The 122572-nt window shown below is 37.2% G+C and overlaps 3 protein-coding genes, 3 non-coding genes and 1 pseudogene across 6 annotated transcripts; 1 reads left to right on the forward strand and 6 right to left on the reverse strand.

Annotated features, from left to right (window-relative positions):
- Positions 1-21228: 21228 nt before the first annotated feature.
- On the reverse strand, positions 21229-21672 carry LOC146946653 (uncharacterized). Its single transcript, XM_085748277.1, has one exon. The coding sequence runs from the start codon at positions 21670-21672 to the stop codon at positions 21229-21231; it is 444 nt and encodes a 147-aa protein (XP_085604403.1).
- Positions 21673-33877: 12205 nt separating this feature from the next.
- LOC146946654 (uncharacterized) lies at positions 33878-36530 on the forward strand. Its single transcript, XM_085748915.1, has 5 exons — positions 33878-34122; positions 34270-34316; positions 34726-34804; positions 35345-35406; positions 36034-36530. Exons 1-5 carry the CDS (start codon positions 34062-34064, stop codon positions 36238-36240), a joined length of 456 nt encoding a protein of 151 aa, XP_085605041.1. The 5' UTR covers positions 33878-34061; the 3' UTR covers positions 36241-36530.
- Positions 36531-42972: 6442 nt separating this feature from the next.
- LOC146946655 (uncharacterized) lies at positions 42973-46885 on the reverse strand. Its single transcript, XM_085748278.1, has 8 exons — positions 46172-46885; positions 45798-46088; positions 45348-45746; positions 44999-45258; positions 44024-44509; positions 43744-43930; positions 43408-43533; positions 42973-43314 (listed from the first exon to the last, which is right to left on the reverse strand). Exons 1-8 carry the CDS (start codon positions 46883-46885, stop codon positions 42973-42975), a joined length of 2805 nt encoding a protein of 934 aa, XP_085604404.1.
- A 4778-nt stretch (positions 46886-51663) lies between these two features.
- On the reverse strand, positions 51664-53912 carry LOC146946656 (uncharacterized; annotated as a pseudogene).
- A 9661-nt stretch (positions 53913-63573) lies between these two features.
- On the reverse strand, positions 63574-63680 carry LOC146946657 (small nucleolar RNA R71). Its single transcript, XR_015029428.1, has one exon. It is a non-coding gene; the product is annotated as a small nucleolar RNA R71 (small nucleolar RNA).
- Positions 63681-83623: 19943 nt separating this feature from the next.
- On the reverse strand, positions 83624-83730 carry LOC146946658 (small nucleolar RNA R71). Its single transcript, XR_015029538.1, has one exon. It is a non-coding gene; the product is annotated as a small nucleolar RNA R71 (small nucleolar RNA).
- Positions 83731-93787: 10057 nt separating this feature from the next.
- LOC146946659 (small nucleolar RNA R71) lies at positions 93788-93894 on the reverse strand. Its single transcript, XR_015029539.1, has one exon. It is a non-coding gene; the product is annotated as a small nucleolar RNA R71 (small nucleolar RNA).
- Positions 93895-122572: the final 28678 nt, after the last annotated feature.

A 122572-nucleotide genomic window follows, 5' to 3' on the forward strand; every position in this document is an offset into this window, starting at 1 on the left:
GGTAACTCTTCTATCTCTATTAATAATGTTTGGTTTGTTGATGGACTAAGACATAACCTACTTAGCATAAGTCAATTTTGTGATAGTAGTTATGAAGTGATGTTTGATAAGAACAATTGCACTGTAATCAACAAAACTGATAAATCCACAGTGTTTAAAGAAAAAAGGAAGAACAATGTTTACAAAATCAATTTTTCAGATTTGGCTGATCAAAAGGTAGTTTGTCTTCTATCAGTGAGTGATGAGAAATGGATGTGGCACAGAAGGTTAGGGCATGCAAACTGGAGATTAATCTCTAAGCTTAACAAGCCAAAATAGGTCAATGGCTTACCAAACATTAACTATCACTCAAATGCACTTTGTGGGGCATGTCACAAAGGAAAAATTGTGAAATCTTCTTTTAAATCTAATGACATTGTTTCTACTTCCAGACCCTTAGAACTACTTCACATTGGTTTGTTTAGACCAATTGGTAACACATCGATTAGTGGGAAGAAATATGGATTAGTCATTATTGATGATTACAGCAGATGGACTTGGGTCAAATTCCTTATAACTAAAGATGAAGCATATGATGTGTTTTGTAATTTTTGCACACAAGTACAGTCTGAAAAAAGAAATGAAAATTTTAAAAGTCAGAAGTGATCATGGTGGAGAATTTGAAAAAGATCCATTTGAGGCTTTTTGTGAAAAAAATTGAATTATCCATGAGTTCTCTTCTCCTAGAACTTCACAACAACATGGGGTTGTAGAGAGAAAGAACAGATCTTTATAAGAAATGGTCAGAACCATGATTCATGAAACTAATATGGCTAGGTACTTCTGGACAGTAGCTATAAACACAACATGTTATGTTCAGAACAAAATCTATGTAAGACCAATTATGAACAAAACAGCATATAGACTCTTTAAAGGAAGAAAACCAAGCATTTGTTATTTTCATCAGTTTGGATGTACTTGTTACATCTTGAACAATAAGGTCTATCTAAAGAAATTTGATGTTAAGGCTTGTCATACCCCGATTTTTGACCTAAGGATCCTACATTCATACACCGACACGTGACCCTTCGATCCTGATCGGTCTTTGACTTTTTCAGTGAAAAATTGGCAGAGGTATTTTAAAATACCTCATGTTTGGTTTCGAGTGGGACCCTTTTTTCATCATTATTTTATTTTTAGTTTTAGTTAGAATTTCCATCTTTTATTCTTTTTTTAAAAAAAAATAATAATAAAATAATTTAATTTCAATTTTTATTTTTAGTCTTTATTTGTTTAATTATTTCATCTTTGTAAGGTAAGTCCAATTGTCCAAATCTGCATAGTCACCTTTTTATTTATTTATTTATTATTATTTTCATTATTCTTTTTAATTGTTATTTGATAAAATCCAAAAAACAAGAGTCCCCAGTCCAAGAACAGTCTGTCAATCCAGCATCAATCCAATACACGTTCCATCTCTATCCCGTCCCCAAGTTCAGGAACAGAAGCGTTCTTATCAACCAAGAGCCAAGGAATTCTGTTTGTTTCAAAAACCCTAATCAAAACAATATATATAGAACCAGCAGAATACAAGAAAGGGGGGCCAATTCATCATAGAACACGGCACAAGAGACCAATTTTCCAACACCAAAACCCACACCACCGTATCAGACCCTCAATCACCACACTCAAAACCTGCAAATCACAAAATCATCAACAACACAGCCGACACACAAATTTCACAGTTTCACATACACAGGATCCTATACACAAAAATCATACACCAACCGCACAATAATTCAAGTCGCAACAGACCCAAAAACCATTCAATCCCAATATCCATTCGCGGCCACAACACAACTCAAACCCACACAAACCATCGAACCACCAATCAATCGTCACAGTCCAAGCAAATCCAGAACCCAAACATCACGCATCATCATCAAACCTCGACACAGAGAAGTTTCGTCAACAACCTACAACAATCATCGTCGTCGCACACCGGAACCGCATCCGAGGTAATTCGACACCACAAACCAGGAACAGGTGCAAACCGAACTCAACTAACGGCAAGGCAGAACCACTCGAGCTCCAGGTCGACTGTAACAACGACATCGCCGCTGTCATGCTCAAACACAAACGATAAGGCCATCCAGATCCGTAACTAAAGAACGATATCCCCTTTCTCTATGTATTGATCTAAGGTTTTGTTTATATATATATATATATACTGTTGCTGGAATCTGTTAAAATAAGAAGAGAGTAGAAAGGAATCAGAATTATGGTGTCGCCGGAACCATCCCTAACCCCCACCGGAAACTGGAAACCATGGCGGCTTGTTTGAAGCTCGCTGGAAAGTTGTTGAAAAAAGAAGAACATGAATAGAGAGAGAGGAGCATATCTGAAAGAGAGGAAGAAGAGGGAAGTAAGCTTATTTTATTTTGTGTTATTGAAAAAGAAGAAAAGAAGAAGAAAGAATAGGAACAGAGAGAAGGCGAGAGACATGAGGGAAGAGAGAAAAAGAGTCTGAATGAGTGAAGAAAAGGGAACACACCTCTTTATAGGCGCAATGTTCCAGTGTGCAAGGGTGCATGGTCTTATCATGCACCCACATGCTACCTTCCTTTGATTTCCAATCCAATGGTCCCTGATGCCATCAATAGTGATTTGCTTTAGGCTGTCTGATTTTTAATCAGACTGCGCAGATCAATCCCTTAAGCCCAGCGCCCCTCAAGTTCTTTAGGCCCAGTTCCATCATTTTTACTTACTGCACGTCCCTACTTACTGCCTGCACCCTTTCCCTGCATTTTATTTATTTTGATTACTCTTGCATTGCATATTTAATTCACATCACATATAATTTGCATATTTAATTCACATCACATATAACTTGCATATTTAATTTGCATTGCATATTTATTCGCTCCTTTCACATCCTTTCTTTTTTAGTTAGGTTTATCATGTTTAGTTTGCCTCCCCCTTTTTTTATATTTTGGCATTTTATTTTACAAACGAGAATTTAGATTGTATAGTAGGCTTTAATGTAACTTATTTATTTTCGTTTTCTTGCACACCATTTAGAATGTAAAATAGGTATTAATGTATTTTATTTATTTTCTCGCAGACCGTAGGATGTATTAATAGGTTTTTTGTAATAGCTTAGATGCATGTGTGTGTGCGTGTGTGTATGCTTTAATTTTTTATGCCTCGTAGTTTAGGTCAAAGGCCCTTGTGGTGGCCCAACGCCACCATGGGGATCCCTACGCTTTTATTTCTTTATGCTCCGTTAGTTTAATTTTTATTCTAGTTATTAAAAAAAAAACAACAAAAAACATGCAAATAGTTCAAAAAACACAAAAATATTTTTCTTTATAATAAACCTTGATCTTAAATCGAGTGACGTCCTTTTTATTTTCTTTCCTTAATCAAACTTCAATCCATTTAATCATATTTCAAGTCATTTTTCTTTAATATAAAAAATACAAACAAATTCATTTTGCCATTTGGCTTTTCCATTTTTAAAACCTTTTTCAAACTAATAAAAAACACACAATCAATCAAACGTTAATTTTTACCACGAACTACGTGATTTTGATCCCTCACGGGTACGTAGGCAGAGGACTTCGTTCTTCCAAATTAATAAAATGTAGATAACTAGGTCTTTCTTTTAATCATTCAAATTTTCTTTTCTTCAAAAATAAGCAAGTTATAGCACATTAATTAAATGAAACCAAGAGGTTCCCGTAGAGTACTACGGACATAAAGGGTGCTAGCACCTTCCCTTTATGTAACTAACCCCCGAACCCTAAATCTTTTCAAAATGGGGTGTTTGAACTTTTTTCCCCTTTTCTTAAAAATTAAATGTTCAATCGTGAAATAAATTTAGTGAGTCAAAAGCTAATCAAATAGCCTTGATCTCCGAAAAATGACGCGACAGAAATGGCGACTTCACTGGGTAACCCCTAAGAGGGTTGAGCCTAACTTGGTCTTATTTAATTTTTGTGCTATAACTTGCTTAAAAAAATCAAAAAATAAAAGATGGAAATACTTGTATATATGTTCTCCATTCCTTTTCTTTCTTCATTCTTTTAACGTGAGTGGTGAGATAAGTCCTAACCCGGACTTGAGAGAAATATAAGATAGGACGGGGTATAATCGTAGTGCCATACCAAGAGCATTCTTGGACCATGTGTACATGTGATAACCCTACTCGGTGGAGGCCTCACGGAAGGTAGTAGTCTTGTTAACATGAGCGTTTGTGTTGACGTTATTACTTTCAATGTGAGTGTCCGTCGAAGCCGTGGACCTTAGTAACCCTTAACCCATCTTGTCCTTTTTAGGACGTAGTGTGGTGGCTAAACCAAGAGCATTCTTGACTTTAGTTGTCACCCGATACTACACTCAAACTAGACTTCCTTGTGGATGATATTGGACTAGGAGCATTCCTATACACCGATATATTCCTAAGGGTAGTTGTAATTTGGGAACTTGGTAGAACCCGTGATACAGGTACATTTGAAACCATAGTCCTTACCAAATGGCGTTGTTACCCTTGACTCCAACATTATGGACTTAACCACACCATGTTTTCTCCGTTCTTTAGCATAATCATGCATGCATGCATTCATTCATAAAAAAAAATTTCATCAAAACATTGAAGGACTTAGATAAGTTCTTGTAAACATTGGATGTGTGGACCTTATAAAGAGGGACACCAAGGAATACAGTTTCAAAAGTCTTAAACTAGACCCTAGCTTTGTTGGGAACCGTTTTTAATATCTCAAATTATCAAATGAAACAATGTTCCTTATGATGTTTACAATTACTTTGACAAATCCTCTGATAAAAAAAAATGTGTCCATTTTTTGCATAAGCATGTCATGCATCATTTTTCAGTCTCAATTTCGAGTCTCACAAATTTTTCTCTTCCGTAAAAAGGTCAATCCAACAGTAAAGTGGTCCGATGTCGTCCTTCAATTTCAGTTCGCATATGCAGACATTCGTGCAAACACAAAAGACGGATCAACTTGAGCAAGAGGTCCACGAACTCCGCGGAGAGGCAACAACGCTTCGGGCCGTGGTAGAGAAGTTAACTAACTTAGTATCTTCACTGATGGTTACATAGGTTCAACCACTATGTCCCCAACAACCTCGACAACAGGCTCTACAACAGTTTATTCCTCAAAACCAGGCTAAGGGGGCATCGAAGTTTGATCCAATCCCTGTGAAATACGCAGAGCTGTTTCCTACACTGCTTAAGGAGGACCTAATCCAAACTAGACCACCTCCTCCGGTGCCGAAAAGATTGCCAATGGGGTATAGAGCTGACCTTTCTTGTGCATTTCATCAAGGGGCACCAGGTCACGATATCGTGCGATGTTTTGCTTTCAAGACTGTAGTTCAGAGGTTAATCCAAGATAACACCCTGTCCCCCGAAGGTCAGCTACTTGTCCAGCCACAACCTCAACAATAGGCTCCAAGAGCACTGCAGTTTGATCTGATTCCTATGAAGTACGCAGAGTTGCTTCCGTATTTGCTTAAAAAGAGCTTCGTACAAACTAAGGCACCTCTTCCAGTACCGAAGAAATTGCCGGCTTGGTGGAAACCTGATCTCTTTTGTGTCTTCCATCAAGGGGCACAAGGTCATGATGTTGAGCACTGTTTATCTTTGAAGATTGAAGTCCAGAAACCGATCGATGACAACGTCTTGCCTTTCAAGAATTTGAATCCGAGCGTGTAGCCGCAATTGGGTCGCTGTCAATGTTCTTTCTACTACTCATCTGCTCATTTAATGTGTTTGTTGTTTGTCTTTTCAAAAAAAAAATCCTTTCGTCCTGCCCGAGACGAAAGTGAACTTGTGTAGGGCCTTTCGCTTCATGTATTTTCCATCATTAATAAAAATGTCGTTTTGATCCTGACTTTGATTTTATTTTGTGCTTATTCAGGAAAAATGGTAATACAAAAAAACCAAAAAAAAAAAAAATTTTAATCATTTCCACATATCTGCATAATTATAATGTTTATATCAATAATCAAATCATGCTTTAATAAACCCGTTGAACACATTAACCATGTATTCTCTCCCAACTTTGAGTTCCTTGTATCTGAAGCTGAAGAAGGAGAATGAAGAGATTCCTGACCAGATCACTCACATATTGGGGCATCTTAGCCATTGAAGCTGCAAACATAATATCAAGGAGATTGTCCAGAAGATGACATTCGGTTACAAAGACTGGCCCGGGGTGCTACCATTCGCTTTGCTCAGATATCGTACTTCAGTACACATTTCAACAGGGGCAACCCCCCTCCTTCCCCAATATGCAACATTGAGGTCATGCTTCCTGTGGAGGTCGAAGTCCCGTCAATAGGAGTTCTGCTAAAGTCCAAGCTTGATCGAATTTAAACGCATGACGACCTTGTACAAATATATCAAAAGAAGTTTGAAACAAGCTTCTAACAAAAAGGTTCGTCCCCATGAATTTCAAGAAGGGAACTTTGTACTACTTTTCAACCAGACTCCAGTGGCAAAGGTGGATGCCTAACTATGAAGGCTCGTGTGCAATGACTTTCGCATTTATGGATGGTGACAAACTGACACGTCCTATGAACGCTGGTGCAGTCAAGAAATACTCTGTCAAAAAATAAAAGCTCGATGAGTCGCAAATCATGAAATGCGGCTTAGGCAAAAATGAGCGTCTCGGTGGACTGAAAACCCGAAAGGGCGGTCTAGGTAAAAGTTAGAGACATGAACAAAAATGATTATCCTGATAGGTTGAAACCCAAAAAGGGCGATCTATGCAAAAGTTAAGGATAAAGACAAAGTAACTGCATCCAGTCAGCACAGTCCACTTTGGGCGTCCAGCTATCAAAAAAATCTCTGATTCGAAGCATCTGCAGATCGAAGACTCGAAACAGGGGCATTCAAAGACTCGAAACAGGGGCATTCAAAGACTCGGAATTGGGCCATTCAAAGTTGTTGGGGAATAACGGTTATTGTGTTCAATGTACCTTCCAATATATTTACCATTTTCCAAGTCTTTTAAAGATCTGTGGAGCCATGCCATTGGTAGGCCACCATTCAATTCATCAAATTTGAGCTTGTGCCCATTTATTTGGAACTCCCATTTATTTTATTTGCAAAATTTCTTCTATTTTTTATGACAATACTTGAAGCAAAAATTTTCAAAATACGAAACTTTTTTTTACATCTTTTGAAAAGTTTGAACAACAAACACACTCTCTTTGAACTCTTGAGTAGTTGAAGCGTAACATGGCTAAGCACAATGGAGAGGACCTCTGCTTTGAGCAAGATGCTGTCACAGTCCAAAAATACAAAAAAAAAATACAAAAAAAATAAAGCTCGCTAAGTTGAAAACCTGTAAAGGCGACTTAGGCGATAGAGCGCGTCCCGGTGGACTGAAAACCCGAAAGGGCGGTCGAGGCAAAAATTAGGGGCACAAAAAAAGGAATATATTCCCGGTGGACTGAAAACCCGAAAGGGCGGTCTACGCAAAAGTAAGGGATTTTCAAAAAAAATATATCAAAAAAAAATGACTGTTGAAGCATATTCGTGGGAGAACACTCCGTGCCGATTTACAAATGGCGACTTCTTCCAGACTTTTGATCAACAATGCGCTTTATCCCTAGGAGCATCAGCCGCTACCTTGTACCAGGTTTTACCCCGTTAAACGGCTTGATTTATTCACAATAGTATCATCTCCAAGGAAGTTTGACGAGTGTTTGTACTGCGATATCAGTCCGCCTCCCATCTTACCCGTCTTGTCTCGTTTCATCGAGTTACCTGTCATATACAGTTTATGCAGTTGTACAAGTTACATCCATACATTCATACATCCATTCATACAATCATACATTCATACATTAATACTTTCACATATTCATACATTCATATATACACAACATATACACAATATCAATTCATACATGGTTGCATCAGTCACCCATAGCCTTGTTTTGTTGTATCCCTTCAGTTCGATCTTCACTCATCGTGCGTCAAGCGAATAGCTTGCAAACCTATTTTGTTACCTTGGTGTCAAGCGAATAGCTTGCAAACCTCTACTGTTATCTTGGTGTCAAGCGAATAGCTTGCAAACCTATTTTGCTACCTTGGTGTCAAGTGAATAGCTTGCAAACATCTTTTGTCACCTATGCGTCAAGCGAATAGCTTGCAAACATCTTTTGTTACCTATAGGTCAAGCCAATAGCTTGCAAACATCTTTTGTCACCTATGCGTCAAGCGAATAGCTTGCAAACATCTTTTGTAAACATCTTTTGTTACCTATAGGTCAAGCCAATAGCTTGCAAACATCTTTTGTTACCTATAGGTCAAGCGAATAGCTTGCAAACATCTTTTGTTACATATGCGTCAAACGAATAGCTTGCAAACATCTTTTGTTACCTATGCGTCAAGCGAATAGCTTGCAAACATCTTTTGTCATCATGTGTGTCAAGCGAATAGCTTGCAAACATCTTTTGTTACCAATCTGTCAAGCAAATAGCTTGCAAACATCTTTTGTTACCTGTGTCAAGCAAATAGCTTGCAAGCCTCTTATGTTACCTGTGTGTCAAGCGAATAGCTTTCAAAATTCTTGTCATATAAAAAGTGTCATCCCCAGCGTTAGCTGTTCTAGTGATGTCACTAATCAATTTCAATTCCAAAAGTGTCAACCCCAGCGTTAGCTGTTCTAGTGATGTCACTAATCAATTTCAATTTCAATTTCAAGGGTGTCGTCCTCAGTTTATCTGTTCTAGAGACTTCGCCAATCAATTCCAATTTCAATTTCAAAGTGTCATCCCCAGCGTTAGCTGTTCCAGTGATGTCACTAATCAATTTCAATTTCAATTTCAAAAGTGTCATCCCCAGCGTTAGCTGTTCTAGTGATGTCACTAATCAATTTCAATTTCAATAATGTCGTCCCCAGCGTCAGCTGTTTCAAAGTTGTCACTAAAAAGTTTCATCTTCATTAAAGCTACCGCTCTCAATAAATACGGTAGTAGACAATCTTTTCCCCAGTAAAACTACATTCCCCAGCAAAGTCGGATCCATTTCTTCAACGAATTTGGTATCCCGTTGTTTTTTCCCGTCTCATCCAAGTCATATATGTCGTCCTGCATTCATACAAGCATTTCACGAGCATTCATAGCATCTTAGGTCCAAAATTGGTGTACTTTATATTTTAAGTCTCTTCGGTCCGATCGAATCAAAGATTCCATCTTCAAATCTCCGGACGAAGAAACTTAAATAGAGGCATCTGTCATACCCCAATTTTTGACCTAAGGATCCTACATTCATACACCGACACGTGACCCTTCGATCCTAATCGGTCTTTGACTTTTTCAGTGAAAAATTGGCAGAGGTATTTTAAAATACCTCATGTTTGGTTTCGAGTGGGACCCTTTTTTCATCATTATTTTATTTTTAGTTTTAGTTAGAATTTCCATCTTTTATTCTTTTTTTAAAAAAAAATAATAATAAAATAATTTAATTTCAATTTTTATTTTTAGTCTTTATTTGTTTAATTATTTCATCTTTGTAAGGTAAGTCCAATTGTCCAAATCTGCATAGTCACCTTTTTATTTATTTATTTATTATTATTTTCATTATTCTTTTTAATTGTTATTTGATAAAATCCAAAAAACAAGAGTCCCCAGTCCAAGAACAGTCTGTCAATCCAGCATCAATCCAATACACGTTCCATCTCTATCCCGTCCCCAAGTTCAGGAACAGAAGCGTTCTTATCAACCAAGAGCCAAGGAATTCTGTTTGTTTCAAAAACCCTAATCAAAACAATATATATAGAACCAGCAGAATACAAGAAAGGGGGGCCAATTCATCATAGAACACGGCACAAGAGACCAATTTTCCAACACCAAAACCCACACCACCGTATCAGACCCTCAATCACCACACTCAAAACCTGCAAATCGCAAAATCATCAACAACACAGCCGACACACAAATTTCACAGTTTCACATACACAGGATCCTATACACAAAAATCATACACCAACCGCACAATAATTCAAGTCGCAACAGACCCAAAAACCATTCAATCCCAATATCCATTCGCGGCCACAACACAACTCAAACCCACACAAACCATCGAACCACCAATCAATCGTCACAGTCCAAGCAAATCCAGAACCCAAACATCACGCATCATCATCAAACCTCGACACAGAGAAGTTTCGTCAACAACCTACAACAATCATCGTCGTCGCACACCGGAACCGTATCCGAGGCAATTCGACACCACAAACCAGGAACAGGTGCAAACCGAACTCAACTAACGGCAAGGCAGAACCACTCGAGCTCCAGGTCGACTGTAACAACGACATCGCCGCTGTCATGCTCAAACACAAACGATAAGGCCATCCAGATCCGTAACTAAAGAACGATATCCCCTTTCTCTATGTATTGATCTAAGGTTTTGTTTATATATATATATATATATACTGTTGCTGGAATCTGTTAAAATAAGAAGAGAGTAGAAAGGAATCAGAATTATGGTGTCGCCGGAACCATCCCTAACCCCCACCGGAAACTGGAAACCATGGCGGCTTGTTTGAAGCTCGCTGGAAAGTTGTTGAAAAAAGAAGAACATGAATAGAGAGAGAGGAGCATATCTGAAAGAGAGGAAGAAGAGGGAAGTAAGCTTATTTTATTTTGTGTTATTGAAAAAGAAGAAAAGAAGAAGAAAGAATAGGAACAGAGAGAAGGCGAGAGACATGAGGGAAGAGAGAAAAAGAGTCTGAATGAGTGAAGAAAAGGGAACGCACCTCTTTATAGGCGCAATGTTCCAGTGTGCAAGGGTGCATGGTCTTATCATGCACCCACATGCTACCTTCCTTTGATTTCCAATCCAATGGTCCCTGATGCCATCAATAGTGATTTGCTTTAGGCTGTCTGATTTTTAATCAGACGGCGCAGATCAATCCCTTAAGCCCAGCGCCCCTCAAGTTCTTTAGGCCCAGTTCCATCATTTTTACTTACTGCACGTCCCTACTTACTGCCTGCACCCTTTCCCTGCATTTTATTTATTTTGATTACTCTTGCATTGCTTATTTAATTCACATCACATATAATTTGCATATTTAATTCACATCACATATAACTTGCATATTTAATTTGCATTGCATATTTATTCGCTCCTTTCACATCCTTTCTTTTTTAGTTAGGTTTATCATGTTTAGTTTGCCTCCCCCTTTTTTTATATTTTGGCATTTTATTTTACAAGCAAGAATTTAGATTGTATACTTGGCTTTAATGTAACTTATTTATTTTCGTTTTCTTGCACACCATTTAGAATGTAAAATAGGTATTAATGTATTTTATTTATTTTCTCGCAGACCGTAGGATGTATTAATAGGTTTTTTGTAATAGCTTAGATGCATGTGTGTGCGTGTGTGTATGCTTTACTTTTTTATGCCTCGTAGTTTAGGTCAAAGGCCCTTGTGGTGGCCCAACGCCACCATGGGGATCCCTACGCTTTTATTTCTTTATGCTCCGTTAGTTTAATTTTTATTCTAGTTATTAAAAAAAAACAACAAAAAACATGCAAATAGTTCAAAAAACACAAAAATATTTTTCTTTATAATAAACCTTGATCTTAAATCGAGTGACGTCCTTTTTATTTTCTTTCCTTAATCAAACTTCAATCCATTTAATCATATTTCAAGTCATTTTTCTTTAATATAAAAAATACAAACAAATTCATTTTGCCATTTGGCTTTTCCATTTTTAAAACCTTTTTCAAACTAATAAAAAACACACAACCAATCAAACGTTAATTTTTACCACGAACTACGTGATTTTGATCCCTCACGGGTACGTAGGCAGAGGACTTCGTTCTTCCAAATTAATAAAATGTAGATAACTAGGTCTTTCTTTTAATCATTCAAATTTTCTTTTCTTCAAAAATAAGCAAGTTATAGCACATTAATTAAATGAAACCAAGAGGTTCCCGTAGAGTACTACGGACATAAAGGGTGCTAGCACCTTCCCTTTATGTAACTAACCCCCGAACCCTAAATCTTTTCAAAATGGGGTGTTTGAATTTTTTCCCCTTTTCTTAAAAATTAAATGTTCAGTCGTGAAATAAATTTAGTGAGTCAAAAGCTAATCAAATAGCCTTGATCTCTGAAAAATGACGCGACAAGGCTCATAAGGGAATCTTTTTAGGTTACTTTGAAAGATCCAAGACATACAAGATGTACAATTCTAAAACATAATGCGTTGAAGAATCAATGCACATTAAATTTGATGACAAAAAGCCTGACAATGAAATCCCATAGCTAGTTGAAAGTTTTGTAGATATTTAGATAACAGAAAAAGCTTCAGAACCTGTTCAGAATTTAGAGGCTGATGACAATCTTGAAGGTTTAGAAGATGATCCTACTTTAGAAGCTCATCAAGATGGAGAAGCCTCTGAAGAAGCTCGTGATGGATCTCAACAAGCAACTCAATCAAAAAGCACTTTCAAGTACAAGTCTTCACATCCAAAAGATCTGATCATTGGGAACAAAGATAGTCCCAGGAAGACAAGATATTCTTTCAGACAAGAACATTCAATTTTGGGATCACTATCAATGATTGAACCAACTTCTATTGATAAAGCACTTTCTGATGATGGATGGATAGTTGCAATGCAAGAAGAACTCAATCAGTTTCAAAGAAATGATGTCTGGGATCTGGTTGCTAAATTACCTCAGAAATTATTATTGTAACAAAATGGGTGTTCAGAAACAAGCTCAATAAACTTGGTGAAGTTATCAGAAACAAAGCAAGACTTGTAGCTTAAGGTTACATTCAACAAGAGCGCATTGATTATACTGAGACATTTGCTCTAGTTGCAAGACTAGAAGCAATAAGGTTACTTTTATCTTATGCAGTTAATCATGGTATAACTTTATATCAGTTGGATGTTAAGAGTGGTTTTCTAAATGATGTAATTTCTAAAGAAGTGTATGTCAAACAACCCCCTAGTTTTGAAGATATAAAACATCTAGACTATGTAGTTAAACTCAAGAAATCACTCTATGGTCTTAAACAAGCTCCCAGAGCTTGGTATGAAAGACTAAGTAATTTCTTGCTTGAAAATGATTTTAAAAGAGGACAAGTTAATACAACACTATTCAGAAGAACACTTAAGAAAAATATCTTAATTGTTCAGATTTATGTTGATGATATAATATTTGGTCTACTAATATACCTCTTTGCAAGGAATTTTCTAAGTTAATGCAGGATGAATTTGAAATGAGCATGATAGAAGAATTGAAGTTCTTTCTTTGAATTCAAATCAACCAATGCAAAGATGGAGTCTATGTTCATCAATCAAAATATACAAAGGAGCTTATGAAGAAGTTCAAGCTTGATGATTGTAATGTGATGACTACTCAAATGCATCCTAACTGCAACTTAAGCAAAGAAGATACTGGTACATAGGTAGATCAAAACCTCTATAGAGGTATGATAGGTTCACTGTTATACCTAACTGCTTCTAGACCATATATTTTATACAGTGTATGTATGTGTGCAAAATAAGAAACATAAATCGAAAGGAAAATTGAATTCAATAACATAATAAAAGCAGCGGAAAAATTACGATTTTCTTTCCTTGGATCATTACGAATTTCAAACATGAATCAGTGATTCGATTGTTACATCGAAGTGTGGAATCTGAAAGCTGGAAACTGGAAACTGGAATCTCGATCACAGCCAAGCAAGCAGCAAGCACCAAAGCCTCTAGCAAGTCCACACGAACAGTGCTCCTCCAAAACTCGGTGCTAGCCAAGGGATCAGAAGTGCAGAGAAGAAGGGTTGCTCCAAAAACGTGTAACCAAAAACTTCAGCACTAGAGTTCTAATTATAGAACTTCTAGTGTGCTCTGCAAGTCAGAAGTCACTGTTGGGCTTCAGTAAGACCAACAACGAGTTTAGTAATTTTGCTAACTAATTAGCGTTATTTACTTAACGCACCCCTTATATAAGTCACACTGATATATTTCTCTTTTGACTGTTCTTTGTGTGTGACCCTATAGGTTCTAGTCACGTTGGCAATAATATTAAATCTAATATTTAATATTATAAACAATGAACGGTATCTAGCAACACATCATTGCTACCCAAGTGACAAGAATGTCAAGTGATCTGACGAAACCTTTCCAAGATAATACTCATGTGTACAATTACTCCTTTGTCTCGATATCCTTATTGATCCCAAGGCATAGATATTGTCACCCTTGTATAGATCAATGTTTATATTTCTTGATTCCGAAATATACTGAATAACGAATAAGTCCAATATCTTATATTGACTTAGTTCGGCATGGCCATGCTGTTTTACAGTTATATTTCATCAAGAGGCCTAAAGATATATCTCTCGTTTATGAGGAGGGACAAATCCCATCTAGGACACTCGTGTCCCTCAGCATGCTTCACCAAGTACCCATCAACCAATGTTGTGGTTATCCTTTTACAGACAACGTTAGAATGGCAACAAAGCACTTGAGTCCACATCTAGGGATCATAGTGGTTTCAGATCTAAGAGCGATATACATTATTATTATTGTGCGAATATCTTATGACAATTTCATAACTTACTATGTAGTATTCTCACGGTGGGTCAATCCAGTATAAATATTACTCCTAATACTTATACCTATGTATTAATATCTCATATCTATGACCCATGAGATGCGGTCATCAGTCTACATACATAATAGTCTCGACACTTTATTATTATCCTTTATTCATATTAAAGCTTTGACTACGGATACATTTAAGAATAGCGTTCTTTATGATAATGTAATCTCATGATTCAGTCACACTTAACATATTATTACACAAAGTGTCTATTCTAAAGACTTTATTAACATTACACAAATATAATAAAGAGTGCCATATATTATTCAATAATAAAAGTCATGATACATAAGATAATGTTTAACATAAACTATTGGCCTCTAGGGCTTACACCAACAATCTCCCACTAGCACTAGAGCCAATCAGGCATAAACCCTATACCCATAGATCTAGTATGACCGTTGTAACACCCTACTTCTATTAAGCGGTAAAACGCGCGAATATACAACTATATTCTAGAAATAGATGCTACGTCTTCCAAATTAAAACATACATGCACAAAGATCATGTTACATCACATAACAGCGGAACAACAAATCTCAGAATAAAGATACAAAAATAACATCCTCTAAACTCAGATACAATAATATCTCAAATCTCAACATAATAATGTCTCAACACCAAAACTACACAATCAAATAAAAATCCAACGTGCAAGAACTACCCTAGATCAGAGCCCTAATCTAGACATTGCTCGTAAAAAGAGGAACTCCACTCCTCGGCAACACCAACACAAGTCTAAGCATCCTGCACTCCATCTACCCGTCCATACGGAAAGGTAGGTGGTAAACCACTGAGGGTTAGCATTACATCATCATAATCCAATTAAAATTAACAAGAAACTTTGAGAATGAAAGATATAATTAAGAACGATGAATAACAAACTATACACGTACTCACAAGTATTCTTAACATTCACATCATTCAATATCATCATCTCAAGTTCATATCAACAAGTGTATCATACACACATCACAAAATCAACCATGTTAATCAACAATTAACAAATTCAATTATCATTCACGACTCAAATGCATTTCAATTCACCAACAAAGTATGCAATGGCTCTAGACTCATCTAGATGCATGTGGTACCAAATCACCTTAAGGTCGTCACCTCCGATGCAACAAAAACATCGTAATCACCTCAATTGGATATAAAATCCACCACCATTAGTCATGAATGCATCAACATATGACTCAACTCCAAATGCATATGTTCACACATACAATCACCTCAACATCACCAAGACTTAGTATATATGCAATCGACAACAACTCACCACCACATAACATATATACAATCACCAACAACATCCATATCCCAATTAACATGTAGTTGTCACATATATACACCATTAATCATCTTCACATAAGTGATAACAATTATCCATAAAGGATTCACAAGACAATTAGCTCTTAAGGTCCATATTCAACAAAGTTCGTCTCTCAAGTCACAACATAAAATAACTAGAGGTTATGAACCAAAACCAATTCTACAAGTTCAATTGCCTATGCCATGTACCCTCACAAGCCACTTTACATGCAGTAGAGGTTACATAAACATTTCATCGGCCACATATGGCGAATTATCAAAAATTCCGAAGTTCGTCCCACTTGATCACTTTTCACAAAAATTCCCATTTTCAAAGAAAAACAAGTAGGTTCACTACATCACAGTTTAACTACCTTATTTGATCTCATAAAAATCAATTTTCAAAGATTAAAAACATTCAATGAGGATTGGGTCGACTTAGAACTAGTTATGCGGGATTTTTCGACAAAACTTTTCAAGAGCATTTTCCCCATAACTTGAAAACCAAAAACCATATCTAAGTCAAACCAAAGCCTCTAGATAGCTAAAAATATTATCTACAATTTTCATGTTTATACGAAAAGCCAGTTCAAAACAAAACGAGGGGTAAAGGCACAAAAAAGCCGTTGCGAGCAGGTCCACTCGCGAGGCGAGTGATCAGTTACTCGCCGTTGCGAGTAAGTTTACTCGCGAGGCGAGTTATGACTGTTCAGTCTTGGGAAAAACCTCATTTTCACCCCAAAACCCCGATTTTGACATCCCAAAGCTCAAATTTGATCCCAAAGTTTGTTTAAACATTTCTAAACATGAAAAGACACACAAATCCATATAAAATTTGCCCCAAAACATTCTCTTAACAAAAATCATCATTTGACCCATTTTTCATCAACACTTCAAAAACAACACAAATTCATAGCAAACTCCACAATTATGATTACCCAAGGTTTTAACCATCAACAACAACATCTCTCAACAACAACAGCAACTAACCATCATGATTTCATCAATAATTCATCACAACAACATCTCATTTCATCATTTTTGGACAAAATTGCAAAGCATACATATAACCACAATTTAAGCATGTAATTTCGTCATCAACAACTCAATTAACATTCAATTTACATACCCAAACATTGTATCAAAACATGAGCACGAATTTACAATCAATTAGGTTCAATTCATCAATTTCACAAAATGGGTAGAAATGAAAAGTTATGAATTATGGTTGAAACCTAACCCTCTTACCTCTAGCACCAAGAATCTCTAACCCAAGCTTCAATTTAGCTCCTAGATTATGAATCCCCTCTTGCCTCTAACCCTTGTTCTTGTTCTCCCCTCTAGCCTCTATCTCTTCTCTTCTCAAATGAAAGATGTTGGTGAAAGAACCCTAGTTCTCTACTAACATTAGTTTATATAGGCTCACTTAATTGGGCTTATCTCACAAACCTTAATGGGCCTAACCCATTTCTATTTTAACCTCAAAAATGTTACTACTCACTTAACGGTAAAATATAACACTAACGGTTACTTAACGGTAAATAAAATAATTACTACACCCCTTAGTAACTTGGTAAAATAATACACTAACTAAGCACTAAAAATAACCTTCAGCAAATTACAAAATTACCACTACTCTCAAAATGACCAAAATGCCCCTAAGTCCAAAATGACTAAAATACCCCTCTAATACCGAATTCTACGATTCCCAACCAAAAATACACACAGAGGCAATAATCACATAAGAGCACATATAACACACATAAATAAATAAATAAATAAAATAAATCTAGCGAAAAATCGGGCTGTTACAACCGTCATGCTTCTGCTGGGCAAGAGCTTTAGTAAGTGGATCAGCAACATTCTCTAATGTTGGTACTTTGCATATTTTAACATCTCCTCTTTCGATAATCTCTTGAATAAGATGATAGCGCCTTTGTATGTGTTTGGATTTCTGGTGAGATCTAGGTTCTTTGGCTTATGCGATTGCTCCATTGTTATCACATAGTAATTCAATGGGATCCACAATACTTGGAACTATTCCAAGATCAGGAATAAATTTCTTAATCTAAATAGCTTCCTTTGCGGCATTAGATGCAACAATATACTCGGCTTCAGTTGTAGAATCAGCGACTGTTTCTTGCTTTGAACTCTTCCAGCTCACAGCACTGCAATTTAAGCAAAACACATATCCAGATTATGATTTAAAGTCATCATGATCTGTCTGAAAACTAGCATCAGTGTAACCAATTACATAGAGCTCTTCTTGACCTCTATAGATCAAGAAAGTAGCCTTAGTTCTTCTCAAGTACTTAAGGATATTCTTGACAGCAATCTAATGATCATTGCTAGGATTAGACTGGTATCTGCTCGTAACACTTAAAGCATACGAGACATCTGGTCGAGTACATAACATAGCATACATGATATACCCAATTGCTGAAGCATATGGAATATCACGCATTGGATCCCTTTCTTCGTTAGTCAAAGGGGATTGAGTCTTTGATAGATTTATACCTGACGACATAGGGATGAATCCTTTCTTTGAATCATGCATATTGAAACGTCTCAGGACCTTGTCTATATATGTACTCTGACTTAAGCCAAGCAATCTTTGTGATCTATCTCTATAGATCTTGATTCCTAATATATAGGAGGCTTTACCTAAGTCTTTCATAGAAAAGCATTTCCCTAACCAAGTTTTGATTCCTTGTAATGTAGGGATGTCATTTCCGATTAATAATATGTCATCCACATATAAAACCAGAAATGAGACTATGCTCCGACTAACCTTCTTGTAAACACAAGGCTCATCTTCATTTTTAATGAATCCATATTGTTGTACAGTTTCATCAAAACGAAGATTCCAACTTCTGGAAGCTTGCTTCAATCCGTAGATTGATCGCTGTAATTTGCATACTTTCTTGGTTGCTTTAGGATCGCCAAATCCTTCAGGTTGTGTCATGTACACATCCTCAAGAAGATTTCCATTAAGGAAAGCAGTCTTGACATCCATTTGCCAGATTTCATAATCATGGTATGCAGCGATAGCAAGTAAGATCCGAATGGATTTGATCATTGCAACTGGTGAAAATGTTTCATCATAGTCTACACCATGAATTTGTTTGAAGCCTTTAGCAACCAATCGCACTTTATAGGTATTAACCTTTCTGTCCATGTCGATTTTATTTTTGAAAACCCACATGCATCCTATAGGATTAATTCCTTCAGGTGCTTCAATCAAGTTCCAAAATTGATTTGTGTACATGGAATCCATTTCAGATTTCATGGCTTCAAGCCGCTTCTCAGATTCAGGACCAGTAATGGCCTCTGTGTAAGTCACAGGCTCATCTTGGTCCATGAGCAAAACATCACCCTCTTTTGATATGAGATACCCATATCTCTCGGGTTCTTGACGCATCCTGCTAGACCTACGTGGTTCTTGTGTTACTGGAATAGGAATTTCTGTCACAACAGTTTGTGTATCCTGTTCTTGTTCCTGCATCGGTATGTCATCACTTTATGGGTCTTGAACTTCTTCAAGATCACCTTTGCTCCCACTGATTCTTTTGGAGACAAAATCCTTTTCAAGGAAGATTCTATTTATGGCAACAACAATTGTTCCCTTAGAAGGTTTCTAGAAGTAGTATCCTCTAGTTTCTTTAGGATATCCCACAAAGAAACATTTATCAGATATTTGTTCATGCTTAGTGGACATAAGTCATTTTATATAAGCTTCATAACCCCAAATCTTTAAATGTCCCACATTGGGTTTTCGACCATTCCATATCTCATATGGTGTCTTTTCTACCGCTTTAGATGGAACTCGGTTAAGTGTATAAGTTGCAGTTAATAAGGCGTATCCCCATAAGGAGTTTGGAAGTTCAGCATGACGCATCATTTATCGGACCATGTCTAACAAGGTTCGATTTCTCCTTTCGGAAACACCATTCCATTGTGGCGTTCCAGGAGGTGTGAGTTTAGACAAGATCCCGCATTCTTTTAGATGATTGTCAAACTCTAAGCTCAAATACTCTCCACCTCGATTAGATCGAAGCATTTTGATTTTCTTGCCTAGTTGGTTTTCTACTTCATTTTGAAATTCCTTGAATAAAGTAAATGATTCAGATTTATGTTTCATTAGATACACATATCCAAATCTACTAAAGTCATCAGTGAATGTGATGAAGTAGTGAAAACCTCCTCTAGCAGTTATGTTTAGGGGTCCACACACATCAGTATGTATGAGACCTAAAAGATCACTAGCCCTTTCACCTTGACCGGTAAATGGAGCCTTTGTCATCTTTCCTAATAAACAAGATCGACATGTTTCATATGATTCAAAATCAAAAGAATCCAAAAGTCCATCTTTATGGAGTTTGGAAATACGATTCTCACTTATATGGCATAAGCGACAATGCCAAAGGTAAGTCGGATTCAACTCATTAGGTTTCATCCTTTTAGCATGAATGTTATAGATAGGCATATCAAGATCTAGGATATAAAGTCCATTACTCAAAATTGCATTAGCATAAAGAATATTATCCAAATAAATAGAACAACATTTTTCCTTTATTGTAAAATAAAATCCAGCCTTGTCCAAACAAGAAATTGAAATAATATTCCAGCTAATGGCATGTACATAATAGCAGTTTTCTAAATTAAGTAAAAGACCACTAGGTAAGGTCAATACATAAGTTCCAACAGCCAAAGCAGCAACCTTTGCTCCATTGCCAACTCTAAAATCGAGCTCGTCTTTTGCCAATGCTTTACTCGTTCTCAGCCCCTGCACATTAGTATAAATATGAGAACCACATCCAGTATCTAATACCCATGATGTAGAAGTAGACATATTAATATCTATAACAAAAATACCTGTAGAAGAGCTAGGAACATTTCCATTCTTCTTGTCTTCCAGATACTTTGGGCAGTTACACTTCCAATGCCCCTGCTTGTTGCAGTAGAAGCACTTGCCCTCCTTAGCCACGCCTCCAGTAGGCTTCAAAGCTTTGGTTGATGGCTTGGCAACAGCTTTGCCTTTGCCATTTCCCTTAGACTTATTAGGCTTCTTATGGTGCTTTTTGAACTTGCCATTATTAACCATTAAAACGGCAGCAGCCTTTCCCTTTCCCTTCATGTTTTTCTCAGCAGTTCTCAACATAGTGCAAGCTGTGGAAGTGTTTTGTCCATGTCATTCATGAGGAAGTTATGGACAAAACTGCTGAAGCTTTCAGGCAACGATTGCAAGATAAGATCAACAACAAGTTCCTGCTCAAGGACAAATCCCAGAGTACCCAATCATTTTGAGCACATGAGGTCCTACGGGACTTCCTTCTGACAGCTTGGTAGAGAAAAGAGCCTTAGAGACATCAAACCTTTCATGCCTAGCCTGCTCTTCATAAAGAGTCCTTAGGTGTCCGATCATATCGAACGCAGTCATCCCTTCATGCTGTTTTTGCAGCTCGGGAATCATGGTGGCTAGCATGATGCAAGAGACTTCTACGGAATCATTGACATGCCTGGTATGGGCATTTCTTTGAGCCGCAGAAGCTCCAGCAGGTGGTGGCTCAGGAATGGGTTCATCAAGCACATACAACTTTTTCTCGTGGGTGAGGACAATCCTCATGTTACGGTACCAGTCAATAAAATTTGTTTCAGTCAATTTTTCCTTTTCAATGAGTGATCGCAAAATGTTGTTTGAAGCGTTATTGACCATCTACAATTTTAAAATATACAAAATAAGTATCATGAAAATAACATATTTAACATGGCCTTTAATTAAATACGCTCCCACTATTTTACTCAAATCAAATGACCTTCAAACATTTGACTCGGAAAATCCCGTTGGAAGATTTTCTAGTGGATTGAAATCCTTATTTCACCTCACTTTAAGTCAACGGGGGTTGTTCTTAAAACTCAGTTATTTAGGTAGGAACATTTCCAATTGTATCCTATACAACTTTCAAATCAATTGGGTGAATAACTCTTTATTCAATTCTATCATATAGACGTTACCCAACTATAGCTTCTAAATTTATTCTAATCTTATTAAAATTAATTTAGTTAAGTTAAACCCAAAAGAATAACACTTGGGTAAATTGGATTACCGCACCGCAACTTACTAGTATAAAATATGCGTTTCACGGAGGCAAAACCCACATATTCGATATTAGTCTTGAAGGGTGTTAAACTTCTGGAAAGCATTAAACTTAATATTTTGATTTGAAGGATTTTTATTAAGTTTGATCTCACCTCACCACGGCTTATATATCATATATATTTGCACTCCAATCATAACATGTATAACAATTATACAATAATAAAGTGACATGATTATGGCCATCCTAACGCTATGATTCTCTCAAGTCAATGAGAGAATCTAAACTAATCCTAGAAACGACCTTGCTTCTCCAAGTTTGACTTCCAGGACTATCCTAACGTCTTGAGCCCTATCACCTCCTTGTATTCTATTTACATTACATATGAAAGAAACTCGTTTTACATACGAGGGAGTGGATGAGAAGAGAATGTACAATAGAGATATAAAAGAGAGGCACGACACGCAGGCCGTATTTCAATATTCAAAAGAAATAAAATAAAAGGACTAAGGACATAATCATTCACATGATAATAATAACAAACACACTTTTATTATTATTAATTATACCTTATAATTACATAAATTAAATTAAAATTCGACATATGATCACCCTACGCAAATTAGCCGGGGGTTCCACTGTATTTCGCATCAACACTTGACACATTTCTGATTACCCTAACTGTTTCGACAAACCCTAATTCTGTCAAAACAATCTGATCTTATTAAACAAGTACTCTGATTGTTTATTCACATATCATGATTGAGTCTAGGATGCTTCACTAGAGTACACAAAATCAGTTACGAAGCTCCATACATCAGATCAATTAATATGAACAAATATCATCTGACTTATTTAAACTACGATCAAATCCAGTATATCACATATACCGTTGTTATACAGAATTTACCAATCATGCTTCTGTCGATATGTATAATCGAAAAGTTTGATGTTTCACCAAAAACGGTTTCTGAAACATCAGAGCAAATCGAAAAGCCATGCACATACATGTGATTAATATTATTATTAACTGCGTTTTATGATCGATCAATCATGTTTCTGTCGATATGTATAATCGAAACGTCGATGTTTCACCAAAAACAGTTTCTGAAACATCGAATAAAAGCGAAAAGCCATGCACAGAAAACACAATATGATATGATGCGAATTTTAATTCTTTTTATTATTTAATTTCATTCAATATGTTTAATCAAATTAAAACATAAAGCAGTAACAAAGCAATCTGATTCAAGGTTTCGTAATTGGCTCTGATACCACCGAAGGAAAATTGAATTCAATAACAGAATAAAAGCAAAGGAAAAATTTCGATTTTCATTCCTTGGATCATTACGAATTTCAAACATGAATCAGTGATTCGATTATTACCTCGAAGTGTGGAATCTGAAAGCTGGAAACTAGAATCTCGATCACAACCAAGCAAGCAGCAAGCAGCAAAGCCTCTAGCAAGTCCACACGAACAGTGCTCCTCCAAAACTCGGTGCTAGCCAAGGGATCAGAAGTGCAGAGAAGAAGGTTGCTCCAAAAACGTGTAACCAAAAACTTCAGCACTAGAGTTCTATTTATCGAACTTCTAGTGTGCTCTGCAAGTCAAAAGTCACTGTTGGGCTTCAGTAATCCCAACAACGAGTTTAGTAATTTTGTTAACTAATTAGCGTTACTTACTAAACGCACCCCTTATATAAGTCATACTTATATATTTCTCTTTCGACTGTTCTTTGTGTGTGACCCTACAGGTTCTAGTCACGTTGGCAATAATATTAAATCTAATATTTAATATTATAAACAATGAGCGGTATCTAGCAACACATCATTGCTACCCAAGTGACAAGAATGCCAAGTGATCCGACGAAACCTTTCCATGATAATACTCATGTGTACAATTACTAATTTGTCTCGATATCTTTATTGATCCCAAGGCATATATATTGTCACCCTTGTATAGATCAATGTTTATATTTCTTGATTCCGAAATATACTGAATAACGAATAAGTCCAATATCTTATATTGACTTAGTTCGGCATGACCATGCAGTTTTACAGTCATATTTCATCAAGAGGCCTAAAGATATATCTCCCGTTTATGAGGAGGGACAAATCCCATCTAGGACACTCATGTCCCTCAGCATGCTTCATCAAGTACCCATCAACTAACGTTATGGTTATCCTTTTACAGACAACGTTAGAATGGCAACAAAGCACTTGAGTCCACATCTAGGGATCATAGTGGTTTCAGGTCTAAGAGCGATATACACTATTTCATAACTAACTATGTAGTATTCTCACAGTCGGTCAATCCAGTATAAATATTACTCCTAATATTTATACTAATGTATAGACATAATATCTCATATCTATGACCCATGAGATGCGGTCATCAGTCTACACACATAATAGTCTCGACGCTTTATTATTATCCTTTATTCATATTAAAGCTTTGACTATGGATACATTTAAGAATAACGTTCTTTATGATAATGTAATCTCATGACTAAGTCACATTTAATATATTATTACACGAACTGTCTATTCTAAGGACTTTATTAACATTACACAAATATAATAAATTCAATAATAAAAGTCATGATACATAAGATAATGTTTAACATAAACTATTGGCCTCTAGGGCTTACACCAACAAAATCACCAAAATAAATAACAAACATCATCATGTACACATCTCCACACAAATTCACGTTATTCACCAATTACATAAATCACCAAATCACAACTTCTTATAATTCACCAAATCACCAAATTCATATAATTCACCAAGTTTCACCAATGCACATAATCACCAATTCGCATAGTCAAGTATGACACATTTCACCAATTTCAAGTGCATGCAATGTTCTAGACACTTCTACATGCATGTGGTACGAAGTTTTGGATTCGGAGATAATTTTACCGAGATTCCACACCCATGTAAAGGTACACCTCCAATTAGGTATTTCACCAAAACAATGTAAAAGTACACCTCCATTTACATTCTTCATTAAGTCTCGACATGACTATGAATGCATGGACTTCAAGCAAAGATTCGACAATGCACATATCACCAAACTACATTATATAATTTTCACCATCATATAATATATTCACCAAAGCAATGTAAAGTACACCTCCAATTACATTCTTCGTGAATTCACCACCATTTGCATTATCAAGTATTTACATCCACACAATATTTCTAAGATAAAAGAATCATCATCATAATTATCATCAACATTTATCACCACAAAGAAACAACAACATTTCATAAAACGCAATTCATATAATAGACGACATTTAACCACATCATGATATCCAACATTTATACACCCATCATTCATTTGATTCATCTTCATTTTATCATATTATCATGAATACAAGTCATTTATAAGTTATGGAATCATAAAACTTCATTTGACAAAGTTCGTTTATTTTCACAACAATCCGCTTTCAAGTATTTCTCCAAAAGAAAACATTCATGTTCAAACATATCAACATATCATGTTCACATATTACTTAACATCACAGTAATACATTCATGTTATCATCATTCCATAATTCCGGTTATTTCCAAGAATTCATCAAGTTCGTCTCATTTCTTCATTCTTCAAAATCAAATCATTTTCAAGATAAAACCAAGTTATAAGCTCACATATACCTTGCATAATCTTTCTAAGTTCATTATTATAGAAACCAAGTCATATCCTCATCACTTTATTCAAGAAAAATAAGTTTCGGAAGTATCCCAAGTTATGTTCATTTTCAAAACCATTTTGAACTCAAAATTGTAAAACCAAATTTGATCCAAGTAAAAGATGTTCCAGTAGGTTTACAAGGTAAAACAGCAGGCAAACACATAAAAAGGAACACACAAGGGTGTCTGGAAACGATCCATACTCCCCGAGATGAGCAGAATTGTACGTGCAATTATCCACAACTTGCCATGGCTAGCTACAGCTCGCTGGGCGAGCCTCGCAGGACAAGGGAACCCAGAATTGGGTTCCCTCTTGGGAACACACACCAAAATCTCCCAACTACTTCAATTTTGTTTCCAATTTACCCCAAAATGTTACCCAAACTTCATCAACAATTATCATGCATCAAAAGAACATTAAAATGAATTGAAACACAAGTTCATATCATTATTTCATCATAAATCCAAAATCATCTTCATTTTTCACCAAAAGCTCATATTCTCACAAATTGATCCAAACTTCACAAACAACACCAACAATTCAAACCCCAACAACACACAAACATATACAATCATATATCAAGTGGTTTGAAACATGTTTGAACATTAATCATTCACAAAATTCATGGTTTTCACCTAATTGAGCAAAAATCATCAAAACAACTTATTTCAAACATCAACTATGAACTTTGAACATATAAACACTTCAATTCCACAAAATTCAGATATCCATAATTACACATCAAATATAAGCACGGATGTCATCACAATTAATCATAAATTCCCAAAATCAATTATGAACCATAAGAAAAAACTCAACTAGTATGTGAATAAATCTATCCCCCTTACTTTAAACCTTCAAAATCTATAGTTTAGGCTTCACTCTCCTCTTCTACCTCCTCAGCTCTTGTTTTCTCCTCTTCTAAGTTCTTCCTCTTCTTTCTTCTATTCTTCTCTCTATCTTCTACTTTCTCTCTCTAGCCACTCTATTGTTATGAGAATAGGTGAAATATTTCTAACTCTAATTTGCATTCATGAGTTAAGTATATATACACCACTAATGGGCTAGGTCTCCTCTATTCTTAATGGGCTTCACAATTACTACCACTTAATTTTAAAAAGTTACTACCCACTAACTTATCAAAATATCAAATAATTACAATCTCGAAAATAATTACCACAAGCTACCACTAACTTAGTAAAAATAATCAATCAGACTAAAACACTAAAAATATTCTACATTCTAAAACTACAAAATTACCCTCGCTCCACAATTACTAAAATACCCTCAGTTCTAAAAATGACGAAAATACCCTTCACAGCTAAAAATCCACTAATCTCAAATCAAACACACAAGCAAGCAATTAAACCCATAAAAACACATATAAATAATAAATAAAATTATCCTAGCGAAAAATGGGTTGTTACATGAATTGTGATAAACTTCCATGTCTTTGATATGGTATTTCAACTTCAAGTAGACGCTGGATGATACAATGTCTAAGGCGGCAAGGGTAGGTCTCCCTAATATGCAGTTGTAGAGAGAAACAACAAAGACCACCAAGAATAAAGTTTCGACGGTTCGCTCGCCCGTCCCTTTCCGAAAGTTACATTCAAATTGACGCACCCCCTTGAAGCTCGATGTCGTCGTAGGATTTCAAATCTTCTTTCCTCAAGCCCAGCTTCTCGATAGCGTCATGGTACAAAATGCCCATGGAACTACCTTCATCTACTAGGCATCTGCTACATCATGATTTAGGATACCAGTGACGAGGACGAGGGGAAAAATCTAAATAGAGACTCCATTGACTTTTCATCATCAGTGAATCCCAAAATGGGTCTATTCTTCACCACTTTTTTATGACGCTGACCTCCGTTAGTTTAACTATTTTTCGTTTGGCCGTTCCCTTAGAGGCGTCACTAGGGGCTGAAAATCCTCCCATAATATCCCCAAGGAAAACTCGTTTTTCTTTCTTCTTGCCCTCCTTGTCGCTATCCTGGTCCTTTGTTTCCCTGTGAACAGCGTTGAGGGATTTCCTTGGAGGAGTGTTCTCCCACTCTGAGGAGCGCCTCCTTTTTGGCTACTAGCTCCGGCGTGAAGCTTTACGCGGAGAGTCCTTTCGTCACTTCTTATCACTCTTCGGATACTCATCCTTAGTGAAACGATTCAATTTTCCTTTCTTGATTAATTTTTCGATGGCGTCTCCAAGTTGAAAGCAGTCATTAGTGGTCGTGCTCGTGGATCCAATGGAAGCGACAATACTTTGACTTGTTTGTCCTGGCATACTCCCTTACCGGCGGAGGCAGTTTGATGCCGACTTCTTTGAACTTCGTGTTATAGCATTCCTATAGGATTTTCACTTGCGAGGAGTTTAGGGAGAGTATAGTCAGTTTAGCGAGCATGCTGATTCTTTCATTTCTTTCTATCGTTCTCGGTGTGCTGCTTATCGTCGTTTCTGTTGTTGAACTGCTTCCCTTTTAATGTTTCTTCAGCCATTCTCTTCTCTTTGTATTTGATGTAGGGTTGGGCACTCATCAACAAATCGCTCATGTCCCTAGCCGCCCTGAGGCCCAGTTCCTCTTTGAACTTACAGTCGTCACAGAGATTGTTTTCGAAGATGAAGCATTTCAAACTATCTTGTGCGCCTTGCACTTCCACTCCTTCACGGATGAATCTTTCAACATACTCCCTGAGTGTTTCTTTCTTTCCTTGGACAATATCGTTCAGCACGGCCATTACGAGTGGTTGTAATCTCAACTTCTTGTTGCTACGGAAAAGGACTTTTGCCTACGACGGTATTGCCCTTTTTTTAACTTGTCAGCCCTTTCTATATTGACTTTTCGATTATCATCAATTAACTTCTTATCATCAAAACTTTGTCACATGCATCGTTTTCCTCACTTTCTAAGCATTTTCTTATGCTTGACCGTTTAAAATTAAAATAAAGCGAAAATGTAGTAATTTGTAACTAAAAGTAAATAACATAATCATTTCTCATAAATAAACAAAGTGATTACTTCTACTAGTGTCAATACTAAATGCTTTTGCAATAAATAACACTTTCTTCCAGGATAAGAAAATTCATATTCATTTTTCTATTAACAGAATCATTGCTAGTTTTCTATAACAAGAATTCATATCAAGGCTGCATATTTTTCTCTATGTAGGACTTTCTCACTCTCAAATGTTTCTTCGTTAGCAATCATTTTCATAATGCATCTCAAATTAAAGATATTCTTTCGTAACCTCCTTTATACAAATTGGTTAAATGCAACACTGGTGGTACTGGAGATGGGTTGTCTAAGTCCTTCTTCTTATGGTGGGATCTTTAGGGTGTGTTTGGATTGAGGGTTTAGGAGGAGGAGGATTTACTTTTCTTTTATAAATTACAGACTATATAACATGTTTTTTTTTAAAATAAAGGCTTAATTAATGATTTAGTCTCTTAAGTTATTTGTTGGTTACATTTTGGTCCCATAAGTTATTAACGTTACAATTTGGTCCCTTAAGTTATTTGTTGGTTACATTTTGGTCCCATAAGTTATTAACGTTACAATTTGGTCCCTTAACTTACTTTTTGGTTTCGTTTTGGTCCCTTAACTTATTTTTTGGTTTCGTTTTGATCCCTTAACTCTAATAACATAAAGGACCAGAGTGGTTGACGGAGGAAGAGTTAAGGTACCAAAACGAAACCAAAAAATAAGTTAAGGGACCAAATTGTAACGTTAATAACTTATGAGACCAAAATGTAACCAACAAATAACTTAAATGACCAAATTGTAACGTTAATAACTTATGGGACCAAAATATAACCAACAAATAACTTAAGGGACCAAATCATTAATTAAGCCTAAAATAAATTAAGTGTGATTGAAGTATTATATAATCGTTTATCATGTTAGTAAGTTAACTTTTTAAAAAACATTTTCTAGTGCCCATGATTTAAAAATGAAAAGCAGACCCTCCCCTTCTTTCCCCTCCTAAACCTCCCTCCAAACACACCCTTAAGGACTATATGGGTAATGCTTTGGTTATATTTTTCTTGTCAACATGGGAATCAAAACGACCTAATTTCAAGATGAGTTGATCGGTGTTATGTATGCTACTGAATTATGTTTTCACAGAGGATAAATGAGATTGTGGATCGAATCTGATTCTCAACTCACAATTCAATTTTATAAGAATTATAGGTCTTTAGCAATTAAGAAACCGTTCGAATAACTGCGTTCACTTAACTAAACATATGAACTTCTATATTTCTCACATATTTCGATAAGGAAATCACTGTGCTCATAGGATTGTATAGTTGTGATTTAAGTCACTAGTTTTCATTGGTGGGATCACATTCCTTTCATTGTTTTAAGGTTGTTTCTTGTTCTTTATCTTTATCAATGTAGTCTTTTTAACTTCGCAGAGGTTTTATCCCACGGTACTTTTTTAGTAATATTTTTTAATGAATCAGTTGATTATCCATTGTTTTTTGTTACTTTATGTTTTGGGGGGTCTATTTTCCTCCGATCTTTGTTTCTTTTTTAGTATTAATAAATTGATTGATTGATGGTTTTAGAATGCCAACATATTTGAAATGTGTTAGCTATCATGTCATATTTTTGATACTTTTAAGTTTTGCTTTAAAATCTCTCAAAAAAAAAAAAGTTTTGCTTTAAAAGAAATTTGTGTCGAAAGATGTGTAGTATTTGAACAACAATTTGAATGATAATTTAGGGGAAAACAAAAAGTTTACAAAGAAAAATGATTATTGACACAAAAATTAAAGCAATAGAAAGAGAAAGTAAATATATTGTGAATATGAGAGATGAAGTTGTATAAATATCATTTCTCGTGTTGAAACATCTTTTTTGAGTAACTAAAGGGTATTACTCTTTAAAAAAATTAAGGCTTAAATGCATTTTTGACCCCTTAACTTTTAAAAAGTTACGACTCATAACAAAAAAATAACAATTTTACCCTATAACGTAGCAAAACTACTAAGAAGATGTCACATGATCCAAAATAGAGGACCAAAATCACGACTTTTTATAAATATAAGTGGTCAAAAGAGTATATTTCCACAAAGGTAGAGGCTAAAAAAGCATATTTTTCTAACGATATATGGTAAAAAAAAACACATTTCCATAAGTATATAATGCAAAATTGTATTTTTTTTGTTATGGGGCAAAATTGCAACTTTTAAAATTTAAGGGCTAAAAAATGCATTTAAGCTAAAAATCAACTCTAAAGCGTAACATTTTTTTTTGTCAAGTAGTCTAGTTATTAGAATTCACATTTTTCAAAGTGAATAAATAAGGTGTCCGGGGTTCGATATCCCCACCAACGGAGCTATGGTCACGGGAACAACAGATAAGTGGGGACCGGTTTTTGATGTCTATCACAAAATGGGTCGGTTTAATTTTGTTAGACATAATTTGTTAGGTGCAGTGGTTCTCTTCCCTTACCTTTCTTGATGCTGTGTATACCCACCCGACAAAATGCACTAATTCGCACAGGACTGCAGGTAGCTAGAATAAGCTGTTTCAACGTAAATTTGGATTCCTAATACCTAGCTAGCTAGATAGCATTAGAATAAGTAGAAATATCTCAGATGATGTTGAGAGACAAGTTAGGCTATCAAGAAATATAGAAATGTGCACTCAATCGGATTGTCTTTTAGAGGAGACATTTAGTCTAAAAGGATGTAATCAACATTGGGAAAAACTTGGTTTTGTTGCACAAAAGTGAATTAAACAGACCAAATAAACGCTTGTATCATGGTAATTGCAACACGGAAGCATACATTTGTGAAGAACAAGGTAGAGGAATAGTAAATCAAGGAAAGTACAACATTAGATTGGGTTCAGAAAATTCGCGTTAAAGTTTAGTTCAGTCAAAACATGGTAGCACTCCTAAAAGTACATGTACCTTTTTAGATTTCACACTTCACACACCTTTGCCTTTTCGGTATGTTCATATGTACCAATTGTTTATTGCAAAGAATATTCTATTGTTTATAACAGCCCGCGCATGTATAATGGTGTTTTTTTCTTCCGTAATTGCTCTAAAATTTACTCTGAAGGGACATTATCATTTATTGATGTTGTATGTTAAAAGTGTCGCGTTGAATAAGAGATGATCCGATAATCTGTTATCAATGGGGATAATTTTCTTCTCACAAGTCATTTTGTGAGATTGTATAAGATTCAAGCACAATTTTTAAGATGACGTCAGAGTTTTCACTAAGATCCATTGTGTTACATCTATTAGGTGTTTGCTATCGAGTCATCAACCATTTATATGTACATTCCAAATGTTTAGACATGAGCGTGAGGGGTGTGCTAAAGAGTCTCATTTTCTAGTATCACATTGAATTATATAGTTAGCTTGACTTTTCTTCAAAATAAAAACAAACAAAATCTAAAAAAAATAACTATCTAAAGGGAATATAAGGTTTTGGAGTATTTTTTCACTCTCAATTATACTCAATTTATAGGCATTAGCTAATACATGATAAAGTTAATGAAATTGTAGTGGAATACAAATCTCTCAGGTACTCTCTTTCTTTCTCTCTCTTGTGAGTTGTTGCCTACAACCCTAGTTTACTCTCCTTCATTCACCAAACATGGGTGATTTCTGGTCAATATTTTACCTGAAATCACCCCTCTAAATAGTTTTTCTCATTCCCTTTCACTTAAATAAGTGATATTGACATATATTTAGTTTTTCCTTTCATGATTTTGTCGTCTTAGTGCGAGGTTATTTTGTTCCTTGTCTTTTGTGTGGCGTTGTTTGTCTTTTACATCTTGTCAGTGTTTGTTCGATTTAGATTGTCAGATCAACTTCGATTCAATGCAAATTCAATAAATTACTTTGGTGTCGTCAGTGTTACAAATTCGATGGCATGGGTATTCTGGAAACTTGAATGCAGTCATAATTGTAGGCTTATATACTTTGTCGTTTTATGCTATTAATATGGATGTTGTGAGTTTGTTCCCAGATTCATCCTTTTTGTTTTTAGTGAAGTTGGCATGGACATTGCATTAAATATGCATAAGCGGGGTTCAAACCTCATGTTGGAACAAAATTAGATTTGTACAATGCATTTGAAGTTTTGACGATTACAAAGTAATGAAGAAAAATTGGATATGCATGCTAATATATGTTTAAGTGTGCAGGACCATAGATTAAAATTTATCAAGGTCTGAAAAATATATGAGAGCATCAGAAGTACAAGAGAAGCTAAAAGAGTTTGAAGATCTGAAGAAAGGTAAACCACAAGTCAACTTTTGGATCAGAAAAAGAGTTGCACTCAGAGGCTGCTGAAGATCAGACTCTGAATCATCAGCATCTGAAAGTCACCGAACTCTGAAGGACGTCAAATTTTGTCTTCTTCCGAAGATGTTCTTATCAGACTCAGATAGTACAGTTTGATTTCTTCTCAATCACGTGGTAAGTCAAATTCAAGGACATAAGGAATGAAACAAATAATTCTAGTTACAGCAATGGATTTCAAATGTCTTTTCAAACGACATTAACCATATCATGCAAGATTCCAACATTTGATTTGATAGCTTCTCAAGGATTCTTAATGCACTAGAACTTCTCCAACATCTCTCAAATCCTTGCCAATATAAGGAGCTGAAGACTTGAAGAACACAACAAGACTCTGCTATTTTTACAAGGGCCCTTACTTTGTCAAAATCAATATATAGCGCATAAACACTTAAGAATTTCTTACAATGTTCATATCTTAGAAATTCTACGTCTTAAGAGTCTTACTCTGTTTTGTAATTGTTTACACATCTGAATGTATATCAAGCGTAAAAAAACCAAACAATCTTTTATTTGATTAAGTTAGATTGTAGAAGTCTCTTTCAATTGTGATTGAGCATTTGAAAGTTTCTTGCTTGTGTGCTTAAATATTGGAAGTTTCTTGCTTGTGTGTTTGAACATTTATAATCTTTAGTGATTATAATGAAAATTCATTAGAAATGCAAGGGGACTGCACTACTCCTAAAAACATCATGGACTCAAACTCTTATAAGTGAACGTTTAGAAAAAATAAAAGAGGGCAAAATCCTGTTCAAAATGTGGACCCCTACGAATTGACAAAAAGATAAATATAAATAGCTATCCATCCATCCTTCATGCCTTTCATCACTTACAAGCTCAGTTTGCATGCTTATAAACTATCTCTCCAAAGGAAAAACTTTTCAGCATACAGAGGTAACATTACTTAAAAAAATTTGAGATCCACCGATATTGTTAAGAGGTTCATTAATCTACTTGCTCTCAGTAACTTTCTTCAAATGAGGGCCTCTTTTCTAGTCTCTCTTGTACTTTTGTCCCTTCTTTTAACTAAGGCTCAAGGTTAGTACCAATGTACTAAATACTTTAATTTCAACATAACTTCATTTAGCCTTGTTGTTACCTATTGCCATATAGTTTTTTTTTTTTAGAGTTGCTAATACCCATATAGTTTATTAGATTATTCATGTAATAGTTTGTTTTTATTAGGGATTCGCTTGGAGAAAGGGTCTTTTACAGCTCGGCCAAATAAACATGTTAGTCATGATCACTAATTATTACTTTGAAGTTTTTATACTCCCTCCGTTTCAAAATGAGTGTCGTTTTAGGTGTTTACACACATATTAAGAAATGCAATGATTAAGAGAAAGAGAATGATTATTTTACCAAATTATCCTTATTAACTATTGGTTAGTTTTAAAAGTAATACTTTGGAAGTAGTGTGGAGAGTATTAATTGGAGGGTACAATTGAAAAGAAAAAGTTATTATTGCATTGAAAACTGAAAGCGACACTCATTTTGAAACAAATTTTTTTGGCTAAAGCGACACTCATTTTGAAACGGAGGGAGTATAATGTTTTGATGTTTGTTTGTACTAGTGTTACTGTTAACCATCATTTTTACTATAATTCTTATGTTGATCGAAATATTCACTTCTAATTGCAGGCTAAAGAAAGCAATTTGTTGAAAAGAAGTAATAGTGGTGATGAGGAAGCAATTCTTTGCAAAGATGAACAATGCAAAGGTATCTTGAAGAAAAGAGTTACTACTAGAGCATCCACAAAAACACACAACCAATTACCACGCATTCATGAGGATTATTGTGGACCTAGACATCATAGACCTTCACACCATTAGTTTTCTAGCCCAATAAGTTATCTTTGTTTTTTGTTATTTCTTATTGTACAATTTGATGATGCATTCTTCCATACCATTAAAAAAAAACAAGACCATGTAGCTCTTGCAACCTATATATGCTTCACATTGATGGCGTACACGTACTCAGTTTGAGACACCGGGCGAAATATAGTTACATTCAAATAAATTTTATTTTCTTAAATTATTATGATCGTTGACGAACCACTGTCAATGTTATGTCTGGTGTTCGTTAGTGTTAGTGCCAGATAGCTTGTAACAAATTTGCTCCGGTCTACCCCACAAGAAGTTTCCTTGCATCTAATTTTGTGGTTACGAAGAAAAGTATTAAATCCTTTTATTTCTATTTATTTTCTTGTTCCAGACAAAAACTTTACAAAGTAATAATTAAGCATGAATGTTGCTGCAGGAAAGATAAAAAATAGGAAACTTTTTACTACATCAGCTTCTGCCATTCATGCCAATTCAAAGGTTAGTTAATTTAGGGACAGAGAATGGTTGGTTGTTTAGGGTCCTTTTTACTTACCATATTTTATGTTTTCATTTTTATTTCAACTAATAAACATATATATGAGAGTATTGATTAAATATTTTTTTTTCATTTTTTTTTTACAATTTATGAATAGTTTCTCCTCTAATATTACCTTGGATTCTTTTTTAGATGTTCATATTAGATACACCCCATTTATGAGAATAGATCAAGTATTTTCAAAATTTTGGAAAATGTCAAAACATTGTTTCTTAAAGCTTTTGTTGACTGTTTTCGTTTTTTTTTTTTTTTTTTTTTTTTTCCTGTTTTGAGGGTTTTTCCCTAGTCCCCCCTCTTGTATATTTTTTCCCCCTTTTTTGAATAAACGTTTCTTGAGCTTGAAAACGGAGGATGGAGGTTCTTCGAGGTGCCATCCTAGTTGGATGCCGTAGCTTCCCCTTAATGTCTGTCCTTAGAAAAAAAAAATTGTTTCTTAAAGCATGATCTTCCTAGCTTGCGCAATTACATATTCTTTCTATCACAATTCTTACTACACAAGTCTTCAATCTCATTGCTAACAATTAAAATGAACATAAATTTGAAAAAATAAAATCTGAATATATTTTCAGAAAGGAAACAGGGTCATAGTTTTCAACAAAAATGTAAAGAGGAATGCTAGAGGGAATGAAGGCAATACTGGAAATGACAAAGCTAATGGAAAAGAACACGAAACAAGAGTAAAACAGCAACAAGAAGAGGATGTTCGTGAGGAACTTATAGACATATCTAACATGGACTATTCTCCAGCAAGGAGAAAGACTCCTATTCACAACTGACCCTTGGGATCAATAACTACTAAAACAGACAGTTCCAATTTTAACATAAATAAATATAGGCATAGAAGTTATTGGTGACACCACTACAGAGATGCTGCAGTTGTAAGTTTATGCATTCTAAACAAAGATCTATGTATTATAAAAAAAAAAAAAATTGTCAAAGTAATGTAGTGGTTAGGCTCACACTATAATTGTGAAGAAGTGATGAATTCGGACCTGGATTTGTTGACGTATACATGAAACAACACAGTTTCATACAGTTTTCAATCATGGCCAATTGATCTTTATTAGATGGTACTATTGCAACTTTGTCAAACCATCTACTGGTTTAGATAAGAACCATGTTGTACTTTACGGCACCAAATCCATTCTCGATAAATTTGGGGTTTCGAACATTTACTCTTGCATATCAATGGTTGTGTAGCTACCAACCAAACTGCACTTACGAGACGTGCATTATAATATTTTATTATCCATTTACCACATATTTTAATAACATCTTCAATTTGAATCATATTTGTTTGTGGGTATGAATATATTATGGTAATATTCATTTTGGTCCTTATAATATTGGTTCTTTAACCAATATTAAACTTATCTTTAAATTATGTTATGTGGATGTCAATGAAAAAATATAATAAATGAATTCGAAGTAAAATAATATTACAAAAAAGGGATATGATTTGTGGTCTATTAAAAATTTACTAATACAAATTCTCAAAATTTTGGATTAGATTAGTTGGTTAACAAATAAACGATTAATAAATATAGCAAGTGTGATGTGTGAGTTTGGAAAATAAATGAGATAAAGGAAGAGAGATCGCACAAAAAGTTATCTTGATTCACCCAATCCAATGTAGGTTACTCCACCAAAATATTGTCAAATTTTCCACTAGCTAGTTATTATTGAGTTATGACATAATAGTTGAGTTATCTTGATTCATTCATTATATGAAAATACAATATTAAAATGGTTAAAATACAATATTACGATTGAATCAAAATATATCCATTCATTCAAAGTGCATGATACAAGATGATGATCGAGTACTTATTACGATGGTTAAAAAAAAAAAAAAAACTTAAAAGACCTTAGTCATCTTTTATGGACTTTATCCTAAGAATTGAAGAGAAAATACAATAACAAAATATCATGACAGAGGCAGAAGAGCATTCAACACCACATAAAATGTATAGGATTAAAAGTGCATCCAGCCAAAGCTAATTCAGTTCAACAATTAATCTCCCCTTTGTCATATGAAAAAAGAGGGGAAGAAGATAGGAGAAATTTAAGGCTGCGCAGGTGTGGGTTAGATGACTACACATCAAAGACAAAAATAGGGGCCTCGAGGCGAAACTTTGGACAAACCTCAGATATGATCCATTCCCTTAAATTTGCATTGCATTGTCAAGGAGGATGAATGAGATCATGTTGAGCTTATCATTGCTTTCAGATTACTGCGTTGGTGGGGGTTTAACATTTGGCCATAGCTAAGTGATCGGCGAACTGAAAGTTCTCTAGGGAGCCGAAATGAGAAGGAATGGAAGGCAATGGCAAGTCATAAAAGAAAGGTATCTTGAAGGGAGCAGTATTTCCAAAAGATGAACTTGGTGTTTCGAGAATGTTTGCAAGGAAGTCTGAACCAAAAAATGGTGGATTGTAAGTTTGAATGCCAAACAGAGGCAACATAATAATAGTTTCTCCAGATTTTATGTTAGGAAAGATCATCACAGCTTGTTCAGAATTGGTATTTCAGTGGAGATGTGAATCGAAATGCAAATAAGTATTCAGATCAAATGAAAATTCTAACAGAGATTGTTTGGTGTGTCCCTTTGGATTGGAAACACTTTCATTTGGAGTACCCTAAGTTGTTGTAATATATATGGATGGCTTTGAGAAGTTCGTCTAGAGGATTTTGATCTTCATCCTCGCTTTTTCTTTTCAGACTCATGATTTCAAGGTGATTTTTCTTTTGGAATTTTAGTGGTTTCAATAGGGTCATTTTTCTTCATATTGTTGAGGTTTTTACAAGAGAATGTGGTATGATCAGATTCGAAACTCTTACTGTGGAGGGGAACAAGAAAGTGTTTGATAATCTTTGTGAGGACCATGCCATAGGGGATAGTAACTTTTTAAATGCTTTTTTCGATTAGATAGATCGAAAAACAACATAACAAAATGGAAAATAATCGTGGTCAACAATCAAGGGACCACCAAAGGGAAAACAGACTCAAAATGCAAGAAAGCGGAGGCAAAATATGACCACCGAGCAGAGACAACAAGAATTGTCTAGAAGGCGATCAAATTACAAATAAACGAAGGACAAAGGGAAGCAAGTACGGATAACGAGCTCCACAAACAGAGAGCACATGATGTTATTTCAGGATTTAAAAATTTCAATTTTGCATCATCACGTGTTCGATGAATACATGACAATGAGGCTGGCCCAAGTTGTCGACGAATCAATCACACGGCGTTTGGTTAATGAGTTAAAATTATTGTTTCTTAATTTATTTCAAATTACATTTACTTATATGAATTTACAATATATTAATTATTTTTAATCAATTAACCTTTGTACTATCTATTAGAACTTACATATCAGCAACTTGATTCAGCATATTCTCTAGGAACTCAACAATGAAGCGAGCATATACTCAAGGAACTCATAACAATGAAGCGAGGCCATGTAAGTACAACTAATTTCTTACATTTAATTAGTTTTCCTCAAAAAAAAAAAAAACATTTAATTAGTTAACTTTAGTAATTATATATCTTTCATAAATTACCATTTTTAAACTACGTCCTCCTCGTATGAATTCAATGTAATATTAGAGAATCTCCAACACCAAATGTGCTATCTGGTACCGCAACTAATGACACAATTTCATGTCACATTACAATCAAGGTATGATTAAAATTGTGTAAAGCCAAAAAAAAAAATAGAAAATAAATATGATAATCTTTGGTTTATTTTTTTATTTCTTAATAAAATTTCATTAAACAGAAAAGACATACAAAACATGTCAAAAAGTAATAATAAATGAAGGAAGCCTCATTGATTATTACCCTTGTGAAACAGGTCTGGTGGAAGAAGTGGGGGCAGTGCAAATTTGTGAGAAAGAAATAAAGGGAAGGATGGGGATTATAGCGTTGGTGGAAGAGAGATGGTGAGGGAAATTTTTTACAGGCTCTTCTAATGGTTTGATTGTTTGCTCTGAATTATCATCAAATTCACATGAAATTTTTTTTTGTTAAGGTAATGTTCTCTGTAAACTTTTTTAGATTAACCTCATATCCTTTATCCATTGTCTTTTTCTATGTAGGAGTTTACTGCATTTCTTTAGTATGTTTTACCAAGCGGCCCCTTTTAAACGTTGCATAATTTGTCTCATCAAGGCATTCCATGCCTCCTTTAACCAATTGGATTATGTGTTTTTATATTGTGAAATAGATAGAGTGCACACCAGTTTGCCAGTTGAGGGATGAATGTGAAAGAAATTTGTCCTGCTGGTGATTTTCTCAAAGGAAAAAAGATAGCTTTTATGTTCAGTGACTCAATTTTGCTCTTCAGATAATATTTTTTATAATATATATTTGAACCTAAACAATAGGAACTCAAGTTAAGTGTTTGAAATTCTAGCGCACTTGTTTTAATATGTTCTGTCAGATGTTTTAACGTTTGCAATGTTCCGTTTGAAATTCCAACATCGCGTAATAAATAGAAATAAAAAACAAGAAAATAAATTACAGGAAAGTAAAGAACACAATGAGTTTGTTGACCCAGTTCGGTGACAAACACACCTACTCTGGGGGCTACCAAGTCAGGAAGGAAATCCACTAGTGTAGTCCTTATTCAAAAGCTCTCAGCAAACTCCTCGTTTACACTTTATGACCTAGGACCTACCCATATAGACTTCAACCTAGGAACTCCTAGATCTGAGATCCCATCTCGCTATCCAAATGGTCAGTCACAGCCCCTGTGACCTATCAGACCTAAACCAAAACACAAAGATGAAGTTACCTTCAAACACAAACAACTACCACCTTGTTTCACAACTTCGGTGTAGTACACAAGAGTATCAAACTCACACACACAGTCCTAAACAAGTATCACAGACGATAAAAGAATGGCACACAGTAAAGATTCTAAACTTGCATCAACATGAAACAAGAGCAGAATACATGTAGACTCAAAACCCTAAAAATCTATACTTTTTAGTATGACAGCTTGAATGAGCAATTAGGTCTTGAAGTCTTGTTTATATACTGAAGCAGTTTGGGCCAAATACTCAGTTGGGCTTCAAAACAAAGCAGATCGGTTCAGTTAATCTGCAAAACAGAAATCAGAAACAAATATGGAAAGTCCTAAAATGTCGGAACATTTATAGGATCGTTCCAACCAATAACAAATATTTCCTAAAATATAAAATCTACTTTAGAAATATTCCACAGCTGATTCTGTATAGATATGCGCGTTGCTTGGACAATAAGTTAAGGAAATATTGTTTCCTTAAACAATAAAGGTCGCGCGTACAAATAGGCATGAACCCAGGCACACTGAACCGTGTCAGGATGTTGGAACATTGTATCCAACATCTTACAGAGATGCCTAAACACATGTTGGAACATTGGTTCCAACTTACATAGACAAGGATATTTGTTTTAGCAACAATGCAGTCAACACAAATACCCAACAATCTCCCCCTTTGACAAATTTTTGGCTAAAACAAATTAAGGACAAATCCAAAGAATAAAGAGGGATACAGAATACCATTTCTCCAAGAGCACGAGAACATACCTATGAAGAAACAGTTAGCACACAAAATCTAAACAGATACCTTAGATACACTTCCGCAAGTCATCACGAACACATATTCAAGAAGAAGGAGTAGCAGGCAGTATCACTCTAGTGAAAGCAAGAGTGTGCATACATAGAATACCTCACAAGCCTTCAATCACAGCTTCGGTTGGCAGAGGTATTACACTATATCCGAGACATGCAGTAACGGATAAGATAAATAACATAATCTCACAAGCAGAGGAAAAATAAATTCCTATGCTACAGACAGGAACCATAAGTTCCCATACATTGGATGTTCCATCATCCTTCACCACGTAGAGCACAGGAAAAATAAATTCCTATGCTACAGTCAGGGAAAACAAATTCCCACACAAAAATAGAGAGAAGCAAATTCTCTCAAGAGCAGAGGAAAAGTAAGTTCCTATGCTACAATCAGGGAAAGAGAATTCCCACACAAAATAGGATGTTTCAACATCCTTCATAACATCAGACAGGAGTATCTGCCACACATAGAGGCAAGGGAAAAAATAAATTTCCCATACCTACAGAGTACTGTCACCAACCAAGCATAGAAGCATAGGAAAAATAAATTCCCATACTTACATGTGATAGACTTGGATGTTAACAGAGTACTGTCACTTAACCACATATAGAAGAAAGGAAAAATAAATTCCCATACTCACAAGTGACAGACATGGATGTCTAAACATATGACTCAACATCCTGTCAACCAGCTTGGACTAGCACAAGCACACATAGAAGTATCACTCCCCCTGAATATAAGAACTTATGATTGACTACTTACAGGAATATTCCATCACTCCCCCTGAATACATGCATATAGATATTCTGAACACTTAAAACTCCTAATGCATAGATAAAGAAAATTTCAGGATCTGGGGATAGAATCTTTCAAGTAATATTCACTAACTAGCAGACCTATCACCAGACCTATGCTAGCAGACCTATTAAAGGTCACACACAAACACCTAGACTTTTACAAGTCATACACATAGACATGTTCCATCAAATAAAGCAACAAGAGGGAACATGTACAGCAGGAACACTGAGAAAAATAAATTCTCATAACCATCATAGAGATGTTGTAGCACCAGTGCTAACATCTACACTAGTCTTCTCAGACATGTTCCAACATTCCAGAGAACATCAGCAAGGAACATGTACATAAAAAAAAAATACTGAGAACAGATTTTCAGACAATTATTAAGATCATCAAGATGTTGTAACATCCAAGACAACATCTACACAAAACCTGAAATAGTTGCAAAATAAATGCAACAACATGAATACAGGCATGTGCAATCAAGGCTGCAAAATAAATGCAGACACACACAGGCATAAAAAGTATAGCAGGTATAGATATACCATTTTTCCCCCCTTTTTAGCCACAAAATATGCCAAAGCAGAAAGATGTATAGAGGACTTCAGGAGTACTTCATTGCTTGCATACCCCACAATACAAAGACGTGCAAATAAGTAGAAGTATTGATAGCACGCCTCAAAACACAGATGATCAAGCCTCCTCATGCAGGGAAATCCCCAACTTGCCTCTTAGATTTTCAAACTGTTTAGCATCTAAGACCTTGGTGAAAATGTCTGCCTGTTGCTCCTCTGTGTCAACATGTTCAAGTGCCACAACCTTTTTTTCAACAAGATCTCTGATGAAATGATGTCGAATGTCAATGTGCTTTGTTCTACTTTGTTGAATAGGATTTTTGGAAATATTGATAGCACTTAGGTTGTCACAGTATAAGGTTAGAACATCTTGTTCAACATTATACTCCTTCAGCATCTGCTTCATCTAGACAAATTGAGAACAACTACTTCCAATTGTTATGTATTCAGCTTCAGCAGTAGATAAGGACACACAATTCTGTTTCTTACTAAACCAGGAAATTAGATTATTTCATAGAAAGAAACAACCTCCTGAGGTACTTTTTCTGTCATCAGCACTTCCTGCCCAGTCAACATCACAGTAGCCTATCAGCTTAGAGTTTTCACAGGATGAGTATAAGATCCCATAGTCACTGGTGCTATTGATATACTTCAGTATCCTCTTCACTTGAGTAAGATGACTCATCTTTGGTTCAGCTTGATACCTTGCACACACACCTAGAGCAAAAGTGATATATGGTCTGCTTGCAGTAAGATATAATAAACTCTCAATCATGCTTCTGTACATGCTTTGATCAACAGATATACCACCTTCATCCTTTGTCAGCTTCAAGTGAGTTGCAGCTGGAGTTCTCTTGTGATCACCATTATCCAACCCAAATTTGCTCACAATGTTCTTGGCATATTTTCTCTAAGAAGTAAAGATAGTATCCTCCATTTGTTTTACCTGAAGGCCAAGAAAATAGGTCAATTCACCAACTAGACTCATCTCAAACTCATACTGCATTTGCTGAATGAAATGTTGAACCATCTTGTTCGACATTCCACCAAAAACAATGTCACCAACATATATCTGTGCAATCATTAGTCTTCCATTATCATCTTTTACAAACAAGGTCTTGTATGTACCTCATTTCATGTACCCTTGTTCAATAAGAAACTGAGTGAGTCTCTCATACCATGCTCTAGGTGCCTGTTTTAAACCATACAAAGCTTTCTTCCATTTGTAGACATGATTGGGAAAGCTAGGATCAACAAATCATTTAGGTTGTTCAACATAAACATCCTCATTCAAGTACCCATTCAGGAAGGCACTCTTTACATCTATTTGGAACAGCTTGAATTTGAGTATACAAGAAACACGTAGTAACAATCGTATGGATTCCAATCTAGCAACAGGTGCAAAAGTCTCATCAAAATCCAGACCCTCTATCTGAGTGTAACCCTGAGCTACAAGTCTTGCCTTTTTTCTAGTCACAATTCCATGTTCATCAGATTTGTTCTTGAAGATCCACTTGGTACCTATCACATTCACACCTTCAGGTCTTGGAACTAAATCTCACACTTCACTCCTTTTGAATTGATTAAGTTCTTCTTGCATTGCTTCAATCCAGAACTCATCTGTCAGGGCTTCTTTGACATTATTTGGCTCGATCTTGGACACAAAACAAGAGTTGGCAATGACTCCAACTGACCTTCTGGTTGTGATTCCTAAGTCAGGATTCCCAATGATTAGGTCTTGAGGATGATTCTTTTGAATTCTAATAGAGAGACCCTTAGTAGTAGACAGCTGATCTTGCCCAGTATCTTCATTTTCATCTTTCTCAAGTTCAGATTCATTCATCTGGGTTGGTGCATTTGTTTCTTGAACAGGTGTTTCAACAACAACATCAACATCAGGAACCCTTTCTTTAAGCACATCATCTATCACTACATTAATAGATTTCATCACAGTTTCAGTTTTGGAATTAAAAACCTTAGTATAGGCTCTGCTGTTAGTAGAGTAACCAAGAAAAATTCCTTCATCACTCTTAGGATCCATCTTCCTCCTATAATCTTTATCAGACAAGATGTAACACTTACTACCAAACACATGGAAGTATTTAAAAGTAGGTTTTCTCCCTTTCCATAACTCATAGAGAGTTGTTGAGGTTCCAGTTTTTAGAGTAACTCTATTATGAATATGTCATGATGTGTTCATGGCTCCAGCCCAGAAACGATAAGGTAAGTGTTTAGCATGAAACATGACTCTGGCATATTCTTGAAGGGTTCTGTTCTTTCATTCCGCAACACCATTTTGTTGAGGTGTTATAGGAGAAAAAAATTCATGTTTGATTCCCTCACATGTGCAGTATTCATCAAATCTTGCATTTTCAAATTCAGTTCCATGATCACTCCTAATTCGTACAATGCCACAGTCCTTTTCTCTTTGTAGTTGTGTGCACAGATCTTTGAACACATCAAAAGTATCTGATTTTTCTCTAATAAAGTTCACCTAAGTGTATCTTGAGTAGTCATCAACAACAACAAGAACATACCTTTTTCCACCAATGCTCTCAACTTGCATAGGTCCCATCAGATCCATGTGCAGAAGTTCAAGAACTTTAGAGGTTTCTTGATGTTCCAACCTTGGATGGGACATCCTTGTTTGTTTGCCAATCTGACATTCACCACATATGCTGCCTTCAAAAATCTTTAGATCTTGTAGACCTCTAATAGCTTCTGAATATAGGGCTTTCTTCATCCCTTTCAGATGCAGATGACCCAACCTTTGATGCCACAACTTGATCACTTCCTCCTTGCTTAAAAGACAGGTTGAGATAAATGACTCTTCTGAGATACCCAAATATAGAAATTGTCTTTGGACCTTGTGCCTCTCATAAGTACTTCTCCTTTATTATCTGAAATCTGACATTCTAGTTTGGTGAAGTTTACTTGCAGTCCTAGATCACACAGTTGACTAATGCTAATTAAATTGGCAGTTAATCCTTTAACTAGCAGCGCATCATCAAGTCTTGGCAACCCATGTTTAATCAGGTTTCCAATTCCTACAATCTTTCCTTTAGCTCCATCATCAAAAGTAACATAGCTGGTAACATAAGGTCTTACATCTTCCAGATAGTTTTCTACACCAGTCATATGTCTTAAACTACCACTATCAAAATACCAGTCCTCTTTAGATGATGCTCTAAGAGATGTGTGAGCAATTAACCCAGTGTTGATACTTCTGGGGTTCCATCCTTTCTTGTATGGTTTCTGCTGAAAATGCTTGAACTCACCATGCAGCTTGAAGCAATAAGGTCTAATGTGTCATTTCCCTTTACAGTGATCACAGACCCAAGGCTTTGGTTTCTTATTGGTCTGATGTTCCTCTGGATGTTTGAACATTGACTTTGTTGTCATCATTCCAGCCTGTTCTTTCATCTGCTCTAGTTGAGAGTTCAACTTTGACAACTTATCATTGAGTTTTGAGATATGAGTTAGATTATCAAACCTTTCATCCTGCAGTTGTGCAATATCTTTTGCCTGTTCCTCAACCTCTTGGGTTAACTCAGTATTTTTAGCCAACACGTCATAGTAGGATAGCAAGCTCATCATAAGACATTTCCTCTTCACAAGACTCAATGTCTGACATAATTCTACCAGTTAAGGCAGAGACATGATTTGCAGATTCAGCTTTCACCTCATCATCTGAGTCATCACCATCTGACTAAGACACAACTAAACTCCTCTTCTGTTTCTTTAGAAAAAGTAGCACACTCTGTTCTGATATGACCATACCCTTCACATTCATGACATTGAACTCCTTTGTAATGAGAGTTCATTTCATCAGATCTTGCCATCTTCTCTTTACTAGGTTGATTGTCAATGTTGGGTCGAATGTATTGACCATTTGGCCTGGACCTTCTGTCAAACTTTTTGAAAATCTTCTTGAACTGTCTCCCAAAAAGTGCTAGTGACTCTGACATTTCCTCATCATCTTCATAATTTCCTTGTGTATCATCAGAATTCATACTAGAAGTAAAGGCAATACCCTTTCCCTTTTTATCAGTCTTGTTGTTGACATTTATTTCAAAGTTTTGCAAAGACCCTATTAATTCATCAACCTTTAAACTAGATATATCCTGAGCCTCCTTAATAGCAGTGACTTTCATGTCAAACCTCTTAGGTAGAGATCTGAGAATTTTTCTAACACGTTTTTCATCAAAAATTTTCTCTCGAAGAGACTCAAAGGAATTTGCAATATCTAAAATATTCAAGTGATAGTCTTGAATGCTCTCATCTTCCAACGTTTTCAGATTCTCAAATTTAGTAGTAAGAAGTTGGATTTTAGCACTTTTTATCTTAGTTGTGCCTTCATGTACAGTTTTGAGAATCTCCCAAGCATCCTTAGCCACAGTGCATTGCTTGATCAGTCTGAACATATTCTTGTCTACCCCATTGAACAAGGCATTCAATGCTTTGGAGTTTCAAAGAGCCAGTTCATCTTCAACACCAGTACATTCCTCTTCTGGTTCAAAACATCAGTCCTGTTACCATCAACATCAAGTGTTACAGGATGTTCCGAACCTTTCAGAATTGCCTTCCAGGTTTTGCTGTCAATGGATTTGAGAAAAGCGCTCATGCGTGATTTCCAGTAGTCAAAGTTTGAGCCATCCAACAGAGGGGGCCTGTTTACAAATCCACCTTCCTTTTCCATAGTGCTAGAATGAAACTTCCCTGGAGCTCACCCTAAAACAGACAGCGTGCATGCTCTGATGCCAATTGAAAATAAATGTTCCGTCAGATGTTTTAACGTTTGCAATGTTCCGTTTGATGTTCCAACATCGCGTAATAAACAGAAATAAAAATCAAGAAAATAAATGACAAGAAAGTAAAGAACACAATGAGTTTGTTGACCCAGTTCGGTGACAAACACACCTACTCTGGGGGCTACCAAGTCAGGAAGGAAATCCACTAGTGTAGTCCTTATTCAAAAGCTCTCAGCAAACTCCTCGTTTACACTTTATGACCTAGGACCTACCCGTATAGACTTCAACCAAGGAACTCCTAGATCTGAGATCCCATCTCACTATCCTAATGGTCAGTCACAACCCCTGTGACCTATCAGACCTAAACCAAAACACAAAGATGAAGTTACCTTCAAACACAAACAACTACCACCTTGTTTCACAACTTCAGTGTAGTACACAAGAGTATCAAACTCACACACATAGTCCTAAACAAGTATCACACATGATACAAGAAAAGCACACAGTAAAGATTCTAAACTTGCATCAACATGATACAAGAGCAGAATACATGTAGACTCAAAACCCTAAAAATCTAAACTTTTTAGTATGATGGCTTGAATGAGCAATTAGGTCTTGAAGTCTTGTTTATATACTGTAGCAGCTTGGGCCAAATACTTAGTTGGGCTTCAGAACAAAGCAGATCAATTCAGCTAATCTGCAAAACAGAAATCAGAAACAAATATGGAAAGTCCTAAAATGTCAGAACATTTATCGGATCGTTCCAACCAAAAACAAATATTTCCTAAAATATAAAATCTAATTTAGAAATATACCACAGCTGATTTTGTATAGATATGCGCGTTGCTTGGACAATAGGTTAAGGAAATATTGTTTCCTTAAACAATAAAGGTCGCCCATACAAATAGGCATGAACCCAAGCACACTGAACCATGCCAGGATGTTGGAACATTGTATCCAACATCTTAGAGAGATGCCTAAACACATGTTGGAACATTGGTTCCAACATACATAGACAAGGATATTTGTTTTAGCAACAATGCAGCCAACACAAATACCCATCATTGTTAAAATTAGTTATTATATTTGTCATGTAGGTCATCCATTATTCTCAAATTTGAGATAACTATGAGCTTCAATAGTTTCTTTTTTACTTGTGAAACCTATTATTTATATTCATGAGAGTTATATGTCATAAGCTTTATATAGTACTCTTGTATATGGTGTTAAATACATTATATTTATGTATGAGGTAGTGTATATTAATTTATACAAAGAAACATAGTCAAATACATATATTAAGCGCAGTAAAAAAACAAACAGACAGGTAAGAAGTACCGGCTGCACGCTAGTAATATAATAATGCGAATTTTATGTCAATTAGATATAGGATGAAGCGCGTAAGTCGAAAAAGGAGTTTATGTTGTTTAACGTTGATTGTGAAAGGCGTATGACCCGGTGGACTGGGGGTATTTGGATGCAGTCATGGGTAGAATGTCTTTCTCGACCTTGTGGCGTAAGTGGGCTAAAGAGTGTGTTAGTACGGCTACTGCTTCCGTGTTGGTGAATGGTAGCCCCACTAATGAATTTTCCCTTGAAATGGGTTTGCGTCAAGGCGATCCTTTTTCACCTTTTTTATTTTTATTGGTGGCGGAAGGATTGAACATCATGATGAAGGCCATGATTGATAATAATATATTTACTGGATACAGCATTGGAGCGTCTAATCCTGTGGCTATTTTCCATCTTCAGTTGTTGATGACACTTTATTGATAGGGGGTAAAAGTTGGGCCAATGTCCATGCTTTGCGGACCGTTCTTCTCCTTTTTGAGTCGGTATCTGGTTTGAACGTTAATTTTTATAAAAGCATGTTGGTGGGGGTCAATATTTCAGACTCTTGGCTGAGTGAGGCAGCGTCTGTGTTGAGTTGTAAAGTTGGTAAGGTCTCATTCGTGTAGTTGGGGCTGTCTATTGGTGGCAATCCGCGTCGGTTGTTGTTTTGGGAGTCTATTGTTAACCGTATTAAAACTAGATTGTCTGTTTGGCAAAGCTTGATTCTCTCCTTTGGTGGTCGCTTGGTTCTTCTAAAGTCAGTCTTGATTGCACTTCATGTCCATGCTTTGTCCTTCTTTAAGGCTTCATTACGTATAATCTCTTCAATTGAATCTATATTGAATAAAAAATAAATTGTGTGGGGGGGGGGGGGGGTGAAGATCATAGGAAAATATCATGGTTACGTTGGAATACTATATTTTTGCGTAAGGGTATGGATGGCTAGGGTTGAGGAAGTTAAGGGAATTTAATATTGCTTTGCTAGGTAAATAGTGTTGGAGGTTGTTCGTTGATAAAGGTAGTATTTGGTATATGGTGTTGTTGGCACGGTATGGTGCGGTGCATGGTAGGTTGGAGGATGGGGGCCGAAATTGTTCCTTGTGGTGGACAGAGATATTGAAGATTAGGGAGGGTGGCGGCGGCAGTGAGGGGGGTTGGTTTGAGCAGATGGTTGTGAGGAAGGTTAGGGATAGGGCAGATACTTTGTTTTGGTATGATTGTTGGGTTGGTGGTGTTCCGTTTAGTGTGCCTTTCTGTCGTCTGTATGATTTAGCTGCATATAAATCAACTAAGGTTAGGAGTATGTTTTTGCTTGGGTGGGGGAAGGAGGGGAAGCTTGGGTTTTGAGGAGGAGGTTGTGGGTGTGGGAGGAGGAGATTCTAGTGGAGTGTAGGTTATTATTATCGAATGTTTCTTTGCAATCTACCTTCCCAGACCATTGGGAGTGGCTCCCGGATCCTTCAGGGGGGTACTCAGTTCGTGGTGTATATGATATGCTCACTATTCAGGAGCACCCGCTTGTGTGTTCAGACTTAGATTTCATTTGGCACAAATAGGTTTCGTTGAAGGTCTCCATTTATGCGTGGATGTTGCTTCGTGATCGTTTGCCAACTAAGGAGAATTTGGCGAAGCGCGGTATCTTTTCTACATCAGATCGATTTTGTGTGGATGGGTGCGGTCACGAGGAGGACGTTCAACATTTGTTCCTCTCGTGTAGCACATTTGGTACTTTGTGGCAGCTAGTGCGGTCGTGGATCAGATTCTCAGGTGTGGATTCTCAGGCGATTACATATAATTTTCAGCAGTTCATTTATTACACAGGTGGTCTGAAATCACGGCGGTCCTTTCTTCAATTGATTTGGTTACTGTGTGCTTGGATTGTGTGGAATGAGCGTAACAGCAGGGTATTTAAGAAGAAACAAAATATTATGTTTTAGTTATTAGAAAAAGTTAAGTCGTATTCTTTATGGTGGCTTCAAGGTAAGAAAGTCCGTTTTGTTTTTGGAACTCGTATGTGGTGGTCGAGTCCGCTTGTATGTTTGGGCATCAGCTGATTTGTATCTGTATTCAGATGCTGAATTTGTAAATTTTTCGTGGTCTATTTGGTACACCTTGTGCTGAAGAGATTGCTTGTCCGTGTTAATATATATCATTTTTGCTTGTTAAAAAAAATGTCAATTAGATATATTAAAAATTATAAATATGACGTAAAGGTCTCAAGAACATTATCTATTATTAAAAAAAAAATTAAAAAAAAAAACTCTTTCTATAAACGACATCTTGTATCTTAACCATCTTCGTAGATATCAATATATTTAACCCCTTTTGTGAGGTAGCTCTAAAAATTACAACATGTAATTGACAATGAGAGAACATTGTCATTTGAAAATTAACGCAAAGTGCAACTCATAATTACTTATAAGAAATAACATAAAGAAATACATACTCAAAGGCACAGTCAAAAATAGTTTTGAACAACATAGAAACAAAATGGCTTAGTGGAATTTGAGAAGCCTTCACTTTAGTTAGAAGAGGGTAGACCCCAATAAGTTGAGTTTGTACTTTGTTTTTTAAAGAGGTTGAGTTTGTACTTGTGAGGTGTTATTTTATACAATGGCTCATTGAGATAAACCAAACCACTTCAACCACGTATATTGATTTTTCTTTAACTATTTTCTTGTTTTTTTTAACAAACGAAAATGATATATATTAACAATTGTAGTTTACCCCGCACAAGGTGTGCAAAAGGGAAACCACACCATAGTATTTACAATAACAAAGTGCTAATCAAAGCATAGCACCACCAAACCAACAAAACAGACAAAAGATTACTAGTGGACGCCCATACAAAGGAGAGGTTGCTTCCACCAGTCATGATAGTTGTAAGTAAAAGTTGATGGTTTTGACTTTAACCAAGAAAAAGATGCCAGTTTGACCTTTTCAATGAGTATGGAAGTTGTCGATGCCATGTTCTTGAACACACGGTCATTCCTTTCCTTCCAAAAAACCCACACAGAAGTAAACCAAATAATCCTGAAAATCACATCTAGGAAAACCAGGCATATTAATAAATTGGGTGAAATGTTGATGAAGATCACCAGGTGAAACCGAAGATATACTCAGCCATAGCCAAACCAGAGACCATAGGGATCCGAAAGCGTCACATCCCAAAAATAAATGCGCGTTATCATTTCCTGACTCCCACATCCAGACACACAAATCGCGTCTTCCTGAGAAATAACCCTCCGTCGCACCAAATTATCTTTGGTTGGAAGTCTGTTGCGGAGAAGGCGCCACACGAACACAGACACCTTAGAAGGGATATGCTGATGCCAAACGTCGACAATTTGGGACCTATCCACCAACTCGGCCAGCGGTAAGCCCCCCGCACCGAATAGCCATGAATAGGATCTAGCAGCCACCTCCAAGTATCTTCGACATTTTCCTGTAAAACAATGTTATGAAGTAACACTAGACACTCCCTCGCACTTTCCTCTTCCCACGCCAACAATCGACGACGTCACAACCTCTCCCTCCCATCAACCGCCCCTAAACCTCTCCTCATCTCCTCCACCGAACACTCCTTGTCAACAGACAATTCAAAAAGGCAAGGAAATTTACTTTTCAAAGGAATTTCCCCAACCCAAATGTCATGCCAGAAAGAGGTACCCCTTCCATTACCAACTACCCTTCGAATATTGTTATCAAACCAGTGACCAACTCCCTCACCCACCCCTTCACGAATCCTATTCAATGACCGCCACCAAGCCGAACAATGGTTATCACCCTCTTTCAATCAACCCCCCTCCTCACCCTAACGAGCTTTCAAAACATGGTACCACAATCCCTCTTTGTCAACCATCATCCTCCAACACCACTTACCCATTAAAGATAATTAAAAACACCCAACCTCTTAACCCCCAACCCTCCGTCCTCCTTTGGAGTGCAAATAGACTCCCAATTTATCCAAGAAATTTTCCTAAAATCCTCACCTCCCCCTAATTTTTTTTTTTTAAAAACATATTCAATAGAAGAAATTATACCTGCAAGAGCTTTGAGAAAGGAAAGAAAGTAAACCGGAAGAGAGGACATGACTGATTTCAGAAGGACCAGACGACCACCAAAAGATAGGAACTTGCGATTCCACGACGACAAGCGAGAGACAAAGCGATCAACAACAGGTTTCCGAAAAGAGAGTTTCCTAGAAACACCTTCAATAGGCAGCCCCAAATAAACAAAAGGAATGGTACCTCTTCGACAATTCATCATCATAGCCGCATCTGACAACCAAGAAACGGGAATATTTACACCAATCAACATACTCTTGTGGAAATTTACTTTGAGTACCAAAAGCTTCTCAAATAAAAGCAACATCGACCTCATTGTACGAACATTCAACCAATTTTTTTCACCAATGATTAAGGTGTCATCCGCAAACTGAAGATGCGTCAAACGAACCTCTAGTTAAAAAGGTGTGCCCCTCAGCAACATTCATTAGCACATTAAGACCCTCAGCAGCTATCAAAAATAAAAATGGCGATAAGGGGTCACCCTGACGAAGTCCCCGCTCTAAAGGAAACACGTCCGTCGAACTGCCATTCACTAAAACAAACGCCTTTGCCGTTCCAACACATTCAAAGATCCATTTCCTCCAAATTGTCAGAAAATTAATGTGTTCCATAACAGAGTCCATGTAATTTAAATCGACAGAGTCATATGCTTTTTCAAAATCTATCTTAAACAAAAGTAGCTCTTTTTTCAACCGGGTCGCTTCGTCGACTGCTTCGTTAGCAATTAAAATACCATCCAATATATGTTCCCCTTTAACAAAAGCGGACTGGGATTTAGACACCATAGTACCTATAACAGACCGAAGTCTATTTGCAAGAACCTTAGCAAGAATCTTGTACAAACTTCAAACCAAAGAGATAGGTCGAAAATCATTCGACCGTTGCGGACTATTCACCTTCGGAATGAGAGCAATAAAAGTAGAGTTTAAACCTTTTGTCAACTTTCCATTTCGATGAAATTCCACCATAAACCGTAACAAATCATCCTTTAATAAATTCTAAAATTCCTTAATAAAACCAAAACTAAAACCATCAGGGCCCGGGCTCTTGTAACTATCACAGTCCCAGACAGCTTGTTTCACTTCCTCTAAAGAAAACAGCTTAGTTAAAATTCCCGCCTCGACCAAAGAGAGTTTGCGAAAATTGAGTCCATCAACACCTGGCCACGCTGCCCCCCTTGACTTAAAGTGATGGGAGAAATAATTGAAAACAGTCGCACGAATGTCATGCACCCCTTCAACAACACCGCCGTCGACAAATACCACGTTAATAGCATTATGACACCGACGATTGGACATGTAGTTGTGAAAAAATTTCAAATTTGCATCCCCCTCATTCAACCAATTCATCCGCAATTTCTGCCATTGAATACTATTTCGCATGCGAGCCAAGGATTGTAACGTTGCTGATAATTCATGAAGTTCAGTGACCTCCGCTTCATGGAGATCAACAACTTCTGCTTTGGTATCTAACACAGACATTTTATCTTTTAACTCCTTCATCCTACCATCCAAATTCTGAACATGTTGGGAATGCCACACCTTTAAACTTGCCTTAATCATTTTCAGCTTCTGCTGTAACAGAAAGTCACCCCACCCTTGACAATTGAACGTTTCCCATTTCTCATGGACAAACTCAGCATAACCAGGAAGATCAGACCAACATTTAAGCATCCTTAACTGACGGCGTCCCCAATTAGTGTTGTCGACATGTAACATCATCGGAACGTGATCAAATAAACCTCGTTGATAAGCCACCTGAATACAAAGAGACCATATTTCGCACCACTTATTCGATAACAAAAATCGGTCCAATCTACTTATGGATATTCCATCACCTTTATACCAAGTAAACATCCTTCCACAAATAGGCAAATCAAGTAACAGACTATCATGAATAAATTTGTTAAACACCTCCAGATCCGACTGCCTGTAAACCACATCTCTACCCTTTCTTTCATCTATACTTCGAACAGAGTTAAAATCCCCACAGACACAAATGCACACATCGCTATTATTGTGAACATGCAAAGACAGACTTTCCCATAACAACTTTTTAGCCACCAAGTCACACGGTGTAACGCCCGTTTCGATTATTTAATTATTTTAATGAGCTTTAGAATATATTTATATGATTGGCATGATTTATATGAGCTTTATGTGATTTATATGATTTATGTGAGATGTTATGACTTATTTTATTATTTAATAAAATAAGATTTGAAAATAAAATAAATATTAAGTTGAGGGGTTGTTTTGTGAATTTGTAGATTTTAGTGGTATAAAGAAGAAATAAGATGAATTAGATGAGTGGTTATAAATAAGAGAAGTTAGGTTTAGAAAAGTTTTACAAACGTACAATCAGTTTTTGGTGAAAAAGGGAGAAAAGTCAAGAGAAGAGTAGAAGACCTAGAGGCTGCGATTTCTACTTTCTAAGGTAAGGGTGAGACTAACATTCAGTAATTTTAAGTGTATAATCTTGATAATTAGATTTAACATGTTGTAGGTAGAGTTTGTGGGATTTTGAGAATTAGAGTTTAGAGAGAAATTGTTGATTAGATGATGGAAACCTGTTGAATTGATGTAGAAAACAGTGTTCAGACCTTAGAATCTTTCATAGTACAATGATTAGAACCAGTTTTGGGGTTGGGTAGATGAAAATTGGGATTTTCGTTTCAAAAGTTGGTGTCTAAACGTTTTTGCAAATAAGGGATTATGTGAGGTTCTGGAAATTGATTTTTTTTTTGGGTGGTTGAAACTTGAATTTTTCTGTAAGTTATGATAGAGCTTAGTGTCAAGAGCGTGTAGGCGAAAACGGCATCGAAAACGGGTTAACGGTTTGGATTTTACGCGCAAAAACGTGAAAGTTAGAAAAATCTGATGTTGTCTGTCGAGCAGAAATCGGGCTACGATTTTAGAAATTGGACTATGATTTTGACCAGGTTTTGGGGTGTTTCAGCACGAAAAAAATCGTACTACGATGGGGAAAAGTCAGGCTACGATTTTGCCTGACCAGGAACTTTTAAAAATGCATTTTTCTTCAACCAAATTGTTTCCAAACTTCTTCCTAAGTGTAGGAACTTCATCCTAACTACCTAGAGATGTTTTTAGGGAAGAAATAACTTTGTATAAGGATCTAATGAGTTCGTGAGCTGGTCTTTGGGGTAGTAATGAAATGGGTTAGGCCCATTTAGATGTTGTGAATTAAGCCCAATTAGGTGAACCTATATAAGCTCTAGTTGGTAGAGGAAATAGGTTCTTTTGCCAACAATTTCATTTTCAATTAAGAAGAGATAGAGATAGAGATAGAGAGAAGGCAAGGGTTTGGAGAGGAGATCTAGAGAAGGCTAGAGGGAGGTCAAGCTTCAAGGATTGGAGCTAGGTTTGGAGCTAAAGTGAAGCCTTAGTTGGTGTTGAGAAGAATTAAGGTGAGGGGGTTAGGCTTAAATCATAATCCTTTAGTTTAATTCTACCCCAATTCTTTGCATAATTGTGGTTAAGTGCTTAATTTGATTTTGGTTGTAGAATTTCGTGCTTAATTTGGTTGACATGATTATGTACATGAATTGAATGTTAAATGTGTTGTTGTTGTTGAATTTGTATGTCAAAATGGGTAGATATGAACATGATATGTTTTTGCATGAAATTGATGATGAATGAAGTTGTGGTTGTTGAATTGTTGATGAATTCATGTTCAAATGTTGTTGTTGTTGTTGTTTTAACATGTGATGTTGATGAATTGATGCATTGGGTATCATGAATTGATGAATTGATGATGAGAATTGTTGTTGTTGTTGTTGTAAGTTGTGGAAGTTGGTGATTTGATGAATTTTGTTGTGTTGATGTTTAATCTCAAAACTTGTGTATGTTTAAGTGTTTTGAATGTTATATGACCTATAAACATCTTTGGGATCAAGTTTTGGGGTTTGGAATGATCAAAATTGGGATTTTTGGGTGAAAATGGGTTAAAACCCGAAAGTTTAATTTCTGAACTGAAGCAAGCCTGTTCAGAAGCTGACGCAGTTTAGAACCTGATACTGTTCAGAAGCTGACGCTGTTCAAAAGCTGACGCTGTTCAGGAGCTGATCCTGTTCAAAAGCTACTGTTCAGACAACACGCCCTGTTTTGTGTTCTTGCGTCTTTTTCTCACATTTCTGTTTTGATTTGGCTCTTTCCGTAAACATGAAAGTTGTAGATAATTTTGTTAGATTTCCAGAGGCTTTGGTTTGACTTGAAAATGATTTTTGGTTTGAGAGTTATGAGGAAAATACTCCAAGGTGGTCTTAGGGAAATTTTACGAAAATTCCGCATAACTATTTCTAAGTCAACCCAGACTTTATGGAATGTTTCTTAACTTCAAACTTATGTTCTCTAAGTTCATTTAAGATGTTTAATGGTATTTAAACTATGGTGTGAGTGATCTAACCTGTTTTGACTTGAAAATGGAAATTTCTTGAAAAGTGATAAAGTGAGAAGAACTTTGTGATTTTCATGATTTCGTCAGATTGGGCCGGTGAAACGTAATTGTATCCTCTATGCTACTTATAAGTAGCCTAGAGGTATACTTAGTTGAGGCATTGTTGTTTACTTGGTTTTGGTTTAAATGCTCAATTATTTCTAAAGTAGCGATTCTTAGAGATGAAATTTGTTGGAAATGTTTTTAAGAGCCGATTGCTTTATGTGTCCTTGTGGATAGTTGATATAATTTACGTGGAGATGATTGATGACGTATATATGTGATAACTATATGTTGATTGAATTATGAAAGTTGTTGGTGATTGTATATATGTCAACTGGTGAAGAATTGTTGTCGATTGCATATATACTAATTGTTGGTGATGGTGAGGTGATTTGTTTGTGTGAACATATGCATGGTAGTTGAGTCATATGTTCATGCATTCATGACTGATGGTGGAAGATTTTATATCCAATTGAGGTGATTACGATGATTTTGTTGCATCGAAGGTGACAACCTTGAGGTGATTTGGTACCACATGCATGTATGTGTCGAGTTTAGGCATATCACATTGCATGAGTCTTGTTTGTTGTATTGAATGGTGGATGTTGATGATGAGTGTGCTTTGTGAATACATATTTGTAATGATTGAAGTTGTTATATGACTACGTATGTAGAGGTTAAATGATTATGGTGATTAATTGTGAATTGAACTCTTTTATCTAAATCAAGTTTTTATATATTGATTATGATTAATGTAATGCTAACCTCCAGTGGTTTTGACCGCCTACCTGTCTATATGGATAGGTAGATGTTGTGCAGGAGTAGTCGCTTGGTGAGTTGCTTGTGGATGTTTGGATAGCGGGAGCTATCTCCGCTATCATTTTGGCGTTGTAGTCTAGGGCTCTGATTAGGTTGAGTCGGTGTCCTAGTATTGTCGGATTATTTTATTTTGGAGATGTACTCTTTGTTGAGTTTTGAAGAATTTTATGTTGATCTTATTTGACCATGGCATATGTATTGATGGAGATATATTATTATATTCCGCTGTGACTGTTGAGATATTTTATATATATATATATATGCATGTATGTTTGGATTTTGGATTTTTGTGTTAGACGTAGCGTCTATTTCTTGAATATTTGTTATATTCGCGTGTTTTATAACTTCAATAGAAATAGGGTGTTAGAAGTTGGTATCATAGTCGTGGTCAGTCCTTGTCCGAACTAGTATTCGTTGATTTTCCTGTTTGTACGTGAATGGTAATGAGTTACCTTCGGTGCTTGTTTTGTTGTGCTGTTGTTCTTATCTGTTGGTTGGTTTTGTGTAGAAGTGAGATGGCTGGTGGTAGAGATGATGGAGCGATTGCAGAGGCTTTGACTGCAATGGCACAAGTGTTGGCTCAAGCTAATGAGCAGGCGGCAGTTGGTCATCGTGATCTTGGAGAAGCTGAGGAGCGGAGGCTTGATCGTTTCTTGCGAAACAGTCCGCCGACGTTCAAGGGTAGGTATGATCCGGATGGAGCTCAGACATGGGTGCAAGCCATGAAGAGGATCTTTCGTGCTATGGTGACTAGTGAGGATCATAAGGTTAGATTGGCTACTCATATGCTTGCTGAGGAGGCTGAGTATTGGTGGACCAATGCTAAGGGGAGGCTTGAGGCTGGTAGAGATGTCACTTGGGCTAGGTTCAAGACTGAGTTTTTGAGGAAGTACTTTCCTGAAGATTTGAGGACTAAGAAGGAAGTGGAGTTCTTGAACTTGAAGCAAGAGAACCGTTCAGTGGCTGAGTATGCAGCAAAGTTTGAAGAGCTTTCGAGGTTTTGTCCGTACATCAATGCGGAGGATGCGATGGTTTCCAAGTGTGTGAAGTTTGAAAGCGGTTTGAGGCCCGAAATCTATCAGTACATGTGTATTCAGGAGATCCGTGACTTTGACACTTTGGTGCACAAGTGTCGTATGTTTGATGAAGCTAGAAAGGTCAAGGTGAATCATTACAAGGCTATGAATGAGAAGAAGGGAAAGAGTCATGGATTTGGGAAGCCGTACAACAAGGCAAAGGCAAGAATTGAGAATCTGGTGGAGGCTCTAAGCCGAATGTTGCTGAGGTGAGGTGCTACAAGTGTGGCACATTGGGTCATTTTGCTAATGATTGCAAGAGTGGTGAGAAATGCTACAAGTGTGGGGAAGCAGGTCACAAGGCGTTTGAGTGCAAGAAGAAGATCACTTGCTACAATTGTGGTGAGAAGGGGCATAACAGTACTAAGTGTACCAAGCCGAAGAACGCGGCAGGAAAGGTGTTTGCATTGAATGCGGAAGAGGTGGAGCATCCGGATAATCTCATCTGAGGTATGTGTTTTATCAATAGTACTACTTTGATTGCAATTATTGATACTGGTGCTACACATTTTTTAATTGCGGCTAATTGTGTTGAGCGTTTGGGTTTGGTTGTGACTCCGTTGTCGCGAGGGATGGTTATTGACACCCCGGCTAGTGGATCGGTGACTACTTCTTTAGTGTGTGCTAAGTGTCCTGTTAGCTTTGCTAATGTTGATTTTGAGTTGGATCTTGTGTGTCTTCCGTTGAAGCATATGGACGTGATTTTTGGTATGGATTGGATGTTGACTTTTGGTGTTAACATTAACTGTTTGACCAAGAGTGTAACGTTTTCTAAGCCGGTAGCTGAGGAAGGTGGGAAGTTCTTGACCGCGGATCAAGTGAAGAAGTCTTTGGACGGTGAAGCTAGTGTGTTAATGATGTTTGCTTCCTTGAAGGAAAGTAGTGAGAAAGGAGTTGGTGATTTGCCGGTAGTGCAAGAGTTTCCAGAAGTTTTTCCGGACGACATTACCGAGTTACCACCGGAGAGGGCAGTTGAGTTTGCAATTGATTTGGCACCAGGAACGAATCCTATTTCGATTGCCCCGTATCGGATGTCTGCATCAGAGTTGGGTGAATTGAAGAAGCAGTTGGAAGAGTTGCTCGAGAAGCAGTTTATTAGGCCGAGTGTTTCTCCGTGGGGTGCTCCAGTGTTGTTGGTTAAGAAGAAAGATGGAAGTATGAGGTTGTGTATGGATTATCGGTAGTTGAACAAGGTGACAATAAAGAATCGGTATCCGCTTCCGAGGATTGATGATTTGATGGATCAATTAGTTGGTGCAGAAGTGTTCAGCAAGATTGATTTGAGATCAGGATATCATCAGATTAGAGTGAAGGCGGAAGATATATCCAAAACTGTGTTCCGAATGAGGTATGGACACTATGAGTATTCTGTGATGCCATTTGGAGTGTCTAATACGCCAGGTGTCTTCATGGAATATATGAATAAGATATTTCATCCTTTTCTGGACCATTTTGTGGTGGTGTTTATAGATGATATTTTGGTGTATTCGAAGTCAGAAGAGGAGCATGCCGAGCATTTGAGGATTGTGTTAGGAGTCTTGAAGGAGAATAAGTTGTTTGCTAAGTTGTCGAAGTGTGAGTTTTGGTTGCGGGAAGTGAGTTTCCTGGGTCATGTGATTTCTAAAGGTGGTATTGTCGTGGATCCGTCAAAGGTTGATGCAGTGTTACAATGGGAATCACCTAAGTCTATTTTTGAAGTTAGAAGCTTTCTTGGATTGGCAGGTTATTATCGAAGGTTCATTGAGGGATTCTCTAAGTTGGCGTTGCCATTGACGCAGTTGACTCAGAAAGGACAAGCTTATGTTTGGGATGCTAAGTGTGAGAAGAGTTTCCAAGAGTTGAAGAAGAGGTTGACTTCAGCTCCAGTGTTGATTTTGCTGAATCCGAAGGAATCGTTTGTTGTGTATTGTGATGCTTCTAAGATGGGTCTTGATGGTGTGCTTATGCAGAATCGTCAGGTTGTGGCGTATGTTTCGAGGCAATTGAAAGTGCATGAGAAGAATTATCCGACTCATGACTTGGAATTAGCGGCGGTTGTGTATGTGTTGAAAATTTGGAGGCATTATTTGTATGGTTCTAAGTTTGAGGTGTTCAGTGATCATAAGAGTTTGAAGTATATGTTTGACCAGAAGGAGTTGAATATGAGGAAGAGAAGATGGTTGGAGTATCTTAAGGATTTCGATTTCCAGTTGAATTACCATCCTGGAAAGGCGAATGTTGTTGCTGATGCTTTGAGTAGGAAGTCGTTGCATATGTCTTCTTTGATGGTTAAAGAGTTGGAGTTGAATGAGCAGTTTCGAGATTTGAGTTTGGTTAGTGAGATTTGAGTTTGGTTAGGGATGCTGAAGCTGGCAAGTAATATTTTGGAAGAGATTAAGAATGGTCAGAAGGAAGATTTGGAACTTGTAGATCGTGTGGTGTTGGTTAATCAAGGCAAAGGTGGAGACTTCAGGTTGGGTGAAAACGGTGTTTTGATGTTTCGTGATCGTGTTTGTGTACCAGATGTTCTTGAGCTTAAGAGACGGATTTTGGATGAAGGTCACAGAAGTAGTTTGAGTATTCATCCAGGAGCGACTAAGATGTATCCGGATTTGAAGAGGTTGTTTTGGTGGCCTGGAATGAAGAAAGAGATCGCAGAATTTGTTTATGCTTGTTTGGTTTGTCAGAAGTCTAAGATTGAACATCAGAAGCCGTCGGGTTTGATGCAACCGTTGTTTGTGCCAGAGTGGAAGTGGGATAGTATCTCTATGGATTTTGTTGGAGCCTTGCCGAAGACTGTTAAGGGTTTTGATTCGATTTGGGTGATTGTTGATCGGTTGACGAAGTGATGAGTCATAGAATAGTCTATTTTACTGCATTATTTAGTTTAGTTTTATTTAAGATTTGATTTAATTTTATTGCATTTTATTTCCTTTTAGAATATTTTACTTTAAATTGCTTTTTATTTTATTTTAGGAACGAATATATGGTGGAAGGTGTCTTGGAGCAAAAGAAAGAGGACTGGAGCAAATACAGTGCGAAAATATGAAGATACGGGACAAAAATATAATCCCACCAAGTCAGAAGCTTGGCACGGCCCGTGCCAACATGTGCCACGGCCGTGCCCGTTCCAGAAACCTCTTTTGCTGCTTTTTCTTCGGGCCTAAGTTACCATGTTGCAGCTTTACTGTTTTATCCTTTTAGTTGCTTAGTTTCTAAGTCGATTGTAAAGCTATAAATAGAGTAGCTCTCCACCATAAACATTCACCTTACCTTTGCTTAGAATATTTTAGTTATTATTTCAATAAAGTCTTTTATTCCTTTACTTTCTCTTTCGCAATTTATTTTTGTCTTCTCTCTTCTTCCCCCATGTCTACGATGAACATGAGTGAGTAGACTTCTTTGTCTTGGGATTGTTGGGAAGTCTAATGACATAATCCTAAACAAACCAAGCTTAAACCCTAATTTTATGTAACCCTAATTTCTAATCTAGATTCACCGTCTTAACATGGATTAACAATTATCAAACTGTGGAAGCGAAAGCGGAGGGTTTGAAAATCGTTAATCCATCATCCCAAACATCAATTCATAAAGCGAGAGCGGAGTTTTGATGTTGGAACAAGTGAATCTAGACAATATTTGCAAAACAGTGAAATAGTCTTTGCAATTATTGAGACACAAGTAGTTTCAATCCTATATGCATCTTCTAGTAATCAAGTCAGCGAAATAGGCTTGGTTACTAGAAGTAAACCCTCACCGGACTTTCATTGGAAAGGTGAGGGGCTAAAGGGAAACCGGTCTTTAGAAATTAGTGTGTAAACCATAAAATTATATGTTTAAGTCTTGTCTAGTGAAGGGTTTGTTGTTATGACGAACCAATGATCCCAAGGCTCTTTATTATTATTGTTAATTACTTTCAGCAATCAAACCTCCTTTTACAAACTTTCTCCTCCTCTAATCATTCTTTAAAAAGTTAATTAAGTTGAACAACTCCCTAGTGGAACGATACTCTACTTACTACTATTACTTCGATAGGTCGTGCACTTGCGGTTTGGCCCTATCAAGTTTTTGGCGCCGTTGCCGGGGAGTTAACTAATTTAATTAACTTTTCTTTAGTGATTAGATTTCTCTCTTCTTCTTCTTTTCTTTTTAACTTTTTATTTTTCTGTTATCATTAACTTCTTGGGTTCCCAACCTTTTATGCGAAGAACTAGAAATCGAGCGGTATTCATACCCGAGATAGAAAGATTCTTACATAGAAGGAGGAGAGCAGCACAAAATAACACCGTCATGGCTAATCGCACTCTCAAAGAGTATGCAACGCCGTCTATGGCTGAGCCACAAGCTGTTATTGTGTACCCAACGGTTGAGGATGACAATTTCGAAATCAAGCCTGCCCTACTTAACTTGGTGCAGCAAAACCAATTCTCGGGATCCCCCACTGAGGATCCCAATCTTCACATCTCTGTTTTCCTACGAATTAGTGGAACCATGAAGAAGAACCAAGAGGCCGTAAGACTTCATCTCTTTCGCTTGGTTCCATTCCCTCGAAGTCGGTTCCATTACTTCATGGGATCAGATGAGGCAAGCATTCCTTGCCCGATTCTTTCCACCATCTAAAACCGCTAAACTTAGAGACCAAATCACACAGTTCAACCAAAAAGATGGGGAGTCTCTCTATGATGCGTGGGAGCGTTTCAAAGGAATGCTAAGACTTTGTCCCCACCATGGCCTAGAGAAGTGGCTTATAGTCCACACTTTTTATAATGGCTTATCTTATACCACTAAGATGTCTGTTGATGCAGCTGCAGGTGGAGCACTTATGAACAAGAACTACACGGAGGCGTATGCCTTGATTGAAGACATGGCTCAAAATCATTACAAATGGACCGACGAGAGAGCCATCACTAGTTCTTCATCCTCCAAAAAGGAGGCAGGTATGTACGAAGTCTCTAACTATGACCACCTTGCTTCTAAAATTGATACACTAACCGAAAAACTTGATAAACTCAATGTTAGTGCTATCAATTCTACTTCTACTCCTTCTTGTGAAATTTTTGGTATAACTGGTCATGCCGGTGTTGATTGCCAACTAGGTAGTGCTATTAATGGTGTTGAGCAAATGAATTATGCTCAATACAACCAAGGGATGAGACAAAATCAAAATTTTTATAAAAACCAGAATCCCTATGGACAAGTAGCACCACCCGGTTATGCAAACAACCAGAGATTCACTCAGAAATCTAATTTGGAAATTTTGTTGGAAAACTTTATTGCCAACCAAAACAAACAACTTCAAGAACTTAAAAACCAAACTGGATTTCTGAATGATTCTCTTTCCAAGCTCAATACCAAAGTTGATTCTATTGCTACTCACTCTAAAATGCTTGAAACTCAAATCGCTCGAATAGCCCAACAAGTGGCTACCTCTTCCCAAACACCGGGAGTCTTTCTTGGTCAAACCGAAGCCAATCCCAAAGCCCAAGTTAATGTCATATCTTTTGGTGGTAGTAAGTTAGGCGAAACTTTTGCTAAGGTTAAAAACATTGGGAAAGAAAGTGTCAAGCCCTTAGGTGATAAAATTGTGATAGAAGAAGCAAAACCACTTGAAGAAAACAAAACTTCATCCCCCTTAAATCTTGATAAGCTTAAACTAGAGGGTAAGTTTGAAAAATTTGTCAACATACTTAGGAAGATTTGCATTAAACTTCCCTTTACTGAAGCTTTGTCTAGGATGCCTCTATACGCCAAGTTTTTAAAGGAAATTTTTTCAAAGAAAAGGCCTATAGAGCATAGTGAGACAATAGCTTTGGCTAAGGACACTAGTGCAATCATTCAAGAAGCACCCCCTAAGCTTAGAGATCCAGGTAGCTTTGCCATACCATGTGAAATTGGGAACGAAACCATAAACAAAGCCTTATGTGACTTAGGAGCTAGTGTTAGTTTGCTGCCTTTGTCTCTTCTCAAAAGGATAGGGATAGGAGAGTTGAAACCTACCGAAATAGAATTGAAGCTAGCTGATTGTTCTACCATGAAACTTGTAGGATTTGTCGAGGACATACCTGTTAAGATAGAAGGGATATACATCCCAACTAATTTTGTAGTCGTTGACATTGCAGAGGACGAAGACGTCCCTATAATCCTAGGTAGACCTTTTCTCGCCACTGCGGGAGCTCTTATAGATGTCAAGAAGGGTAGGATAGTTTTTCAAGTGAGTGATAAGATGGTAGGATTTGATTTGGAAAATGTTATGAAAGGTCCCGCTCTTTACTCTTGTTGCATGCTTAACAATCATGTTGTGAAAGAACGTTTTATGGCGTCATCTACACAATATGATATCTTTGATCCATTCTAAGGACTCTTTCTAACCGTCAAGCTAATGACATTAAAAGAGCGCTTCGTGGGAGGCAACCCACGCATTTTATTGCTTTTGTTTCGTTTTTCTTTTTTTTAAGTTGTTTTGTAGGTAATTGTCCAAGTGTGATTCGAAAAAAATCAAGGAATTGAAGTCCTCCTTACTAGAAGGTTGGCACGGCCCGTGCTGAGGTTGGCACGGCCGTGCCATGGTTTGTAACACAAAATCAGCCCAGAGCCACAGAAGGTTGGCACGGCCCGTGCCAAGGGTGGCACGGCCGTGCCCGATGTCTGCACCCCTATATCATCAAATTTTTCCTTCCTCTCCATTCATTCTCAAACCACAAACTTCTCTCTACCTTCAAACTTCTCTCTAAACCTCCATAACCTTCAAACATTCAAACCTTCATATCTCCCTCAAATCTTCATCAATCTACTCAATTCTTTCACCAATCAATCACAAACTTCATTCTAAAGACAAACCACCAATCATAAACATCTTTCATCCATCCAAACCTATAATTCACCAAAACCCTAATCTTTCAAAACCTAACCCAAACACCACAAAACCTTAACCAATCTCCATATCTAAACCCACAAACCTTCCTTAAACATCAACCCCAACCCTAAACCAATCCTTTCCACCAAAAATCTTCCCAAACCCTAAATCTTCAAACCAATTCAAACAAAGGTCAATGGCTTCAAGAAGAAGTGGTAAGGAACCAGCAAGATCTCAAGGAGGTCCTCCCCCAAAGAAGCAAACACAAGTCAAGAATCATGGAATTCAATTCAAAGACAACAAACAAAGGGACAGGTACAAAATTCTTACTTCTAAAACCTTACATCCCTCTAGATATCCTGATTCCTATGATTTGAATGTGCTAGGGCTTAGAGATGATGTTTTTAGGTTGATAGGTAGGCTAGGTTGGACTAATATGCTAATACCTATGAGGGGTTATGAGAATTTTACTTATGAATTTTTAAGCTCACTTGTTTTTACCAAAGATAAGTTGAATTTTTATAACCCTAATCATAGAGTTGTTTTCCGGTTAATGAATATTGATTATAATATGTCTCTTCAGCACTTTTGTGAAGCCTTAGGTTTTGCCAATGAGGGGTATATTCATGATCATTGGGATGATAGTCTAAAACTAGATAACTATGACCCAGCTGCCTTTTGGAACCGTATCACCGGCCTTGTTAACTATGTCCCTAGAGCCAACAAAGCTAGTAACATTCACAACCCGGTCCTTAGGTACCTTCAACGGGTAATGGCTTGCACTATTTGGGGTCGAACCGAGCTAGGAAACACTAGAACCGATGAGTCGTTCATGTTATGGGCAATGCTCTACAACCACCCCGTCAACACTGGCTTTTATTTGATTGATTACCTAGACTTTGTAGCTACTAGACCAGCCGGTAGGGGAGACATAGTGGTGGGTGGCATCATTACATACATAGCTAGGTGTTTTGGTGTGAGTGAGGATGAGGGGATCAAACCAATTGAGGGAAACAATAAGCTTAACCGGGAAGCCCTCATTGCTATGAATTTCATTAAACATCGTCCACCACTCCATTACCAACTTAAGCTTAATGTGCCAATCATGTTTTTATTGCCTAACCCACCTCGGACTACCACCGAGGTGGAACAAAATTGGTTGTATGTTGATGATGTGCAGGTTCTTGGTGAGCAAGATGATGATGAGGGAGAAGGTGCTAACTTGCACCATGATGAAGGAGAAGGTGCCAACTTGCACCAAGAGGAAGAATACCATGGGCATGATGCCGGTGTACTTAATGGAGATCAAAGATGGACATGGATTCACAATGAAATCGAGAGGATGAGCACCGAGCAACAAAGGCAAGGTGTTGAAATCTTCGGCCTTCGCAATGAAGTTCAAAGGGGCAACCGTGTCAATGATGAAAATAATGAGATGCTCCGTCGGATGATGCAACACCTCCAACTTCAAGGTCCTCCTTATGAACCTCAATAAGAACATGTGAGCTTTCCTCTTCCTCTCTTCCCTTCTCTCTTCTTCTCTCCCTAATTCTTCTTCTTCTACTCCTTCTTCTTCTTCTACTTCTTCTTCTCTTTTAATTTCTTTTTCTTTGAATCATTAAGGACAATGCTTCCCCTAAGTGTGTGTGTGTGTGTGGGGGGGGGGGGGGGGGGGGGGCTAATAAAGTGTCTAGAGTCGTAGTGTTTCCAAACTCCCTTGAACTTTATTCTTTTTGTTTTGTTTTTATAGCAAGAGGCATGACTAGTAGCTTGTTTTTAATGTAAAAAAATGGCAGGAAAATTTTTGTTTTGTCTCTTCTTTAAAGGTTGCTTCTTGTACATGAAAGTAGTTTCTTGTGTTTCTTATGTTCTTGCTATACCCATATCTTGTCTTTGTGAAAAATTCTCCAATGAGAAAAGCACCCGGTTGCAATCTTTGAGCAAATGTATGAATAGGTATTTTAAGGAACACGTTCTATCTTTAGTGTTAACTTAGACCCTTTAAAGTATTAAAAGTAAAAGTAGTATAAGTTTGTGTGGGAAAAATCAATGTTCTTAACTGTTATATTCTTAAATTGTTAAAGTTAAATGGGGCAGGAGAATGGCACCAACATGTGGGGGAAAGGACAATCCCTAACTTCCTAACTGTGGTGGTGACCCCCTAATTTAAACTTAAAGGGAAACAAATTCATCAATGTTAGGGGAAAGGACAATTACATCCAAAAAGACTTCCTACGCGGAGATGAAACAAACAATAATTTTGCAACACTGCTTAGGGTGATTTTGAATCTAGGGGGAAAGGACAATTACATCCGAGAAGACTTCCTACGAGGATAGATAGCCCCTAAGCATCTGCAGCCCCTTGTGCTTAATTGTTAATCTAATCTAATTTTACCTTAAATTCCCATCACTCTTATATGAAATGAAGAAATGACTTTTCTCGGTTACTTTAGCATTAAGGATAGAACCTGTTCCTCATAATATCTGTCTTATACAGGAGCAAGAAAAGGGTTGGACTGTACACACACACTCACTTTAGCATTAGTATACACATAAATACCCACTAATTAGGAGTACGAATTTCACAAAACAAAATCATCAATTCATCAATTCAACAATTAATCATAAGCTAAGAAAAGTGATTTTGAGAATAAGTATCTAACCCCCTTACCTCAAAGCTTTACCAACACTAGCTATGGCTTCACTCTCCCCTTAGCTCTTGAATTTCACCTCTCCTAAGCTCTTGGTCTTCTTTCCTCTAAGCTCTTCTCTTGCTCCCACTTTCTCTCTCTACCTCTCTCTATGTTTATGACAATTTGTGATAATGAGAAATGACCTAGTTTTTCTCTTAAGGGATATCCTTATATACACCACATGTTGGGCTAAATTAGGTTAGAGATTAATGGGCCTCTAAAACGGTGGCATTTAGGGTGCACAAATTGTTAAATTTGTGCACCATACACAAGTTGGAGAAATTTATTTTTAACCGTTAGATTAAAGAGAAACATTAATCTTATAATAGTCTGCCCACACCACATACTCCTCACTTTGTCTTCAACCTTTCTACTTTTTTTTTTTTACAAACCTTTCTACTTTTTTTTTTACGGTATACAAGCAACAACCAGACAAAGAAACAGGTCAACAACCTTTAAAAATCCTCTTTCGCAGACGACACCAACAAGAACAAAGGCCAAAACAATGCTTGGCACAAATTGCAACCACCAAGGCACACGAAGCTAAAAACCACATCCAAAATAAAAACAAAAGTATGCAACATTAATTTTCAACTAAAAATTCTCTCCCACCTTGATTTTAATTCTTGAAACATTTTAAAGCTGTAACATTGATTGTGTGTGGTGAATTCTATGCCACAGTATATATGCAGCAAGTTTTTTCTCTGAATTTAACCTCCTGCAAAAATTCCCGGTGAACTTAACCTCCGGCTACAATTCCGGCAACCTCCATAACACCGCCGTTGACGAGTGGTAGTCTGGTGGTGGTGGTGGTGGTGCGGCAACATGCTGTCGTCGGTGGTGAAAGTGGTGGTGGGTTTATGGACAGATCCATTCGATCCACTCAAATCCATCGTCGGCAAGTGGATCTCCGGTATTATACTGGAAACAAATGCTCAGATTTCGATAACGTTTGCGGCACCGGCAGAGGAAGCTGTTGAGTTTGCTTGTGGTGGTGGGTAGCGATGAAAAGGGGAGAACGTAGGAAGGTTGAAGACAAAGTGAGGAGTATGTGGTGTGGGCAGACTATTATAAGATTAATGTTTCTCTTCAATCTAACGGTTAAAAATAAATTTCTCTAACTTGTGTATGGTGCACAAATTTAACAATTTGTGCACCCTAAATGCCACCCTCTAAAACTCATGTCACTAAATTCTCAAAAAGTTACTACACTTACTTAAACCGTTAAAACACCGGATAATTAATATCCCTAAATTATTACAACTAGTTATTTCTATCTTAGTAAAAGTAACTATTCTCACAAAAAAAAATAACCTTCTTAAAAAAAAACTAATTTACCCTCGCTCACCAAATGACCAAAATACCCCTAAGTCTAAAATGACTAAAATACCCTTCTTAAGCTGGAATGCAATAATCCCGAATAAAATACACACAAATACAAGTAATCACACACAAACACACATAAAAACAAATAAAATAAATCTGACGAAAATCGGGCTGTTACACCCGGCAACGGCGCCAAAAACTTGATAGGGCCAAACCGCAAGTGCACGGCCTATCGAAGTAATAGTAGTAAGTAGAGTTATCGTTCCGCTAGGGAGTTGGTCAATCTAATTAACTTTTAGAAAATGATTAGAGGGGAAAGAAATAAGAAGTTGGAGAGTGCAGTTTTTGAAAGTAAATAACAATAATATTAAAAAGCCTCGGGATCATTGGTTCATCATAATAACGAATCTTTTCACAAGCAAGCCTTAAACTTATAATTATACGTTAATCTTAATTACTAAGGACAAGTTTCTCTTTAGCATATCACAGCTCCTCTCGAAGTCAGTGAGTGTATCCCTTCAACAACCACACCTATTCTCATGGGTGATTGCCTTTGGGACCCTTGAAGATCGAAACTTTATGTGTCCCAAGGTTTGCTAGACTATTCTCATGTTTCGCAAACCTTGTCTAAATTCACTTGTTCGGATATCAAAGTTCCGCGTTCGCTTTATGAATTGATATCTATGATGATGAATTAACCATTATCAAACCCTCCGCGTTCGCTTCCACAGTTTGATAATAATTAACTCATGTAAAAACGGTGAATTTAGATTAGGAATTAAGGTAACAAATAATTAGGGTTTAAGGCTTGGCTTGATCCGGATTACGTCATTAGACTTATCCAACGATCCCAAGACAGAGAAGTTTACTCACTCATGTTCATCGTAGACATAGGGGAAGAAAAGAGAATGCGATAAAAGTAAATTGCAAAGGAAGTAAAAGGAAATAAAGACTTTTTATTGAAATAATGCTTGAAATAAACAAAGTAAAAGGTGAATGTTTTTGGTGGAGAGCTACTCTATTTATAGCTTTACAATTGACTTAGAAACTAAGCAACTAAAAGGGTAAAACAGTAAAGCTGCAACAGGGTAACTTGGGCCCGAAGAAAAAGCAGCAAAAGAGGCTTCTGGAGGTGGCACGGCCGTGCCACATGTTGGCACTGGCCGTGCCAAGCTTCTGACTTGGTGGGAACATATTTTTGTTCCGTATCTTCGTATTTTCGCACTGTATTTGTTCCAGTCCTCTTTCTTTTGCTCCAAGACACCTTCCACCATATATTCGTTCCTAAAATAAAATAAAAAGCAATTTAAAGTAAAATATTCTAAAAGGAAATAAAATGCAATAAAATCAAATCAAATCTTATTTAAAACTAAACTAAATAAAGCATTAAAATATACTAATCTATGACTCATCAGGAGTGGAGTTCCTCTTTTTCATGCAAGTGTCTAGATTAGGGCTCTGATCTAGGATAGTCCTTGCATGTTGTTTCATTTTGACTATGTATCTTGGAGTTGTTGATATATTCTGTTATTTGGGATTTGGAGAATACAATTGTATTTTGTTGAGATCTGGAGATGTTTTATGATTTTTAAGTATGTCCGCTGCTTTGTTGTGTAACATGATCTTTATGGATGTATTGTATTGTGGTTTATTCGGAGACGTAGCATCTATTTTTAGAATATGTCTGATGTATTCGCGCATTTTACCGCTTATTAGAAATAGGGTGTTACAAGTTGGTATCAGAGCCGTGGTCGGTCTTGTCCAGACCAAAACCCGTTGAATTTCCTGTTGTATGCGACATGTACGGAAGTACTGTCGGTACTTGTTTTGTTGTTCCGTTCTTTTAGGTGGGTTTGAGCGTAGTGGGGGAGTAACAGGTTGTTTCAGGTTCGCTGGGTCTGGCAAGGGAAGGTATCTTTGGCTGCGGAGGCTCAGTTGGTTGTGGTTTGTGTTAATGTTCCTGTTGTTTTTGAGTTGGATCTTGTGTGTCTTCCATTGAAGCATATGGATGTGATTTTTGGTATGGATTGGATGTTGACTTTTGGTGTTAACATTAATTGTTTGACCAAGAGTATAACGTTTTCTAAGCCGGTAGCTGAGGAAGGTGGTAAGTTCTTGACCGCGGAGCAAGTGAAGAAGTCTTTGGATGGTGAAGCTAGTGTGTTCATGATGTTTGCTTCCTTGAAGGAAAGTAGTGAGAAAGGTGTTGGTGATTTGCCGGTAGTGCAAGAGTTTCCAGAAGTTTTTCCGAACGACATTACCGAGTTACCGCCGGAGAGAGAAGTTGAGTTTGCAATTGATTTGGTACCTGGAATGAGTCCTATTTCGATTGCGCCTTATTGGATGTCTGCATCAGAGTTGGGTGAATTAAAGAAGCAGTTATAAGAGTTGCTCGAGAAGCAGTTTATCAGGCCGAGTGTTTCTCCGTGGGGTGCTCCTGTGTTGTTGGTTAAGAAGAAAGATGGAAGCACGAGGTTATGTGTGGATTATCGGCAGTTAAACAAGGTGACAATCAAGAATCGGTATCCGCTTCCGAGGATTGATGATTTGATGGATCAGTTGGTTGGTGCAGAAGTGTTTAGCAAGATTGATTTAAGATCAGGATATCATCAGATTAGAGTAAAGGCAGAAGATATATCCAAAACTGCGTTCAGAACGAGGTATGGACACTATGAGTATTCTGTGATGCCATTTGGAGTGTCTAATGCGCCAGGTGTTTTCATGGAATATATGAATAGTATTTCATCCTTTTCTGGACCGTTTTGTGGTGGTGTTCATAGATGATATTTTGGTGTATTCGAAGTCTGAAGATGAGCATGCCGTGCATTTGAGGATTGTGTTGGGAGTTTTGAAAGAGAAGAGGTTGTTTGCTAAGTTGTCGAAGTGTGAGTTCTGGTTGCGGGAAGTGAGTTTCCTTGGTCATGTGATTTCTAAAGGTGATATTGTCGTGGATCCGTCAAAGGTTGATGCAGTGTTGCAGTGGGAATCGCCTAAGTCTGTTTTTGAAGTTAGAAGTTTTCTTGGATTGACAGGTTATTATCGGAGGTTCATTGAGGGATTCTCTAAGTTGGCGTTGCCCTTGACGCAGTTGACTCGGAAAGGACAAGCTTATGTTTGGGATGTTAGGTGTGAGAAGAGTTTCCAAGAGTTGAAGAAGAGGTTGACTTCAGCTCCAGTGTTGAGTTTACCAAATCCGAAGGAATCGTTTGTTGTGTATTGTGATGCTTCTAAGATGGGTCTTGGTGGTGTGCTTATGCAGAATCGTCAGGTTGTGGCTTATGCTTCAAGGCAGTTGAAAGTGCATGAGAAGAATTATCCAACTCATGATTTGGAATTGGCAGCTGTTGTGTATGTATTGAAGATTTGGAGGCATTATTTGTATAGTTCTAAGTTTGAGGTGTTCAGTGATCATAAGAGTTTGAAGTATCTGTTTGACCAGAAGGAGTTGAATATGAGGCAGAGGAGATGGTTAGAGTATCTTAAGGATTTCGATTTTCAGTTGAGCTACCATCCTGGGAAGGCGAATATTGTGGCAGATGCCTTGAGTAGGAAGTCTTTACATATGTCTACTTTAATGGTGAAAGAGTTGGAGTTGATTGAACAGTTTCGAGATTTGAGTTTGGTTAGTAAGTTGACGCCAGATGGTGTGAGGTTGGGAATGTTGAAGCTGACAAGTAATATATTGGAAGAGATTAAGAATGGTCAGAAGGAAGATTTGGAACTTGTAGATCGTGTGGTGTTGGTTAACCAAGGTAAGGGGGGAGATTTCAGGTTGGATGAGAACGGTGTTTTGATGTTTCGTGATCGTGTTTGTGTGCCAAGTGTTATTGAGCTTAAGAGAAGGATTTTGGAAGAAGGTCATAGAAGTAGTTTGAGTATTCATCCAGGAGTGACTAAGATGTATTAGGATTTGAAGAGGTTGTTTTGGTGGCCTGGAATGAAGAAGGATATTGCAGAGTTTGTGTATGCTTGTTTGGTTTGTCAGAAGTCTAAGATTGAACATCAGAGGCCGTCAGGTTTGATGCAACCGTTGTTTGTGCCGGAGTGGAAGTGGGATAGTATATCGATGGACTTTTTCGGAGCGTTGCCGAAGACTGTGAAGGGTTTTGATTCGATATGGATGATTGTTGATCGGTTGACAAAGTCGGCACATTTCGTTCCTATCAAGACCGGTATGTCTGTGGCAAAGTTGGCTGAGATCTACATTAAACAGATTGTCAGATTGCATGGTATTCCTTCTAGTATTGTGTCGGATAGAGATCCGAGGTTTACTTCTAAGTTTTTGGAGAGTTTGCAAGATGCTTTGGGAACTAAGTTGAGGTTGAGTTCCGCTTATCATCCTCAGACTGATGGTCAGACGGAGAGGACTATTCAGAGTTTGGAAGATCTGTTGAGAGCTTGTGTGTTGGAGCAAGGTGTCAGTTGGATTGAATGTTTACCGTTGATTGAGTTTACTTACAACAACAGTTTTCATTCTAGTATCAGAATGGCACCGTTTGAAGCTTTGTATGGTCGGAGGTGTAGGACTCCTTTGTGTTGGTATGAGTCAGAAGAAAGTGCTTTGTTAGGACCGGATGTTGTGCAAGAGACTACGGAAAAGGTTAAGATGATCCAAGAGAAGATGAAAGCGTCTCAAAGTAGGCAGAAGAGTTATCATGACAAGAGGAGGAAGGACATTGAGTTTCAGGTTGGTGATCATGTGTTTCTGAGAGTGAATCCTGTAACCGGTGTTAGTCGTGCTTTGAAGTGTCGGAAGTTGACTCCTCGTTTTGTTGGACCCTTTGAGATTGTTGAGAAGGTTGGGGTTGTAGCGTATCGAATTGCATTACCGCCATCTTTGTCGAATCTTCATGATGTGTTTCATGTGTCTCAGTTGAGGAAGTATGTGTATGATGCGTCTCATGTGATTCAAGTGGATGATTTGGAAGTAAAGGATAATTTGACTGTTGAGACTTGGCCAGTTAGGATTGAGGATCGTGAAGTGAAGCGTTTGCGTGGCAAGGAGATCGTTTTGGTTAAAGTGATTTGGGTTGGACCGACTGGTGAGAGTGCCACTTGGGAATCGGACAGTAGGATGAGGGTTGTGTACCCGGAGTTGTTTCCTTCAGGTAATTTTCGAGGGCGAAAATTCTTTTTAGTGGGGGAGAGTTATAACAGCCCGATTTTCGCTAAATTTATTTTATTATTTATTTATGTGTGTTATATGTGCTCTTATGTGATTATTTGCCTCTGTGTGTATTTTTGGTTGGGAATTGTAGAATTCGGTGTTAGAAGGGTATTTTAGTCATTTTGGACTTAGGGGCATTTTGGTCATTTTGAGAGTAGGGGTAATTTTTTAATTTTGCAGGAAGTTATTTTTTTTAGTGTTTAGTGAGAGTTACTATTTTACCAAGTCACTAGAGGGTGTAGTAAATATTTTATTTACCGTTAAGTGACAATTAGTGTTATATTTTACCGGTAAGTGAGTAGTAACATTTTTGAGGTTGAATTAGAAATGGGTTAGGCCCATTAAGGTTTGTGAGATAAGCCCATTAAGTGAGCCTTTATAAACTAATGATTAGTGAAGAGATAGGGTTACAAACATTTTAATTTCATTTTTCATTTGAGAAGATAAGAGATAGAGGCTAGAGGGAAGAACAAGATCAAGGGTTAGAGCTTGAAGAGGGGATTCATCATCTAGGAGCTAAATTGAAGCTTGGGTTAGAGAATCTTGGTGCTAGAGGTAAGAGGGTTAGGTTTCAACCATAATTCATCTTCTTTTTTTTACTTTTTCTCCTTACCCATTTTTGTTAAATTGATGAATTGAACCTAATTGTTGTAAAATTCGTGCATAATTGTTGTTGTTATGTTTGAGAACATGATTTATATGATAATTGCATGTTAGTATGTGAATTAACATGTTTAAATGCATAGTTGTTGGTGTTTTGTGTTCTTGAGCAAGTTTGATGAGAATTGATGTTGTGATGTTGAATTGTGCATGAATTTGTGCTCATTGGTTGTTGTTAATGATTTGGAACATGTTGTTGTTGAATTGGTGCTTTGGATATCAAGATTTATGAATTGATGAAGAGATTTTGTATTATTGTTGAAAGTTGAGAAAGTGGTGATAATTTGGTGAATTTTGTTATGTTGATGATTTAATTCCAAAACTTGTATGTGTTTAAGTGTATTGAACCTATTTTGACCTATAAACACTTTCTGGGACTTGTTTTGGTGAATTGGGGGATTGAAAATTGGATTTTGGGGTAAAAATGGGTTAGAACCCGTAACAGAGTTCTGGAATTCTGATGAAGGACGCTTTCGCATGCTTAGGACGCTAAAGCATCCCATCAGCGTCCCAGAAGCGTCCCAAAAGCGTGCTGTTCCAGGACTTTCTGGAACTAGGACGCTAAAGCGTGCAGAGGACGCTTAAGCGTCCTAGCCCCAGTTCAGCAACTTTTGATTTTTGTTTTCGAGCACTTGGGGACCAATTCGATACTTCTAAAATGTTTCTTTGGACATAATTAACCTCTGTTTACACCTTTAATCCTACTGGAACATGATTTGATTTGGTTTGGACTTGAATTCGTGAAAATCGTCTAACTTTTGTAAAAACGGTCCAAACGTCGATTTTTCCAAAAACCCGTTTTCTTCGGAAATTGAAGTGGGATTAGAGTTGTATAATGTTTATATGATTTCTAAAAATGGTTGTGATTGGTTCCATCAAGTTTGAACTTGTTTTGCTTTGAAAATGGAAAATTTTGTGAAAAGTGATAAAATGAGACGAACTTTGAGTTTTTCGTGAATTCGTCGCATTTGACCGATGAAATGCTTATGTAACCTCTACTGCACACATATGTGAATTGTTAGAATACAAGGCATAGGCAATTGAGCTTGTTTACTTGGTTTTGACTCAAATGCTCAATTAATTTAATGTTGTGATTTTGAGAGACGAACTTGACTAAAGATGACTTTTGAGAACCAATTGATTGTGAATCATTTATGGAGAATTGTTATATGTTATGTGAAGATGATTGGTGGTGTAATTATGTGACAACTTCATGTTGTGTGATTTTTGATGTTGTTGGTGATTGTATATATGTTAAGTTGGTGGTGAATTATTGATGATTGCATATATACATGTATTGGTGATGGTGAGGTGATTATTGTTTGTGTGAACATATGCATTTGTAGTTGAGTCATATGTTCATGCATTCATGACTGATGGTGGTGGATTTTATATCCAAGACTGATGGTGGCGGATTTTATATCCAATTGAGGTGAGTACGATGTTTTTGTTGCATCGAAGGTGACGACCTTGAGGTGTTTTGGTACCACATGCATCTAGAGAAGAGTCTAGAACATTGCATGCATTTGAATAATTGATGAGTTGTGTCATAATTGAATATATGACTTGGTGAATTTGTGTATTGGTGAATGTTGTGATTATGTGGATTGGTGTATATGTACATTGGTGAATTTTGTGGATGGTTGTGACTAATTGTATTATGCTCTAATTGCATGTCTTAATTGTTTGTGCTTATACACTTGGTGAATCAATTGATGATGGTTATTTTAATAATAATGATGAGGTGAGATTTATATATGTGTATATATATATATATATATATATATACATATATGATGTGGTGATGTTCTTTGATAATGATGATGGCTTGCTTATAACTTCGATATGATGAATTGTACTTGTTGAGATAAGCATGCTAGATGAGTAATGAAGTGAGTAATGTTTTCATTGAATGATGTTGATAAATGATGAGCTTTTGTTGATGACTTGATTTAGAGGTTGAATATGCATGCTATGCTATGATAATAATGTGGAGCTTGAAATGTAAGTGATGGGGGATAATAATGATCATGTGATGCTAGTATTCTAGGAGGGAGGGTTATGTATATGTGATACGTGTATGATACACTTGTTGATATGAACTTGGAATGATGATATGGAATGGTTTGAATGGTATGAGAATCATGAATACTGTGAATACATGTATGGTTTGTTATTTTGTATTCTTGAATATATCTTTCATTTCCAATGTTCTTGTTTAAATCTTTTATGGATTATGATGATGTAATGCTAACCCTCAGTGGTCTGTGGTGGACCGCCTACCTCTCTGTATGGATGGGTAGACGGCGTGCAGGATGCTTAGTTGTTGCTTGTTGATGCCGAGGAGTGGAGTTCCTCTTTTTCATGCAAGTGTCTAGATTAGGGCTCTGATCTAGGATAGTCCTTGCATGTTGTTTCATTTTGACTATGTATCTTGGAGTTGTTGATATATTCTGTTATTTGGGATTTGGAGAATACAATTGTATTTTATTGAGATCTGGAGATGTTTTATGATTTTTAAGTATGTCCGCTGCTTTGTTGTGTAACATGATCTTTATGCATGTATTGTATTGTGGTTTATTCGGAGACGTAGCATCTATTTCTAGAATATGTCTGATGTATTCGCGTGTTTTACCGCTTATTAGAAATAGGGTGGTACACCGGTGTTGCTGGTCAAGAAGAAAGATGATAGTATGAGGTTGTGCATTGATTACCGACAGTTGAATAAAGTGACGATAAAGAATAGGTATCCACTTCCAAGAATTGACGACTTGATGGATCAGTTAGTGGGTGCACGTGTGTTTAGCAAGATTGACTTGAGATCGGGTTATCACTAGATTAAAGTGAAAGATGAAGATATGCAGAAGACAGCTTTTTGAACACGTTATGGACATTATGAGTATAGAGTGATGTCTTTCAGTGTTACAAATGCACCTGGTGTGTTTATGTAGTACATGAATCGCATCTTTCATGCATTTTTAGATCGCTTCGTGGTTGTGTTCATCGACGATATTTTGATTTATTACAAGTCTGAAGAAGAACATGGTGAACATCTGAAAATCGTTTTGCAAGTGCTGAAAGAGAAGAAGCTAATGCTAAATTGTCAAAGTGTGAATTATGGTTGAAGGAGGTAAGTTTTCTTGGCCATGTTATTTCTGGCAGTGGTATTGCAGTTGATCCGTCTAAGGTTGAAGTTGTAGCACAATGGGAGACTCCTAAGTCGGTTACTGTAACACCCCGTTTTCCCAACGTAAAGATTTTCATAATTAAAAATCAGAGTATTTCACTTTAAACAGAATGCTACACTTCTTAAAAATTCATAAACTGAATGAATAACAATTTATTCTTCAAAATCATTTAACATAAGTAATTCAAAACTTCGCAGCGGAAATTAATTCAACAATAAAAATAATCTTTTGCACACAGGCCTCATCATAAAAATCTCATAAGTCTTGTTCAACATTTACTCATAAAAATCCATAAGTAATACGTAAGGAATAGAAATAGAAGACACAATCTCATCCTGTTACGTATCAGAGCACCTAAAGACACTGTAAGAGATAGCCACCCACGACTGCAGCTAATCTTGATTACCTGCAAGTTACCCATACGAAGAGCAACATTTCCAAGCAGAGGGGTGAGATTTCTCAAACAATAATATTAAACATATAAATCATATAAAGTACATTCAACAACTTAAACATCTTATAATTCATTAATCATATCTAACAACTTAAACTTCCTTAACTAGTGTCATTATCTTCTTATATTGGTCGTAAAACTATCTTAATACTAATCATAAACATCTTCATATATTATCAATTACTAATCTTAACATCATCATATAACATCAAATAATAGTCTCCAACAATCATCACATAGCATCAATATTAATCACAAACGTCACCACATTTCATCAAACATTATTTATAAGCATCAACACCTAATATCAAATATAATCATAAGCATCATCATGTAATTTCACATAAGTATTATTATCAAAACATAGCATTACCGAAAACAACTTCATAATCAAATTCGTAATCAACTTCATATATCAACATAATTATAACTCACATAACATCTTATCATAAATCATTCGTCTTCATTCATCATAGCACTTCATTAATAACTTATCAACTTGACATCTTAACAACTTGACAACTTGACATCTCAACATCTTAACAACTTCAACTCGACTATGCAACTTCTACTTCGCAAATCATCTTAAATCATCTTAGACATCTTCATTATGCATGTGGTACCACCAGGGCATTAAGCCCTCTTCTCTAAGGTCATAAAGGACCTGTCGGGCATTGAGCCCCCATCTCTGACTATGCAACGACCCAACTCTAATGCAACGACATAACTCTCGTACCACTTAGACAACTTCATGAACATATATGACATCCTAACATCTTGACATCTTGACAACATAACATCTTAACAACTTGATGACTTCATAACGACTCGACAACTTAACAGCTCTTATCATCTTAACGTCTTAACATCTTAGCATCTTGACAACATATGGATCACATAAATAATTCATGTCATATCATAATATAACAATATCAAATGATAATAAACAACATCTCAAAACATCATATTCATCAATCATAAACAACTTCATATAACATCGTATTTAAACATCGACAATAATTCACTATGTATATTTGTAAAAACATAATAAATTATCCACAACATATTTTCATGTCAAACCAAAGCTACTGGAAAGATATCACAAATATCAACAACTTTCATGTTTACAACAAAGATCAATTCAAAACAGAAACATATGAACAAAACGCAAAAACATGAAACAGAGAATGCTGTCACCGTACAATTTTGCTAAGACCTCCCTGTAGTATTTTCATCATAACTCAAAGACCAAACATCATTTTCACATCAAACGAAAGCCACTAGAAAGCTAACAAAATTATCTAAAACTTTCATGTTTACGCCTAAGACCAATTCTGTACCGATCAATACCAGCTTTCATTTTAAATACGGAAAAGTTGTGCTGAAAGTCCATAAAAATTTACTGTGACCTACGTGTAGTAATTTGACCATAACTCAAGTTCTATAAATCGTTTTGATGTGAGACCAACGGCATTAGAAAGCTAACATCCATACCTACAACTTTCATGTTTACACCTAAGACCAATTACGCACCGATCAATACCAGTTTTAATATCAAAATTCGGGCAGAATGCAGATTTTCTTCAAGTTTCACCTAATCTCATGGTGCTAACCTCAAACCTACTTCCAATAATCATCTTATGGATTATCTAAGGTCTGTACACAATTTCTACATCAATTCAACAAGTTTTCATCATCTAATCATCAAATCTCTCTCAAAACCGTAATTCTCAAATTCTCACAAACTCTCCCCAACTTGTTAGATGTAATCTAATGATTTAACAACTTAATATTAATGCAAGATAGTCTCACCCTCACCTTAGATTAATTCCTGAATCAGCAACAGCGTTCTTCTTTCCTAAGGTATTCTCCTCTTCTCTTGACTTTTCTCTTCTCTTCTCTTCTTTCTTGTTCTCCTCTTTTCCAAAAAGTGGTTTAAGGTAAACTCTTTCCAACCTAAGTTTCTCTATTTATAATACTAAAAATTCTTCTCAAATCTATTTAGGCCCAACAGCTTATTCTTCTTTCTATTCTAACCCTCAAATCCACTCACACTAATAATCCTCATATTCTAATAAATAATATTTCTCTACTAAATATATAATAATACACCAAATAACAAATATATATCTATAACAATTAACAAATATATTATGCTAGTAAATACCAACATATAACATAACAAAATATCACTCAACAAAATATAATAACTAAATTATAAAAAGACATCTAATCTCAACAAATCATATATCCCTCATATACATCATATAAATATATAAATATATTCTAAAACTAATTAAAATAATTAAATAAAAAGGAGGGCGTTACAGTTACAGAGATTAGAAGCTTTTTGGGATTGGCTGGTTATTACAGAAGATTTATAGAAGGATTTTCTAAGTTAGCACTACCGTTAACACAGTTGACTTGTAAAGGAAAAGCTTTTGTGTGGGATGTCCAGTGTGAGTGATGACACTAGGTCATACGCTATTTTTAGCTCAGTTTTTATGTAAATTTAGTTGAGTTCAGGTGTTTTGACATGAATTTGAAGCTGAAAAAGGACTGTTTTGTAATTCTGAAGATGAAGGAAATCGTACTCCGATTTGGTTACATCGGGCTACGATTTGGATGATGATTTGAGACATGTTGTCTCGTAAAAAATCGGAGTACGATTTCATGCAATCGGGCTACGATTTGACAACGCTCCTGGCATTAAATCTGACTTGAATGATCCATCGTGCTCCGATCTGCAGCATCGGAGTACGATTTACGCGTTTCTGAAAACTTATCTATAAAAGGGGAGTCGATTTATGGAGCAAGGGTGCGAAATTTTGGGAAGAAATCACACTTTTGGAGCTGGATCACTGAGCAAACGGTGGAATCCCACCAAAACTCATAGCCGGTCATCAAATTTACATGTATGAATTCTCTTTTGTATTTAGTTATTTGTGCTTTAGCCATGAGTAGCTAGATCTATTGTGACTAGGTCTTGAGATGATTCTGTATTAGCTTCACTGATGTAACCTGAAACTCTTGTCGTTTTATGAATATTAATCTAGTTTATTCAATATAACTTGCGCTTAATGCTTTTATGATATTGACACTATATAATCGATCCTAGGGTTTACCTGACTACTGATAATAGCTTGAAACTCAGACATAGTTATATTGTTCAATCTAACGGATGATCTAGGGATGGAAAGTTGTTAGATTGTGATAGTTGAATTAACGGACTCAATAGCCTTTGATGATTATAGGTTCACCTAAGGAATTAGGGAATTATGATTAGATAAGCGAACTTAGGATCAAGGGATTGACCTAAGTTAATGTGTTAATTTGTCGTTTACTTTGTAATATTCGTAAAATATAAGGATCAGGTTGCTAGTAAGTGAACTACAGATGAATCAAATGACCTAGTCATCTTTCTAAATTGATTTTAAACCAAACTTATTTACTTTGTTATTTCAAATTTTCATTGAAATCAACCCGACTGCCTAGGGCAAACCCCATATTTACACATCTTAACAATAGCATTCTTGTTTAGTCGAAATCAAAACAGTCCCTGTGGATACGAATTATTTTATTACTTCGATATTAATTAGTACACTTGCTAATTTTATATCAAGTTTTTGGCGCCGTTGCCGGGGACTGTTGATTAATTTCAACAAGGCAACAACGTTAATTGTTAAGATTTCTGTCATTTAATTTTTGTCTGTATTTTTTTTAAAAAAGAAAATCTATTTTTGTTGTGGTGCAGTGCTACTAAGGTATTCTTTTGCTGTGTATGCGAGGTAGAATTCCACCTGAGGACTTGCAGTTCAATCCGGAGATCGAAAAGACCGCAAGAGCTAATCGAAAAGCAGTTCGGTTGGCTAAATTAGCTGAGAGTACAAGCCAAGGTTCTTCATCAACAGAAAGTCAGGACGTTGAATCTGAACCTGAAGTCATAATCATGGGAGAACCACCACCACAAAGACCTATGATGGGGGACTATGGATTGGATGCCAACTGTGGCCATCTAACTCATGTCTTCCAACCAGCCAACCCGGTAGCTTTTGACATTAAGAGTTCTGTCCAACAAAACCTTAAGGAAAACCAATATGATGGGCGCGATGACAGAAGCCCTCATGAGCACCTGAGCCATTTCCATGAGACTTGTCAGTTTTGTGTGCCCCTCGCTAATGTCACCGAGAGCCAAAAGAAGCTGAGACTCTTCCCTTTTACTCTAACCGATAGAGCCAAAGACTGGTTGATGTCCATACCTAGTGGAACCATTCAAACTTGGGATGAACTCGAGCTTAAATTCCTTAAGAGATTTTTCCCGATGTCAAAATATTGGGAGTAGAAACATGAGATCACCAACTTTAAACAAGGGGAGGGTGAGACTATGTATGATGCTTGGGAGCGTTTTAACCTTTTGCTTAAGAGATGTCCTTCACATGGCCTAGATGAAAAATCTTATCTCCAAGTCTTTACCGAAGGGTTAAATGCCAACCATAGAATGTTCTTAGATGCTTCAACCGGTGGAAGTATGAGAACCAAAACTGATCATGAAGTTCGGGACCTGATAGAGAACAAGACCCAAAATGAGCATCGAGCTGAGGCTGAGAAAAAAAAGAGAGGAATGTTTGAGGTGAGTGATAATACTGCCATCTTGGCTAACCAAGCAGCCATGACCAAACACCTTGAAACTTTGACCAAACAGGTTCAAGCCATAACCATGGGGCAAACACAACAGGCCCAAGTCCAGCAAGTACAACAGAGGTGCGATTTTTGCCAAGGGGATCATCCAAATGGTGAGTGTACCTTAGAGGGATCTAGTGAGGAAGCCAATTACATGGGCAATTACCAGAAAAATAATCCCTACTCTAACACTTACAATCCTGGATATGCCAAACATCCTAATTTGAGTTACTCCAACACAAATACCCTTAACCCTCTTCTTCCTAACCCTCAACGCCAACAACCGCAGCAACAACAAAAGCCACCAGCAGCTTGGGAAGAGGCCATGACCAAATTTATGCAAATGACTCAATCCAATTTGGAAGAGATGAAGGCAAGCCAGGAAGCCGAAAGGAAAAACAATGAGGCAGCCCGGAAAATGTTTGAAACACAAATTGGGCAAATGGCGAAACAAATGGCTGAACATACAAAAGGATGATTCTCAGGAAACACTCAAGACAATCCGAAAAGCAATGAGAGCTGCAAGGCCATTGAGTTGAGAAGTAAGAAGGTGTTGACACCTTTACCCCCAAAGGTGACTAAAAAGAATGAAACAGTTGAGGTGGAGGAGGATGAACAAGAAATAGTTGAAAATGATAAAGGCGTAGTTGAAAATGAACATGAAGAGAAAAATTCAGAGGGAGAAAAAAATAAAGAGGGAGAAAAAAGTGAGAAGTTGATTGATGAGGAGTCTATGTTGAGGAAGACGAAGAGCCAGCTCCTTGAAGAGGGTGAGAAGAAACAAGTTGTCCCTTCTTATGTGAAATTGCCTTATCCGCATCTATCAAAGAAGAAAGAGAAGGAAGCAGGCCAATTCAAAAAGTTTATGGAGCTATTTTCTCAGTTACAAGTGAACATTCCTTTTAGTGAGGCCATTGAACAGATGCCGTTGTATGCAAAGTTTATGAAGGACTTGCTAACCGGAAGAAGGAAACCTAGAGATGGTGAAAATATCGCCTTGTCAGAAAATTGCAGTGCCATCCTTCAGAAGAAGCTACCTCCTAAATTGAAAGACCCAGGCGCTTTCACCATCCCTTGCACTATTGGGAAGGTGAATGTCGGAAGAGCATTATGTGATTTGGGGGCTAGCATTAATCTGATGCCGCTCTCTATGATGAAAAAGTTAGGATGCGGGGAGCCTAAACCAACAAAGATGACTCTCACACTAGCTGATCGTTCTATTTCTCATCCTTATGGAGTGTTGGAAGATGTATTGGTAAAGGTAAATGAGCTGATGTTTCCTGCTGATTTTGTTATTCTAGACATGGAAGAAGATGTGGAGACACCTTTGTTGTTGGGAAGACCCTTCTTAGCAACGGGAAGAGCCTTGATTGATGTTGAAATGGGTGAGTTGATACTACGGTTTCAAAATGAACAAGTTGTATTTAATATCTTTGAGGCCATGAAGCATAGGAATGATCACCCTTAGTGCTATAGGGTTGATATGATTGATAGCCTAGTTGATGAAACAAATCAAGAAGAAACTCCTGTGCAACCGTTAGAAAGAGTGATGGCAAATTCGATTGAAGTTGATGAGAAGAGCACTAATGATGAGATTGATGAGTGTGTGCAGCAGTTGAAGGCATTGAAAGTTGAATCTTCAAGCAGAAAATTTGAAGTGCTAGAAGCAAAAAGTGAAGAGAAACAAGCTGCACCAGAATTGAAAGAACTTCCATCCCATTTGAAGTATGTGTTTTTAACTGAAGATGCCAGCCATCCAGCTATTATAAGTAGCACCTTGTCCTCTCTTGAAGAAGAAAAACTGATGAGAGTTCTTAAAGAAAACAAGGCAGCTCTTGGGTGGCATATATCAGATTTAAAAGGAATCAGTCCAGCCTATTGTATGCATAAAATACATTTGGAGGCTGAATATAAACCGGTGGTCCAACCCCAAAGGCGCCTTAACCCCACAATGAAAGAGGTGGTCAAGAAAGAAGTCCTTAAGTTGTTGGATGCAGGCATGATTTACCCAATTTCAGATAGTGCATGGGTGAGTCCTGTACATGTAGTACCCAAGAAAGGAGGGATGACCGTGGTGGCAAACGAAAAGAATGAGTTGATTCCCACTCGGACGGTGACAGGTTGGAGGATGTGCATCGACTACCGAAGGCTAAATCAGGATACTAGGAAGGACCATTTTCCGTTACCTTTCATGGACCAGATGTTGGAGAGGTTGGCTGGACAGGCCTTCTATTGTTTCTTGGATGGATATTCGGGATACAACCAGATTGCGGTGTCTCCGGAAGATCAGGAGAAGACAGCGTTCACATGCCCGTTTGGTGTGTTCGCCTATCGAAGAATGCCCTTTGGATTGTGCAATGCACCAGCCACTTTCCAAAGGTGTATGCTGGCCGTCTTTGCAGACTTGCTGGAGAAGAACATAGAGGTATTTATGGATGACTTTTCTGTTTTCGGTAAGTCCTTTGATGATTGTTTACATCACTTGGATGTTGTTCTTAAGAGATGCATTGAAACTAACCTTGTTTTAAACTGGGAAAAATGTCACTTTATGGTGACTGAAGGTATAGTTTTGGGCCATAAAATCTCTGGGAAAGGCATCCAAGTTGATCAAGCTAAAATTGAGGTTATAGAGAAACTTCCTCCTCCCATCAATGTGAAGGGGGTGAGGAGTTTCTTGGGGCATGCTGGTTTTTATAGGCGATTTATAAAAGATTTTTCAAAAATTGCTAAACCCCTCTGTAACCTCCTTGTTAAAGAAAATGATTTTGTTTTTGATGCTGAATGTTTAGAATCGTTTTCTATAATTAAGAAGAAGTTGGTCACTGCGCCGGTAATCATTGCACCAAATTGGGATCTTCCATTTGAACTAATGTGTGATGCAAGCGATTACGCGGTTGGAGCAGTGCTTGGCCAACGCCATGAGAAATTTTTCCATGCCATTTATTATGCAAGCAAGGTTTTAAACGAAAACCAGGTTAACTATGCAACTACTGAAAAAGAGTTGCTTGCTATAATATTTGCTCTGGAAAAATTTCGATCATATCTAATTGGATCCAAAGTGGTTATTTTCACAGATCATGCAGCACTAAAGTTTTTGCTTACAAAGGGGGACTCTAAACCCCGATTGCTGAGATGGATACTCTTATTACAAGAGTTTGATGTGGAAATCCGAGATAAGAAGGGAGTAGAGAATGTGGTGGCTGATCACCTCTCCCGGTTGGAGAATGAGGAGGTTACTAAGAAGGAAAAGGCCATTGAGGCCGAATTTCCCGATGAGAAACTGTTTGTGGTAGCTGAAAGACCATGGTTTGCAGACATGGCAAATTTCAAAGCAGGGAATTTGATTCCCGAAGATTTCACATATCAGCAGAAGAAGAAATTCTTCAAGGAAGCTAATTTTTATGTGTGGGATGACCCATACTTATTTAGAACTAACGCTGATGGTTTGTTGCGTAGATGTGTTGCAGGTGATGAAGTGAAAAGTATCATGTGGCACTGCCATAGCTCAGCTTATGGAGGCCACCACAGCGGTGAACGGACCGCAGCTAAGATCTTACAGAGTGGTTTCTGGTGGCCTACCTTGTTTAAGGATTGCCACGATTTTGTCAAACAATGCGATAAGTGTCAGAGAACAGGTAACATCTCTAGGAGGAATGAGATGCCCCTTAAAGGAATCCTTGAGATCGAACCATTTGATTGTTGGGGCATCGATTTCATGGGTCCATTCCCATCCTCCTACTCTAATCTCTATATCCTTGTCTGTGTGGATTATGTGACCAAATGGGTAGAAGCAATTTCTTGCATGGCTAATGATGCCCATACTGTGGTGAACTTTTTAAAGAAAAATATCTTTCCTAGGTTTGGAACCCCTAGGGTCTTGATCAGTGATGGGGGGAAGCACTTTTGCAATAAATACTTGGAAAGTGTTCTTTCAAAATATAATGTTAAGCACAAAGTTGCTACTCCCTATCATCCTCAGACCAGTGGGCAAGTTGAAGTGTCAAATAGACAGTTGAAACAAATTCTAGAGAAGACAGTAGCATCATCTAGAAAAGATTGGTCAAAGAAACTTGATGATGCATTGTGGGCTTATAGAACTGCCTTTAAGACTCCTATTGGTTTTTCACCATATCAATTAGTTTACGGGAAGTCCTGTCACCTACCAGTTGAGTTAGAGCATAAAGCCTATTGGGCTATCAAGTTTTTAAATTTTGATCAAACTCTAGCTGGTAAGGAAAGACTCCTTAAACTAAATGAATTGGAGGAAATGAGGTTGCGAGCGTATGAAAATGCGCTAATTTAGAAGGAAAGAACAAAGAAATATCATGACCGCAACCTTGTCAATAGGGAGTTTTATGCTGGGCAATCAGTGTTATTATTCAATTCGCGGTTGAAGTTGTTTCCAGGTAAATTGAAGTCCAAATGGTCGGGACCATTCATAGTAAAAGAGGTGTCACAGCATGGAGCTGTGGAGGTGATGACACCTGATGGTGAGAGGAGCTTCAAGATAAATGGGCAGAGGTTAAAGCCCTATCATGGAGGTGATATGCCCAAAGAAAGAGTGGGCGTGGTACTTTCCGACCTTTAAAAGGTCGTCAGAAGTCAAGCTAATGACGGAAAACGAGCGCTGAGTGGGAGGCAACCCACTGGTTTTATGTTCAGGTAATTTTACGTTTTCTTATGTGTTGAAAAATAAATAAATAAATAAATAAATAAATAATAATAGTGGAAACATATGAGAAATCGTAGTACGATGGCCTTAAATCGGACTACGATCTGCTGTCTCAAAAAGAAAAAATTTGTTTCGAAAAAAATCGTAGTCTGATTCTCCTCAATCGGACTCCGATGTTTCCACCCTATAAAAAAAAAAAAAAAAAACAGAGAGAAAGACACATCGGACTACGATTTCGAATCATCGTACTCCGATTTTTCTGACCTGAAAACCATTTTGATTCGTAAAAAATCGTACTCCGATATGAGGGAATCGGGCTACGATTTTTGATTTTCCCAGAGCAACTGACCGTTACACAAACTCCATCGGGCTCCGATTTTTATATCGGGCTCCGATCTCGCTGCTTCTATATATATACCTGAACCCAACCCCTTAACTGTACACACCCATTTCGTGTAGCGAAGCTCTGCCCAATTTTTCCCTTGTTACCGAAATTCATCTTCCCCTACACATAACACCACTTAAACCTCATCTTCTTGGACCCATTTCTTCACTACCATATTACCCATTCATTACTGCCACAACTCAAACCCTCACAAACCACCAATCCAAGAAATTTCTCACACACCTTTCATCAAACACCTTCCTTGCAACACCAAGTCCTTATCCAAACCAACACAAATGGCCAGAACATCCGACAACACCGAAGTACAACCACGGAAACGTACCCGGAATCAAACCAAAACCTCCTCATCAAACCCTCCACCACCAAATCAACCACCCGCTCAACCAACACAAACCCAATCACCACCGTACAAGAGATTCACTAACACAGAAGCAGAGGAAAGGTTTAAGGTTATTCAGGAATTGGAATTCACTGGGGAGAGGGCATTCGATCTCACAAAGCTCACTGGATACAATACATTTGACAGAATGTTGAGAGAGAAAGGCTGGGAGAATTTGAATGCAATGGTGAGTAAGACAAGCAACAAATCGATAGCGATGGAATTTTTCGCTAATGCCGTCTGTGAGAAAGTAGGAAGTTATGTGTCTAAGGTTCGGGGTAAGAGGATTAACTTTAGTCCCCATGAGATTAACCGTGTTTTGGGTTTAGCTGTACCGGAGGTATGTGATGTTGAGAGGAGAAGGCTGTCAGGAAATTGGCCTAGGAGTCAAGAAGAGTGGGATGGTATGCTTGCAGGGCTAATGAAAGAAGGAAAGGGTTGGGTAAGAAAACACCCTACAAACAACCCTCAAAGGATTGACACTGCTGATCTGCTACCTATACCGAGAGCTTGGGCTTCTTTTATCTTGTCTACCATTGTGAGTACTTCTGCTGCCGCCGAGATGATTTTGTCTCGTGCATTTATTCTATTAGTGTTGTTTTCCGAGCAGGAGCAGATGGATGTAGGGAAACTGATAGCTTACAACATTCATGACATGATCCACAAAAACACTGCTTTGGGTCATTCTTGTTTGATCAATCTCTTGTGTCAGAGCGCGGGTGTGTTACCGGAACCAGGGGATATACTGCTTAAGTCTCAAATTCCTATCACTGAATCGACAATGGCAAGGTTGGAGAAGAAAGTGGCAAGAGCACCACCACCAGCGGCGCATCAGCAACAACAGCAACAGCACCAGGAGCCACTTCAGGCTGACTATCCACCATTGCACCCGGCCTTGGCGGAATACATCTACACGTCTGCCAATTGGATGGACGAAGCGTCTTCACAGCTATTAATTGAGCCTCCGCGTTTCTCAGAACAGTTTGCAGCTATGCAGATTCAGTACAAGAGGAAGCCGGGGCATTCTTTTGAGAGGTTTGGTTCTCGGGCGAACATGCAAAATTACTTTCAGGCGACTAGGGAGAGAGCTGCGCAGAGGGAGAAGGACATTGAGGAGGACTACGATTTTGGTGAAAATATGGACATTGAAATTGATTTGGCAGATGTCCCTTCACAGTCAGATTTTTTCCCTTAGGATGGAGACCAGGGGCAGCATGATGAGTGATATTTCACTTCTTATTTCAGTAGTTTAGCATTTATTTTTGTTTTTGATTCAGTACTCTGCTTAATAAAAATTCATGTGTGATCGCTGCTAGTGTTTTGATGTTTAGTTTCCCCATGTTTTGTAATTGCATCAGAATTTGTTTCTTAATGAATTTTCTTTGATATTGAAGTTTACCAGTTTTGTAGCATAGAGTTCCTCAATGGTGTGTCAAAAGTTCAAAGGAGGTAGAGCTTGCACAAGGATACAACGGTGAAGTGTACGGCAGTGTAAATTGTCACAACTTCCATAAACCTAAACTTGTAAGTTCACAAACCAAATTTTTATTTTTCAATTTCCACAAATATGAGTGTTCCATGCTGTGCTATTTCTAGGATTTGCGAATTTTCTTTATGTCGATTGGTTGCATCTCATAACACACTAAGGCAAAGTGCTTGTACCTTGAGCCTTTGAAGCCTACCCTTTGCATTGAATATTTCCAATTTTTTTAAGCCTACTTTGAGCCAATAGGTTAGACCACGTTGTTTCGGTGACAACCCATGTTACATGCCTAGAGCCTTAGGATATTGAACCCGATTCTTGTTGGAGTTATGTATTGTGATGTGTTGGCAAAGATATAAGTTTGGGGTTGCTCATGGGATAGCAACTTTCTAAGTTTGGGGTAGGGGATTTAGAGAAGAAAATTTGAACAAAATTTTATACTTTTATGGAAGATCACTATGTCTCTAAAAAAAAAAATGAAAGAAAATCAAGTTGAAGGTACAGAGAATCAACTTACAAAAAAAAAAAAAAAAAGGGAGTTAATAAATAGAGACTTTGTAAGTATAAGTGATCTAAGGGCTCACGTGTTCTCTAAAGTCCCCAAATGTTTATGTGAATCTATTTTGTGGGTTGTTTTTCTTTCAAGAAGTAGTATAACTCCAAAGTTTTAAATTTAACCTACTTCCCAAATTATCCCGCTTTATTAACCCTGGCCCCGTTACACCTTGAAAGTCCTTAAAAGTGTGGAATGTGATGCAACTTTGATTGATGTTTAGAAGGTTTTCAAATTTTGGTAATATAGTATTAGTATGTCGACTGTGTGCACCCTGTATTCAATTTGTTGTGTGAAGTTGTGGGATGATGATTGGCAAGCATGTTAGCCCACTATGCTAGCAAGAAGATGAACTTTTGACACTGCCATTGTGGAGGTAAATGCTATATTACTGTTGATTTTCAATTTTTAAAGTTTATTCCTTGAGGACAAGTAATGATGCAAGTTTGGGGTTGTGATGACACTAGGTCATACGCTATTTTTAGCTCAGTTTTTATGTAAATTTAGTTGAGTTCAGGTGTTTTGACATGAATTTGAAGCTGAAAAAGGACTGTTTTGTAATTCTGAAGATGAAGGAAATCGTACTCCGATTTGGTTACATCGGGCTACGATTTGGATGATGATTTGAGACATGTTGTCTCGTAAAAAATCGGAGTACGATTTCATGCAATCGGGCTACGATTTGACAACGCTCCTGGCATTAAATCTGACTTGAATGATCCATCGTGCTCCGATCTGCAGCATCGGAGTACGATTTACGCGTTTCTGAAAACTTATCTATAAAAGGGGAGTCGATTTATGGAGCAAGGGTGCGAAATTTTGGGAAGAAATCACACTTTTGGAGCTGGATCACTGAGCAAACGGTGGAATCCCACCAAAACTCATAGCCGGTCATCAAATTTACATGTATGAATTCTCTTTTGTATTTAGTTATTTGTGCTTTAGCCATGAGTAGCTAGATCTATTGTGACTAGGTCTTGAGATGATTCTGTATTAGCTTCACTGATGTAACCTGAAACTCTTGTCGTTTTATGAATATTAATCTAGTTTATTCAATATAACTTGCGCTTAATGCTTTTATGATATTGACACTATATAATCGATCCTAGGGTTTACCTGACTACTGATAATAGCTTGAAACTCAGACATAGTTATATTGTTCAATCTAACGGATGATCTAGGGATGGAAAGTTGTTAGATTGTGATAGTTGAATTAACGGACTCAATAGCCTTTGATGATTATAGGTTCACCTAAGGAATTAGGGAATTATGATTAGATAAGCGAACTTAGGATCAAGGGATTGACCTAAGTTAATGTGTTAATTTGTCGTTTACTTTGTAATATTCGTAAAATATAAGGATCAGGTTGCTAGTAAGTGAACTACAGATGAATCAAATGACCTAGTCATCTTTCTAAATTGATTTTAAACCAAACTTATTTACTTTGTTATTTCAAATTTTCATTGAAATCAACCCGACTGCCTAGGGCAAACCCCATATTTACACATCTTAACAATAGCATTCTTGTTTAGTCGAAATCAAAACAGTCCCTGTGGATACGAATTATTTTATTACTTCGATATTAATTAGTACACTTGCTAATTTTATATCAAGTTTTTGGCGCCGTTGCCGGGGACTGTTGATTAATTTCAACAAGGCAACAACGTTAATTGTTAAGATTTCTGTCATTTAATTTTTGTCTGTATTTTTTTTAAAAAAGAAAATCTATTTTTGTTGTGGTGCAGTGCTACTAAGGTATTCTTTTGCTGTGTATGCGAGGTAGAATTCCACCTGAGGACTTGCAGTTCAATCCGGAGATCGAAAAGACCGCAAGAGCTAATCGAAAAGCAGTTCGGTTGGCTAAATTAGCTGAGAGTACAAGCCAAGGTTCTTCATCAACAGAAAGTCAGGACGTTGAATCTGAACCTGAAGTCATAATCATGGGAGAACCACCACCACAAAGACCTATGATGGGGGACTATGGATTGGATGCCAACTGTGGCCATCTAACTCATGTCTTCCAACCAGCCAACCCGGTAGCTTTTGACATTAAGAGTTCTGTCCAACAAAACCTTAAGGAAAACCAATATGATGGGCGCGATGACAGAAGCCCTCATGAGCACCTGAGCCATTTCCATGAGACTTGTCAGTTTTGTGTGCCCCCCGCTAATGTCACCGAGAGCCAAAAGAAGCTGAGACTCTTCCCTTTTACTCTAACCGATAGAGCCAAAGACTGGTTGATGTCCATACCTAGTGGAACCATTCAAACTTGGGATGAACTCGAGCTTAAATTCCTTAAGAGATTTTTCCCGATGTCAAAATATTGGGAGTAGAAACATGAGATCACCAACTTTAAACAAGGGGAGGGTGAGACTATGTATGATGCTTGGGAGCGTTTTAACCTTTTGCTTAAGAGATGTCCTTCACATGGCCTAGATGAAAAATCTTATCTCCAAGTCTTTACCGAAGGGTTAAATGCCAACCATAGAATGTTCTTAGATGCTTCAGCCGGTGGAAGTATGAGAACCAAAACTGATCATGAAGTTCGGGACCTGATAGAGAACATGACCCAAAATGAGCATCGAGCTGAGGCTGAGAAAAAAAAGAGAGGAATGTTTGAGGTGAGTGATAATACTGCCATCTTGGCTAACCAAGCAGCCATGACCAAACACCTTGAAACTTTGACCAAACAGGTTCAAGCCATAACCATGGGGCAAACACAACAGGCCCAAGTCCAGCAAGTACAACAGAGGTGCGATTTTTGCCAAGGGGATCATCCAAATGGTGAGTGTACCTTAGAGGGATCTAGTGAGGAAGCCAATTACATGGGCAATTACCAGAAAAATAATCCCTACTCTAACACTTACAATCCTGGATATGCCAAACATCCTAATTTGAGTTACTCCAACACAAATACCCTTAACCCTCTTCTTCCTAACCCTCAACGCCAACAACCGCAGCAACAACAAAAGCCACCAGCAGCTTGGGAAGAGGCCATGACCAAATTTATGCAAATGACTCAATCCAATTTGGAAGAGATGAAGGCAAGCCAGGAAGCCGAAAGGAAAAACAATGAGGCAGCCCGGAAAATGTTTGAAACACAAATTGGGCAAATGGCGAAACAAATGGCTGAACATACAAAAGGATGATTCTCAGGAAACACAATGAGAGCTGCAAGGCCATTGAGTTGAGAAGTAAGAAGGTGTTGACACCTTTACCCCCAAAGGTGACTAAAAAGAATGAAACAGTTGAGGTGGAGGAGGATGAACAAGAAATAGTTGAAAATGATAAAGGCGTAGTTGAAAATGAACATGAAGAGAAAAATTCAGAGGGAGAAAAAAATAAAGAGGGAGAAAAAAGTGAGAAGTTGATTGATGAGGAGTCTATGTTGAGGAAGACGAAGAGCCAGCTCCTTGAAGAGGGTGAGAAGAAACAAGTTGTCCCTTCTTATGTGAAATTGCCTTATCCGCATCTATCAAAGAAGAAAGAGAAGGAAGCAGGCCAATTCAAAAAGTTTATGGAGCTATTTTCTCAGTTACAAGTGAACATTCCTTTTAGTGAGGCCATTGAACAGATGCCGTTGTATGCAAAGTTTATGAAGGACTTGCTAACCGGAAGAAGGAAACCTAGAGATGGTGAAAATATCGCCTTGTCAGAAAATTGCAGTGCCATCCTTCAGAAGAAGCTACCTCCTAAATTGAAAGACCTAGGCGCTTTCACCATCCCTTGCACTATTGGGAAGGTGAATGTCGGAAGAGCATTATGTGATTTGGGGGCTAGCATTAATCTGATGCCGCTCTCTATGATGAAAAAGTTAGGATGCGGGGAGCCTAAACCAACAAAGATGACTCTCACACTAGCTGATCGTTCTATTTCTCATCCTTATGGAGTGTTGGAAGATGTATTGGTAAAGGTAAATGAGCTGATGTTTCCTGCTGATTTTGTTATTCTAGACATGGAAGAAGATGTGGAGACACCTTTGTTGTTGGGAAGACCCTTCTTAGCAACGGGAAGAGCCTTGATTGATGTTGAAATGGGTGAGTTGATACTACGGTTTCAAAATGAACAAGTTGTATTTAATATCTTTGAGGCCATGAAGCATAGGAATGATCACCCTCAGTGCTATAGGGTTGATATGATTGATAGCCTAGTTGATGAAACAAATCAAGAAGAAACTCATGTGCAACCGTTAGAAAGAGTGATGGCAAATTCGATTGAAGTTGATGAGAAGAGCACTAATGATGAGATTGATGAGTGTGTGCAGCAGTTGAAGGCATTGAAAGCTGAATCTTCAAGCAGAAAATTTGAAGTGCTAGAAGCAAAAAGTGAAGAGAAACAAGCTGCACCAGAATTGAAAGAACTTCCATCCCATTTGAAGTATGTGTTTTTAAGTGAAGATGCCAGCCATCCAGCTATTATAAGTAGCACCTTGTCCTCTCTTGAAGAAGAAAAACTGATGAGAGTTCTTAAAGAAAACAAGGCAGCTCTTGGGTGGCATATATCAGATTTAAAAGGAATCAGTCCAGCCTATTGTATGCATAAAATACATTTGGAGGCTGAATATAAACCGGTGGTCCAACCCCAAAGGCGCCTTAACCCCACAATGAAAGAGGTGGTCAAGAAAGAAGTCCTTAAGTTGTTGGATGCAGGCATGATTTACCCAATTTCAGATAGTGCATGGGTGAGTCCTGTACATGTAGTACCCAAGAAAGGAGGGATGACCGTGGTGGCAAACGAAAAGAATGAGTTGATTCCCACTCGGACGGTGACAGGTTGGAGGATGTGCATCGACTACCGAAGGCTAAATCAGGATACTAGGAAGGACCATTTTCCGTTACCTTTCATGGACCAGATGTTGGAGAGGTTGGCTGGACAGGCCTTCTATTGTTTCTTGGATGGATATTCGGGATACAACCAGATTGCGGTGTCTCCGGAAGATCAGGAGAAGACAGCGTTCACATGCCCGTTTGGTGTGTTCGCCTATCGAAGAATGCCCTTTGGATTGTGCAATGCACCAGCCACTTTCCAAAGGTGTATGCTGGCCGTCTTTGCAGACTTGCTGGAGAAGAACATAGAGGTATTTATGGATGACTTTTCTGTTTTCGGTAAGTCCTTTGATGATTGTTTACATCACTTGGATGTTGTTCTTAAGAGATGCATTGAAACTAACCTTGTTTTAAACTGGGAAAAATGTCACTTTATGGTGACTGAAGGTATAGTTTTGGGCCATAAAATCTCTGGGAAAGGCATCCAAGTTGATCAAGCTAAAATTGAGGTTATAGAGAAACTTCCTCCTCCCATCAATGTGAAGGGGGTGAGGAGTTTCTTGGGGCATGCTGGTTTTTATAGGCGATTTATAAAAGATTTTTCAAAAATTGCTAAGCCCCTCTGTAACCTCCTTGTTAAAGAAAATGATTTTGTTTTTGATGCTGAATGTTTAGAATCGTTTTCTATAATTAAGAAGAAGTTGGTCACTGCGCCGGTAATCATTGCACCAAATTGGGATCTTCCATTTGAACTAATGTGTGATGCAAGCGATTACGCGGTTGGAGCAGTGCTTGGCCAACGCCATGAGAAATTTTTCCATGCCATTTATTATGCAAGCAAGGTTTTAAACGAAAACCAGGTTAACTATGCAACTACTGAAAAAGAGTTGCTTGCTATAATATTTGCTCTGGAAAAATTTCGATCATATCTAATTGGATCCAAAGTGGTTATTTTCACAGATCATGCAGCACTAAAGTTTTTGCTTACAAAGGGGGACTCTAAACCCCGATTGCTGAGATGGATACTCTTATTACAAGAGTTTGATGTGGAAATCCGAGATAAGAAGGGAGTAGAGAATGTGGTGGCTGATCACCTCTCCCGGTTGGAGAATGAGGAGGTTACTAAGAAGGAAAAGGCCATTGAGGCCGAATTTCCCGATGAGAAACTGTTTGTGGTAGCTGAAAGACCATGGTTTGCAGACATGGCAAATTTCAAAGCAGGGAATTTGATTCCCGAAGATTTCACATATCAGCAGAAGAAGAAATTCTTCAAGGAAGCTAATTTTTATGTGTGGGATGACCCATACTTATTTAGAACTAACGCTGATGGTTTGTTGCGTAGATGTGTTGCAGGTGATGAAGTGAAAAGTATCATGTGGCACTGCCATAGCTCAGCTTATGGAGGCCACCACAGCGGTGAACGGACCGCAGCTAAGATCTTACAGAGTGGTTTCTGGTGGCCTACCTTGTTTAAGGATTGCCACGATTTTGTCAAACAATGCGATAAGTGTCAGAGAACAGGTAACATCTCTAGGAGGAATGAGATGCCCCTTAAAGGAATCCTTGAGATCGAACCATTTGATTGTTGGGGCATCGATTTCATGGGTCCATTCCCATCCTCCTACTCTAATCTCTATATCCTTGTCTGTGTGGATTATGTGACCAAATGGGTAGAAGCAATTTCTTGCATGGCTAATGATGCCCATACTGTGGTGAACTTTTTAAAGAAAAATATCTTTCCTAGGTTTGGAACCCCTAGGGTCTTGATCAGTGATGGGGGGAAGCACTTTTGCAATAAATACTTGGAAAGTGTTCTTTCAAAATATAATGTTAAGCACAAAGTTGCTACTCCCTATCATCCTCAGACCAGTGGGCAAGTTGAAGTGTCAAATAGACAGTTGAAACAAATTCTAGAGAAGACAGTAGCATCATCTAGAAAAGATTGGTCAAAGAAACTTGATGATGCATTGTGGGCTTATAGAACTGCCTTTAAGACTCCTATTGGTTTTTCACCATATCAATTAGTTTACGGGAAGTCCTGTCACCTACCAGTTGAGTTAGAGCATAAAGCCTATTGGGCTATCAAGTTTTTAAATTTTGATCAAACTCTAGCTGGTAAGGAAAGACTCCTTAAACTAAATGAATTGGAGGAAATGAGGTTGCGAGCGTATGAAAATGCGCTAATTTAGAAGGAAAGAACAAAGAAATATCATGACCGCAACCTTGTCAATAGGGAGTTTTATGCTGGGCAATCAGTGTTATTATTCAATTCGCGGTTGAAGTTGTTTCCAGGTAAATTGAAGTCCAAATGGTCGGGACCATTCATAGTAAAAGAGGTGTCACAGCATGGAGCTGTGGAGGTGATGACACCTGATGGTGAGAGGAGCTTCAAGATAAATGGGCAGAGGTTAAAGCCCTATCATGGAGGTGATATGCCCAAAGAAAGAGTGGGCGTGGTACTTTCCGACCTTTAAAAGGTCGTCAGAAGTCAAGCTAATGACGGAAAACGAGCGCTGAGTGGGAGGCAACCCACTGGTTTTATGTTCAGGTAATTTTACGTTTTCTTATGTGTTGAAAAAAAAAAAAAAATAAATAAATAAATAATAATAGTGGAAACATATGAGAAATCGTAGTACGATGGCCTTAAATCGGACTACGATTTGCTGTCTCAAAAAGAAAAAATTTGTTTCGAAAAAAATCGTAGTCTGATTCTCCTCAATCGGACTCCGATGTTTCCACCCTATAAAAAAAAAAAAAAAACAGAGAGAAAGACACATCGGACTACGATTTCGAATCATCGTACTCCGATTTTTCTGACCTGAAAACCATTTTGATTCGTAAAAAATCGTACTCCGATATGAGGGAATCGGGCTACGATTTTTGATTTTCCCAGAGCAACTGACCGTTACACAAACTCCATCGGGCTCCGATTTTTATATCGGGCTCCGATCTCGCTGCTTCTATATATATACCTGAACCCAACCCCTTAACTGTACACACCCATTTCGTGTAGCGAAGCTCTGCCCAATTTTTCCCTTGTTACCGAAATTCATCTTCCCCTACACATAACACCACTTAAACCTCATCTTCTTGGACCCATTTCTTCACTACCATATTACCCATTCATTACTGCCACAACTCAAACCCTCACAAACCACCAATCCAAGAAATTTCTCACACACCTTTCATCAAACACCTTCCTTGCAACACCAAGTCCTTATCCAAACCAACACAAATGGCCAGAACATCCGACAACACCGAAGTACAACCACGGAAACGTACCCGGAATCAAACCAAAACCTCCTCATCAAACCCTCCACCACCAAATCAACCACCCGCTCAACCAACACAAACCCAATCACCACCGTACAAGAGATTCACTAACACAGAAGCAGAGGAAAGGTTTAAGGTTATTCAGGAATTGGAATTCACTGGGGAGAGGGCATTCGATCTCACAAAGCTCACTGGATACAATACATTTGACAGAATGTTGAGAGAGAAAGGCTGGGAGAATTTGAATGCAATGGTGAGTAAGACAAGCAACAAATCGATAGCGATGGAATTTTTCGCTAATGCCGTCTGTGAGAAAGTAGGAAGTTATGTGTCTAAGGTTCGGGGTAAGAGGATTAACTTTAGTCCCCATGAGATTAACCGTGTTTTGGGTTTAGCTGTACCGGAGGTATGTGATGTTGAGAGGAGAAGGCTGTCAGGAAATTGGCCTAGGAGTCAAGAAGAGTGGGATGGTATGCTTGCAGGGCTAATGAAAGAAGGAAAGGGTTGGGTAAGAAAACACCCTACAAACAACCCTCAAAGGATTGACACTGCTGATCTGCTACCTATACCGAGAGCTTGGGCTTCTTTTATCTTGTCTACCATTGTGAGTACTTCTGCTGCCGCCGAGATGATTTTGTCTCGTGCATTTATTCTATTAGTGTTGTTTTCCGAGCAGGAGCAGATGGATGTAGGGAAACTGATAGCTTACAACATTCATGACATGATCCACAAAAACACTGCTTTGGGTCATTCTTGTTTGATCAATCTCTTGTGTCAGAGCGCGGGTGTGTTACCGGAACCAGGGGATATACTGCTTAAGTCTCAAATTCCTATCACTGAATCGACAATGGCAAGGTTGGAGAAGAAAGTGGCAAGAGCACCACCACCAGCGGCGCATCAGCAACAACAGCAACAGCACCAGGAGCCACTTCAGGCTGACTATCCACCATTGCACCCGGCCTTGGCGGAATACATCTACACGTCTGCCAATTGGATGGACGAAGCGTCTTCACAGCTATTAATTGAGCCTCCGCGTTTCTCAGAACAGTTTGCAGCTATGCAGATTCAGTACAAGAGGAAGCCGGGGCATTCTTTTGAGAGGTTTGGTTCTCGGGCGAACATGCAAAATTACTTTCAGGCGACTAGGGAGAGAGCTGCGCAGAGGGAGAAGGACATTGAGGAGGACTACGATTTTGGTGAAAATATGGACATTGAAATTGATTTGGCAGATGTCCCTTCACAGTCAGATTTTTTCCCTTAGGATGGAGACCAGGGGCAGCATGATGAGTGATATTTCACTTCTTATTTCAGTAGTTTAGCATTTATTTTTGTTTTTGATTCAGTACTCTGCTTAATAAAAATTCATGTGTGATCGCTGCTAGTGTTTTGATGTTTAGTTTCCCCATGTTTTGTAATTGCATCAGAATTTGTTTCTTAATGAATTTTCTTTGATATTGAAGTTTACCAGTTTTGTAGCATAGAGTTCCTCAATGGTGTGTCAAAAGTTCAAAGGAGGTAGAGCTTGCACAAGGATACAACGGTGAAGTGTACGGCAGTGTAAATTGTCACAACTTCCATAAACCTAAACTTGTAAGTTCACAAACCAAATTTTTATTTTTCAATTTCCACAAATATGAGTGTTCCATGCTGTGCTATTTCTAGGATTTGCGAATTTTCTTTATGTCGATTGGTTGCATCTCATAACACACTAAGGCAAAGTGCTTGTACCTTGAGCCTTTGAAGCCTACCCTTTGCATTGAATATTTCCAATTTTTTTCAGCCTACTTTGAGCCAATAGGTTAGACCACGTTGTTTCGGTGACAACCCATGTTACATGCCTAGAGCCTTAGGATATTGAACCCGATTCTTGTTGGAGTTATGTATTGTGATGTGTTGGCAAAGATATAAGTTTGGGGTTGCTCATGGGATAGCAACTTTCTAAGTTTGGGGTAGGGGATTTAGAGAAGAAAATTTGAACAAAATTTTATACTTTTATGGAAGATCACTATGTCTCTAAAAAAAAAAATGAAAGAAAATCAAGTTGAAGGTACAGAGAATCAACTTACAAAAAAAAAAAAAAGGGAGTTAATAAATAGAGACTTTGTAAGTATAAGTGATCTAAGGGCTCACGTGTTCTCTAAAGTCCCCAAATGTTTATGTGAATCTATTTTGTGGGTTGTTTTTCTTTCAAGAAGTAGTATAACTCCAAAGTTTTAAATTTAACCTACTTCCCAAATTATCCCGCCTTATTAACCCTGGCCCCGTTACACCTTGAAAGTCCTTAAAAGTGTGGAATGTGATGCAACTTTGATTGATGTTTAGAAGGTTTTCAAATTTTGGTAATATAGTATTAGTATGTCGACTGTGTGCACCCTGTATTCAATTTGTTGTGTGAAGTTGTGGGATGATGATTGGCAAGCATGTTAGCCCACTATGCTAGCAAGAAGATGAACTTTTGACACTGCCATTGTGGAGGTAAATGCTATATTACTGTTGATTTTCAATTTTTAAAGTTTATTCCTTGAGGACAAGTAATGATGCAAGTTTGGGGTTGTGATGACACTAGGTCATACGCTATTTTTAGCTCAGTTTTTATGTAAATTTAGTTGAGTTCAGGTGTTTTGACATGAATTTGAAGCTGAAAAAGGACTGTTTTGTAATTCTGAAGATGAAGGAAATCGTACTCCGATTTGGTTACATCGGGCTACGATTTGGATGATGATTTGAGACATGTTGTCTCGTAAAAAATCGGAGTACGATTTCATGCAATCGGGCTACGATTTGACAACGCTCCTGGCATTAAATCTGACTTGAATGATCCATCGTGCTCCGATCTGCAGCATCGGAGTACGATTTACGCGTTTCTGAAAACTTATCTATAAAAGGGGAGTCGATTTATGGAGCAAGGGTGCGAAATTTTGGGAAGAAATCACACTTTTGGAGCTGGATCACTGAGCAAACGGTGGAATCCCACCAAAACTCATAGCCGGTCATCAAATTTACATGTATGAATTCTCTTTTGTATTTAGTTATTTGTGCTTTAGCCATGAGTAGCTAGATCTATTGTGACTAGGTCTTGAGATGATTTTGTATTAGCTTCACTGATGTAACCTGAAACTCTTGTCGTTTTATGAATATTAATCTAGTTTATTCAATATAACTTGCGCTTAATGCTTTTATGATATTGACACTATATAATCGATCCTAGGGTTTACCTGACTACTGATAATAGCTTGAAACTCGGACATAGTTATATTGTTCAATCTAACGGATGATCTAGGGATGGAAAGTTGTTAGATTGTGATAGTTGAATTAACGGACTCAATAGCCTTTGATGATTATAGGTTCACCTAAGGAATTAGGGAATTATGATTAGATAAGCGAACTTAGGATCAAGGGATTGACCTAAGTTAATGTGTTAATTTGTCGTTTACTTTGTAATATTCGTAAAATATAAGGATCAGGTTGCTAGTAAGTGAACTACAGATGAATCAAATGACCTAGTCATCTTTCTAAATTGATTTTAAACCAAACTTATTTACTTTGTTATTTCAAATTTTCATTGAAATCAACCCGACTGCCTAGGGCAAACCCCATATTTACACATCTTAACAATAGCATTCTTGTTTAGTCGAAATCAAAACAGTCCCTGTGGATACGAATTATTTTATTACTTCGATATTAATTAGTACACTTGCTAATTTTATATCAGTGAGAACAATTTTAATGAATTGAAGAAGTGTTTGACGACGGCCCCAGTTTTGATTTTGCCAAAGTCCGATAAACCTTTTGTGGTGTATTGTGATGCGTCCAAGTTGGGCTTAGGTGGTGTGCTTATGCAAGATGGTAAAGTGTTTGCTTATGCATCCAGACAGTTGAGAATTCATGAACGAAATTATCCTACTCATGATCTTGAATTAGCTGCAGTTGTATTTGTGCTTAAGATTTGGAGACATTACTTGTATGGTTCGAGATTTGAGGCGTTTAGTGATCACAAGAGCTTGAGGTATTTGTTTGATCAGAAGGAATTGAATATGAAACAACGAAAGTGGCTTGAATTGTTGAAAGATTATGATTTTGGGTTGAATTATCATCAAGGAAAAGATAATGTTGTTGCAGATGCTTTAAGTAGGAAAACTTTGCATATGTCTGCTATGATGGTTAAAGAGTTGGAGCTGCTAGAGCAGTTTAGAGACCTGAGTTTGGTTTGTGAATTGTCACCTCATAGTGTGAAGCTAGGAATGTTGAAGATTAATAATGAATTTTTGAATAATATTAGAGAAGCCCAGAAAGTGGATGTGAAGTTTGTAGATTTGTTGATTGATAGTAATCAGACTGAGGATAGTGACTTTAGAGTTGATGATCAGGGAGTGTTGCGATTTCGAGCTAGAATTTGTATTCCTGACAATGGTGAGATAAAGAAGATAATTCTTGAAGAGAGTCACAGAAGTAGCTTGAGTATTCATCCGGGAGCTACCAAGATGTATCATGACCTGAAGAAGTTGTTTTGGTGGTCTGGGTTGAAACGTGATGTGGCATAGTTTGTATATTCGTGTTTGATTTTCCAAAAGTTGAGCATCAGAAACCTGCAGGGTTGATGACACCATTAGATGTGCTAGAGTGGAAATGGGATAGTGTATCCATGGATTTTGTGACGAGTTTGCCAAGTACTTCAAGAAGGAATGACGCTATATGGGTGATTGTAGATAGATTGACGAAGTCGGCTCATTTCATTTCGATGAACATTGGTTTTCCCATATCTCAGTTGGTAGAGATTTACATTCGGGATATTGTGAAGCTACATGGTGTTCCGTCGAGCATTGTGTCAGATCGAGATCCAAGGTTTACTTCTAGATTTTGGAAGAGTTTGCAAGAGGCTTTAGGTTCTAAGTTGAGGTTGAGTTCGACTTATCATCCGCAGACAGATGGTCAGTCAGAAAGAACGATTCAGTCGCTTGAGGACTTGTTGAGAGTTTGTGTACTTGAGCAAGGAGGAACTTGGGATAGTCATCTTCCACTGATAGAGTTCACGTACAATAATAGTTATCATTCTAGTATTGGAATGGCACCTTTTGAGGCTTTGTATGGTAGGAGGTGCAGAACTCCGTTGTGCTGGTTTGAGTCAGGTGATAATGTAGTTTTAGGACCAAAAATTGTTCAAGAGACTATCGAGAAGGTCAAGATGATCTAAGAGAAGATGAAAGCGTCGCAGAGTCGACAAAAGAGTTATCATGATAAGCGTCGGAAAGACCTTGAGTTTCAGGAAGGAGATCATGCGTTAGACCCGCATTGAAGTCAAAGAAGTTGACTCCAAGGTTTATTGGTCCATATCAAATATCGAAAAGGATTGGAACGGTGGCTTACCGAGTGGGTTTACCACCGCATCTTTCGAATTTGCATGATGTGTTTCATGTGTCGCAACTTCGGAAGTATGTTTCGGATCCGTCTCATGTGATCTAATGAGATGATGTGCAAGTTAGAGATAACCTTACGGTTGAGACCTTACCAGTAAGAATCGAAGGTCGTGAAGTGAAGAAGTTGAGAGGCAAAGAGATACCTCTTGTGAAAGTCGTTTGGGACGGAGCGATTGGTGAAAGTATGACGTGGGAGCTAGAGAGTAAGATGCTGGAGTCTTATCCAGAGTTGTTTGCTTGAGGTAAATTTTCGAGGACAAAAATTCTATAAGTTGGGGAGAGTTGTAACGCCCGTTTCGATTATTTATTATTTTAATGAGTTTTAGAATATATTTATATGATGGGCGTGATTTATATGAGCTTTATGTGATTTATATGATTTATGTGAGATGTTATGACTTATTTTATTATTTAATAAAATAAGATTTGAAAATAAAATAAATATTAAGTTGAGGGGTTGTTTTGTGAATTTGGAGAGTTTAGTGGTAGAAAGAAGAAATAAGATAAATTAGATGAGGGGTTATAAATAAGAGAAGTTAGGTTTAGAAAAGTTTTACAAACGTACGATCAGTTTTTGGTGAAAAAGGGAGAAAAGTCAAGAGAATAGGAGAAGACCTAGAGGTTGCGATTTCTACTTTCTAAGGTAAGGGTGAGACTAACATTCAGTAATTTTAAGTGTATAATCCTGATAATTAGATTTAACATGTTGTAGGTAGTGTTTGTGGGATTTTGAGAATTAGGGTTTAGAGAGAAATTGTTAATTAGATGATGGAAACCTGTTGAATTGATGTAGAAAACAATGTTCAGACCTTAGAATCTTTCATAGTACAATGATTAGAACCAGTTTTGGGGTTGGGTAGATGAAAATTGGGATTTTCGTTTCAAAAGTTGGTGTCTAAACGTTTTTGCAAATAAGGGATTATGTGAGGTTCTGGAAATCGGATTTTTTTTGGGTGGTTGAAACTTGAATTTTTCTATAAGTTATGATAGAGCTTAGTGTCAGGAGCGTGTAGGCAAAAAGGGCATCGAAAACGGGTTAACAGTTTGGATTTTACGCGCGAAAACGTGAAAGTTAGAAAAATCTGATGTTGTCTGTCGAGCAGAAATCGGACTACGATTTTAGAAATTGGACTACGATTTTGACCAGGTTTTGGGGTGTTTCAGCACAAAAAAAATCGTACTACGATGGGGAAAAATCAGGCTACGATTTTGCCTGACCAGGAACTTTTAAAAATGCATTTTTCTTCAACCAAATTGTTTCCAAACTTCTTCCTAAGTGTAGGAACTTCATCCTAACTACCTAGAGATGTTTTTAGGGAAGAAATAACTTTGTATAAGGATCTAATGAGTTCGTGAGCTGGTCTTGGTAGTAATGAGAGTTGTATATAATTGCATTGCCTTACAGTGAGTCTGAATTAATATGAATATTTGTTGCTGGATAAACTGAAATACATATATTATGAGGAAAATGTTGTTATGGAAGATATAGTTGTTTATACCATGCAAGTTATTTCTATTGATGTTGTTATGTGCAAGTTGTCTTATGTTGCTATTTCTGCTGTTGTTCACTATTAATGTCATAAAGTTGTAAATGTTGGTCTAAGTTGTAAAGTTGTAAGATGTTGTCCAAATTATTGGAGTCATAAGTGATGTTCATGATATTTCAACTTGTAAGATGTTGAGTCCATGCATACTCATCCAAAGTTGAGGGCTTGATGCCCTGGAGCCTTTGCTCAAACACGTTGAGGGCTTAATGTCCTGGAGCTTTTGCTCAATTAAATTGGGGGCTTGATGCCCTGGAGCCTTTTTACGCTCAAATATGTTGAGGGTTTGATGCCCTGGATTGGTACCACATGCATTTGCATTGTCAAGATGTTTTAAGAAGTTGAAGTTGCATAGTCGAGTCAAAGTTGTTAAGTTGCTAAGCTGTTATCCATGAGTCGTTAATTGGTTTATGAAGTTGATTATGGAGTTGTTTATGATGATGATATGATGTTACATAATTAGTGTTATGATTTCTGATGATGTTTATGTTGTTAAATGTAATTAATGAATTATATGCTTAATATTGTTGTTTGTGAATTCACCCCTTCTGCTTGAAAATGTTGCTCTTCGTATGGGTAACTTACAGGTAACCAAGATTAGTCGTGAGTGGACTCTCTCACAAGTGTGTCCTAGGTGCTCTGATACGTAACGGGATGGGAATTTGTTGTTGCTTTATGTTCCTTACGTATTACTTTAAGAAGATTTTTATGAATTATTATTGAACTAAGTATTTATGAGATTTTATGTTGAGGCCCTTATGCCAAAGATTATTTAAGATGTTGAATTATTCCGCTGCGAAGTTTTAAATATTACGTTGTTGGATTTGAAGGATTAATATTTATTTACTCCGGTTAAGATTTTATGAAAAGAGATGTGACATGCCGTTTACGTTGAGAAACTCTGATTTATTTATGAAATTTTTATGTTGGGAAAACGGGGTGTTACACACGGTGCCTAAACATTAAAAAATATTAAAATCTTCGTCGGTTAGTAAGTCCTTACCCTTGATGGCCAAAACATGTCTGAAACTAAAGGAAGACCACGCATCAATTCTGGACGCATCCCACACCGTAACCATACCGCCGGAGGCCCCAACAGAAGGTTAAAAAGAATAATTGTGCACACCGTCACCCCACAAAGCTTTAACCAAATGTTCATTCATCAATTCCATCTTAGTCTCTTGAATACACAACACCAATGGCTTTTTTCATTAACTAACCTTCGCACCTCCGCCCTCTTCTCACCACCACCTAACCCCCTCACATTATAAGTAATAATCTTCATTGAAACCTCCCTCACCCGACCCACCTCTCCACCTACACCCTCAATTCACGCCCTCAACACCCTCATTCCCCAACGTCGCACCACTTAACACCTCACAACCACCTGCTGCCCTCCACTCTCTCCGCCCATCCCTAGATAACAAGTTAAATTTGTTTGAGGTATCACAGTTAAACTTCACCCCCACTACCTTTCCCAACTCCCTAACATCCTCCTTCACCTTATCAGCTTTCACTTAAAGATGCAACCAATTTTCCCAATCATTTTTACCTGATACCGTACCTGAGGAAGTTGAATTTTTAGAGGAATTTGTAGTTGAAACTTCTGCTGACTTTGAAATATGTTGCTTAGCCCGACCTTTGGTCTTGCATTTTTGTTTCTTCGGTAATCGAATAATCTGTTTTCGATCACTAGCTGGCAAGCGAGCTATTTTTTTCATGAACCCAACAGACTAGAGAACAACGCCTCCCTTTTTAATTGCTGATGGCTTAGACGGTGATGTACACGGACATGTTTTTGAAGTCAAACTGTTCTTGACCCTTGTATCTGACTTGCGATTTGAAGAAAAAACTACACCACCTTCTGAAATTCTCTTCTGATTTTCAATCCAATTTATGCTCCAAGGTCCCTGCTTGGTGCAAGCTTTCACCAAAGATTCATGATTTGGTTGTTCTTTGTCCAAGGAAACACGAGTTGCACCTGTTGATGGCTGTACTGGTTGTAAAATCTGAGATAACTGAACCTCAAAGAATTCGTTGCCAAAATCCTTTGCTCCACTGGTAGACGAAACAGTAGGTTTAAGGGGCTCATCGCATTGTTTCTTATGTTGGCTCCATTCATTTTGTAAATCAGTAACTAGATCATCCAATTCCCATTCTCCTTAAACCTCATCCATCGCTGTAAAATTATTGATTTGTGGCACCTCCTCCGGTGTTGACTCAACTTCACTTTCCGACATAAAAGCATCCTCGCCTAGATTACAACCCATTCCTCCACAAGCTTAATAACATATTGCCTCCCATCTATAACAAAGTCAGACAACTTGTTCACTATCTCAATTTGTGTTGTCGGTATAAGAATACGAGCAAAGTCTAAACGCGCCTTATCCGCCGTGCATTCATCAACATGAAGAAATCGACCAATATCGGATACACAAAGCCTGAAGAAAATATCATTCCAAGCATGCACGGTAATACCATAAACGCGTAGCCACACACCGCGTTCATATCGGACCATTGACTCGGACCACTTGTGAAAATTCGTAAATAACATCCCAAAAAAATCCTTTGCCCTTTCAAGCATTTTTAAAAAAGCATCATTACCGGAACAATTTAGAAAAACTCTCTAACCCCCCAACGGAGTAACAATAACATTGGGAAAGCCGGCATCTATTATTCGTTGTTGGAAAGACAATGCCGAATCCCCCGCTTTCACGTGAGCAACCATGCCAGAACATGCCCAAACTCTATCCTCCACACAAGACTTATGCACCGGCATGAACTGTGCAGCCGGCATACTCTTCGGTTCAATTACAGTATGCGACACACCTTTTGTTTTTTCTCCACCATCCGCGCCTTACCCTTTCCTCCTCCCTCAGCCAGTTCCACCTTCTCCCTCACCTTTCCATCTTTCCCCTTCTCCTTCAAAGGCCCTTTATCGCCTCTTCCAGTCGTTTAACCCTCTTCTTCCTCTCAAATCCACCCACCAACACAACCATAGACCCTATCGTGAATATCCCTTCCACACCCCTCTTAACCACCACCGAATCTCCCTTCATGTCATGTATTACACCGTCTCCCCTCCTAGACACAACCGCGGCATCCTCCATTCCCTCCTTCCTCAAAACCGTGTTAGACTTCACAACATCAACGTCGTTGTGTGCGATACGATCAAACCTTGTCACTTTTTCCCATACACGAAAATCCCCCACCCAAACACTATTCAATGATTGTGACAGTTTTCCCTTATTCTTCACATTAATGAACCTGACAAAACCGAACTACTGACCACGAGCATTTCTATGGCGTGCCACGTATAAATCGAAAAGAATCCCGCAAACTTCAAAGGCTTGTCGTAAACGAAACAAAGGAGCATTCTCAGTAAAATTTGTAACATAAAAGGAAGCTTTATACATGTTTCTACTATCAGACGAAACCAATTTTGTACTGTGTCATTCTGCAAAAGCTACACGTCCTCCCACATAGCTGGAGTTTCCGCCACCATTCCTAACCCTAACCTCCTGAATGGATTTTAAGAGGGGTTTTTCAAAAGTTTAATCCTCTTTGCGGAAGAAATCCCTTTGAAAGGGATCTTGATTAAATCATTAATCACAAATCAAACAGAAACTTAAACACTTTAAGATTCATGTGTTTACCTCTTGAAGAGCAAAACCTTTGTAGCAGAAATCTTTCTGATCACGAGCAAAGCAAAGGAGCGATGCCTCTACTCAGTCCACACGAACAGAACTTCTCCGATGACCGGTGCTAGCCAATTCCAACAGAGATTCAGAGAGAACTAATAAGTCCTACTTATTATTTTATAAATAAGTCTTACTTATTTATTTCTCTCATCTATCTGTCCTTTGTGTGTGACCCTATAGGTTCCCGTAACGTTGACAATAATATTAAATCACATATTTAATATTATAAACAGTGAGCGGTATCTAGCAACACATCACTGCTACCCAAGTGACGAGAATGTCATGTGATCTGACGAAACCTTTTCCATGATAATGTTTGTGTGTATAATTACCTTTTTTCCCTCATGTCTGTATTGAACACAAGGCATAGTATGTCATCCTTGTCCAGTTCAATATTGGGCCCGTAGACATTTCTCCTGTTATGTAGGAGGGGCAAATTCCATCTAGGTCACTCATGTCCCTCAGTATGATTCATGGAGTACCCATCAACCAACTTTATAGTCATCTTGTTACAAACAACGTTTGAATGGTGACAAAGCACTCGACTCCAACATCTAGGGTACATAGTGGTTTCAGGTCAAAGGGTGGAATACACCACTATCACTATGAGAATATCTTATGACATTTTTCATAACTTTTACTATGTAATATTCTCATGGTGGGTCAATCTAATATAAATATTACTCCTAATATTCATATCTATGTGTAGACTTGATAACTTTTTATCCATGATCTGTGAGATGTGATCATCAGTCTATCCACATAATAGTCTCTTTGCTTTGATGATATCCCACTTCTCAATAAATCTTGACTACGGATACTTTAATAGTTTCCTTATGTTTAACGGGGTCCCACAATTAAGTTATACTTAATGTTCCATTAAACAGATTAACTATTCTACGGACTTTATTATTTTGAAACAAAACAAAATCAATAAAGAAAAGCCTTCTTATTTATATATTCATAATATATATTTATATCAATATCATGATACAAAACCAAACCCAATCAATATAGATTGGCTATTAGGGCTTACTCCAACAATCTCCCACTAGCACTAAAAGCCAATCAAATATTAACTCAATATCTATTGGTCAAGTGTTAGCATCAAGCACACTATGAGCAAGATACTCTACTAGCAGATAAGGAACTCTTTCCTATGTTGGTAGGTTATACTTCTATCAATTTCCACTTTCGATCTTCTATCGAAAAGAAATTGAATTGTCAAAGTATACATTTGGATCATTAGTGAGATCAAGTTTTCATTGCTCGCAAGATTTAAACCAATTTTACCTCAGACGAGATCAATGGAATCCGCAACGCAAGAAACACATGTTTTCACTCAGTTTTGAGCTAAACAATCCAAATCATATATATTTGACATCTATAATAGAAACAACAACTATCTGAAGCTTGTACTTTCACAAATTTCATAGGTTATATCCTGGCATAACATTTATTCCAAATTATGATCTGGATATACTGTACACCGATATGAAAGTCAACATCATTGTAACTCATTTACAATGTTTCTTTCATCCGTATTCAAGAAATAATACATAGTCCTTTAAGACATCCAAAGATATTCTTGAAGGTATTCTAGTATCGAACACTATAATCAATTTTGATACATATTGAAAATAATTTTCTAACCATGTCTTACATGTGTAGATAAATTATTTTGGTGACTAGTATGTCATCCACATACTCCACCAAACTAATATCAATGCTCCCACTAACCTCCTTATGTGCACAAGATTCCTTTATTAACAAAAGTTTTCATAAAACTTCATTAATAAAATAAAAAATTCAAGTTCGAGAAGTTTTCTCTAATTCATAAATGAATTTTATAATACATCTACCTTTCTAGTATCCTTTGGATTAATGAAATCTTACATATATCAAATACATATATAAGGTTATTCCAATTAAGGAATACAGCCTCGTTATCCATCTTCTAGAACATGTATTACACAACAATGGGAATTGAGATCGTTAGATTTAAGCATTACGATGATGGAATGATTTCGTCATGATATGCATCATGAATTGCATGAAACCTTCTACAATCAATCACATCTTAAAGGTATTCATAATACCATCCATGTCAGTTTTCTATAAGAAAACTCACATTCATCTTATGAGTCATACTCATTTGGATGATATAACCAATATCCATATATGGTTTGTGTACGTGGATTCTTTGTAAGATCCCATGGCATCTAGCCACTTCTCAAAATCAGGTCATTTGCGACCTTCTAGTAAGTCAGGTGTTCATCTTCCATGGGCATCATATCACCTTGTTGAGTCATGACAAAATCATGTTTCTCATCCTAGTGTTGTGACATATCAGACTCATCTAGATCATGTGCTACTCGAACTAGCGATTTACCAACAACCCTTTGTTGAATCAGTTCATGTTCCATTCTTAGAGAAACATGTATTTTGTGGTACTTGATTTAATTCAAGTTCTACATCACTCTCACTGGCTCCTACAGAGACATACTCCTTGAAAAGGAATACTCCAGTTCTAGCGACAAACAATTTTTGTCAAAGAAGATGTAGAAATAGTATCCTCTAGTTTCCTAAGGGAACCACCACAAATATACATTCATTTAATTTAAAGTTTAGTTTACCTAATAAACCATATAACCGCAAATTATCATAAAAGTCAAAACTAGGTACTCTTACCTCCTTCAGTATTTACCATTACAATCTAGTTGTATTGTCTTTATACTTTTCAAACTTATTCATTTTACTTCATTGTTAAACTCTTTGAACAATTTCAAAGATTTCTTGAATCGTGTTAAATACACTTTGCTCATTTACTAAATTAATTAGTAATGTTAGATGAAGTAATAGAAACAAAATATCTAGCAAATATGTTTAGTGCTCCATATACTTCTCATATGTATATCAACTCAAATAGATTATGTGTCCTTTCACCTTTATTGGTGACCGGTATATTAATCTAATTAAGGTGGGACTCACATCCCTCAAATTATATAAAATCAAATGAGTCCATATCCATGGATTTTGGAAATGTGAATCGCACTTGTTTGTACTAGACAGTTATGCCAATAATATACAAAAGGTTCAAATCTCATTTGATCCCTTTTTCACATATGTTATAGATCAGCTTATCAAGATCGTGGAACTCAAATCCATTGCTTGATTAGCACACTTGCATAGAAAACATTATTGGAATAATAGGACAACCTTTGTCTATTATTCAACTACACAATCTTTCTCTTGTCAATACAAGATTTAGAATTTAATGTTTCTATATTATATGAAATTTAATAACAATTATTTGGTTCCATATCAAGCTAAGCTTAAGTCCAAGCATAACCTTTTATAGTCAATGAAACTATTTGTTCCATTTCAAACGTAGGTGGACTTCACTTATAGTTAATGTTTTACTTCTTTAAAACTCTCTATATTTCAACAAATATGAGATTAATCATCAAGTGTCATATACTTATGATGCAGAAATATAAATTTAACTTTCTATAACTATATGGGTAAATAAGAAGTCCTACTTCTTTCTTCTATTTTGACTCTTATAAAACTACGAACAATTTTGTTTTCAACTTTTGAAATAATTGTTTGCCTTTTTTAGCAACAATGTTTAACCTTCCAAGGTAGAGAAACAAAGTTTGAATTTTATTCTTATTCGTGTCCATCTACTTGATAGGCTTAAACTATTTATCTTTATCTTATGGTTATAACATTGAGGTTAATGATCATATCATTATCCATCGTCATTTCCACTATGAGATATCCTATATATACACATTCAACTTGATGCTTCTGACAAGCATTCTTTTCGAATTTAGATATAGAAAGTTGCTAGGAAATGGTTGCTCGAGATTGTACAATTTTTCTTATTCTTAAGAACAAATCTTAATTTTGTACCAATTCATAAACTCCTTTCTGAAGATTTTGTTCTTTATAAGAATATTTAACAGTATAATAAAAATATATATGCCAAAGAAATTCTAAATACAGAAAAAAAAATAAAAAAAATATAAAAGTATCATGATTTAATACATATTTAATTAGGTCTTTAATTAAATATGCTCCCACTATTTTACTCAAATCAACTGACCTTCAAACATTTGATTCGGAAAATCTCGTTGGAAGATTTTCTAGTGGATTGAAATCCTTATTTCACCTTGCTTTAAGTCAACGGGGGATGTACTCAAAACTCAATTATTTAGGTAGGAACATTTCCAATTGTATCTTATACAACTTTCAAATCAATTGGGTGAATAACTCTTACTCAAGTCTATCATATAGACATTTCCCAATTATAGCTTCTAAATTTATTCTAATCTTATTAAAATTAATTTAGTTAAGTCAAACCCAAAAGAATAACACTTGGGTAAATTGGATTACCGCACCGCAACTTACTAGTATAGAATATGCGCTTCGCGGAGGCAAAACCCACATATTCGATATTAGTCTTGAAGGGTGTTAAACTTTTGGAAAACATTAAACTTAATATTTCATTTGAAGTGTGTGTATATATATATATATATATTAATCTTATTAAAATAATCTAGTTAAGTTAGATCCAAAAGTAACAATCGGTAAATAGAATTACCGCACCACAACTTACTAATATAGAAAGTGCACTTCGCAGAGGCGAAACCTACACATTTCGATATTAGTCCTGAAGTGTGTTATACTTTTGAAAACAATTTACTTCATATTCTATTTGAAGGATTTTTATTTAGTTTAATCTCATCGACATGTGTATCTCATACACGCGTCTTTAAAGATGCATGACATTCATGCTCATAGAAAGTTAGTATATAAAACATTTAAAACATGCATGCTAACATACATCTAAACATGTTAAATATATATCTCATACATGTGCTAACTAAACATTAATTTCATGAATCACATATATAAAAAAATAAATAAGAATAGGTATATAGTTATGACCACCTAACGCGCGTAAGACTAAATTAAATATAAGTCTTCAATCTTTGAGTTGACTTCTCAAGCCTCTCCATTGATGTCCTTGTTTGGCGTTGCTTCCCGACATCACGAGCAATTATAATTATTTAAAATAAATAAATATCACAACACGTAGGCCATATTTTAAATTAAACCACGACACATAGATCGTATTTAAACAAAATAAAATAAATCGTCAAACGCGCTAAGGACATAACTATACACCTCTAAATAATTAATTAACTAGAATTAATTTTATAAGATATCGCATATCAGGATATATAAGAGATCATATGCGACAATTAATTTGAGATATTTGCTTTCAATTACCAAATCAAATATTAAAGAAATATTTGAAAACATAAGAATATCCAAAACCAAATCAAGCGATCCTATATATTGCATTTGCATACAAGATATGCCTATATTTTAGAACAACTTCCAAAGATGATACTACTAATCGCATGAGACATGTACGGGATAACGATTAAACTTGGAAACCAAAATTATTTGATTCGATTTGTTTCCAAAACAAAACTTGCAAATATCATGATACATTTAAAACTGACAAAGTGGAACTAACTATTGAATTAGTTATGGACGTTCTATAACCAGTACTGCAATGTTTGACTTTCACAATCCGATTGGTTTCAAAATACAAAGCAAAATCATAGATCTTTTGGTAAATAGTTAAAAACAAATATCCATATCTTTAAATTGCTTTATATTTTAATTTTTAGCAATATTTCAAAACCAATCATGATATAACGTGCAATACAAAATCAAAAGTTATTTCTCTTGATTATTAACAATCAAATCCACAAGTAAACATGAATGTCAAACCATTTATTCAAAACAATTTTGAATCAAGTCTAAACCTTTTAATTCAATGAATACATAACTTAATCACTTGTAAATTATAGGGTTAAATATGTTTTTGGTCCCTATAAATATGTCAACTTTCGTTTTAGTCCCTCTAAAATTTTCCTTCAACATTTAGTCCCTATAAAATTTTCAATCACTACTCTTGGTCCCTATTTTTAATTTAATTTTTGTATTTTTTAATGAAATTATGCAGAAATGTGTAAAATATTCTAAAAAAATTCCTAAAAAAAATTAGAATTTTTTAACAAAACACAAATTAAATATGAATTTTTAACCGTAAAAAATATAAAAATTCATATTAAATTCATGTTTTGTTAAAAAATTCTGAATTTTTTTAGAGTGATTCTTATAATATTTTGAATTTTTCTAAAAATTTTTATTAAATAATATGAATTCTACATGAGTTTACTTTAAAAGAGGGACCAAAAGTGAAGATTGAAAATTTTATAGGGACTAAAAGTTGAAGGAAAATTTTAGAGGGACTAAAATGAAAAGTTGACATATTTATAGGGAACAAAAACATATTTAACCCTAAATTATATTGCTCGCTATGATTCTATCTTTGGTTAAACGTTATCAAATATCAACAATAATCCACTGAGTTATTATGCCGTGAATGATTTTAAAATATGCAACGACTTTCCCTTTGACTTTCAAAGACGTACAGAAACTCAGTTCAAGAAAATGCAAATCGCTAATGGCATATCGCAAACTATTTCTCAAATCGTCAAGTATACGAATAAGCTCAAACATGTTTAATTATACGATTAAACCAATTTAATCACACAGTGACATATAATCATCACTATGCATCAATAAGATTTGAATTTAATGATTCAATCACAACCGAAGCTCTGATACCACTGAAGGGATTTTTAGAGGGGTTTTTCAAAATTTTAATCATCTTTGCGAAAGAAATCACATTGAAACGGATCTTGATTAAATCATTAATCACAAATCAAACAGAAACTTAAACACTTTAAGAAACTTAAACACTTTAAACACTTTAAGATTTACGTGTTTAGCAGAACCTTTGTAGCAGAAATCTTTCTGATCACGAGCAAAGCAGCGATGCCTCTACTCAGTCCACACGAACAGAACTTCTCCGATGACCGGTGCTAGCCAATTTCAACGAAGATTCGGAGAGAACAAAATTTAGAGAGCGGCGGCTATGGTTTCACAACTTTTGTGAATTAGGTTAAGCATTCAAAAAGTCTGTAATGCTTCAGCACAAGGGTTCTATTTATAAAATCACTTGTGTGGTCAGCAAGACAAGCACTTAAGTACCCCGTACCTTACGGTGGACCGCGTTTCTCTGTTTTTCATAAATTAAATAATAAATCATGTTTAATTATTTAATTTCTAATAAGTTCTACTTATTATTTTATAAATAAGTCTCACTTATTATTTTATAAATAAGTCTTACTTATTTATTTCTCTCATCTATCTGTCCTTTGTGTGTGACCTTATAGGTTCCCGTAACGTTGACAATAATACTAAATCACATATTTAATATTATAAACAGTGAGCGGTATCTAGCAACACATCACTGCTACCCAAGTGACGAGAATGTCATGTGATCTGACGAAACATTTTCCATGATAATGTTTGTGTGTATAATTACCCTTTTGCCCTCATGTCTATATTGAACACAAGGCATAGTATGTCATCCTTGTCCAGTTCAATATTGGTCTCGTAGACATTTCTCCTGTTATATAGGAGGGGCAAATTCCATCTAGATCACTCATGTCCCTCAACATGATTCGTGGAGTACCCATCAACCAACTTTATAGTCATCTTGTTACAGACAACGTTTGAATGGTGACAAAGCACTCGACTCCAACATCTAGGGTACATAGTGGTTTCAGGTCAAAGGGTGGAATACACCACTATCACTATGAGAATATCTTATGACATTTTTCATAACTTTTACTATGTAATATTCTCATGGTGGGTCAATCCAATATAAATATTACTCCTAATATTTATATCTATGTGTAGACTTGATAACTCTTTATCCATGATCTGTGAGATGTGATCATCAGTCTATCCACATAATAGTCTCTATGCTTTAATGATATCTCACTTCTCAATAAAGCTTGACTACGAATACTTTAATAATAGTTTCCTTATGTTTAACGGGGTCTCATAATTAAGTTATACTTAATGTTCCATCAAACAGACTAACTATTCTAGGGACTTTATTATTTTGAAACAAAACAAAATCAATAAAGAAATGCCTTATTATTTATATATTCACAATATATATTTATATCAATATCATGATACAAAGCCAAACCCAATCAATATAGATTGGCTATTAGGGCTTACTCCAACACCTCCTCCCGTTGCCTATCGAAGAACTCATCCTTTAAACCTCTTTCTGAACCCTGAAACCGATGTTGTTTGTTACTTGCCGCCGCTCCTCTCTGACCGTCTGAATCTCTTAACCTGTTCCGTCCTTTGTGCTCCAATTTTGTCACTTTCCTCTTCCTAGACCTCACTACAGTCCAATTTCCCCTATCCCCCCAATATCTGCCACCCTAGCTGGACCCCCCCCCCCCCCCCCAATGATGTTTCTCTACCGGAGAATAGCTCCGACACGGTTGTCCGTGGATATCCCAAGGATTCCCATCGCTCCTACGCTCAAGTCCTCTCATCGCTCGTTTTGTTGCAAGACAATATAGATGAAGTTCTTCAACTATTTTCTTAATCATAGGTACAACAGTCTTTGCACAAATGCTAAAATTTTGCTACCCTTGCTAAGAAACAATAAAATCAAATATTTGAAAATTATCTCAGCAACAATTTAAAAAGAATTCTGCTCTTTACCCAACAAAAATTGCTCACTCCAAACTGAAAAGATGGAAATATCCCTGTGCATGTTAACTCACGCTAGTGTAAATTTCAACATGAGTTAACTCACGTTTATTACAGGTCTGCGTGAGTTAACTCACGCAAAGTACTGATATAGTAGACAATATTTAATGCAATGCAACCAAGTCATAAATGACCTGTAACCTTAACACATTCATAATTGAACCGAAAAACGCCAGTTTAACAACATAATCACATAATCACATGGAAATGATCCAGATTACACAAATTCAACGTTTATGTTGGATATTTGTATGTTGGCTTCATTTTTGCCTAAAACAAATATTCACTTCAGATGTGGAACATAATGTTCCAACATCCAGGCTTGGTATGTATGTTCTGTGCCTTGCCTATGTTTACGCACGCGTTCGCTTGATTTAAGGAATCTACGCCAGCATGTGTTGGTCAAAACCGTGTGCAATAATGAGAAGATCAGAACGTATGTGATTTCCTAAGGAAGTGGTAACGACTTAGGAAAGTCTTTTGAAGGTGATCATAATGTTCCTATTAAAGTGGCTACTTTTTAGGAGTTTCCTTATCCGGCCATGTGACTGAGTAATGGATCACCGATTTGATCTGAAGCCCGTTTTGTCTATGACCCGTTTTGCTTCAGTATTTAAAGAAGGCTGCAAGACCTGAAGAATCATTCAAGCCATCATTTCAAAAGAATAGTTTGTCTAGGGTTTTGAGTCTCTTGTTTGTGAGTCTTTCGTGTATCATTTTGATGCATGCTTAGGACTGTGTTTTGAGTTGTAAATTATGCACTACTCCGAAGCTTTTAAGCAAGGAGTTAGGCAGTCTGTGAACTGCACCAAAGCTTTGAAGCAAGGTTGCAAGTTGTTGTGTCTTGAAGGTAACTTCATTCTATAAGCGTCTGTAATTTGAGAATCACAAGGTTTGTGATCAGTTGTAAGGGAGTGAGATGGGATCTCAGATCTAGGAGTTCCTAGGTTGAAATCTTGTTAGGGTAAACGTGGTTTGCTGAGAGCTTTTGAATACGGACTGCACTAGTGGATTTCCTTCCTGGCTTAGTAGCCCCTAGAGTAGGTGACGTTGCACCGAACTGGGTTAACAATTTCTCTGTGCCTCTTTTATTTCTTGTCTGCTTTTTGTTTTATTATGTTTATGATTGGTTAGCTTAATGTTCTAAACATCGTGTAGAACATCTGCTTTTCTGTGTCTGGTGTTGAAACATCACTTAGAACATCTTAAGTCTAACGTGCCAGAATTTCAATTGGCATCAGAGCAGGCACCCTGCCTGTTGTTGGGTGAGATCCAGAGGAGATTTATTCTGGAAATATGGAGAAAGAGGGAGGTTTTGTTAACATACCACCTTTACTGGACGGAACCAATTATGACTACTGGAAGTCACGTATGAGTGCCTATCTCAAGTCTATTGACAGCAAGACTTGGAAAGCTATGATGAAAGGTTGGGAACATCCGGTCGTTCTTGACAAAGATGGCAATAAAACCACGGTTTTGAAGCCAGAATTTGAATGGACCTTACCTGAAGATGAACTTTCTCTTGCAAACTTTAAGGCTCTAAATGCTCTTTTCAATGGAGTGGACAAGAATATGTTCAGGCTCATCAAAAAATGTGATGTTGCCAAAGATGCTTGGGACATCCTTAAAACAGCTCATGAGGGTACCTCCAAGGTAAAGAGCTCAAGGATTCAACTCCTAACGACCAAATTTGAAAGTCTGAGAATGCAAGAGGATGAGACTATACAGGACTACTATATGAATGTTCTTGACATTGCCAATTCATTTGATTCTCTTGAAGAAAAACTGTCAGATGAAAAATTGGTAAGAACAATTCTCAGATCTCTGCTTAAGAGATTTGACATGAAGGTCACAGCCATTGAGGAAGCTCAAGACGTGTCCAACATGCAAGTGGAAGAGCTCATAGGTTCTCTTCAAAACTTTGAACTTGTTGTTGACAACAGGACTGAGAAGAAGGGAAAAGGCATTGTCTTTACAGCAAACACAACTTATGATGAAGGCCTGGAAGAAAGTGTGGAGGATGAGAATCTATCAGAAAACTTGGTGATGCTAGGAAGACAGTTTAACAAGATTCTCAAACAGGTAAACAACAGACCTAGAGGCAATGGGCAAAACATCAGATGGAACATTGATAGGCAACAAGGTAATCAGAGGTATGACATAAATGAAGAGAAGAACAACCGTTACAAAGGAGTACAATGCCATGAATGTGAAGGGCATGGAAACATCAGGACTGAATGTGCAACTTTTCTCAAAAAGCAAAAGAAAGGGATGATTGTGCCATGGTCTGATGATGAGGGAACAGATGGAGATGGTGAGAATGATGTTGCTAAACGTGTCAATGCTATGACAGGGAGAGTAGAATCTGAATCTGAATCTGATAATGAAGATCCTGACTATGAGAAAGTAACTATGCCTTACTGCTATCAAGAGATTCATGATGCTAACACTTCCAGGCGTCTGATAGAGCAGGAAGAAGTCATTAATCAACTTCAGGAGGAGAGAATTGGTCATCTGGCTAAAATCACAGATCTGAATAAAGAGGTAATATTACTTAATTCTCAACTTGATAATATCTTCAAACAAGTTAGAATGATGACCACTAGAACCGATGTTCTAGAGAGGATGTTAGAGGGTCAAGTGATAGGTAGACCAAATGGCATAGGCTTTACACATGAACACCTGAAACAGGAACAATAAAACAATAGTTATGTCCAGGCTTTAGAACACTATCAGAAGGCCAAGAAGGGAAAACCTGTTAAGAAAATTAAATTTGTAGCATCAATTAGAACAGATAATACAACTGGTAAAGGTTCTAAGTTGGAACATTCCGCAGAACATCCCAAAGCTGAGTTAGCAAAGGAGTATCCCTCTTGGAGGTGTCTCTTTTGCAATAGACAGGGGCATAAAAAACCCTTCTGATATGATTTGTATGGAGCACCTAGACTATATCAACCTATTCCAACCTTGAGAGGGGTCAAGAAAGAGTGGAGACCTAAGTGTCTAGGACTAATAGCCCATACCTCCTTAAGAGCATCTTCCAGTGAAGATTGGTATTTTTATAGTGGGTGTTCTCATCACATGACATGGGTGGACAACTTTCTAGGAAATGTCAGACCTTATGCCAAGAGCTATGTCACCTTTGGGGATGGGGCTAAAGGAAAGATTATTGGTATTGGTGACTTAGTTAGTGAAGAATCCCCAAGACTGAATAATGTTTTATTGGTCAAAGGACTGGCAGCCAACCTGATTAGTATTAGTCAGCTGTGTGACCAAGGGCTAAGTGTAAATTTCAGTAAAACTGAGTGCCAGATCCTAGATGGAAAGGGTAAGGTGAGTATGAAGGGTACCAGGTCAAAGGACAACTGTTACTTATGGATCTCTCAAGAACAGACTCTCTTATCCTCATGCATGTTAAGCAAAGATGACGAGGTTAAACTGTGGCATCAAAAACTAGGTCACTTGAATATGCAAGGAATAAAGAAAGCTATCTCTCTAGAAGCAATCAGAGGTATACCCAAACTGGAGATCACTGATAGAAGCATTTGTGGTGAATGTCAAGTTGGTAAACAGACTCGAATGTCCCATCCTAGGTTGGAACATCAAGGAACCTCGAAAGCTCTTGAACTTTTTCATATTGATTTAATGGGACCCATGCAAGTGGCCAGCATTGGTGGA

This window comes from Medicago sativa, chromosome 2, assembly GCF_051527215.1.
Source record: "Medicago sativa cultivar Bolivia chromosome 2, Bolivia_mono, whole genome shotgun sequence".
NCBI lineage: Eukaryota > Viridiplantae > Streptophyta > Magnoliopsida > Fabales > Fabaceae > Medicago > Medicago sativa.

Excerpts from the sequence above, each read along its gene's own strand:
- LOC146946654 (XM_085748915.1), top strand. The coding sequence starts at position 34,062 with ATGAGGGCCTCTTTTCTAGTCTCTCTTGTACTTTTGTCCCTTCTTTTA. Across the intron at positions 34,317-34,725 it reads CAGCTCGGCCAAATAAACAT|GCTAAAGAAAGCAATTTGTT; the intron begins GTTAGTCATGAT and ends TTCTAATTGCAG. Across the intron at positions 34,805-35,344 it reads CAAAGATGAACAATGCAAAG|GAAAGATAAAAAATAGGAAA; the intron begins GTATCTTGAAGA and ends ATGTTGCTGCAG.
- LOC146946653 (XM_085748277.1), bottom strand. The coding sequence starts at position 21,672 with ATGGTCAATAACGCTTCAAACAACATTTTGCGATCACTCATTGAAAAG.
- LOC146946655 (XM_085748278.1), bottom strand. The coding sequence starts at position 46,885 with ATGTTCAGACTGATCAAGCAATGCACTGTGGCTAAGGATGCTTGGGAG. Across the intron at positions 45,259-45,347 it reads TTTCAGATAATAAAGGAGAA|GAGGAAGTGATCAAGTTGTG; the intron begins GTACTTATGAGA and ends CTTTTAAGCAAG. Across the intron at positions 43,931-44,023 it reads CAATTCAAAAGGAGTGAAGT|AAAAAAGGCAAGACTTGTAG; the intron begins GTGAGATTTAGT and ends AATTGTGACTAG.